Raw genomic sequence first — 142,122 nt, forward strand, 5'->3', positions numbered from 1 at the left:
TATATAAACTTTAAGGCCCTTCGTTCTAACTTCCCCTGATTCCACCTCCCCAAGCCAGTGTAAGGATACCAGGACCATCCCTATAACCCCTGTAATTGCTAGGTGTCACTCACAACTTACTATGTACCTGGAGACCTAGTATATGCAAGGACAATACAGGGCAGGGAGCATGTGTATAATGTGTCCCTGCTCTCATGCACTTGCCATTTGTGGACCTATCAGACATTCACACACAGCAACTAACTAGAGTATGAAGCAATTTGTGATAGGGCCAAGAGCCACAGAATTTCAGAGGGAAAAAAAAGAAGTGTAACCCCAGGTGAGCAGGAGCCTTGCAGGAGGGCAGGGACTTGAAGAACGACTTCATTGTGTTTTTCTGATTATTAAAATAACATGCGCTCATTCCCCCAAATCTCCAAATAGAGAAAATTGGAAAGAAGAAGATAAAGATAATCCGTAATCTCATCAGCCAGAGATAACTGCTGTTGACATTTTTGTGTGTATCTGGGAAGGATTTTGACAGGCAGAGATGGGGAAAGGATATCCTAGATGGACGCAATGTCTTGAGTGAAAGCTCTGGGCTGGAGGAGGGTAAGACTTGTGGTGGGGGCTTTGGGAGATGAATGTGCAGACCAGGCAGGCTGGAGCAGGGGTCCTGGAGCAGAATGGAATTGGTAGCCAGTGGCGGTGAGGGGAGTGGGGAGGGCTGAAGAGGGCAGGAGGGGTCAGACTGTCACGGCAGAGGGTGTGTGTGAGAGATAGCGCCTTGTGCATCGGACCAGAAGCCCCAGCCAGCAGGCCAGCCCTCTGCTCTTCAATCACACTCCTGATGCAATGGAACTTATCGATGTAGCTGTCCCACTTAGGAGAAATACTGCAAAAACCCCGGCAGGAAAAATAAACAAATATGAAGCTGTGGCAGAGCTGCGAGAGGGAGTGTGGGGCCAGAGGAAGAGGCAAAGAAGGCCTGTATTTAGTGTGACCGGCTGAGGCTGTTTCAGCTGTGTGGGCAAGTCTGCACAGGGGATAAGGGACCTGTTCTGCTTTGTCCCCCATCCAGCAGGGGTGACGTCCCTTCAGAGCCTTGTCTTATCCCTAGGAGACATCTAATCCACAGATACTTTTTGTCTCATAGCACCAGAAAAGTTTATAGTTGGCAAAACTCTTTTCTATGAGATACTTAAAAGGGTTTTGTAGGAGGCAGAGTTTTTCTTTGGTTCACCACGACAAAGACATTGATGGCACCATGCAGTCCATCTCTTTATCCACATCCCATGTGTCAGATGGGACCATGTAATTGGTTCTGGCCAATGGGCCATGGGTGAAAGTGACACGGATCACTCTGGCCAGCTGTCTCCACTCCAGCTCTCTCTGCTTCTGCCTTAGTGACTCAGGAGGGGTTTTGTTCCAGGAGGAGCAGTCACAAAATGATAGCGTGTCAGTCTGGATCCCTGAGTGACTGTGTGGAGCAGAACTCCCTGCAAACTTAAGCTGAGATTGTCGTATGAAGAAGAAAGAAACATTTATAACACACCCCATGGAGACTTCACAGTTTGTTTTTTGCTGTAGCATAGCCTAGCTTAACAACCCATTTTGGTTGACTGAGGCTTGACATCTTACATTAACAGTAAAATGAATACCTTGCTCTGGACAGCTTTCTACAGTTTATTGTAGGGCAAATTCACATCTATCATTTCGATCCTAGAAGCAATTACATATTCGGGAATTGCCCCCTGGCAAGAGCTCAGGAAGCATTCATTCTTAATGTAATGACTTCCTTAAATCTCCACTGCTACACACATCCAATATTTAATCAATCCCTCTCCCCACTATGCTCTAATTCTACCACTGGTTAGCTTCTAAGTGTGTTACACTTATTTGAATTTTTTAAAATGTTTTATTTATTTTTAAGACAGAGAGAGACAGAGGGTGATCAGGGGAGGGTCAGAGAGAGAGCGAAACACAGAACCTGAAGCAGGCTCCAGGCTCTGAGCTGCCGGCACAGAGCCCGATGCGGGCTCCAACTCACAAACTGTGAGATCATGACCTGAGCCGAAGTCTGACGCTTAACCGACTGAGCCACCCAGACGCCCCGTGTTACACTTATTTGTTCTTCCTTCTGCCTCCCCACAACCAGGTTGGAAGCTCCTCGACACTGTTTTATTGAAGACAGTGTTTGTTGATATTGCACATCAGTGTCTACTGCAGCAGGCACTTCAGTGATGGCAGAACCAGCCACCAGTTGTGTATGGGCAGAGTAGGCCTACCATCACTGTTTTCTTAAGGGGCAGCTAAGTTAGGGGGCTGGCTCAAGGTCACACAACTAGTAAGTAGCACAGCCAGGAATGGGCCCCATCTTTATGACTAACAATCACAGCCTGTCGACTGTGCAGGCGGTTTTGAGGACCAGAGGAGATACTGCCAGGGTGCTTTGTGAGGCATTCCCATGATGTTTGCATTTCCTGTTTCTAAAGGCCAGTAAGGAGTCCAGTGTGGTGGTGTTAGAAGCTGGAGAGGGGCCTGGTTGGACTAAGGAGGGAGGTTGAGAGGACTGGGGCAGGGGCTCCCTGGGGGAGGAGGCTTCGTCTGCCATACCCTCAGCAGCAGGATAGTGCCTGCAGTTTCGTGGATGCTCAATCCAGTGCCCCCTTGAACAAATGGGAAGGAATGAGCAGGCGAAGGGCGGCAGGAAAGGAAGCTGCAACCTGAATTTTGAAGGTACAGATCTGTAAGGGGGTGTGTAGGATGGGGAACAGGCACGGGCTCCCTTCCTACCCTCCTGCTATCTGCATGCATCCCCTGGGGTCCACGTGGTGTCTGTCTCCTGCCCCTGTGGAAATGCTGGGGTTGGGTTGGCAAGCAGGTGGTATTACGTGTGGCGGGCTCATTGTTGCACCTGTACAGTACTTTTAAGCACTCCCAGAACACTCATTAGCAAACACAATATCGGTCATGGGGCCTCCCCTATTCCTAGCTCCTCATGGGGCTGGGGGTGTAGAGGCAAGGCCTTTCTCATGCTCTGGTGGCCTGAATCTCATCCAAAGAGTAGATGGATGGAGCACACTGGAGTGGTGGTCCAGCAGGGGCTGCGAGCAGCACCTCGGGAAGAAATGCCTGCTCCCTCAGGGCTGATGGCAGCTGGAAGCTCTTGTGAAGCAGGGATTGGTTCTAATTAGTCATCAGATTCCAACAGGGGCTGGGTGTTTTTCTTGGCACAGGTCTCTTCCAACAGACCTGTTCCTGTTCTCCTTTGGGGAGTGGAAAGGTCTTTGTCTTTTGAAAAGCTCTTTCACACCCTCATTGGACACTCCTGGTGTGGCTGGGTACCTCAGGGTCAGCCATAGTGTGATTTGAAGGGTGAAGGGAGTGGCTTCCCAGACACCTCCCAGAACTCCAGATCATAGGACCAGAGGGCATTCAGAATTCATCAAGCAGCACTTGCAAATGGATTAGATGAACTTGCATGCCCACTGCAAGTGACTGGTTCCGGCTGCCTGGAGCGCTGCATTGAGAAGTCTTAGCTGGGATCAATTAACAGTATCTACCTTGGTTAGGAGAGGGGAGGGGTGCATGAAGGCAGATTTGCCTTCTCAGATCTCATTTGAATGAATCCCTTTCCCCTGGTGCCTGATTTCCGCTATTAGAGAACCATTACATCCCGTTAAGACCTTGTCTCTGTTCATATTTCTTTAAAATGCATGTGTGTCAAAGAGGAATACCTAGAAGGTATTGAAGAATTCAATGATTGATTGATTGATCAGAATTGATTGAAAAAAAAAAAAGACCATTCTCAGTTTTGCTAGTTCTGGAAAATGCAATGCACTGACAACCTTAAAATACATGGATTACCACTTGGCTTAGGATCTGTTTATCAGACTGCCTCTGAAGTGGCAGTTGCCTGAAAGGAAATGGGAGAGCAGGTCAGTTTGGTGGAAGGCAAGGCTGGAAACTGGAGGACCCCCTCTCCCACAGGGTATGCCTTGCAGTGGGGACACCAGGGGTCAGAGGTATTGAAGTGTTGACCACCTGGGGGAGGGTGCAGATCAGCTCTACTCTTTTCAGTTCAGAAACCCTTTCTTGGGAGAGACCGGTGTTCCTGGCACTCTTGCCTATTCTCTGTGGGCTATGTCTTCATCACCCACTTTGGTGGGGGAGTCAGGTTTGGGGAGAACTGAGGTTGTAGCTGCCCTATTTCTTTAGAGTAAAAATTATTGGGGTTGCTGGGCTGAAGAGCAGGGGGTGGGGGATTACATGCTAACAAGTAAGAGCCAGGCAGTTCATTGTGTCGATCGGAATTCTAATGAACTGTTAATGTACTAAGTCATTATAGACTTAGACTTTAAAGTGAAGAGTATAAACCAATCTAGCTTGAATTAAAAGAACTTAAGTGGCAAAAAAAAATTCCTTCGGTCAGATTTATCAATTTTTCCTAAGGAAAACCGAATGGGAGGAAAGAGAAGCATTATAAATGGGTCAGTTAGATCCTACTGAGTCCCGTAACAGTCCAGTAAAAGAAGTGTTTTGACCCAGGTCAGTGATCCTGTGCCTGAGCCTCTGTGCTGAGCTTAGGTCAGGAAAGAGGCATCATTCATTCATTCATTCATTGATTCCAGAAGCACACACTGGGCACTGATTATGTGCCAGCCTCTGGGAATATGGGGATAAAGAAGATGTAGGTCCTGTCTGCATAGAGGTTTGAGTGGGGTGAGGAGTATAGACAAGAAATCAACAGGCATTTTTGATAGAGCATGAGTGCTCAGCTTTGGAGATCTTGGTTTTCATGTCTGAGGAAAGGGGATGTTCCTCTTTACCATGGAGCTCCAAGTCACTGGAGCAGCCAGAGCTATGCCAAACAGTTCACTGGGTGTGGGCTGCTCACTCCTGAAGCAGATGGGGAGGCCCCAAAACTCTCCATGGGGTAGGGGCTGCCCCCAAAATACTGACTGCTTCTTACACCAGCAGAATGTCTCAGACATTTCAGAGTCACTGTCACATGCAGCGTCTCACTGGATCTTCCTTCTCTTCTGAGAGGTCTCTTCCCTGAGGATGTTAAGGTCACAAGCATAGCTGGAATAGAGCTGGGGCTGGAAACCAAGTACACTTGGCTGGCTCATTCCATGGGGTGAAAGGGGTGGAAGATGAACTGGGGAGTTGGGATGGAGCAGAGACAAGGAGAGGACAGAGATTCTAACACAGACTTCTCAACTTATGTACGACTTAATGATGGTACAACTTACAAATACTCGACTTTATAATGGTGTGAAAATGATATGCATTCAGTGGAACCCATACTTTGAATTTGGATCTTTACCTGGTCTAGCGACATATGGTACAATCTTCTCTCATGATGCTGGCCAGTGACAGTGAGTGCAGGTCCCAGTCTGCCATGGGATCATGAGGGTCAACAACTGATGCACTGACAACCATTCTGTTTTCATCTACAGCACAGTGTTTAACCAGTTACATGAACTATTCAACACTTTATTACAAAATAGAATGGTTTTGCCCAAATGAAAATGTTCTGAGCACGTTTAAGGTAGGCAGGGACAAGCTAGGACATTCAGTAGGTTAAGGTGCATTAAATGCATTTTCTACTTATGATATGTTCATATTATGATGGGTTTATTGGATGTAATCCTATCGTAAGACAAGTAAGGGTTGTAGTACAAAGTCTGTCTCTCGTTCCTTCCTCTTGTTCTTTCAACTAGGAAACCCAACTATGTGCACTGTGCTATGTCCAAATGGTACTGGACTCTTTTTCTTTTTTTAAGTTTATTTATATATTTTGAGAGGGAGAGAGAGAGAGAGAGGCAAAGAGAGAGGTAGAGAATCTCAAGCAGGCTCCACACTGTCAGTGCAGAGCTCAACTTGGGGCTCCATCCCAGGAGGAAATGTGAGGAATCGATATCCAGAGTCTGACACTTAACCGACTGAGCCACCCAGGCACCCCCAAATAATACTGGACTCTTAAAGGTGGACCTCTAAGCCTAGTCTGGGCCTCCTTCCACAGTGCCACACTTCCCAGTTGGGGTGTTGCTCCAGGAGCCAGGTTGCAAGAATATGGAGAAATGGGACCACCCCAGGCCTGGGAAGATAGAAGAATCCTGAAGCTCCCCCTCCTGTCAGCAATGTAGACTCCCTAGTGTGGGGCCATTGGGTCTGGGGAGGCCCAGGCAGTGAAAGAACTCAGCCAAGGCAGAACAAAGGAGATAGAAGTTTATTGAATACACTGCAAGACAGCAGCAGGCAGGACGGTAAAGGAGAGACTCTGCCAGGAGGCAGTGGTGGGAGGCTGCAGTTAAGCAGGGAGTGAGGAGGTATGGGAACGTATGGAATGTTCCTATTTTGGTACCTATGCCTGGTTGTTAAGTAGCCCATTGGTCAGCTAGGGCCTTTGGCTATTTTGAGATGGGACACCTAAGGAGTCTGTTTGCACTCAGTCCTGGGGGTCACTGTGGGCCCCTTCTACCTTACTCAAGTTTCCACTGCTCAAGCCTACTGCTTAAAGGTGGCCTCCAAACCTGGTACAGTCAGTCCCTCCCCATCCAGGGAGCAGGGACCCACCCATTTTTGGAGTAGGGAGGCAGCAGGTGCCTGGACCCCTGGGAATGGCCTGCTTTGCAGATGTGATGACTTCCTCCATGTGATGACTTGGGCTGGGGAGCAAGAGGTGGGAACGGTACCCGATGGCTCTGCTCCCTTCTGCGGAAAGCAGACAGCGCCAAGAACCCTGCTGTCAGGGAGGTTGATGGGCAGCTGGCTGTCCACGGGTGTGGGCAACCTGAGGGACTCTTGGGGGACTCCCATACAGGTTCCATCCTTGAGGACACGGGAGCTCTGGGGAGACAGATTCCACTTTGGCGTAAGGAAGAACGTCTCAACGATCCAAGCAGTTTGGGACTGTGGAACGGAAGGAGAAATGAGCACCCTGTCAAGGGAAATGTTTCTGTGAAATTGTCTTAGTTTTTACAGTTAAAAAGCATTTTATTTTTGTTTTATTTTACGGAAGTGTTTGAGGAAAGGTTACCTCATAAATAGGAAATTTGGAATCAGTTATATCTGGGTTCAAATCCTACGTTGGCAACTCACTAGTGACCGTGGATAAGTCACTTGGTGCCTTGACTTTTAAATTTTTTTTTTTTTTTATCTGAGAAATGCTCACCTCAGAGACTGTTTGGGGGCCGAAGGGAAATGAATTTACAGAAAAAAGCTTTGTAAGCTGTTGAATGCTAGGCATCTGTTGGCTCTCTATTCTTGTTGTCCTGCAAATTTCCTTCAACCCTGACAGCCTGAGGGCTCAGGATGATTGAAATTCTACCATTAGCAATTCATTCTTTTGGGTTAAACATTACCCCTCCCCCTGGTTGCTGCTGGGGCTAGAGAGGATATCTGGAAAGTATAGTGCACGGGGACAGTGGAGTGAGGAAGAACGTTTTGGATGATGAGAAAGTTCCCAGGGTGAAGAGGGTCAGGGTGAGGAAGGGGGGCCATGAAGGTAAATGTGCCCATCTGTCCAAACTCTACATTAGGCCTAGGGGAGGCATGTCTGCTCAAGGAGGGATATTCTGGTCCCTGTTTTCTGTCCAGAGCCCCTTCTGAGCTGCCTTCCAGCCCCCTGGAGACTGCCCTGGGCCTTTCGAGTGACAGTCCATTTCAGACCTAGCTCCGGTGCTCCACCCACTTTGCCAGGCTTGGCTAAATAAAGACATAGTCCCTGTGGGGAGCTGTTGGGTCTGAGAGTTCTCCTGGGGGGCAGCAGGCAGCAGGAGCAGGCTCCCCACAGCTTAGCAGAAGCAATCACTGCCCCTCTCCCTGGATTCTGCCTCTGACCTTGGGTAACCTGGCAGATCGCCAGTGCCTGAGAGCTGGGGTGGGTGTGCACGCTCAGACAGGCAGCTGGGATCTGCCAAGCACAGTGCTGGCATGGGGACAATGCTGGGGTGTGGCCTGGATGGTGCCAACATAGGCAGAGCAGTGCACTCAGGGCCAGCGGGGAGGAGGCTTGACAGTGAGCTGGGATATTTTAAGCTGATGGTAGCTCACCAGAAGGACCACTTACCAGCTCAGCTCTGGTCTCCATTGGGAAGTTGTGAAGCGGGTAGAGAAGTGGGGTTTTGCAGTTTTCTCAGGACATCTGTGACTTCTAGTGAAAGAGTTTAGAGAAACAGTCCTTCCCAGACCTGTTCTGGATGAATGAAAGACACTGCCAAAAACTATTGGGTCCCTTCTCCCTCTCCTCCATGATCTCCTATGTAGGAGAAAGCAGCAGAGAGGCCCGGCACCCTGGCAGGATGAATGCTTGGTTTCTGTATTAGAAGGGGAAAGCTCATTAGACTAGAGTGTGGGAGGACCTGCTTTCAAGTCCTGGCTCTGCCACTTGCTGGTTGTGTTGTGACCTTGGCCACATCATGGGACATGTTCAAGCTTGAGTTGGTTCACTTGGAAGAGAAGTTAATTCTGCCATGCCTTCCTCTCAGGGATGCTTATAAGAGCTTCAGGATCTTGGAGGAGAAAGCCTTGAAACTCAGAAGTGCTATATCCACATAAGGTGGTTCTGATAGCTCCCTGCCCAGTAACCATCTGCATTCCTGCATTCCTGCTTCAGCAGCAGCTTCCACTCCCTCTGATGGGCTACCCCAGGGCCTGGGGACTCCTTGGCATGGGTGGGGCTGCAGAGATGTCTCTGAGGCCCTGGGGAGAGGCTAAGTAATCTCTGAGGCCCTGGGGAGAGGCTAAGTAAAGCCAGATTCCCACCTCCTGCCAGTGCCTACCTCAAAAGAGAATGATGAAGCATGGAGAACATTGACCGAAATCAATGCCCCTGAGTGCAGTATGTATTTCTTCCCTCCTAATATGGTCCCACCCACCCTGCCTCAGCAGCCCTGTTCACTCTTTGGGATCAGATAGTTTAGTTAAATCCCTGCTGGTCTTCATTCCCAAACTAGTTCTCTCCTGTCAGGCTGGGCATCAAGGATCTGGAGTGGTCCTATGGGGATGGAATGCTGGTGAGGGGGTCGGCCTGCCATTAGGAGGGAGACAGGGGGCTGGAACAGGGCTGGGAAAGGCCCCGGATGAGCTGGGCACCATGCAGCTATGCCATGTTGGACAGGATGCTTTCTAGGCTCTTGACTTGAACTCCAAGGATGAGGTCAAACAAAGCCCGCAGCAAAGAAAAAAAAAGAAATTTCAGTTTTTAGTGTTTTCACACTGTTGCTGGTCAGGGCAGGGAGAAAGGGAGTATTTAAGATGTTCTGAATTGGGACATGAAAACTTACAGGCTGGAGAGCCATCACTTTGCTTATTTATTTAGGGCACATGGGTTACCAGAGAGAAACCCTAGATCCCAACTGCCAGAGTTCGAATCATGATTCTGCCACTTAAAATATGACCCTGGCCAGGTTAAATCACTTTTCTTGCCTCAGTTTTCTTATTTATAAATGATGCTGTTAAGAGTACTTGCCCCACAGAGTTATTACAAGAATTAAAGAAATATCAACATGTACCTTGCCATAAAGTTTTAATTATTTTTTTCATGACAGAGACTGAGAAGTCAGGGCTGGTCACCTTGTCTGTCTTGACCGCTGAGTAGAAGGCAAATTCCCTCCTCCCGGGACTCCATGACGAATCTGTCACCAACAGCTTAAAACTTTATCTTTACGGTGCCTCTGACACCTTTTCCTGTCCCCGCCCACCTCCTCCAGTCCTTGCCTACCACTTCCTGTCCACGCCCACCACCACCTCCTGTTCCTCCCACCCCTCACTTCCTCCAGTTCTTGCCTACCACTTCCTGTCCACGCCCACCACCACCTCCCTTCCACGCCCACCTCCAGTCCTTGCCCATCACTACTTCCAGTTCACGCCCTCATCTCCTGGTCCACACCTGCCACTACTTCCAGTCCCTGGGTCTTCCCCTCCTGCCACACCCACCACCACCTCCTGTCCTTGCCAACTGCCTGCCTGCTTGGGTTTTGGGCCCTCATTACCTTAGGCGAGGCTGTTAACAATTGCCTCCTAACTTCTCTTATCTCCATCTTTCACAGAATTGTCAGATCAATCTTCTGAAAATACCATTTTCATCACGTCACACGCCCTCTAAGAGACCTTCAGTAGCTTGTAGGGGAGCAAGTCCAAAGCCTTCCCAGCTTGGTCCTCCACTATGCATCCCAATGGGACCTTCCAGATTTTCTCCCATCAGCTCCTCCCAACCTTTTCCCCTTGGTTCCTCCCCACTCTTGGCCAGCTCAAACCTTTACCACTGTGATTTTACCTTGGCTGCTCCTTCCCAGAATGCTGTCCCCTGTGTTCAGTCAAATTCTACCCATCCTCCAGGTCCAGCTTGAGTCCTACTTTCCCAGCAAGTCCTGAAATCCAGTGGCACTAACTCTTCTTTTCTCTTACTTGGCCCCAGTCAGTGTTCCCTTGGGTTGCTTACTCTTCATGGGTACATGACCTAACTCTATGTGTAAATGCTTCCATGGCAGGAAGAGTCCAACACTGTGTTGGGGATAGAAAAGGGGTCCAATAAGTCGGTGCTGCTTGATTGATTGCAGGAGACTGCTGGGCTGCTGTTCCATGTTTGTTCCTGACATGTCTTAGCTGACATTTTTTTTAAATCCCTGGTTGGCTTTTATCTCTGGGGCAAGGGAACACCCAGCCTTCTTCCCTCCACTGAAGGAAAGTAAGGGATGAGATTCTGTGGGGGCAGTACAGGTCTGGTCAGCTGAGCTCTGTGGCTACTGCATGTGCACATGCCTGTGTGTGTAAGTGTGTGTGTGTACTGTGGTGGGGCTGCAAGCTCCTGCCCCAGTCCTTCTTCCCTCTCTGCTTCTATTGCTCTTGTCCCCCAGAGAATCCACTCCACAAGATGAGTAGGTCAAGAGAGATGAGGCAAAGGAAGAAACAAAAGGCCTAAGTGTTCTCCTTCCTTCCCCTCTGCACATTATAACTTCTGGATCTTTGATGGTGGAGGGGCAGGCAAGGTGGGTGGATGGGCATGAGAGTTACCTGCTGGTTAGCTCAGGGCAGCTGGGGTGGGCTCTGGAAAGCAGTCTGAAGGATACAGTACCTGGGGGTGTGAGGAAGTACATCAGTGAAGCCCAGGTGCTTTTGTTCACACATGCTCACTCTCCTTTCTCCCATGACTCCCTCTTGCAAGATCTCCTATCCATCATCCTCTACAAAGTAGTCTCTATTTCCCTTGAATAACTATAGCTTTTTATCTTCCCTTCTTGTTCCGCACTAAGTTTTATGCCTTGTCATAGGTACCCAATTCTTTTTTCTGGATCCCAGAGGAAAGGGGTGACATTTTATGAACAACTGCCTATGAACCAGGCATCTGACTAGCTACTCTGTGTACAGTATCTCATCAAATTTCCTTAAGATTTTTTTAATCTTCATTTTATAAAGATTTTATAGATTAAATTGCCTATGGCTAGTATGTGCTGCTTTGTGTTTCCTCTGCAGATCCTGGTGGGGTGGGAGGCTTACATATAGCATGTGCTCAGGAAATAATGGTGTGGCACCTGGACTCCGCCATATCTAAGGGCAACGTAGGTTGAGGGCTGGGGTCAGCAGAGGGTGGGCTGTATTGGGAGAGGCTTGTATAGACAGGGAGGAAGAGAGGGCCCAACGCCAGAGGGCCCCACAGCCACAACAAGCTCAATGTTGGTCTGGCTGGTGTTGTCTAGTGTCCTTGTTAAGGCCAGTGATGCCTAGTCCCTGAAGGGCCTCAGCCACTCACCTCTTGCTACCAGATTCCCCTCCCGCCAAGAAGGCAAGTCAATGGGAGCCATGCCTGGTGTCCATTGCTGCTTTCTCAGCTCCCTTCACCAGAAAGGGGGTCAGGCAAAGCTCCCACATGTGTTTCAGAAAGTTGTCCTTCCATATATGTTTATTTATTTTTGAGAGAGAGAGAGAGAGAGACAGAGAGAGACAGAGAGAGACAGAGAGAGACAGAGAGAGAAAACGAATGGTGGAAGGGAGGAGAGAGAGGGAGACACAGAATAAGAAGGCTTCAGGCTCTGAGCTGTCAGCACAGCTGTCACAACCCAGGAGTTGTGAGATCATGACCTGAGCTGAAGTCCTAAGCATAACTGCCTGAGCCTCCCAGGCACCCCCAGAGAGTTGTCCTTATGTCTAGCCAGGGTTAAAAGACAGTTAAAGTTTTAGAGGAGAAAGAGCGATGTGTTGATTTGGGAGCCGGGAGTATAGTTAGCCCTTGGAAGAGGGAAAAGCTGCATGGGATACCAGAGCGTGTGGGGATGGTGGAGGGAATTTGGGCTACCAGAAGTCCCTGAAGTGGGGGAGGGGAGGGAGAAAGTTTACTTGCGGGAGCCTCCTAGCCTCTGGCCTCCAGTCTCCCCAGACTCCCCAGCAGCATAAGCCCTATGGGCTTGTTACCCTTTCATCTATACTTTTCCGAAGCTGCTTCCTTAAGTCCCCGAATTCTGGAAACGAGGCAGGGAGGTCTTGTCAGTTGTGGTCTTTTCCTAGAACAGAGAGGCCCAGAGGAACGGCAGGGAGGTCTGCCCTGAGGAGGCTTTCCCCAGCTCTTACCCCAAGCATTCTTGGACCCCATCTCCCACTCCTTGGGTTCGGACGCACCTCCATAGGGCATCATTCAGTGGAGGGCAGGGGGAGGGGCTAGGGCTCCGGCCGACGCCCCAATATCAGCAAAAGGAGAGAGGTATTCGAAGAAGACCCGCGCGCTGTGCTTCCAAGGCTGGGGGATCCGTGTTCCCGCCTAAATCCGCAAGATGGAAGTTGCTCCCTCTAGCTCTTCCACTAGCGAAGGCTGATGGTTTTGTGAGTGGCCCTTCCTTTCGAGCCCAGGTCGATTTCTAGCGTTTACTCTTTTCTAGAGACTTGTTCATTTAAACATGCATGGTAAAAGACACCACCAAATACACCTTAGATCCGGTTTTGAGTAGCGCCGAAAGTTTAAGGCACTGGGTGTACCCCACCCCAGTACCCGAGGTGCGCGCCGAATGTAGGAATGTGTGCACCAAAGCCGAGGGACGCAGGCAGCTCGAACGTTGCTGAGGATGTGTCAGGAGGAAGAGTGAAACTGGGGTGCCTGGCGTGCGTGGGCGTGTCCCCCGCCCCGCCGCCTCGCCCCCTCTTGCCGGAAAGTGCCAGCAACCTCACCTCTCCTTCAGCCCTTTCCCAGCCAGACGCTTCCTTTTTGGTGCCTCTGGGCGTTTACTGTAAATTCCGTGACTAAAACACGCCGGTGAGCCCGGCCCATCGACAGATGGATCAATCGCCCCCTTCTCGGCTGGGGGAGGGGACCCCTCCCGGTGCCTCCGAAGCGAGGAACTGCGGGTTGCCTCAGGAGAGCTCTCGGAGCCCAGCCCGTCGCCGAGCGCGGGCCGCCAAGCTTGGCACGGAGCCCTGGGCCGGGTCGGTCTCCGGAGGGCCCCCCCGGGGTGGGGTTCCAGCCCCGGACCGATCCCTGTCGTGCGGTTCGGGCAAGTCCGCTGTTCTAGGAGGCGGTCAGGGCGCTCAGGCACCACGGCCTTCCTCCCGCACCAGGGGGAGGAGAGACCATTGGGGAAGGGGAGTCTCGAAGGGCTGCAACGCCGGGGCATGCGGGGCGCCGGGGGTGTGTAGGGAAAGTTCTCGAGCCCCGCGTGGAAAGCACAGGTGTATGCGTGTTCGGGGCTGGACCTGGGCGGGCAGGCTGCGCGGGGACGCTGGGGGCTGGCGCTTGAGGGGGTCTTTCTTTTCTCTAGCACCTTCGGGGAGACACTCTGCTTGGACTCCCGGGTCCAAGGACGCTTCCGCTTAAGGAGGGTGGAGCCCCTCCCCAGACCCTGGCCACCAGGCCTGGGGGGGGGGGTGTGTTTCGAGCGCCCCTCCCCCACACCCCGGGATGGCTGGGATGTCCGGGACTCCCCACGCCCTGCGGCCTCAGCTGAGCCTCCCCAGGCCTCCAGGACCCGTGGACCAAGGCGGCGGGGGCACGGGCAGTGGGGGTTGGAGGGCGCAACCCGCCCGCCGCAGGGGGAGGTCTGGTGGGGCGGTGGGGGAGGGGGAGGGTGCGGAGCCTTTGGTGGGCTTGAGCGGTAGCCCCGCAAGCGGGTCAGTTTCCGGCCAAGGCATCAGGTCAGTCCCGAGAAGGGCGGGCGCCAGAGCAGAGGGAGTCAGCGGCGGAGCTCTCCTCTCGTCCAGCGTTCCCCGGCGCCACCGCCACCGCCGTGTCGCCACCGCCGCTGCAGAGTGTCGCTTCTCCGCCGCGCTCCCGCTCCCCGCGCCGCCAGCCGCCTGGGAGCCCGAGCGCCGAGCCCCGGGCGGAGAAGAGGGGCGCGGGCGCGAGAGCCGCGGCGAGGGAGCCGCGAAGGGGGAAGGGGGGGCGGGCGGAGGGAGGAGCAGGGAGAGAGGGAGAAGGGGGAGGGAGGGAGTAGAGCGAGGGAGAGCTGGAGAGAGCGAGAGCAAAGAGCGAGAGCCAGGGAGAGGAGAGGGAGGGAGACGAGAGAAAGACACACGCACGCAGATACACACGGTCACTGGAATTCCATTAGAAAAAAGTGAGACGAGCAAGGGTTAGCGGGAGAAGATTTTTTTTTGTTTGAATCTTTTCTTCGTCTTGGTGCGAAAGAAGCGACTCCGGGCTCTTGTCCTCGAAGCTCCCACCGGATTGTTCCTTGGCGCTAACACCCGTCGGTGGATTTCTCTATTCGCATTTTATTCTGACCCCCACCCTTGCTGCTTCCTTCCAGCCCTTCACTCTCAAATCGCCTCTCCCCCACCTCCCCAGTCCGCTCCTGGGAAGCGCAGGGGAATTGGACCCGCGGAGACTCGCGCCTTCCCGGAGCAGCGGAGGGGAGGACAGAGCGACGACCGGGCTCTCGGCTTGTAAAGCAGATATATCCTCACATACGTGTATATTTCATTTTAGTGGGCAAGAAGGGCGTCGAGAGGCAGCCCACCGCCCTCCTTATCCCCCACCCCAGAGGCGAGAATCGCAGGACTCGGGATCTTCATCGGGTGGACTAGCTTGGGATCTCCGCATTGGATTTGGGGCTGATTATCACTGCTTGGCTATTATTATTGTTGTTGTTATTATTTTTTTTTTTACCCAAGGGAGAAAGAAAAAAAAAAACACAAAAAACTGTGGGATTTATTTAACATGATCTTGGCAAACGTCTTCTGCCTCCTCTTCTTTTTAGGTGAGTACCTGCGGGCGGGGACGGAGGAGGGCAGCTTGTCCGCGGGAGTCTGGGGGGCCGCGCGGGGCCGCGCGTTCGGGCGCCGGCAAGAAGCCGGGAACGCGGCGGGCGAGCGGGGCGCGGGCTGGAGACCGGCGGGGAGAGCGCGCCGCGGAGCGAGCCGGGCCCCAGCGCTGCCGAACCGAGCGGGGCCGGGCGGCGAGGATGCGGGCGGAGGGACGCGAACCGCTGCTGGCTGGTTACGAAGGGGCTTGGGAAGGAGACGTGGAACACCCTAACCATCCCCGCACATACGCACGCACACACAGGCACACTCGCTTACTCGCACACAATGCTACTAGCATTCATTTCTCCCAAAATAATGGATTCAAATTGCGGCAACTTGAGAAAAAAAGAATTGCAACTCTTGATTTGGAAGAGAGGTGGGTGGGTGGGGAGAGGCACAGTGTCGCGGAGAGAAACATCATGCCAGTTCCATCTTTCTTGTCGGCTCCCGGATCGACTCGGGCGGACAGCATGGGTTTCTCCAGGAGCTCCTGCTTGGACGTGTGTGGGGGCAGCGATGGCAGCCATCCCCTCACCTGCCAATCAACCTCTGGAAAGTGCATCCCGCTTCCCGCACCCGGAAATCCTTTCCAGTGGCCCCGCTCCCTGGAACACTTTTCAAGTTTCTCCCCACCCTTTGCCCTTCCTGTAGCCCAGACCCAAGCCAGATACCTGGGCCGGAGTGGAGGGTTTGGAGCATCCATTCACTGCCTACCCTTCACCAACTCTGGCCGCGGGGGCACCCTGTAGTTTGCAGGAAGAGGAGGGAGGTCAAAGTTTGCTTCCTTGGATGAAGAAAGAGAGGGATGTTGGAAGAAAGAGATCTGAACAAAGACCAGTGCCCATTCTGTAAGCCCCCTCCTTCAAGGGCAGGGAGGAGGGGCTGCCTGGTGCCCCCAAACCTTGGGCAGTCTCTTTCCCACCCAGAATTCCCAACCTCTCACCCCCTTTTGTGCTATGTGAAATCTCAGTTGCTTGGGAAATAGGTTCAGAGAGAGCATTCTGGGAGTGGAGGTGAGGGAGAAGGCGTTTCTGAGGCCCTGGGCAGACCTGGAGTCCCAGGCAAGGCTGCTGCTCTGGAGAAGGTGCTCCAGAGAGGGAGCTGGGGAATGCATGTGTTGAGGGAGCACACATCTGCTTCAGTGTGGATGCTCTTCCCACCACCCTGGCCTGCGATTAGCCAGTGGTGAGCCAGGCTGCCAGGCTGGGTCCAGAGTGTACCCTTTGCCTCCTGGTGGAGGGGAGAGGGGAAGGCCTGAGGAGGTAGGTGCCTATCTTGGAAAGATTTGGATGGTCTAATAAGTGCTCTCTTGACTTGAACAGGGGATTTGAGTCAATATTGGTTGGGCGCCAGACCCTTTGTCCACCCCCATCCTTTGCCCCTTCCCAGAAACTTCCTAGGGGGCTTGGCCCTGCTCTAGGGCATGGCCTTGGAGGTCCTGCCTTCCTAAGTCTGAGGCAGCTCCTCTCTTGGGTAGGAGAGGGTGTGGGAGGGAGCTGGAGAGGTACTCCAGGCCCATTGTGATCCTGCAGCCCTTCCTGGCTACCCACTGCAAGTGGACTCTCATTCCAAAGGGTTGTTATAAAACCTGACCTTTTCTCCCACTGCTGGTCTGAAAATCCAGCTTTTTGGGATCAAGAATGAACAGGGCCAAGAAGAAAAGAAAATTATATTTCAGGAAAAGCAACCAAATTGTGCGCTGCTGAGCTGTGTACACCCCAGAGGGGCTTCTAATGTCCTGGGATAGAAAACAGCAATATGGGCCCCTTAGTCCTGTCTCGGCACAGAACACCATGTTGCAGGCAGGCTTTTTTCAGCTGAGAGGGCTGAGGAGTTGACTTTGTTCTCATGATATAGGTGTGTGAGAGCATGCGTGTGTGTGTGTGTGTGTGTGTGTGTGTGTTTGCGTGTGTCAGAGATGCACCCTGGACTCTGAGACCCTGGGGGCTGAGTGGTGAGAGGAGAAGTAAGAGCAGGGGGTCAGCAGCCCTTTTGGTCAAAGCCCTTCCCTTGAGATGCCCCTTTCCAAAGCCAGGGCAGGGGAGGGGTTAACTGAGTGACCACAGGATATTGGAAGGCTGTGGGTTAGGCCCACCAAGGAGGAAGGGATACGTTGTTATTAAGGAAACTTCAGCCTCAGGGCCACTTTCCTGGCAAGGATCCTATTGTTGGGAGTTGTTTGGAAATTCCACTTGGGGGAGAGGTTTTGTGGAGCCTGAGACTGGGTAGGCAGTTTCAGTGTGTGAGAGGCACGGTGAAGCATGTTCCCAGGAGCACAGGTCTTCAGTGAGCACCCCCTAAGGTTCTGAGTGAGGTCTTGGAGTAGAGAGGCCTTTCTGGCCAGTCATCCTGACCTCCAGTGTTGATGTGCCCAGGAGGGAGAATGAGCATTCTGGCTGTTGCCAAGATGTTCAGTACAGCTCCACGTAGTCTCTTGGTCCCCCCTTGTCTCTAGAAGCTGTTCCACATGTCTTTTCTTGATGGATCTGAGTTTTTTCCCTGACCTAGAACTTGGGAGCATCTCCAGGGTACCCTCTAACCTTTACTCTTTTGGAATTCCTGGCCCAAGGCTCTCAGTTGCTATTTCTTTCTCTTGCTGGGCTTGATTGGTTCTGGGGGTCGTGACGCCAACTAGAAGAGCCAGGGATAGGTGCAGTCAGAGAGTTTGGTGAGAGGATTCACTGGCTCTCTGCAGAGCATCTTCCTGCCCCAGTCACATGTGCCCGCTGGCAGGATGGGGGAAGCCCTTGCTTTTGGCACAGGAGCCCAGGATTCTGTAAGGATTGTTCCGTGGGGCTCCGGACCCCACCTGCCAGGCATGCAGGGTAAGTGCCTTTATTGTCCCAGTCCCCTAGGCCAATGTCCTGACCTTTAAACCTGCCCACAATGCTCCTTTCTCAGTCTGTCTCTGACAGTGCATCCTCAGGCTCAGTCAAGATAGGAAGGGAGAAAGCTGCTGGGATGTTGGGGTGAAGTCAGTGGAAGTCCCAGGGCTGGGTTATTCTTGAGCAGGCAGGCTGGCTGGCTAGGTGGGGGCAGCAGGTGCAAGTGAGGCTGGGTCAGGTCAGCTGGTTGTGGGTGGCCCACATGCAGTGAGTCTTGCTCAGGGACCTAGGAATTTGCTGAAGCCAGGAAATAAAGCTGCTGCCTCTGCTTGGGTGGAGGACACCTCTCCAGCCAGTGCCTGGGCAGATGCCCCCACTCCATGCTGGCTTCTTCTCCGGTCTTGTCTCAGCCTGGCCACAGCCTTCAGCTCTTCCTGTCCTGGGGCAGAGGTATGGTCAATGGGAGAGGTATTATCTTTTGCTCTGGCCTACCCCTTCCTCCTTTACTTCCTTTTCTTGTGGGTGGGTGTCCTGCCTTCCAGCAGCGGTTTCCTTTTCCCTTTGCAGCTGTAGGGAGTGACAGGCTCGTGGTGCAGTGCTCTGCCTCTAGGTGTCGCTCTCTCCCTGCGGTAGCCCCCCCCCCCCCCCCCCGCCCCCCCCCCCCCGCGCCCACTGTGAGCAGGGCCTTCTGGGGGAAGGAATGAGAAGTGGCTGTTCTGGATAGGGAATGGGGTAGGGTGTGTGGGGGGGATTCTGAGGAGGGGACTTCTGGCCTAGGATCTTACAATGTTTTGGGCTGGATGGAATGGAGGAGGCCTCCCAGCTCACTCCTGGGTCTTGGAAAAGTCAGTCTTGGCTCTGGTGCACAGAAGAGCTTTTTCTGGGGCAGAATCTGGAGTGAGGGGCTTGGAGAGGACAGGGAGACCAGGGAAATATCTGTGTCTAGAGGAAACCATTTTGGGAGCTTGATTTTGACAGGACCAAGTGAGCCCCTCCCTACCCTTCACTTCTGAATCTTTTTCCCTGAGCCCCTTCCTTCAGAGGCCTGTGGGTTTAGATGCTCTGAGGGTGATGGGTAAGAAAGGTGGCTGAATTCTGCTTGTTCACTTTTGGAGAGGTGAGGCTCCATGTGCAAGGCCAGGGTCTGAGGAGGGAAGCTCTTTCTCTTTTGCAATTGGCTTATTATTTGGCTTTTGGAAAGAAAAAAAAAAAAAGGAGAGACAGAGGGGGACAGGGTTTCAGGGGAGGGTGGAAAGAGAGGGAAGAAAGAGAAGAAAATAGTAGATGCTATAGAGAGAGAGCGAGCAAGAGCACAGAGCTATTCAAAGAGTAAAGGTGATGGAGAAATAGACCTTAGGAGGAAGTCAGAGAGAGAAGTGTGTGAGAGAGAGACATGGAAAAGGCCCGTCCGGACACACACACACACACACACACACATACACACAGAGGAAATCGAGTTGCTTGTCAGGCTTGCCTGCAGCACTTTCTGTCAGTGGGGCTGGGGTAAAGCTTGTCTACAGAAATCCTGTTTTCAGCTCTCTAGCCAGTGTGCAGTTGGACTGGAAGGTGTGGAGGGTTGGGCCGGGGAGGGGTAGCTGCTCCCTTCCAGGCATGCCTTGCCTCAGGCCACAGGCTCAGGCTTGTCTCTTGGGGTCTTCTCTTAGGGTCTGGGAACTTAGAATGGACAGGTTAGGAGTCTGAGGGATGTTTTCGGCCTGTGTGTGACCTTGAGTTGTTATCTCCCTTCTTTAGGTCTCAGTCCCCCCACCCCCCCAACCCCATGGTAAAATGTGGGGGCTGGTCACTGTGTCTCTAAAGTCCTAACAGACTAGGAAGGTTAAATAATATTCTGCTGCTTTCCCGGCTTAGCCCAGCATGTTGGCTGGACCTCTGGCTGGAACTGAGGTTGATGGAGGTTTGGGCAGCAGGAAAGTGAGGGTCCCCCTCCGCATGCTCAAGCAGGTCCTGCAGCCCCCAGCTCTCTGCTGAGGCTGTGACCTTCTTCTCTGGCCTCTTGGTCTTTTACAGGGTCTGTGGTCTCTCCGAAGGATCTTCTGGCTTTCCCATCCTCTGCTCCTGGGCCCAGGGCTGTGGGGTGACAGGGTGGAATCGGAAGGGAATCTGGTAGAACCAGGGCAGAATGACAGCTCGAATTCTCCTTCTGGTTTGAGGAGGGGTGTTGGTGTCTTGGAGTCCTTTCACAGCTCTTCCTCTGACCGGCTCTGTGGTGGCCTTGGTGTGCTTTGGAGTAAAATGGGTGTGGAGTTTCCCAGAAGGGCGCAAGCCCCCAGGCCTGCATCTTGGGTCAGAGATTATGGCGGCCCTCATTCATGCTTGTCTTCCCTCCCCACCACCCAGACGAGACCCTCCGCTCTTTGGCCAGCCCTTCCTCCCTGCAGGGCCCCGAGCTCCACGGCTGGCGCCCCCCAGTGGACTGCGTCCGGGCCAATGAGCTGTGCGCCGCGGAATCCAACTGCAGCTCCCGCTACCGCACGCTGCGGCAGTGCCTGGCAGGCCGGGACCGCAACACCATGCTGGCCAACAAGGAGTGCCAGGCGGCCCTGGAGGTCCTGCAGGAGAGCCCTCTCTACGACTGCCGCTGCAAGCGGGGCATGAAGAGGGAGCTGCAGTGCTTGCAGATCTACTGGAGTATCCACCTGGGGCTGACCGAGGGTAAGCCCAGCCGGGCCTGGCGGGGGGGTCGGGGGGTGGGGTGGGGGGGTGGGGGTGGGGGGGAGGGATGCGGTGGGATGGGGGTGGTGGGGAGGGATGCGGTGGGATGGGGGTGGTGGGGAGGGCTGCGCAGGGCGGAGGGCGGGGAGGTGGGGCAGGTTCAGGGTAGGACTTGGTAGTGGAGGGAACTGGCAAGCTCTCTGTCGCCCCCTGCCACGGGGGCCTAGAACGCAGAGGAAGTAGGGGTTGTCAGAGTCAGCCTGGAGACATGGAGGAGGAGGGAGAGTGACAGCTGGGAAGGAGACAGGGCCAGGTGGTGGGAGAAGAACGAGGCTGGAGAAAGGAGAGAGTAGGGGTCGGGAGAGGATGGATGGACTGATGGACGAGTGAAGTGGTAACAGAGAAGGGGAGGCTGGGGTACCCACGCAGATGGAGAAGGGAGGGTGGGTCCTGTGCATGCAGAGCTGTGCTTCCAAGCAAACCAGTCCCTGGGACTCCCTGAAGCCCTGGGCACTCAGCGAAGGGCAGTCCCATTTCTGTTCTTCCTGCTGCCAGGACACCTGCTCTTCAGGTGGCTTCCTGACTGCAGGGCTGGCCTAGGCACCTTCTATAGGGCTTGGGGCAGTGTGTGGGCAGCAGGCCGCTTCAGGTCCCAAGGTGGCACCTTACCAGCTCCCTCCCCTAACAACCCACTCCACACACCCCCATCCTCCCCTCCGGACTACAGTGTGGGGGATTTGTGTACAGTGCAGGGGGATTGGCCGCCTTGGTTAGACATTCATTTCTTGATTCAACAACTGTTTATTGAGAGGTTCTCATCTGCCAGGCCTGTGCAACAGTGGAGAACAAGCTGGGGTAGCCTCTGGCTTCTTGGAGCTCAGAGTTTGTGGGGGGATGTAGATAAGTGAGGGGCTTTCTGTCACTTGGTGGTGTGAGTGCTGTCAGAAAGCACTGGTGCTGTGGTAGCCCAAGGCAGCCTCTTATGAAATCTACAGAGTCTTCCTGGAAGAGGCAGCCTTTGATCTGAGACTAAGGAGTGAGCTGCAGTTACACAGTGGGGGGAGGGAGGAATGTGGGGAGAGTGTGGGAAGTGGAGGGGAGCTTGGGCAAAGACTCCCAGAAGGGAGTTGCCGGTCTGCAAGTGACTCAGTGTAGTAAGGTGGGGGGTTGGAAGTGGGGATGGGGTGAGGAGAGGGGAGGGATGTGGGACCTGGAGGGCAGCAGCTTGGCCAGCTGGCCAAGGACAGTGGCAGAAAAGAGGGAGGAGGGTTCAAGAGCTATTTAGGAGGTGGAATCAACAGGTCTTGGTGAAGAGAGAGGACTCGAGGAGGGCAGTTTTCTCTTTTGGGCAACTGGGTTGGTTCATAAGAAGCAGCCAAGGGGGGAGAGCAGGGAGATGATTCCTTTATTTTGGGGCACATGGCTCTCACTGGCCATGCCCTGCACACAGCTGGAGTCCAGGTGGGGAAGTGGCACTGGACATGGAGATTGAGGAGCCACCATTAGCCTGTAGGTGTGACTGGGGCCATGGGAGTGGGTGTACACACACTGAGAGGAGGGCAGGGACAGAGCCCTCAGGACCCCCAGCATTTAAAGATGTGCCAGCAGGGGAGGGAGAGGGACCTGCAGAGGTTGGGGGGAGGTGTTGGGAGAGAGGTGGGAGGTACATCAAGAAACCTGGGGAGGAGAGAGGGTCCACAGTCTCTAGGACATGTCTCTCATGCCTTTGGGGTGAGCATTGTAGGTGGTCGCTGGGAGCAGAAGCCTGGTTAGGGAGTGAACGGGAGCTGGGGGCTGGGAGTGGTGACTGTGGATGTCTTCTAGAACTTTGGTGTGAAGAGGAGAGGAGAACAAAGGATGACTTCTTTTGTAAGAGGTGAGAGGGTGGAGCAGCTTGAATTCTAAGGTAGACTGGGAGTGATAGGGATGTCGAGGTGAAGAGAGAGGGCTGCACTGTGGAACAGTGCCCTTGATTAGCCTCGGATGGAGGAGCAGGGTGCTGGAGCGAAGGAGGAAACTGGGATCGGGTGTGAGGCTGGAGAATGAGGGATTCCTGACCAGTGGCCAAGATGGTTCCAATCCGCCTTGAATTTGGAAGTAAACCGGGCATGTAATTATGAACAGTGTTACCACCATTAATAGCAAAGTAATTCCTCATGTGTAGGTCTCCTGTTCCTAGTAGCTTCGAGTCCTAGAACTAGAAGTGAGCAGAGAGGGAAACACCGCCACAAAGTGCGTGATGTTTATTCTCTGCAAGGCAAGGAGCGGTCTTCACCCGGAGGATGCCTCTGTAGTGCGTGAAAACTGAGGTTCCTAATTCAACAGCTGGCTTGTTTAGTTTCTTGTTTTCTTTCCCATGGCCTTCAGTCTCAACCCAAGGGAGGCTGGGTGGCACTTGGGGGTGGGCTTGTTGAGGGCTTGCAGGATGGGCTTGTTGAGGGCTTGTAGGACGGATGCACTGGGGAGGGGACAGAAGAACTGCCAGCTGGAAGAGCCAGGTGGGCCACATGAGGGCCACCGGAATGGCTCTCTCTGGCATCACCGTGTCAGAACACCAAGAACCTTCCTGATCGCAGCCAGGCAGTGAGGCATTTGGATGATAGCAGTGTGCGTTCTGTGCATTTATGCTGCATCCTGCCATGTGGTCTTCAAGGCCCTTTCAACCCAGGAATGTCAGCCTGGAGAGGCGTGAGCTGGCTTGTTGGTTCCCTTACCAGGCAAACGTCTGTGTAGCCCCGACTGTGTGCTCCAGAAGGTGAGAACACAGATTCAGCCATGGTCCCTGTGCTGGCAAGCATACAGGCTAGGAGACCCCTCCTGTGGGCCAACTCTGGAAAAGTAGACTCCCTGCTTTTCTCCTTCCTCAAAACCTACCCTGCCCCCATTCCTGGCTGTTAGGAGTCAGAGGTATTTTCTGCCCAGGGTTGGCCAGGGAAAGCTGAGAGGCCTTTTAACAGCAGGTAATGTTCCTGTGAGTGACAGGATCCACCTGAGGGTTAATTATTCATGGTGTGGGATGAGTGGTCTCCCTGGGGGAGGCTGTAAGCACTTCCTCCCTATTCTTTAATAACACTTAATAACCCGGCTTGGGCCTGGGGTGGGGTGGGGGATTGTGGAGTGGAGAGATCTGTGTGGGTTTGGACTTTGATTGTGGCTTCTCCTTGGTCCTGGCTGGTGGGTGCGATTCCTCTCTTCTCCCTCCACCTGAGGCTGAGCTGTGCCTAGTCTGAGGTCCTTAGCAGTGGACAGAGCTGGCGGTGGCAGGACTGTGGCCTCTGCTCAGGTCCTAGATGGTCCCAACTGCAAAGACCTAGAGATCATTCCATCCCGCTCCCACTTTGGTGGGGAAGCTGAGGTGCAGGGAGGGGGGCTGGTGGGACCAGGGCCCCCCAGGACTCCTTATCCAGGCCCCTTTCCAGCTGCCCTGGAGAGATCCTGTGGTCTTGGGCTCATCTTCCCTTTCTGTCACACCACCACAACCAACAGTATCTTACATGGTGGCACTGTCACTGTTGGTTGGCTGCATGGGGGACTTGAGACCACTTCTTGACTTCTCCAAAAGTGGCACTAAAGTTTGAGGTCATTCTGCTCCTTCAGATGTGAAGAGCAAAGGCCTCTCCCAGGTCATGGCCCAGGAATGTGACATCCTAGATCTAGTTTAATCTGGTTGCCAGGATGCCCGTGTGGCCAGGTCTCTGATTTCCCACTGGTGAATTCTGCCACAGGAACAGGCAGCATGGGTTGACTTAAATAGGATGGACCTTTTCCAGCCAGTCCTGGAAGAGGCTGTTTTCCCCAAGAGATTCCACCCCCGCCCATCCCGCCCCCAGTCAGTCATACTAGCTGATCCATACCCGCGGGCCTAGCTTTGCCAGATACGGGAGGGAAGGACCTGGTCTGGGGGAGCAGTCTGGCTGGCATAAGACTGACTCTAAAAAGTTAAACAGCAGCGCTACTTGTGTAAGAACAGTTTGGTTCAATAACACTTTTACTTTTGGAGACAGTATTCATAATGTTTAAGTACTTGGACTCTGGAGTCAGCTGCCTGGGTTTGAAACCTGGCACTTACCAGCTGTGTGACCTTGGGCCAGTTTCTTAACGTCTCTGTACCCAGTTCTTTATCAATAAAACGAAGGGTAGTGCCTATCTCATAGACGAGAGAATTAAATGAGTTAGTACACCTAAAGCACTTTCAATGGTGCTGGTACATAGAAGGCTTAGTGTAACATCATTTTTATTACAAAAAGCTCTTGTATTATTTGGCCCTAACAAATAGCAATGGCTGGTAACCCCACCACCGGGAGTTTCTCCAGTGTCTGTGGGTAGAGTGGAGTTTGCTGAGATGGTACAGCCCTGTGACAGTCCAGGGGGAAGGTGGGATTGGGACTGGCCTGAAAGAATAATGTTTGGATAGTAAGATACCACTTGGGCACCCATTGTGTGTAACGCATTTGCTGGGTGTTGCAGGGCATGAGGGTATAGGGTAAAGTGAAGGGTGGAGGACATTTCTCCAGGGAGAGAATGAACATCTGGGGAATCTGTACCATTTTTGGGGGGTCTGCCAGATATAGCAGACAGATGCCTTTCTCTGTGAACCAGCAGAGGGCTGGACAAGCCTGGAGTGCTAGCCTCTGGGTGACCTCATGGGCCTGGCTGAATGCGCCCTTTACAGGCAGATTCCAAGCCCCCTCTTCTGGATGGCTGGCATCTTCCTGCAGGTGGCCCCCATGGATACCACCCCACATGTACTCTTCTTTAGATGCTGGGCCCTGGGTGGATAGGAAATCAATGTGTGAAGCTGTGGGTCATCACCTGTCTCCCCCGCCCCTTCAACACAAACACACAGTCTGAGTGATTACCCATTGATTTCTCCTCACAGTAGTCTCAAGAGGATATTTCCTCTCCTGCCGAGGTTTTGGCAAAGGGCGGGAGTCCCCATGAGGAGGTGGTGGGTCTCCAGGGCATCCCTGTGCCATTTATCTCCTGTCACTCGCTTGTTTTTCCATTCACTGAATCTCTGATGCACCCAGAAGCCTCGAGGAGAAGTCTGAGAAGCCATCAGGTGGCAGGGAGTCAGTCAGACAAGCTGGGGATCAGGATTCCACTGAGAAGACCTTCAGCCCTATCATGGTGACATGATGGGAAGCAAAGAGGAAGTTCTCTGCCCTTACGTGGCCTGGGCAGAGCCAACCTAGTGTGACGAGAGACAATGCTGGTGTGAGGGTCAGGGGACCAGAGTCTAGTCTAGCTCTGTCGTGAGTAGCTGTGTGATCTCAGTCAGGTTGCTTCACCTCCCTGGCCCACCTCAGGGTCCTCGCTTGTGAAATGAGGAAGTTGCACTGAATGACTTTGGAGGGACTTTGGCTTCAAATCCTGTGATTTGAAGGCAAATCCTGTGCCTTCGATGGGCACCTCCCCAGTGCCTTCTTTCAAGAAGCATTTGGAAGGCCTTAGAAAGGGCTGGACATGCAGGGAGGTCAGTAGAGGAGAGTATTGACAGTACTGACCTGCTGTGGGGACTTCTCTAATTGGTGAGAAAGAACTTACTTGTGTGAAATGCTCACCGTTTCATTCATAACTTGCTCTCGTCTAGTCCTGTAGGAAGGGTGGGCCTGTGCCTGACACTGGTTCTCTCTTCCAGGTGAAGAGTTCTATGAAGCCTCACCCTATGAGCCGGTGACCTCCCGCCTCTCGGATATCTTCAGGCTTGCTTCAATCTTCTCAGGTAAGTGGGCTTTTGCTGGGGCCTCCCAGTCCTCCTAGGTGCCCTGGCCTTCAGTTGGCTCTGCCTTCCACTGGCAAGCCCCTTACTGCTTCTGAGCTTTGGGTCCTCATCTGTAAAAGAGGAAACCATAACAGCCACCCCCAAGGTTGTGTGTGGAGTGGTGGAACGAGCCCACCATGCAGTAGGTCTTGAATCTGAAACCTGGTGTCACTCTCCTAGTTTGTTATTGGTCTTGCCCTCCTGGGTCCTTCTTTCTAATTCCCAACTCTTCCACTTTGGAATTCTACTTTGGTCAAGTTGCTCAACTTTTCTGTGCCTCAGTTTCCTCAGTTGTGCAGTGGAACAATACCTACCTTGGATTGTCATGATGTCCAAATGAGTCGATGGTTGTAAAGTGCTCAGCGAGCTGCTGGGCAGCACAGCACGGGTCCCAGCTAGGAATTATTAGCTGTGGTTGGTGGCGGTAGTATCACTATTATCGATTCTGCTCTGGGATTCTCCTTCCTCGAGGGGTCTTCTTCTTGAACTCCACCGTGAAGCCTCTGGTTCTCTGGTGCTTGGCCTCCCCCAGGAAGTGAGAAGAACTGTGTTAAGCTCTAGCTTTGCTTGCTATGGTCCTTGGGTAGGAGTCCGATGAGTTTGTTGGTTCTTTCTTCCTGGCCTGTTCCTTCTGGCCTCTGGGAGACCTGTGGGCCCAGGGCAGCTGCTCCTGCTCAGGCACTGGTAGGTGGGGGCCTTCCAGTCTTGGGAACTGCTCTGTGGGGGCTGGGGGTGAGCTCCTCCTGGAGCCACCACTGGTGCTTAAAGGTGGCCAGGCAGGCTGTTACAGGACAAGGCTGCAGGCCTCAGGTTTCTAGGAAGTTTTGTGGCAGAATGTGAAGGCTCCTGAAGTTTCTTTTGCTCTAAACCATTCTCAATGGCAGCACCACTGACATTTTGACCTGGATAATTCTCTCCTGTGGGAAGGGCTGTCCTGTGCACTGTAGGATATTTAGCAGTGTCCCTGCCTCTACCCTTTGGATGCCAGTAGCAGCCCACTGAGTCGTGACAACCAAAAATGTCTCCAGACATTGCCAAATGCCTCTTGGGGGCACAACTTTAGTGTTGTAGAGAAGCAGTACTCTAAACTGTGAAATGAAAGACTTTCCAGTAAGACCCTAAACCCTTTCAAATGAAGAATTCTCTAGGAGAGTGTTTCTCAAACTTTCTTTTTCCATTATGGCTCCGCTAAGGAGAAAAGCAATTCTCTGTAGAGACATACTGTCTTAGTCTGCTTTGGCTGCCATAACAAAATACCATAGACTGGGGAGCTTAAACAACGGAAATTTATTATCTCATAGTTCTGGAGGCTGGAAGTTTAAGATCAAGGGCTGGCAGGGTTTGGTTTCTGGTGAGAGCTCCTTTCCTGGCTTGCAGATGGCCACCTTCTCACTGTGTCCTCACAGGGTGGGGTGGCGGTAGGGTAAGAAAGAGGGAGCGGGGGGGGGGGGAGAGAGAGAGAGAGAGAGAGAGAGAGAGAGAGAGAGAGAGAGAGAGAAAGCTCTTCTTTTTCTTATGACGACACCAGTTCTATTATGGCTCTACCACCTCACCTTTATGACCTCATTTAACCTTAATTACCTCCTAAAAGCTCTGTTTGCAAGTATAGTCACATTGGAGGTTAGGACTTCAGCATATGAATTTGGTGGGCACAATTTGGTCCATAGCAAGTGCCAAGGAATACCTGCTTTTTTTTTTTTTTTTTTTTTTTGCCTGCCCAAGAACCGATTTTTGCTCGGTTGGGGGTGATACTCTCCGCTCCCATTGAGAATACATGCTCTAAGGGATTGAGATGGGAAGATACCTATATACCTGGTGGGAGAAATCCTGGAACTCCATCAGAAAGGAGGCCATCAGAAAGGAACTCCATCAGAAAGGAGGCCAAAGGGTGACCGTCTAGATATACCCTTGGGCCCTGGTGGTGGTTGGGGGTGGTGGTGAATGAATTGGAGACTTCAGAGCCGATCCTTGTTAGTTTTGGATAGAAATCCACCTTTGGCCACTCCTTTTGAGACAGTTTTGGGGCTCAGGTGCAGGTTGAGAATATCATCAGCAGGTGATGATGGAGTAGGGATGCCTTGCAGCCCTGATGTAACCATTCCCCACCCTGCCAGCTGAGCACTACTACATGGGTGGGAGTCATTGGGTTTATCTCCAACAAAGAAATAGTTTTGACTTGTGCCCTGAAGGATGAAGGTCAGAGGTCTGCTTCCCAGACTCACACTAAACATCTTTCTAGCAGAAAATCTTTATGCGATGGGCGTGATACTCTGCAGGACAAGGACATTGACAAGACAAATGAGGAAATTATTGGGTTTCAGCTCACTGAATCAGCTTTCTTTATCTACTTCCCAGGTGAAACTGGGTCCCACATGACCCTGGATCCCTGGGCTCTGGGGCCCACTCCCCATAGAGTGGAGGGGTGCCTTGGGGGTCTTGGCAGCTCCCCCCTCATTGCTCCTGTTGACCCCTCTCCACCAGAGTAGCTGCAGAGATGGTGCATGGGTGGCCCTGTTGGAGAAACTTGGGCACATAACTGGGTGGAGGGCCCTGGCCAGGCCATTGAGAAACTAAGTGGGCCAGGGTGGGGTACACAGCAGAAGGAAGGCTGGATGGGGGGCTGGGAGGCCCGGGTACCACTACATTCTCTGACACAAATTAACTGAGGGGCTTTGGGCAGGTCACTTCCCTGCTGCAGACCTTATGTTTCATTTTGGAAGAAGGAAGACCTAACCTTAGAGCAGGGCTCCCTAATTTTTTCCCACCAAGGCACACAGACAGTGGCATTATTGCCTGGCATACTAGGGTGAGCAGAGCATCTTGGAGCTCAGGGGAACATGGGCCCCTGTCTGGCTGCCCCGTAGGGTCAGTATCTGGGCACATATGTCACTTGCCTGTGGCTTGCTAGCTGGGAAGGCCTGGCCTGTGGGACCCAAGATCTGTACTGGCGCTTTAGGATGATAAGGCTGCCACCCTGTAGGACTGTATGGAGCCCTTCTCCAATTCTACACACCCATATTTGACTGTGCATTGCCTCTTCCATCATCTGTGTGGAAAGGCTGTGAGTGGGGAGCATGGGGTCTTTGTGGCCCTTCTCTACACCATGATACCCCCAATCAGGGCCCTAGGAACTCAGAAAAGGGTGCTCCTGTATCTTTGGGGCTGAGTTGCCACTATATCCTTAACATCTACTGCCTAAGAATTTGGGCCCCTGTCATTGGGTCCTCCTGGAACATGTGTTCTTTATCTCTGACCTCCTCTGTCTGTTTGGTTTTTAGAAAGTCCTTCTGGGATTCTCTTGGCAAAAAAGCTGCCAGGATTCCTCTAGCACTCTCTGATGCCAGAGGCCCTGGGGTAAAGGCAAACCTCCCCTCTGATCTGCCTAGTTCAAAGACTAGGCTTAGGGTTAGGGTCAGTGACTGGGAGTAGGATTACTGGTGTCCCGATAGCCCTGAATCTAAGGCCAGGAGGAGAGCAGTCTGGCTGTGCCCCGAACCATGGCCACAGTGATGTTTGAGGCATCCAGGTGGGAAGGGAGTGCTCATGGAGAACTGAGGTTTTTCCTGTTTCTAGCAATTCAGCTGCCCTTGCAAGCATAAAATGGAGTGTTTAGGGAGTTAGTCCAGTGCACAAAAAGTGTGGGCCTTGAAATGGTAGTCCAGGGTTTGAATCTTGACCTGAACACTTTTAATTTTTTTATTTTGGGGGGGGGGGAGAGGGACAGATAGGGAGAGAGAGACAATCTTAAGCAGGCCCCATCCTGAGCATGGAGCCAGACGCAGGGCTTGGTCCCATGACCCTGGGATTCTGACCTGAGCCAAAATCAAGAGTCAGATGCTCAACGGGCTGAGTCACCCAGGTGCCCCACCAACCTAGCCACTTAGGGGAGTGTGATCTTGGGCCTCATTGGGCCTTCTTGAGCTGTAGTGCCTATGTTTGTAAAATGGGAACGTGATACCTACCGACAGGGTTGATATAGAGGATTCACCGAGAATGGATGTAGGGTAACAGAATTAGTCATCCTCTCTTTGCTGAGGATGTTTAGTAGGGGACAGGGGGTTTGGGGAGCTGAAGGTGAGAGTCCCTCCATTCCTGGGTGTGACCCTGTGAATACTGAATACCAGCTGGTCGCATCTGGGGTTGCAGGAGAGGATGGAACAGGTGAAGAGAAGAAGAGCTTCTTAAGGGAAGGAGAGATCATTCAGGCAGAGAGAGGTTGTGGAAGGGTTCCATGGAGAGTGAGGGAAGTGGTACCTCTTTGTCCACATGGAGGGAGGCCCTCACTGTGAGGGGCAAGGGCCTGGGAGGCCCAGGCAGTGGTTTCCCTCGCAGTCACGGGCCTTGCCTCAGGGACAGGCTGTGCATTCCTGGTGCGGGACAGGGCCTCCAGGGCCTCCATCCCATGCAGGCCTTAGCAGATGCATGTGTGTGGAGCATATTTATGCAAACCTGTCTTTTCTGTAGCTATAAAGGAACTCAGAGATCACCTAGGCCCACCTCTTCCCCTGACAGAAAAGGAAGCTGAGACCATAAGAACTGGGACAGACTGGATTGGGATTCAAGTCCTTGCTCCCACCCCTGTGCAGCGTCTGCCTCAGGCAGGTGCCTCTAAGCCCTGGTTTCTTCTTACACAGCAAGGGGCTGATGGAAACACCTACCTTCTAATTTTTGTTGGGACTAAATGAGATACTGCAGGTAAATCCTTACCCAGAGCTGGGGCATATTGCACTACAATATTTAAAACTTATTATGGAGTGATTTCTCTAAGGGCAATATGGCAGGCTATGGTAGGGCTGGCCTGGAAGCTTGCATTTGGGAAATGGTTGCAAGCCTTTTGGTGACATGAGGCTGCCTCCCACCCACGATAGTGCTTGGTGGGGGCTGGAGTGGGAGGTGACTGGGCAATTTTCAGGGCAAGTAGGACCTGGGGGCTCCTGCTGAGCCACCCTGGCCTTGTTGAGCTACACTGTGGAGGGATGGGGATACATGGAGGCTGGCAAAACATCTGGGTCTGGGACCTTTTGTGGGTTGGAGGAAGAAGCTGTGGGCGGCGTCTGCCTCAGTTGGCCAGTAAGCCTCTGGGGTGGGCAGTCTTGCTTGGGTGGGGGCAGGAAAGGCCTAAGGATGTTCTTGTTTTAGGCTCCAGTGGCCCTTTTTTGGGGGCTCAGGAGTGGAGGGAACCCTGTCCCTGCCCAGAACCTGGCGGGTGGCCCCTGACAGATGAATGCCACCACACTCTGACATGTTGTGATTGTGGGTGTTGGTCTCTGTGTCTACGCATCCATGCCTGTCTGGGGGTGCCTAGCACTGTGCTGTGCTCCTACTACATATCCATAGAGGATAGACTAGTGGGTGGGCCTAGACTAGTGGGTGGGCCTGCTAGACCTAATTTGAATCTTGGCCTTGCCCTACCAGCTGGGAGACCACAGGGCGGGTCACTTGACCTTTCTGGACCTCATTTACTGACCTGTAAGATGGAGTGGCTGGGCCTGCCTGGTGAGGATTGGTGGGGACACATGCACGGTTCCTCATGTGGTACTGGGGCACCTTAGATGGTGGCCAAGGGCAGCACTGTTGAGGGCTGGAGGGAACTAATGGCTTAGTGTGGGGTGTTAGACCGGACAAGGAAAGGTGATGAAGAGGGCCAAGCAAGTCTGAGGGGGCCTGTGTGTGCTGCATCTTAGGAGTATCTGAGGTTTACAGAAGGGCGGGTTGCTCATAAGTGCTTCATGGGAGAGATGGGGCGGGGACCGACATGTTTTGTTCAGTAAACATTGAGCTCTCTGTGTTCCTGATACTGCGTCAGACACTGCTTTAGAGTGACTCAGACTCATGTCCTCACTGTCTACTGGGGTAGGCAGACACCCACTTAGACACCCATGAGGAGGCTTATTGTTGGTGGCAGTGTGGACCAAGTGCTGCCGTGAGAGTTCAAGTATCCTGGGGAAATCAGGAAAGTCTTGGAAGAGGAGACATGGGGGCCTGGGAATGCCATTCTTGGTAGTGTCATGGCCTAGAGGGAGGCCTGGCTCACCTGGAATGATGAAGGAACCACACATCTTCTGGGCCTGGTGGGCTCTGAGAACAGTGAATACAGACCCTTGTGGCAGATGGGAGATTGGCCTCTCTGGGGTCTCTTCCCTTGGGACTCCTGCCCCAGACTTCTCCTGGATGGAGCTGTGCATGACTGCTTGGCAAGGGAGCCTGGGTCCCTGGGGAAGGGCTGAGCTGCCCTTGGATGAGGGAGAGGCTTAGTACTGGGCTCCAGAGCCAGTCCCCTGTGAAGGTTGCCTCAGTGGCCATAGTGGGGCCTGACCCAGCTCTGCTGGGTGCCTAGGGAGGCCTGTTCCCTTCCCCCGCTCCTCTGAGGGGGGGCCTGAGCCTTCGTGTCACCAGTCCCTCCTCCCTTCGTGTTGCTTAGCAGGGATGGGTGAGCCAGGGTGTTGTTACTGGCTCAGCCTCAGCCTGTGGGCTGGTGCCTCTCAGAAACCCCCTTCTGAGGCAGCCCCTGTGAGGTTGTAGTAGGGGAGGTTTGGGGATAGCAGGGGAGGAACTGAAGGAACAGGCAGCCTCTCTCCCTGCCCCTCTGCATGGTGGCTTAGGTGATAAACTGCTTATCCTCAGGTTGTCTCCCTGAGCCGAATGCAGAAGTGTGTTATTTAAATTTCAAAATCACATTTTTCTTCTAACAGCTGTCAGAGTCTCTGAGTGTCAACGAAAATTGGGCTTTAGCCGCAGCTCTGTCACCTCTTACACCTTCCCTTTCGGGAAGAATTCATCTGGTGGCCAGGGAGAGCTGGTGTGGGGTGGGGCAGACGGGGACTGTGGGGACAGGGAGAGGGGAGGTGACTAGGTGGATGGGGTCGGGTGAGCAGTGACTCCGGCCATGCTGAGCAACAGGTGGGAACACCTGGGAGGAAGCCAGCCTCCCCATCAAGGGGTGCCAAGGCGTTTCCCCCTTGTGTTTCATTTCTTCCCTTCTCCTATCAGTGCTGGTGACTCGGGCTCCTGTCAGTGGGTGGGAGGATTTGCTTGTACTAAGGTTTCAGCGGGGTGTTGGTGACTTCATGTTTCATTGCCTTTGTGTCCAAAGAAGAAGGCGAGAAGGAAAGAAAGAATGAGTAGAACAGGAGAGAAGAAAGTTTAACCCCAAGGAAAGGCTTTGTAATGGTAAAATTTGACATGTCATGGTTGGGACGAGGTTTTTGGGGTGAAGACATTTTCTGGTACTTCTAAAACAGTATCTCCCAGGGGCACCTACTTGCTTCCCCTTGGGTATATAAGCCAGGCGCTGCCAGCAGTGAGGATGTGGGGTGGTTCTGGGCCGGGTCTCTGCTCTTCAGAGGCTCTCAGATGGCTCTGCAAGGTTCTGTCTCCCTCTCCACCCCCTGAGCACGCTCCTGGCTTAGCCATGAACTATACTCACCTGATTTATCCTGGTGGAAGGCAGGTTTTGGGTAACTGCCCTGGGAATGCCTCTTCCAACCATATCTGTTGATGCGCTCCTTTAACCCCTAGGCTGTTGAAAGAAAGGAACAGGTCTGACTGGGGTCAGAGTGTGTGGAGGGAGGTGTGTGTGTGTGTGCGTGTGCGCATGTGCACTGTGAGCATGTTATGTCTTTGTGGAGTGGAATGTGTGTATGAATTGGTATGTGTATGTATGTGTGGGGTGGTATGTGTGTGTGAGGTGGTGTGTGTGTGTGTGTGTGTGTGTGTGTGTGTGTGTGTTGTGCCTGAGTGGGAATGAAAAAGTGGAGGGGGTGATGTGGCCCTTCTGTCAGGGGAACAATCACTGCCCTCAGCCCTCTTTTCTACCTCCTAGGGAAGCCCTGAGAACACTGGTGCAGGGGTGAATACAGAGGGACATTAGAGGATGGGAAGGCTATCTTCACGTGATTAACAAAAATAATTAGTGGACCAAACCTCTGTATGTGTATTTTGGGGCTTCCTACAGTATGGAGGTTATGTCATCTTCTGGATGCTTCCGTCCCCTCCTGCAGAAGCAATGTGTATGTGAATTCATTCTTTAGACTCCAGGAAAATCCCTTGGGTGCTGTGCCCTGTTCTAGGTGCTGGGGAAATGTCAGTGAACAAACAAGGCAAGGGAGACTGTTGCTCTTATGGAGCTTATTTCGATTAGCCTGAGACAGAGAAAAACAGAAAACAAGCCAACAAACAAATTAACAGCAACAACAGAAAGATAGTGCTGAATGGCATGCAAGGATTAAATAGGAGGACAGGACAGAGGTGGCTGGTGGGTCATCCAGATTGGGAATGCCAAAATCTGACTCCCTGGAAGGATCCAGCCATGGGAAGTCTGTGGAATGGCAGAGAGCGCATCTAGGGAGAGGTCCCCAGGGCAGGACACTGTGAGGGAGGGTGGGGCCTGGGACCCAGCAAGTGAGGTGGAGGTGGTGGTTTGGGAGGTTGGTCACCTAGGCAGGCAGGGGCCAGATCACTGGGATGCTGAAGGTAAGTTAAGGACTGTGGATTTCATTTTAAGAGTGATGAGAAACCTCAGTATGAGTTATGCTTTTTTTTTTAAATTTTTTTAACGTTTATTTATTTTTGAGACAGAGAGAGACAGAGCATGAACGGGGGAGGGGCAGAGAGAGAGGGAGACACAGAATCAGAAGCAGGCTCCAGGCTCTGAGACATCAGCCCAGAGCCCGACACGGGGCTCGAACTCACGGACTGCGAGATAGTGACCTGAGCTGAAGTCGGACGCTTAACCGACTGAGCCACCCAGGCGCCCCGAGTTATGCTTTTGAAAAGCTTACTCTTGCTCTGTGACAGAGTGGATCATGGGGCAGGGAGGGGCATGGGCAGCGGTGGGAGCAAGAGAGCAGTTAGAGGCTGTTGCACTGGCCAGAGTCCTAAGACAGTAGGGTGTACGATCTGGGATCTGTGGTGGCACAGAACTAAGGACAACTGTGGTAATTTAGGCTTGAACAACAATGGGACTGCCTTATATCAGGATGGGGAAGGGGGAGGAGAGTTCTCTGTCTGCCACAGTAGGCTGGAGATACTAGTCAGACCTTTAGACCTCTGTCTGGAAATGCCAAGTAGGCAGTTGGATGTAAGCCTGGAGTTCTGAGGAGAGGTTAGGGTTGATATATAGATTGAGAGTCGTTAGCATATAGATGGTGTTTAAAGCCCTGGACCCATGAGGTCACCTAGTGAGAGTGTGTGGACCGTGGGGGAGGTAGGTGGGGGCTCTCCAATGCAGAGGACGAAGAGCTAGCAGAGGAGGCTGAGATGAAGGCCAGTGCGAAGGGTACCAGGGGGAGCCAAGAAAAGCACGGGTCTCAGGAGAGAAGAAGGGGTAAGACATGCTAAATGTAGCCAAAAGGTCAAGTTAGAGATGTTTAGAGACATGACCGTGGCATTCGGCAGTATGGGGGTCACTAATGACCTTGACCAGTGTGTCCTTAGTGGGGCTGTGGGTTGGAAGCTTGATTTGGGGAGGATGGAAAAGAGGATGTGAGGTAGCAAGGTAAAAACAGCAACTGTAGGTGGCTTTTTGGAATTTGTGAAGAAGGACTTCTTATGGTGAGAAAAGTTTATTTCATAATCAGTAAAAAAAATTAGCTTATGGTTGGTGCTTCCAATCCTGCGTTCATTCACCACAAATAAAAAATGCTGATGAAGGTACAGGTGAATCACATCAATATGAAATGCCTCAATTTTGGCTTTTAATTGTTATAAATACAAAATTAAAGCTGATATGCTGTTGTGGGAACTGGTGTGAGCATGGTAAAAATCCTAATTAAACAAACAAACAAACCCACCCAAACTACATTTAAAAAGACATAGAACCCTCAAAAGTGGCTGAAAAAGTCCCTTAAAGTGTGAAATAATGAAATTTTAATTTTTAATTGCTTAAAACACAAAATTAAGCCTAATATTCCTTTTGAAGAATTGGAGAAAGCATACCAACAGTGGTTAAGATTTGACAAAATATAAAATGATATTCAAAAAGCAATCGATTTTTGGAATCGATTTTCAGTGAATTTGCCATTCATCAAATTGACTTTTGGTGTGTTGGTCTGCTTCCAAAAATACAGCTGACCCTGGAGGATGCTGGGGTAGCTGCGTGTTGTGTGGGGATGGAGGTGAGGGGAGAGTCCCAGAGAAGGTTGAGGATATAAGGTGGGGAGCCTGGACTAGCACTGCCACTTGGTGGGGGGCGGGGGGAGGCACCCTGAGTGGTGGGGGGAATGAAGGTTGCGGTCCCACTGGGTCCCTGGGCCTTGAGTGAGGACAGAGGACTGGCAGGCGAGGCATGCTGGGAGTGCAAGGTCATCTCTTGGGGAAGCTGACGGTATGCAGATGCATTCATGCAGATGGTATGGGGCTCCTGGCCACCGCTCCCAGCTGAGAGGAAGATCCTGGAGGTACTGCTCTCTTAGGCTTCTGGATGAGCAGAGGGCGCTCTGAAGTCTGCCTCTTGCTCACCAGTGAGTGACTGGGGACCCTTCTATCTTTCGGGTGTCGTGTGTGAGGCTGGGGCAAGAGGTGCATGGGTTGGACTTCTGTGAAAACAGAGATGTGGGGGAAGATCTTTCCAGCCGGGGAACACATTCTTAAACAAGCATTTATGGTGCATGTGCCATGGACCGGAAACTGTGTGAGGCATTTTTACCTACATTATCCAGTCTAATCTTTAGCATAGTCCTGTGTGTAGACAGCCTGGGTGTTTTATTCTCATTTTGCAGGTGAGGAAAATGAGGCTCAAAGAGGTCACATAACCTGTCTGCACATGCTTGCTCTGCTAGTTGATGGCCCTGCCAGGTCCTCTGCCTCCCAGTTGGGCCAGAGTTCCTGCTCATAATCACTAGCCTGGCCCCCAGCAGGGACACTGTGAAGCCTGTGGAGCGAGCCTCAGGCCAAGGGTAATTTTCCATTTGTTAATTGATTATAATCTCTTCATTTCCACTAGAATGTAAGCTCCAGGAGGGCAGGAGCATTGCCGGTTTGGTTCATTTCTCTTAGCAGTGCTTTACATGTAGTGAGTGCTCCGTGTTGGGAATCTTGGGATTCCCTGGGAACCACTCCGTCAGGGAATCTTGAGTGGTGGCTGGGTGTGGATGGCCTCATAAGGCTGAGGGGTGTGGAGGTGATGGTGCAGATGGCTATAGCCCAACAGGGAAGATGGGCTCCCCTTAGCTCCCCACCTTTCCTGCCTTCCATCCATCCCTATTTAGTTTGTTTTGTTGACATCTCATTGTTGATGGCCTCTCTGCTCACCCTTATGTCCCTAATTATTTGGACTCAGTTGACTGTCCTTTTCTTTGAAGTTCTTGTCTTGGCTTCCATGACACCAGTGTCTCCTGACTTTCCACCACCTCACAATGTCCACTACATGATGATGTCCAAGGCTTTGTCCTGACCCCTTTCCTCTTCTTTATTGTCACCCTCAAACTAGGCAACCTCATTTAGTCTTATGACACTAAATAGCTTCCATGTCAGTCATGGTGTTTTTTTTTTTTATTTTTATTTTTATTTTTAAATTTTTTTTTTCAACGTTTATTTATTTTTGGGACAGAGAGAGACAGAGCATGAACGGGGGAGGGGCAGAGAGAGAAGGAGACACAGAATCGGAAACAGGCTCCAGGCTCTGAGCCATCAGCCCAGAGCCTGACGCGGGGCTCGAACTCACAGACCGCGAGATCGTGACCTGGCTGAAGTCGGGCGCTTAACCGACTGCGCCACCCAGGCGCCCCAGTCATGGTGTTTTATGCCTCTCGCTCAGATGTACCTTCTGCAATCCAGACTCATTGATTCTTCTGCCTTTTCAGTATCTCCACTTGGACATCTAGTAGGCATCTCAAACTTCAGTGAAAACAGAATTATGTGTTCAGTTCTGCCCTCCTTCTCCCCTTTAGGTCTTTCCTGTTTCACAAAGTGATTCCACCATCTACCTGGTGCTCCGGCCCAAAACTTCAGAGTTTTCCAGGATTTCTTTTTCTTCCTATTCAGCATCTGACCCATCCTGTTGGTTTTCTAAGTTATTTGCCGAATGGGCTCAGTTTTTGACATCTTTGTAGTTACCACTCTACCTAGACCACCACCTGTGGCTTCTTCTTTTACTTTTGCTTCATTAAGGAACCTCCAGCCACTTTATGGTTCCTTTTGCCTATGAACACACCAAGGTCATGCTTGTCTCAGGACCTTTGCACCTGCTTTCCTTTTGCTTGGGATTCTCTTACTTTGGATTTTTTGCACATTTTACTCCTGCCCATCATTCTACCTCAACTTGGATGTTACCTCCTAGGACAGCCCCTTCCAGACCCCAGTCATTTTCTTCTGAATTTCCTTATGTATTTTCTTCATGGCACTTATCAGCACTTTATTTTTGTTTTTAATTTTTTTAATGTTTATTTATTTGTGTGAGAGAGAGACACACACACAGTGCAAGTGGGGGAGGAACAGAGAGAGGGAGACACAGAATCTGAAGCAAGCTCCAGGCTCTGAGCTGTCAGCACAGAGCCCGATGCGGGGCTTGAACCCACAAACTGTGAGATCATGACTTGAGCCAAAGTCGGATGCCCAACCAACTGAGCCACCCAGGTGCCCCATCAGCACTTTAAATTACCTTACTATTTATATGTTTATTACTGGTCTTTCACTAGACTGAAAGCCTCTGGAGAGAAGGGACTCTGTCTTTCCAGTTCGCAGCTGTATTTCTAGAGCATGTGGTCAGTATCTGAAAATATTTGTTGACTGACAGCTGTGTGACTGACTGGCAGTTGATAGGAAATTGGGGGCTGTGCATGCAGGCAGCCGGTGTGGCTGTGACCCCTGTATATATGAGTGTGTTTCTGTGTGTATATATGCTGTGTTTGCATGGGGCCAGGGTAGACTCCTTTTAGCCTGTTTCTAAACGAGGTGGGATGGGAGCTTTCTCACTCCCTGCAGCTGTCAGAGTCTTATACTTGTGTGGGTGCCCAGGGGCTCAGTGTGGACTTGGGGCTGGACATTGCAGCTGGAAAAGGGGTTAGGGGCAAGCAACCAGGCTGGCAGACTCCTGGAAGGCCAGAAAGGGAACAGAAACACCCGAGGACCCATTAGCCTGCAAGTATAGAATGGTGAGCATCTTATTTCTGTTCCCATGGGGAGAGGCCTGTTGGTTATTAGAAAGTCTACCTTGATGAGCTTCTTGTTTGGGTAGTGGGGGGGGTGGTGAAGCCCAAGAAGGCATGTTCTACAAATTGCCTTCTGCTGAGGGTGGGCTTGGTAAATGGTGTGCTGGGTGGGATGTGTGCATATTTGAGGAATGGGCATTGGCAACTCAGCCTGTGCTCCAAGTCAGTGGTTCTGCAACTTTGGAAGGCAGCCTTAGAGTCACAGGGCAGCTTGTGAAATCCAGATTCTTAGGGACCAGCCATAGAGCTCTTGAGAGAAAGGCATGGGGCCTGTGCATTTGTGTGTAACAGGCACTTCAAGTGACTCAACCAATGCAATGAAATTTAAGAACCTTGACTGTAAATCAGTTACTTCCCTCCCACTGACCAGACCAGCCAGACTGACCAGGCACACTGCTGAGGGAATGGGAGATGGGCATAAGAATAAATACTTTGATTTTATTTTGTTTAATTAATTAATTAATTAACTATTTTTATTTTAGAGAAAGAGAGAGTGTGTGAGTGGGGGTGGGGCAGGGAGAGAAGGAGAGGGAGAGAATCCCAAGCAGACTCCATGCTGTCAGCACAAAGCCCGATGTGGGGCTCAATCTCATGACTTGAGCCCAAATCAAGAGTCAGATGCTCAACCAACTGAGCCACCCAGTGTTGTTATTTTAATAGCAGTACATTTTAACACATAGTAGAAAAATGCAGAACTAACATAGATGTTATCATTTAGGACAAATCCGGGTAGGTATTGAAAAATTTAAAAAAGTGAGTCAATTGAGAAATTTAAAGATTTCATTTGAGAATTAAGAGATTTGAAAGAGAAATTTGATTGCTGTGTGGTGAGCCCATCTCCATATGGTGTCACACGGATATTTTAAAGATACCAGTTTGATGATCCAGGGACACATGGTCTTTGGCTCAGGGGAGCCCCCCAGGAGGGAAGAGGGGAGGTGGGTGAGGCTTCGCTGGGGTGAGGGAACCCTTCTGCAGTTGTTTCCTGGCCCTGCTGTCACGGAGGGACAGGAAGGGAAGGGCGTGAAGGGCGTGAAAAAGCCAAGCCGTGTCCCCAGGGGCTGGAGCTGTTTACTGCGGTTTTGGAAAAGTACCAGGCATGGTTCAATCCCCACTCACACACCCTGAGGCAGCTGTTTCTCATCTACTCCTTGGCCCAGCTGGGCTCCTCTCGGCAGGCGTGGGAGACCCGCGTGGGTAGGAGCAGAGTGAGTGTGGAGAGCTGGCTGGCCCAGGCCTACGATGAACTTCTAGTTCCTGGGTCCTTCTCAGCTCCTGTGTGGTCTCTGCGGGGGACGGAGGGGTGGGGTAGCAGGGGCCTCCCTCCCTGCCCTTTGCACATTTTAGTTCAGGGGCTCAGGCCCACACTGGGTGAGGCTGTTGTTTGCAATCCAGCATTTCTCCTTCCTCCCCCAGTAGGGGTTCCTGAAGAGAAAACAAAGCCTTCTGAACCCATGGGAGAGGCGCTTAGTGGTGAAGGAGAGACAGTGGATGTGGGAAGGGGCTGTCTGGTGGGCTTGCCTTCCCCCGGCACATATTTCCTCACTGGTAGGGAAAGCCGTGCTTGGGCCAGCTTCTGGGTCCGTTCTCCACAGGGCCGGTACCTGCTCAGGAAGGATCAGAAGGGGCATCTTCCCTGTAACTAGGCAATTGCTGTTACTGTTGCCACATTTATTGTTTTTTTTTTTTTTTTTTTCTAGGAAATTTACCAAGTTTTGGCCCAGGGGTTTACATTTCCCACCCCCCTAGCACAAGCTTTCACTATTCAGACTACAAATGGAAGGCACTGAGGCTGTAATTACAGCGGCATTAGCTCAGGAACACGCTGAGAGGAGCAGGAACAGGGCACCTGGGGAACCTAAAAGCAGCCGCGGGCCTAAATTAGCTGCTGCTCCGCGTGCGTTGTCGCCCTGCTCTTCTTTGGGGGCCCCTCCATCCTCACTCTCTGCTCTCCTCCACCTCCGCCCCAGGCTGCTTTGCTTGCTCTTCCCCTCTGCCCACCAGCATACTGACAGGTGCAAGAAACACAGAAGAACAACCTGGCTGGTGTAGAGGTGGTGCCCCCAGAATAGCCTTTGTGTGGATGTGTGTCCTTGGATCTCGATGTGGGCAGGCTGGTTTGGCTACAGCTTAGGGGACAGCTTGGGAGGCCGCACCCCACCGGGGACAAGCCCTCGCTGTGCTCTCCTGGGCCTCACTTTCGGTGTCTGTGTCCAGGCATCCTGAATTGCTGTCAGGTCCTCCCAGCTTTTGCCCCAGCTCTTTGTTCCCTTGGCCTGGGACCCCATTCCTACTCTTTTTGCTTCCTCTGACTCATCCTGTAGGTTCAGCCGAGATGTCACTGCTTCTGTGACCCCTGGTCTGGGCAGGATGCTTTCCTCTCTGCTGCTACAGCACCCTGACTTCCCTGATGCACAGCTTAGCACTGCCACGGGCCACTCCCCTGTCTCCAGCTGGGTCTCTGGGGAAGTGCTTGCACCTAGTAGGCCTTTAGTAAAGAGTTGAAAACCAACCTTGATTCCTTTTTGGCCTTAATCCCCCTTTTGCTTTCACAACAAGAAGAGAGGGAACTTTTTCTGCCATTCTAGGGCTGTTGTTGGCAGGGTGTCGAGGTGAGGCCCAGTCTTCATCCATTGTCTCCTGACTTTCACATCTGAGTCCTTCTGGACTGGGCCCTTACATTGATACTTGATTAGACATGGCCTTGTATTGACCACTATTGCTGGCTCCACATCAGTTTGGCTTCTTTAATAGTATTAGCCAACAACTTCTAAGTACTTGTTACATATTAGATATTGTTCTAAGTACATTTATTCTTTCACTCGTCAAATTTGCATTCAACACCTACCATGTACTAGGCATTGGGAAGTATGGATATGGCAGTAAGTACAACCAATAAAGCCCCTGCTTTCAAATGGAGTTTATATGTAACACAAACAAACAAATGACTAAGGAAGTGTATACTCTGGCAGATGGTGATGAGTTGTGGGAAAAAGAGATCAGAGAAAGGGTAAAGGGAGTGACTTCTTGTTACGTATATGGTCGGAAAGGATTCATAGATAAGGTAACATCTGAGCAGAGACCTGAAAGAAGTGAGGAAAGGTCATGGAGGAGAGCTTTCCAGGAAGCGGAAGCAGAAAGTGTGAAGGCCCTGAGGTCAGGGCACATTCCAGGAAAAGCAAGGAGGCCAGTGTGGCTGGAATGGAGGAAGTGACCAGGAGGAGGAGGTGAGGTCACATAGAGCAGTGCTGGCTAACAGAAATATGAGTCATCTATATAATTCTAAGTGTTCTAATAGCCACATTAAAAAAGTAAAAAGAAGCAAGTAAAATTAATTTTAACCATACATTTGCTTAATATATTTTCAGAATATTATTGACTCAATATATAGTTAAACTAAAAAATTATTAATGAAATGCTTTATTATTTTTTTTCTTAGTGAATCTTCAAAATCTGGAGTGTATTTTCAAAATCTGGTGTGGACATCTCATTTTGGGCTTAGCCACGTTTCAGGTTCAATGGCCACATGTGGCTAGTGGCTACCATATTGGACAGCACAGATATAGGGCCTTGAAGACCAGGCCCAAGCCTCTGAATGAGGGGAAGCCATAGGAAGCTTTGAGGCCTAGGAGCATTATCTCTCTGCCTTATGTTCTAGAAGGTTCACTCCAGCTGCGATGAGAGGATTGTTTTGAGGCAGGGGGTGGGGTGGGTGCGAGGATAGAGCAGGGAGCCTAGGAAGGAGGCTCTTGCCAGGATGTGGTGATGATGGCTTGGACCACACTGGGAGCAGCGGTGGCGGTGAGAAGTGGTTGGATCCCGGATGTATTCTGGAGGTGGAACTGGTTGGTTTTTCTGACGTGGTGTGTGAATGAGAGAGGAGTTAAGGGAGTACCTAGAATTTTAGCCTGAGCTAGTGGGAGGGTGAGTTGTTTTCATACAGATGAGGGGAACTGGGGTGGGGGAGCAGCGTTGGGGGGAATGTGTGGGTTTGGTTTGGGGCCTGTTAAGGTTGAGATGCAGTGTCAGCCTTTCAGGTAGAGTGGGCAAGTAAACAGGCAGCTGGACGTGTGAATCTTGTACTCACGGGAAGGCTTGGCTGGGGACAAGCCATGAGTGCCCTGGGAAGTGGGTGCACATAGAGAAGAGGGGCTGAGCCCTGGAGGAAAAGGTGGATAGTTGTGAAGGTGAATGCAGGGTGGCAGCAGGAAGCCCAGTGGAGAGGGCAAGACTGTGAGGAAAGAGGGCCTGATGGGGTAACCTGCTGTGTCTAGTGTCCAGATGGGCTGAGGAGGAGGAAGCCCCAGGATCCCTGACCACTGGCAAGAGGGGGAAGCAGACGCTAGGCTGCAGTGGGTCCAGGTGAGACCAGAAGGGGAGAAAGAGATCGCTGGTATGGATGACTCCTTTGAGAGCTTTTGCTCTAAAGGAGAGCAGAAAAATAGGATTACCTTAATGGTGGCTATATGGTCACAAGGAGGCTTTTTTCCCTTAAAGATGGGTGATATAGTAGCTGATGGGGATGATCTAGTAGACAGAGCAAAATTATCATGCAGGAGAGAGGAAAAAATGAGCTATCTCATTCATACTCACAACCGTGCTATGTGGTAGGTACTATTTTGCAGATGGGGAAACTGAGGCAAAGGAAGATTCAGTCATTTGTCCAAAGCTGTACAGCTAGTAAGTAGTAGGGCCAGGAGTTGAATACAGATGGCTCAGTTCTATAACACCCAGTCTTAACTGCTATGCTACTGCTTCTTGGTTTCCTAGCTAGATTTGTGAGCTCTTTGAGAATGGGGCCTCCTCTTACACATTTCTGTCTGACACAGCACCTAGCCAAGAGAGGGCTGTGCAGAGGTGGGGTTTGCTAGATCTTTAATGACCAAGAGACCTGAACACCAGGAATGGTGCTGGGAATGCTCGGACACCTGGGCTGGCCACGGGAGGTGGGGTGTGGGGCATGGTGTTAGCTTGCCTCAGTTTGCGTCCTTCCCACCACCTCCTAGGACCTTGCATGAAGTGGATGGTGCTCAGGAAATACTGGCTAGATGAAGAATGAGTGAAAAGGCTAAGGCTCATCCATCCTAAAACCTAAGCTGATGATTCTTCTGGTGTACACAGTGTTGGCATGACCTGGTTCCTGCTCTGATTTACCACCAGTGTGCTGGGTGGCCTTGCCCACTCACTGCGTCAGTTTCCTTAGCTGTAAAATCAAGAGGTAGGGCTAGGTGGCCTCCCATCTGGCTCTCCCCAGAATGTCTCAGGTGGGCATGTATGGGCTAGATTCCTGCCTCCCTCCAGTCTGTCATCAGGATGGACAAGAGGCACTGTGGGTGGGGTCAGCTGGCAGTGGAGGGTCAGGTGGTCCTTAGAAGAGCCGAGACTTGTGGGATGGGGTAGCCAGCACAAAGGGAACTTTACAGATTGTGGGAATCCTGCTTCGTGTCCAAGACATCTCACTCCAATGGCAGAGCTCAAAGCCGTGGTGCTAACGGCCGAGTCCCAACATCTAGCACATGCGCCCTTTAGTTGGTTATGCACCCAGCCCCATTAGAGTCTGAGGCTGGACTTCGGCCTCTTACCTCTACTTCCGGGGCTCCCACCTGGACCTTCCTTTTTAGGGGTTCTCCATGCTAACTAGCTGCTGTAGCACCCCTGCCATGTGGCATTTTGAAATGTGTAGGGACAGTTTTCAGTGGTCCTGTGGTGGGGGTGAGGGTGGTGGTAGTGGTGGCTGCTGAAGATCCCATGATGAGAATTGTCCCTCCCTAAATGCCAGCAGTACCCAGAGCAGAAGCCTGTTCAAGTGTGCCATTGCAGGGTGCTCAGGGCCCTGGGAGCCCATCTTGCCTCAACTGCCACTCAGTTGTGTGATCGTGAACCAGTCATTTTATTTCCCATTATCTACTTTTGTGAACAGGGCATGAACACCTACCTAGTTGCTTGCCTTAAAAAAAAAATGTTTATTTTTTTATTTTGAGAGAGAGAGAGAGAGAGAGAGTGCAGGCACACCCGAGTTGGGGAGGGACGGAGAGAGAGGAAGAGAGAGAATCCCAAGCAGGCTCCACAGTGTCAGCAAAGAGCTGGGTGGCTTTATCTCACAAACCGTGATATCATGACCTGTGCTGGAATCAAGAGTCAGACACTTAACCCACTGAGCAACCCACTCCCCGCTAGTTGCTTGCCTTTTGGGTTGTGGTAAGTTTTAAATGAGCCTGGATTAACATTCCTCATCATCTTGACTCGCCACAGGTAAGGCTGGCTGTGCACCAGGTGCTGTCCTAAGCTGTGTATTCCCCCATTTTAATCCTTACTGCCTGTTGGGTGACCCGTTTCACGGAGGAGGAAACTGAGGTAGAGGGCATCTTGAACCCTGGGAGGTGTGCCCAGTGGGCCTGTGGCGGTGGTCTTCCCGTGCCCCTGCAGGCCCGTGACCTCCCTTTCCTTCACCCCCAGGGACAGGGGCAGACCCGGTGGCCAGTGCCAAGAGCAACCACTGCCTGGATGCCGCCAAGGCCTGCAACCTGAACGACAACTGCAAGAAGCTGCGCTCCTCCTACATCTCCATCTGCAACCGCGAGATCTCTCCCGCGGAGCGCTGCAACCGCCGCAAGTGCCACAAGGCCCTGCGCCAGTTCTTCGACCGCGTGCCGGGCGAGTACACCTACCGCATGCTCTTCTGCTCCTGCCGAGACCGGGCGTGCGCCGAGCGCCGCCGGCAGACCATCCTGCCCAGCTGCTCCTACGAGGACAAGGAGAAGCCCAACTGCCTGGATCTCCGCGGCGTGTGTCGCACCGACCACCTGTGCCGGTATGCCTGCCCGCAGCCCCCGCTCCGCGCTCCCGGGCCCTGGCGTGCGCGCGCAGACACCTGCCGTCCGCTTGCTCGTTCTGACCCGCGTTTACGGTTTGTCTGCCTTCTCTGTGTTCACTCGTGCTTAGCACTGTGGGAATCCACGGTGAACAACCCAGCGAGCATAGAATTTCATAGACCCTAGAGCCTGCTGGGCTGAGAAGGGACCTTCAGTGAATTCGGCCCCACTCCTGAAGGAAACCGCCACCTCATGTCCCATTGAGGTCATGTGGCGGGCAGGATGGGGCCCTCCTAAATCTCAGAGGCAGCTCCTTACACACGGAGAGCAGAGCCATTCTGGTGCTGGGGCAGGGTGTGGGTTCGAGTCTGACTGCCCAGGTTTGACTTTTCTACTTACTAGCTGTGTGACTTGGAGCAAGTTGTAAAAATTTCCCGAGTCGCTGCCATTCCTTCACCTGTAAACAGGAGTAAAAATGTCCACATTTGGTTATTGTGAGGATTAGGTGACATGATGTGTGTCGGAAGCTTAGCACAGAGCCTGGTGTATACTCCATTTTGATAAGCATAGCCTGATTATTAGCAAGGTTTTTTTCGGTTGTCATTACCGTGAGTTGAAATTTGCTTCTGTATAGTTCTTATGTCTTCCCTGTTTGTTGTTAAGCATTTGTTGAGTCCCTGTTGCACCCAGCGCTCAGTTCTAAGACCTGGGTGTGCAGAGGTGAACATTGTGCTCTCTGAGGAGCAGCCTGTCCAGAAGGGGACACAGACAAAGCAGGGATCCCAGTGCAGTGGCTCTCAGATGAGACAGCATGGGGTAGGGACATCTGCTTTAGCTCTAGAGGAGGGGGCCTTGAGCTAAACCTTGAAAAATGAGAAGGTGAAAGCCAGGGAATGTGTCAGCTGGAAGAGCATATGCAAAAGGCTGGAGGGTAGGAGAGAACCTGGCCTCATGGGGAACTGCAGATGGTGGGTGCACATGGAGTGTGGGTTGTGAGGTGGGGAGGCCACAGGTAGGGCTGGTGCAGAAATAGAGGCCATGGTGGCGCAGAGATATTCAGAGATTGCTTACTGTGTCCTGGATGCTGGTTTATTATATGGTTTGTCTAATTTAATTCTCACAACAAAACTACCGGGTAGATAACTATTATCATCTTTATCTGTCAAAAGAGGAAATAGAGACATAGAAGGTAGCTTGCCTAAGGTCACACAGCTCATACATTTCAGAGCTGGGATCCATCCATCCACACTGCTTTTTCCAGTGTAGCATCCTGGACTGGACTCAGATAGTGGCTGTAGGGATGAACAGAAGTGTTATCATTTCAGATATGATTGGTAAGTAGACTTGACAGGACTGGGTGATTGGTTGAAAGTTCCCTGGAGGCAGAAGTCATTTCTGTTTTGTTTACTCCATACCTCGTCCTACACGTAAAGCCTGGCACATGGTGAGCACTCCACAGACGTTTCTTGAATGGATTAAATGAATGGTGACCACTATGTTTCCTAGTTAAGTAATTATGGGATGAAGGAGCCATTCAGTGTGTGGGGGGGTTTTGGGTGTGTAGCATTTGAGGTGCCTGGAGGGCCATTGCCGTGCCCCAGGCAATGTCTGGGGCATGCTCAGTAAAGAGGCTGGAGTGGAGAAGTGGGTTTGGGAGTTGCTGGGCACCTCATTGGTGATTAAAGCCCCAGCAGTGAGTGAAATGGTGCAGGGTGGATTGGTGGAGCCCAAGAGGGAGTCTAGGCTGGAGAGGCCTACAGATTTGGGCATCCTCAGTGTTTAGGTGATGAGAGAAGCCTTTGGTATGGATAGTGAGGCAGAACTCTTCTGGAAATACCATTTATTCAGAGAGGGGCAAAGGAAGTGGGGCTTGTGGCAGGGAGGCTTGGAGGGTGGAAGGATAGCCAGGAGGAAGTGGGCCAGAATCCAGGAGAGAGGGGTTCCTGAGGGAGGGGGTGACTGAGACATGGTGCCTCATGGTGTGTACATGTGTGTACAAGAGAGTGTGTGAGTGTGCCTGTGAGGAAGTGTGAGAGTGTGTACGTGGGGGGGGGGGAGCGTATGGATGTGTGTGAGTTTGAGAGTGCATGAGTGTGAGAGGGAGTGTGTGAATCTGTGTGAGTGAGTGAGTGACGGGTGGAAACCAGCTGTAGTTGGTTCAGGCATGGCAGGAGGCAGAAGTGGAGGCAAACCCTCTTGTTGAGGACATGCACGCACAGGAGAGAGAGAGACACACACACACCCCGTGATAGAGGCTGCAGGGGTCAGAGAAGCCTCTTTCTACCATGGGAGTGCCGGTGGGGTGGGGAGCGTGTTCGATGAAGGGGAAGTGCTGTTTTGGTTTGGAAAACAAGCACTGCCTGAGTTCAGAGACAGGCCTGATCCCAAGAGCTCGCTGCAGGGCTTGGGAAAGCTGTGAAGATGGTAGGCTTTTCTCTTTTGCTTACTTAAAAAAAATAGGCCTTGTCACTTACAGACACTGATTGAGGTGATTTAAAACAAACCACACATACAACAAGAGGATGGTTAGAGGCAGAAACCCAGGGCCCTGCAAAGGAAGTCGGGAGCCAGTGCCTCAGGTGTGCGATCTAGCAGTCACTGAGCTGGAGCTCTGTGCCTCGTGGTGGCTGGGATAAAGTGGGACCATGATGGCCCACACGAGTTCCAGAGCACACTGGAAGGGAGCGTGGTAGTTCTTGAATGGACATAACATCCTCTCCTTCTTCTAAGTGCTGACATGACCCACCAGGCTGTTACACATAGTGTATGTGGAATGACAGATGGATTAGGAGCTGGGCCTGGGAGGGAACTGGAGGGCCAACCTGAGTCCAAGTCCAGTGACGACAGGCTGGAACATACAGGAGCCTGTGCGCACCTGTGGGCCAGGTGCACCAAGGCCAGCGGACGAGCCAGCCTCAGCCGTCTCCATGAGGAGCGGTAGCAGACAAGCCACAAGAGCACCAGCATCCCCTTCATGAGTCCTGTGTTAAGGGAGGACAGTGTGTGTGGTTCCTCAATGTGGGGGTGTGGGAGGTCCATGGTCCTGAGTGAGAGGGGGGGAGTTGAGAGCAGGATAATTTCAGGCTTCTAGAACATCTGTGTCTGTTTAAAGAGCCGGAGGGGTTTTTTTGTTTCTTATTCCAGGGGTGGGGGAAGCCAGAAACGGGAGATGGGGATTAAACCTCATATTGTAGAACCAGAAGGGGCGTTTCAATGAGATTAAGGGTTGAGAGAGTCTGGAATGAGGTGTCCCTGGAGCTAAGGGCTGACAGCCTCTGAGAGGCATTAAGCCAACTGGAGGAAGCTCCAATGCAACAGGACATAAATTTAGACAGCGATCGCAGGACCCGCCAACAGTGCAGTCTCTAGATGTTTGAATTCGGTCAAGTGTTGAAGTTCTAGGTGCTCCAGGATGAGGTGACAGGGTGAGCTCTCGGTCTAGAACCGGGCATTCCTCTAACCCTCCCTGCCCAGCTCCCATTCCTGAACAGATTTAAAGTGTGGTCCTGAAAGTGGTAGGACAGGGCTGAAGGAGGATCTGCATCCAGGATGGGGCTGGCAGGGCCTGGGGGTTATAAAAGCCTGGCCAGGTGTTCTCTGGGGAGCTTTGCCTGTGACTCAGAGCTGAGGCTTGAGGTACACTGGGGCGAAACAGATTGATAGGTGGTGGGTGGAAGTGGTCACCGTGGTCACCCTAGAGCTGGCAGACCTGCCCCTGGTCTCCTGAGTGGTCCCGGGTGGGCCATTTCACTCCTCATGCCCTTGGTTTCTTCACTGATCACATAGGGATGCTCACCAGTCTGCAAGGACCCTTCCCAGGTCTGTGAGTCTGGGTTTGGGGGCAGCTTTCTCCTCCTGTACCTCCACTTGAGGTGTATTTCTGGGAAGATGAGCTCTTGGCACAAGAGAATAAACAGAGACCCCTTGTTGGGGTAGAAGGCATGGGAGGGCAGATTTGAAGGACCTAGGGACAGGCCTGGAAGGGGAGGAGTTGATGTTTTTCCATGTTCTTGCAAGCCTGACTTACGGACCCATGGACCCTTTCCCCATGTCACGGAGGAGCCCAGGAGGTGATGGGTGGCTGGAGGGGGGCATGAAGAGAAGAGGTAGCCCAGACTTTGTTCTCCATATGCCTAGGGAGAAGCACCCTCCCTTTCTTGCCTAGCATTGGATCCTTCCAGGTTTCTGCCCTCCAAGATAGGCACCACAGGTGGAAATCTTTACTGTGAAATGGGTGAGCTCAGTGCTGTGACGTTTGGATCAGGAAACGGAGACCCCAAGCCTTCCTTTCCTGGTCACTTTAATGGACAAAACTGGCTTTGATGGGGATCATGGGAAAGCTTCTTTGGGCTGACTCTTGGAGAATGAGGCTCTTGCTGGCAGGCATCTCTTGGGACATGCCTGGTGCTCCAGTGCTATAGCACCCAGTCCTCACTTTGCCAAGCCTGCCTGGCCCCCTTCGCTTTCCTGCTGGGGGAGTTGGGGCCTGGCTATGCTTCTCTCCGAGTGAATCTTGGCCCAGGATTCCTGGGGGACAGCTCTGCCAGAGCCCACCTCAACTGGCACTGCATTAAAGCAAGTCTGTTGATCTGCTTTGTGGCATACCCAGGGGCAGGCCTTGTACATCCCCAGTGTGATATTTAACAGACTCCACTGTGCTGTCTTATGAAATGTCACTAAACACAAGGTGTTGGGGTTTGAAGAAGCCTTTGGTTAAACAAGGACATCTCTGTGCTGGGGCCAGGGTTTATGGGAAGCACTTCTGAATCCTCCCCTGACTCTCTGGACCAGGATCAGCGTGGAAGCTTCCTGCTCCCTGGCTCCAACTGGCCCTGAATTTGAATGCTCTGTCTCTGGCTTTTGTCTGGTTTGTATCCCATGAGCCTTTAGAGCTGTAAACTTAAGTCCAGGAGAGGCTTTTCCTTTAAAAGTCTTCTGATACAGAGTCTGGAAAGCCCAGAGAATCTCTTGGAATGAATCCATGGAATTTGGCTGAATTCTCTCACCCTAGCCCCCCAATGGGCCATGACCTACTTTTTTTTTTAAACACAATCTTCTGATGTCTACTCTCCACTTATACTTATTGCAAGGACAGTCTGGATTGTGTGTGTGTGTGTGTGTGTGTGTGTGTGTGTGTGTGTGTGTGTATGTGCTGTATGTGCCTGGGAAGCTGTGGGGAGGATGGTTATGTTGTCCTGTAAACTGTGCCTTTCAGGCCTCGTTTAGAAGAGGCCCTCTGAAATGCCCTGTTCCTCTTGGTCTGCCAAGAGGATATAAATAACTTGGTGCTGGCCCTGTGCCATGTCCTGGGCTGTAATTTAACCTCTGGGTGCTGAGGATGTGTATAAATAGATTCCAGCCTGGGGCTGCCCTGGCTGCCTGGGCCCCCTGTGCAGTGGACACTGTCCTTGTCCAGGAGGACTGCCGGGAAGGCAGAGGGGCTGGGGACCCCGTCCCTACCCGCCCCCCCCCCCCCCCCCCCAATAATCAAGGTTGTCCACAGGGAGCGGGGAGGAGTCTCTTCAGCAAGCTCAGCCTCTTGCCTCACTGGGGCATGTCTGGGGATGTAGGCAGTGTATATGGACAGGTTTGCATTTGATTCTTGGCTCCTTGGGGTGGTCCCTCAGCTTCCTTTGGACTCTGTAGAATCTGTTGACTGATGCTTTCAGCGAGTTATCTCCATAAACAGCAGCAGGTGATTATTTGCATGGGGTGAATGGGCTCTGGGGCTTCACTTCTTTTAAAGGAGAGGGTCTGGAATATCTTGAAATCATATACAAAGTTTTGTGTGTATGTTCCAGAGAGAAATGCGTTGCTTTCATTAGATTCTTAAAGGGTTCCTTCATCTCTCAAAACTGAAGAACCTCTGCCTTGTCTAGATGGCCAGCTTGGATTGGCTGCCTGGAGGACTGTGAATGATTGATTAGCAATACCTGCTACAGGCACAGGAGGGGCACAATGGCTGCCCTGCTGGAATCCAGCCAGTGTTCCTGGGCCCAGTGGGTCACCTGGAGCAGGAGGAATGCAGGTCTTAGGGCCATTGCTTTATTCATCTGACAACTATTTATTGATCATCCACTGTGGACCAGGTCTCGTACTCAGATCAGAGAGTTCTTGAAGTAGATGGAGGTCCTTGTCCTCAGTTTGCTTATAGTCTAGCGTCAACACTCTGTTTGTTGCCTCTGCAGCGAGAATAGAGCCACACAATAAACTAGATGATAGCATTTCCACTCAGGTTCTCTTGACATCACAGTTCTGCTCTGCTACCTACCAGGTCTCCCCTGGGTCACTTTGGTAACAGTGAGAGCAGCCATACACATGAACCTGGCTTAGGGGTCTGCCCGGTCTTGAGCAGAGCTCAGAACCCCACATCCCAGTCTACCTCCAGAGCAAAGCTGTGCCCAGGAGTGCCATGGGGTAGAGACATCATCCTTTTCCTGAAGCAAACCTAACCAGCAAGGTTGCCAGTGGAGGGAGACGCTTCGTGTGGCAGCATCCTGGGATCTTTAACCTTACCAGAGACACTGGGGATCCCATGCTGGCTCCTGCTGCTGGCCTTAGCAAGGGTCCTGCCCAAATGACTCCTCTTGGAATTTCCTGTGATACATTGAGACCAAGCTGGAATTTTGAACATTATTTTACTAAGGCTCTGGGAAAATAAACACAGTGAGAAGCTGCTGCCTAGACATCTAGTTTACATCTTCCGGCTTTGCCTGCTGCAGGGGTATTAGCATGGCTGGGCAGAGAGTGCCTTTAACCTTTCCCATCCAGGCTAACTCTCTGGGCATCTGGGCTGCATAGAGCTTACGCCCCACAGAGATGTGGTGGTACACCCCTTGTCTAGCTAAGGTCCCCTCTTGCAGAGTTCTGCACAAGAACCCCTCCAGTACTGGATGATTGGCAGGAGGAATGACCCATCTGGGAGAGATGCCACTATGCAGAGAGGATCAGAATATAAACCAGTAAGGTCTGTTCCTACCATAGGCATTACCTACACTTGTGTGTGTGTTTGCTTAGATGGGACCAGGGCACACTTTCAGCTGCCATCATCTTGGTTGTGCCCTAGGATCCTTGATTATTTCCACTTCCACTCATTGATATGAGCTGTCTACTGGCTTGCTACTTAATATCTTAGGGTTGCTCTAACAAAATTCCATAGAAGGGGATGGGGTGCTGAAACAGCAAACATCTTCTCACAGTTCTGGAGGCTGGAAGTCTGAGATCAGGGTAGCAGCATAGTTGAGCTCTTGGTGAGGGTCATGTCCTCAAGTGGCCTTCCTTGGAATGTGCACGCAGAGAGAGATCTGGTGTCTTCCTTTTTATATAAAGGCACAAATTCTATCATGGGGGTTCTACCCTCATGATCTAATTACCTCTTGGAAACTCTACCTCCAAATACCATCACACTGAGGATCAGGGTTTGAACATATTAGTTTGGAGGGACATGAACATTCAGTCTATAGCATGAAGACTTACCCTTCATTCAAAGCCTGTTTGGTCCCCATCTCCTAGCTATGTCTTCTACTGATGCTTTCTAGAACTTTGCTGTATACTTCATGTGGCACCGATCACATGACTTTCCTTTAGCAGTGTGTCTCCCTAGTTAGGTCTCTGGTTTTGTTGTATTTTTATGTTACTACTCTGTTGACTTATTTAACAAATATTTATTGTATGTCAGGCACTGTGCTAGGCATGAGAACATGATAGAGATGGTCCCTGCACCCCCGGAGCTTATATAGTCTAATGGAGGAGATAGGAGTAAACGGATAAATATATAATTAACATTTGCAAAATGAGCAGGATGTCCTGCAAAATGAGCAGGACAAAGAACATGTCCTGGCTAACCATGGAAAAAGCCACATCCTGCCCCCTGAATGCCAGAGAGGAATGCCCATGCAGGTAGCCCCAGGGGCACCTCTCAAATACTCCTTGGTATTGTAGAAATAAAGGATAATGGGGAAGGGGGGGAGAGCTACTTGGACAGGGGGCCAGGACAAATTTATCTGAGGAGGCAACATGTAACGGAGACATGACAAACGAGAAGCCATAGGTAAGACAAATGGGGGAGAACATTTCACGCAGAAGAAATAGCATGTGCAGAGGTTTGGAGGAGTGGGGGGTTTGCATTGCTGGGGAAATGAAAGAAAGCTGGCATGGCTGGAGCAGAAGGGACTCCGGGGGAGAAGAGCAGGAGAAAGTGGAGGGGGCAGGCAGTGCCAGGTCACACAGGGCCTTGCAGGCCACGGCAAGGAGTTTGGGTTTTGTTGTAGATTGAAATGTAGTTGACATACAACATTACATCAGTTTCAGGTACGTGACATAATGATTTGACAGTTCCATACGTTATGCAGTGTTCATTATGGTAAGTGTAGTCATCCTGTGTCACCACACAAAGTTACTACAATATTATTGACCATATTCCCCGTGCTGTACATTACACCCCCATGACATATTTGCTTTATAACAAGGAATTTGGATTTTTTTCTGAGTGCAATTAAAGGAAGCTTTGAATCCAGCTAGTGACATTATTTAAATTGGGATATGAAAAGATGACTCTGGCTACTGTGTGGAGACCCAAGGGAGGGGGCAAGAATGGTCTCAAGCAGCCTGGGAGGTGGTTATCCTAGTATCACCAGACCAGAGGTGATGGCAGCTCAGGCCAGGGGGTGTCTGTGTGTAGAGAGATAAGTGGGCTGATGTGTGATGTTTGGAGATAGAAATGATATACCTTGATGTCAGAGTGAGGAGATGAAGGAATTTCAGGGTAACCTGCTGGCTTATGGCTTGAGCAGCTTGGTGTGTGACTGTGCCATTTTCTGAGATGGTGAAGGCTTGGATGGGAGATAAATCAGGAATTCCATTTTAGGCATGTTAATTTTGAGATGCCTTGGAGACATTCCTATCTGGAGCTTGACTGGGGTTATAAATTCTGAGGGTCATTAGCATATTTCTGGTACTCAAGGCTAGGGCAATGGACAGGGCCCCCCAGGGAGAGGCTGGCCTGGGAGGAGGCACTGAGAATGTGCCTGGCACCTGTAAGTGTCTGGTAAGGGGTTGGTGGTGTTATTATGATGTCCCAGGAGTCAGAAGGAGGTTTTTGAGAAAGAGGGAGTGGACGGCTGTGCCAGATGCTGTTGAGAAGTCCAGAAAGATGAGGACACACAGCTGACCATTGGATTTGGGAAAGTGGAAGGCACTGGTGACTTCTTCCACAGCAGTTTGGGTGAAGAGGTGATTACAGAAGCTTGATCAGAGCCATAGAAATGTTTGTCAGTTGGTTGGTCAGAGCTTCCTGGGAAAGATCCTCAAGGAAAGGGAGTGCGTGCAGCATAGAGAGTTGCTCATCTGCCTGTTCAGTGAAGAAAGGGCCAAGGGGAACCCAATGCTGGTATGGCTTTGACAAGTGTAGGGTGGGGGTAACTGCCACCGTGAGCACTCTCAGGCACTCTGCCATAACACCCTGTAGGTCCTAGAGCCACACCCTTGGCCAGGGTCAGTCTGTGATCCTGAGGCTGCTCAGCCTTGAAGATACAGTGTATGGTGTGGGCCCCATGTGCCTGATGGTCTTTGATGCGGACACATACACTGCAATGTGATTAGGACTCCAAACATCCCACCTTACATGTCCTCCCTGGGCTCTGAGGGGCAATGATATGGTTGCCACTGACTCAGCTTTTCTAGTTATGGCCAAAAGGGTCCTTAAATGTGGGAAGAGACTTTTTCTAAACCCCATGGTCTTCTGAATGACCTAGATGACCCACCCTCCTGGAGAAGATGGCCTGAGGCTGCCTGAGGAACCTTGCTTTTTCAGCCTTCTTCAGCCAGGAGGCATGCACTACAATACCAAGGAGTATTTGAGAGGTGCCCCTGGGGCTACCTGCATGGGCATTCCTCTCTGGCATTCAGGGGGCAGGATGTGGCTTTTTCCATGGTTAGCCAGGACATGTTCTTTGTCCTCCCGGGGTGGTATCCACAGGGATGAGGCAGTTCCCCTTCTTCCTAAGTAGCACTAGCCTGGTATCCTCGAGCTGGCTGTCTGCCTCAGGGCCCTTTTGGAGGTTCTTAGTGGAAGACTCACAGCTCTCATACAGGTGATTCTATTATCCCAGGGTCTCGAAGGTGAGTAAGCATATCACACCGCCGTTAGTGCCTTATGCAGAGTAGAACCAGGACATTGGGCTATGTATGAAGGAGTCGTAAGATACTCACTCTTCATTATGGAGCAGTAGGGAAATTTTGGGATAGCTGCTCACAGCCTGCCTTGCCCATGGTGTACTGCTTTAGTCTGGCAGGGGTCCTCCCAGGGGTGTGACTTCTCTTCCACCTGGCCCATGGCGGGTGCTCTCTGAACACTGTGACATGCTCAAGAGAAGACTCCTCAGATGTATTCTTCACAGGGCAGCATGAAGCAGCTGGAGTCACAGTCCTAGCTTCAGATCCTCACCTAGGCAGTTGTGTGAGCTTGGGCAGGTTCAGAGCCTCACCTAGACAGCTGTGTGAGCTTGGGCAGCTTTAACATCACGAAACCTCTGCGTTCCTCATCAAAATAAGGACAGCAACGTGATGATGCCACGTTGAAGCTTGGTAACCCATTCAACAGGGCTGCTCTGGGTGCTCAGCACCCAGGAAGGATGCTCAGGTAAACCACAGGCCTGCCTTGGTACTGGCTGAGAGGTGGAGGGCTGGCCCCACTGAAGTTGGCGGGGGCCCTTGAGGGAGGAAGCTTTGGGGGATATCTGGGCTGAGGTAGAGGGGGGAATAGGTCTGTACAAGGAAGCAGGCCTCTGGTCCTTCCAGAGGGAATGCATGTGTTATAAAGTGGGGACCCTATGGAAGCACAGGGAAAGCAGTGTGATATTCTCCAGAAGAAAATGGGACATCATGAAGTCTTTTAAGGAAGAGAGTGACATGATCCTGCCAGTGTTTTGGAAAGATTTCTTTTGCTGCTGTGTACACAATGGTCTGAGAAGAGTGAGGCTGGAGACTGGGAGTCCCACTGGGACCACATTGTGATGGGGCCTGGGGTCAGGCCAAGGCACAGGGTGAGTATGGAGGGGCTGGGTCACAGACACACTTCAGAGACCTTTAGAGGTCAGTTCCAGGGGACTTTAGGATAGGGACCCAAGGGAGTGAGGAGTCCATGGTCTCTGGCTTGGTGGTCTGCTGACTGATGAAGCCATCACCCGAGAGAAGAGAGGATGAGGAAGAGGAGAAGGTCTAGGCACAGAGGGAAGAGGTCTGTTTCAAGCCTATCATCGGAAACAAGTGGAAATCCCAGTGAAGTGTTTGTGTATGTGGGAATTCAGGAGAAAGACCGGGGCTTGGGATGGAGATTATGGGATTAAGTGAGGTAATGCAGAAAGAGCAGTGAGCGTGGGGCCTGGCACACAGGCACAAGGTAAACATTACTTCCTTCAAAGAGCATATAAGCTCATTTGGGGAGACAAGGCTCACACGTCTGAAAACATTAAATACGAAGAGGAGGCCCCAGTTAATTAAGTGTTGTAAGGATTAGGCTGCTTGCTGTAGGCATTCAGAGAAAGGGAGCCGTGTGGCTGGAAGAGCCACGGAGGGTGGTGTGGAGTCCCGGGTCCTGTGGCTGGGGTGGGAAGGAGGACAGGGCGCCCTAGGGGCAGAGGCTTCCAGGGGAGGGGGACAGGAGGGAGAAGCAGGACTGGGCGTGTTTGTTCCAGGCAGGAAGAAATGTGCTGCTCAGAGCAGAAGGTGCCACAGGTGAAAGAGAGTGTGTGTGCATGTATGTGCATGTGTATGCATGAGGTTGGAGCTTTGAGATGCCCTGGGGAGACACAGAGCACATAGGGTCTCCCCCTGTCCCTCCCAGGCCTCCCACTGTGTGCTGCAATTTCAGCAGACCCAGGATTTTTCCAAATTTGTTGCTTATGAAGAGGAAGAAATAGAGTCTGGTGAAAAGGGTCCTGGATTAGGAGTTATACTAAATCCCAATACTGCTGCCGTCCTGGTACTACCTTTGTTAGTATCTGACTCTGATCTTACTGGAAACTGGGATGGGTAGTGAGTTCAGAGGTATGGACCAAGCAGAGGCTGGAGGCCCCTTGGCAAGCCTCGGATGAGTGTCTGGTTGGATGGGCTTTGTAGGTTCTTTCTGAACAGATGTGGCATGTATCTCCTGTCTCTTGGGGTCATGTGAAGAGAATGGATGAATGGATTACATGATCTAGGAGGTTCCCTCCCCTCCCCTTTCTCTTTCCTTTTTTCTCTAATTTTTATTTACTTTTAATTTATTTTTTAAAGTTTCATTTATTTTGAGAGAGAGACAGAGCATGCATGTACACACACAAAGAGCGGGGGAGGGGCAGAGAGAGAGAGAAAGAGAGGGAGGGAGAGAGAATCTTAAGTAGGCTGCATGCTGTTAGCACAGAACCCGATGTGGGGCTCAAACTCGTGAACTGTGAGACGATGACCTGAGCCGAAATCAAAAGTCGGGACGCCCAACTGAGCCACCAGGCACCTCTTTCCCTAATTTTTAAAGCGAAATTCACTTTACCATTTTTGCTGATTATAAAAGTGATATGCACTCACTATAACACATCATTCAAGCAAGCGTACTAAAGAAAGTAGAAATCATCGTCTTCTCTAACACCCTGAAATAAGCCATGGTAAACATTTTGGAGAAAATATACTTCCAGACTTTGTAAATCTGCATACACGTATTTTGACAAAAATGATGTCATGCAGTATGTGCTGTTTTGTGAGCTATTTTTTTTCTCTAAATATATTGTTAACATTCAGTCTTTGTTAGCATCTCCAAACATACAAGCTTACCGGATTTTAAAGGAGGTCTAGTTTTCCCTACGGGTTTGTGTCCCCAGGGATGACATACCCCACTTGTTCTTCACACACATGTGCATTCACTCTTATGGGAAAAACTTGTATCTGGATCTGAGCCTGCCAGAAGGTAGGGGCCACTGCCTCCTAGGCCCTCAGAGGGGAGTCAGTACCAGGCAGCAAGACCCTCAGAGAGCTCTTGGGTCCTGACCTGGGACTTCCTCAGGGAGACAGGGGACTGGAATGAAGCAGTGTCTCCATGGTGGGTGTGAGTGCTTGTGGCTAGCTTCTCTTGGGTTTCGGTTGCTCTCAGTCGGAGCAGGTCATTAAGGAGAGTGCGGTCTGTTTCCTCTAACTTGTCACAGGCAGTGTGCAGGGTGAGGGCTGTAATGGAGCCAATGAAGTTTAGAGTGAAACATGCCAAGGCCTCTTTAGCCACTATCCAAAGGCAAGGAAAGATGATGCCCAAAGTGGAAAATGTTAGGAATCGGTATGGGTGTTGACACCATTAAAAAACAAGCTGGCTGGTGAGGTTGAGGACAGGGGTTCGTGGGCACTTTGGAGAGGCCTGGCAGGCTGAGCCTGGAAGGAAGGTCTGGGGCGGTGGCATATTTTCTCCACTTGGTTTTCCTAAGTGCTTTGCTTCTCTTGGGGAGTTGTAAGTAAACTAAGCAAGGATCATTGCCTGCTGCTTGCTAATCCTCCCCTAGTTCCAGCAGGGATGGGAAATCCCTGAGAAATCAACTAGTAGTTACGAAGTGGTAACCAGTGAGCTCAGAAGACCTGGGGGCCACAGCAGCAAAGGCAGTTAAGCTGCCAGCTCTCCCTGTCGAGCTGTGCTTGGAGCAGAGGCGGGCTCTCATCCCCCAGAAGGTACGCAGGGTGGGAAGAAAGCTGGGCAGGTGAACAGGTCTGGGGGACCCCTGCCTCCTCCTTCCCCCTGCTGGGAACATGTCCACAGAAGCCTGGGGGGGAGGAGACACTTTGGCCACCTCTTCTGCCTGTTTCTCCCTTTGTATTCTAGTTTCTTCAATTAAGGCCTGTGTCTCTGAGGAGGTTGGGCTGAGAGAGGGGTCCTCAGAGAGAGAACCAACACTTAACTGGCTCAAGGGTGGGAAAGGGAGAGCCCTGGAGGTCTCCACCCACTGGTCTGAGCACCCCTCCTCTCTTCCAACTGCTTGAAGGAGGGGTGGCTTGGAGGGACCCTGGTGTGATTGTGTATAATAAGGGGAGCTGGCAGGGGTAGGGCCTTGGTTCCTATGTCTTTAGTGTTTCATAGCCTTTTTCACTATGAGAGAAAGGTGTATTGTCTGGAAAGGTGGCAGCTATGGGCAGAGCAAGGTACTGTGCCTCCAAATGTGTCTGGGTGGAGCCCCTAAGGATCTATGAGTTCACCTGGAAACAGAGCTGCAGGAGATCGTGCAGCTCATCCCAACAAAATTTCATTTATTTATTTTTTGAGTCTACTTATTTTGAGAGAGAAAACACGAGTGGGGGAGGGTCAGAGAGAGAGAATCCCAAGCAGGCTCCGTGGGGCTTGAACTCAAGAACTGCGAGATCATGACCTGAGCCTAAATCAAGGTTTGGCTGTTCAACTGCCTGAGCCACCCAGGCACCCCTAACAACAAAATTTTATTTTTAGGTGCAGAAGCTGAGGCCCAGGGACATGAAATTAGCTGCCCAAAGTCACATAGCTAGGGAGTGGCAGAACCCAGGCAAAAGGTCAGGTCTTACCTCCCTGGGCAGTGCAAGGCATCTTGGCCAGGCAGTGGGTGGACTGGACAGGGAGTCAAAAACCGGGGTCCCAGACTTGGGATATGGAACATTTCTGAGTCTCAGTTTCCTTATTTAAAAGAGCATACAGAATCAAGTCTGTTGTGTCTACCTTACAAGGCTTTTGTAGAAAATGAGAGATCAGAGAAGATACTTGTAATGCTGCCAAGAACCCACTCCTGATATCCTCTCCCTGCATTCATTCATTCATTTAAATGTTTTATTTATTTTTGAGAGAGAGAGTGAGTGAGCATGAGCAGGGGAGAGGCAGAGAGAGAGGGGGACAGAGGATCTGAAGCAGGTCTGTGCTGACAGCAGAGAGCCTGATGTAGGGCTTGAACTCATGAACTGTGAGATCATGACCTGAGCCTAAGTCAGGCGCTCAGCCAACTGAGCCACACAGGTGCCCATCCCCGCATATTTAGAAGTGTGATGTGTTCACACCCAACCCCCAGAATCCTGACCTGTAACCTGGGGAGGAAGGTGGGCAGCGATGGGGTACTGGGGAAGGAGCCGAATGTCAGGGAAAACTTTGTACTTGAGTACTTGCAAAGCCCTGGAATGGTTTTCGGCTTCTGGCCATGGGCAGAAGGTCGAAGACCACTTAGATCACAGGCTAGACCAGACCTCTGCTTCCTTCCCTCTCTTCCCAGTTCTTTCCCAGGGAGTATGTCAGACAGTCCAGAGCCCATGTAGTCCTGCCAGAAGCCCAGCCAGTCCACCGTGGACTACAGGCTGGGCAGGAAGGGGTGGGGGAGCATGGGGGTGTCCTACCAGTCAGTGCCCCCCCTTTCTTCATAAGGGCTCACACCTGCATTGCTCCTGTCCCCTGCTCCTCTCTCCCCTTTGGACCAACCTCCCAGAGGTCAATGGCAGAGAGGAGCGGGGGAGAAACAGAAATGATGATGACTTTGATTTTTTTCTCCTGTCGGAGCCTGGGGAGGGTGGTTGTTTTGCTTCCTGGACCTCAGCGGAGAATTCTCTGCCAGACAATCATCTTGGCGCTTTCATTGCTTTCTGATGCTCCTCTAACTGCACAGGGTCGGCTATTAAATGGTCATCAAACCTCAGCCTCTATCCCATCAATAGTCATAAAGTTGGGGAGATAAAAGCCATCAGTTTTCCATTATAGCTGAAAGCAATACTGTAGATAGCTATTTTCTGAATGCTGCAGATAGATGTATTTTAACTAGAGCAGGGTTTCTAGTGGCCCCCAGCTCAGCTGTGGGCCCTGCTGGGCCTGGGATAACCTGCCAGGTTGTTACAATGGGGTGGGGTGGGTAGCCGGGGCATTCTCTCTCCTGTCTCTTTTCTCTTTGGAGAATTGAAAGGGCACATCTTCAGGTGTGGGGTGCTGGGCAGAGGCCACGGTGGTGGGACTGTGGGCTTCAACCCTTCATTCTAACCACATACTATGGATAAATGCAGGGGTTGTAATCTGCTCATTCTGATGAGAAATGACCCTCCTGAGCTCGGGCTGTGGGCAGGCCAGGGGCCGGGCCCAGGGCAGGAACCTGGTGATTTGTGGGGCTTCTGGGGAGAGTGAGGGGGTTGGGGCAGGCTGGGTCTCTGTGGAACAGGAGCGGCCACAGCCTGAGGAAGCCAGGAGACAGCTTGGGATGTGGGACCTTGGGAGGATGGCTGCTTCTGATATACAGTCCCGATGGCTTCTCACAGACAAGCAGGCCATTTGGCAATGGATTTTGCAATCAAACACCTTGGCAGTGAGCAGCCATCAGATAAGTCCTCAGAATGAACTTTTCAAAGCCCTCAAACCCGGGGGCCATCCTGCCTCAGGTTCCTGAAGAATGTGGAGTTTGAGGCCCCTGACTCTGACCCATCTGCACCCCTTTGTAGGCACTCCTTCCAGGTGTCTCTGGTTGAGCCTCCCTTATCCCTGGGATGTTGCAGGGGCAAGTCTCCCTTTGGGGGACTTTTTCTCATGAAACAGGAAGTGCCCCTTCATCCTAGAAGACCCCTTGGAGGTCATCACCTCTTTGAAGCTTCTGTGTCTTCGAGGAAGGTGTGTTCTGTTGCCTGTGCTCCAACACTACTTTGTCCCAACCAGTCAGAGCTATTCTTAGGATGCATTGCACTTGTAAAGTGTGTGGATTTTACTCCACAACACTCTGGGGTCAGATCACATTTCTTGATCTTTTTAAACTAGCTCCAGCTGCCCGCTACCCACCCAGGCTAGCAGGAAATGCAATCCCAGGTAATTGAGCTTCTCCTGTCTGTGGCATGAGGGAGCCCAGCCTGGGTTTAGGTGAGGAAGCCTGAAGGGGTGGGGGATGCTGGTCTTCAGCCTGTGATGGTGTTCCTCCTGCCAGTTGCACAGTGGGCCTGGGTCTTCTAGCATCTTCTGGGCACCCCTACCCCCACAGCTATAAGCTCGACTGACTCCAGACTTGCCCAGAGAGGCCCCGCAGGCACTTCCCTCAATGCCATGGGCCTCCCTGTTCAGCTGCTCCCAGTGGTCCTTCGTTTGGGCCTTAGGACGGTGTGGCCCAGGTTCCCTCCAGCCTGGGGAAGCAGCCTTCCCTCCCGCCCTGATCACCAAGCTCTGGGCATCTCCAGCTCTCAACCTGCTTTCATGAGGCATCTGAAAATAAGGCCTTTCAGCGGCAGGGACACCCGGGCCTCCCAGCTCGCTTTCTAGAAGGGGCACATGTATGCAGGGAGGAAAGGAAAACATTTTTCATCATTTTAGTTCATACGCAGCTGCCCCTCTAGGCACATGAGACACAGCTGCCTTCTCCAAGTGTCCTGCATGTGGTGCACTATGCGCATCTCTCGAGCTCACATGGTGGCTTGTTCACTTACCCCTGCGTCTAGCCCAGAGCCTGGCACAGTGCAAGGTGCAAGAAGTACTTGAGTTCTTGAATGCTCTTTGTCTCCTTGAACAGAGATTGTGGAAGGTAGCTTAACCTTTTCTTGATGACACAGTGCTCTCCTTGACTACCCGTTCCGTTGTACAGATGGTGTGCGGCTATGCCTTCAGGTGCTCCTGACTTATATAGAACTGTTTGCCCCTGTGCTAATTAGCCCCAGATACTGTGAATTTTGAGTTGCTGTGTTTTGCTTTTCTGGTAGTTCTGTCTCCTTCTTCGTGTTTGCTGTCATTTCCTGCTGAAGGCTCTGTCTGCCCCTGGGAGTTTCCTTCTGTCCCCTTTCTTTTTCTCAGGTTTTCTGTGGAACAGGAAACCAGAGTACCTATGTATTAGAATTATGTATGCACTAGGAGCCATTAGACTCTAAGTGAAATGATAAAGGATTTTCTTAGGACTAAAATATCTGTTTCAGTGTGCAAACTTTATACTCCACGCAGGCAGCTTGTTCCTTGTTCCTGGCAGGCTGCCAGATGAGTGACCTACAGAAGTGCTGTTATGGTGGAACTCTTTCAGATTAAAAATATATATTGTAAGATGACTTTGGAAAAGGGACAACAGAGCATATTGAGACCTTTTGGAATTAGAGTTGGCTATTGAGATGGGTAAAGATAGGCAAACTCTCTGTTTTCACCAGAGAAGAATGTGACCAAATCCTCATTGTCGTGTTTTCCCTGATGACCTTGGATAAGAGCACAGTTGTTTTGTCGCTGACTGCAGGCCCAGGGATTGGGATGAGGGCGGCTTTGGTCTCCGGTGGGGTTGTGGCAGCCACACAGGACACTGTGGGCCTGGCGCTGTTGCGTCCCCACCCTGTGATGGTGAGCACCACGCCGGTGATAGTGATAGTAATGCCTATCCTAAGCAGGGGTGCCATGAGGACCAGATAGAAATAAGGCATGCTGAGGGCTTCTTTTCGAATGTGAGGTAAGTGCGAGTTAACTTGGTGTCCGCAGCTTAGTGGAAGGGACCAGGCCTTGGCTGGAACTCCTGAGTCCTGCCCCTAAATCAGCCCATCTTGCTGGGAAACCTCAGAGATGCTGCGTAACCCGTTGGGGTTTGTTCCTTTATCTGAAAACAAAAGGGCTGAATGAAATGACACTTATCCCAGCTTATATGTTTCACAAATTGATTTGCTTTATTTCTAGAATATGGGGCAGGGCTGGAGGGTGTATGTGATCTGAAGAGGACCACAGGCTCAGGGCATTCATAAAATTTCTGCCATACAGTGAGGTAAAAGACCGAGGGCTTTGCATTGACATCTGTTGTATGATTCCATAAATTTGCAGGAGAAGATGCGGGGGTGAGTGTTTAGGGGTGCTGTGCATGTGTGGATGTGTGAGGTGTGGGGCACAGAGAAATCCCGAGGGCACGTGAGTCTGTGCTTGAGCTGCTGAGCTATCAGGAGAGGGCCTTGTGCTGTGCATTGCTCTGCAAGCCTCAAACTTTCCCCACTCTGGCACACACACAGGAGCCGTAAAAGAGGCCTTGGGTTAGCCCCTTGCCCCTCTGGGCAACAACTTCATTTCTGGGGTGAGGGGAGTGGGCTCACTGGTCTCTACAGCCCCTCCTGTGTTACAACACTGAGAACCTGAGAAAATGCCTTTACAGTCCCTTCTCCTCCCACCCAGGGAGGTCCTGCCTGTGGGCCCAACCCCCCTTGAGTCCTCTGAGTGGTGTGGCACATGACCGCTCATTTCTCCAGGGCATCACAGGTGCTGCATCTGTGATTCTAGGTTTTCCAGGTATATGGAAGCAGGTCAGTGGGGCTGTGGGCTGTTCTTTGTAGCATTTGGGCTTCCCAGACTCAGAAACATGGGGGCCAGGCAGGGCAGGGTGGGGGAGGTGGTCTAATAATTCTCAGAAGAGCAAAAAGGAGAGAGTCATCCCCTGGTGACTCTCCCTGGGTCATGGTGCCCTTCAGGGCTGGCAGTGGAAGGAGGGAGACTCAGTGTGTGTGTTCTTTGAAGGATGAGTGTATAGTCACATGAGGGGCACAAGGGAATGAATGTGTGTGTACACAGTCAAGAAGGATTCCTTCCATGAGCGGGTCTGTGTGTTGTCTATGGATTTTGTCAGCATGCTCCGCCAAAATGTTTCTGAACTGCAGGGGCCTCTTCTGTACAGAACTGCCTTCTTCTTTAATAGTAATGCAACCCACGCTCTCCACAGTTGTAAAGTGGGGAAAGCTGTAACTCGGGAAGGAAAGGCAGGTGGGCCTCCAGGCCCCCCCCCTTGTCTCCTGGGGCCCTTTCCCTGGGACCTTCCATGGATGGTTCCCACTCCTCTGTCTGTGTGAAGGGGCTGGGCAGCACTCAGGCTCTGGTGGGAGTGCCTCTCCATGTTCTGATACCCCCCAGTCAGAACTGGGATCAGCTGAGATGTTCATGGATACTGAATAAAGCCTCAGGGAGGCAAAGGAAGATCTACATGGGGAGTTATGTGCTTTTTGGGCCTAGCATGCTCTGTGGGGCTAGCTAGTGCCCATCCTGCTCTGGTCTTGGTTTGTCCCATGTTGGGGGCACCACTTGGGATCTACTACCCAGGCACAGGTCTGTGTTGTCCAACTCTGCTGTCCAGATCCCAGAGAGCAAGTAAGGCTGCCAGAGGGGACCTGTCCCTTCTGCTTGTAGTTGATACTGGATTGCCACCCCTTTAGGGAGGCCAGCCTTTCCCAAAAGAACGTGGTCTTCCAAGGCAGGTAACATTGATGGAGCTCTTGTATGTTAGGCACCATGTTACTGTGTTAGGAATTTTCACGCCCGGCCTCACGTATTCTTTATGACCCTTTGAGGCAGGCACTTTTACTATGTCTCTATGTTCAGGTAAGGGCACCAAGACCAGAGATTTTAAGTAACTTGCCCAAGACCACACAGCTAAGAAGGTGAGCAGAAGCCTAAAGTAGGCTGGCTCCAAAGGCTGTGTTTTCACAGTTATTCTTCATCATGTCTCCAGATGTGGCCCAAGGGCCCCTATCTCAATTACCTGCAATGTTTACTAAAACACTGATACTTAGGTCCCTCCTAAAACCTATTGAAAGAGAATCCCTGGGTTTGGGGCCCAGAAATCCAATTTCCCTGTGTCCCTGGGTGATTGTCTTCATAGTGAGGGTGGAAAACTGATGCATGTGGGCACACCCTGCCCAGGACCAGTGATGTACGGGACCTGTAGATAAGGTCCTGGAACATGCAGCATGATGAATCTACTTCCTAGATCCACGTGTGAGGGGTAGCTTGTTTGCTGATGTCTCCACCTTCTCTGCATTCTCTAGAGCTCTTCCAAGGGTAGATGGAGTACGCCTGGGTGGGAGAGTGGCCCAGCTGTATCTGCCGTTTACTTGTGTGGAGCATCCAAAAACTTTTGTTTTATTTTTTATTAAAAAAAAATTTTGTTTAACATTTATTTATTTTTGAGATAGAGAGAGACAGAGCATGAATGGGGGAGGGTCAGAGATAGAGGGAGACACAGAATCTGAAACAGGCTCCAGGCTCTGAGCTGTCAGCACAGAGCCCGACGCGGGGCTTGAACTCACGGACCGTGAGATCATGACCTGAGCCGAAGTCGGACGCTTAACCGACTGAGCCACCCAGGTGCCCCCAAAAACTTATGTTTTAATATCCAGCTGGCATTTTTACTATTAAAATGACCTCTGCTTGTTTATCCTTTGGAAAACAATCGAAGTGTTTGCTGTGAGCCTAGATAGTCATTGGAAATGGGATGTCAGTGCAGAGAAACACTGTGGTATGTATGGAACAGGCAGATGGGCCTGAGCCTCAAAGACCGAGTTAGGTCCTGTGTGGAGACTAGTGCTCATGGTCAGAGGGTGGTGGTGCTCCCGCATGGATCTGGCTGACCCCTGTTACAGTGAGTTGGTGGCCAAAAGGCATCCTGCATGGCCAACTGCCATGCTGGGGCACGCTTGGCCCTGAGTCTGAGGACCCGAGGGCCTGAGTCTGAGGACCTCCGAGTCTGAGGACCTGAGGAAGTAAGTCCTGTAGCTGTCTTTCTCTGGCAGGACACAGGGAATGGGGAGAGCACAGTGAGAATTCCTCCCCCAGGGTGTCGCTGCAGCATGTAGGTCCTAGGGACCTGGTCCTGGTAGGGCTCTGACCCTCTCCTCCACGACAGCTCCTGAGGGCCTACCCAGAGAAGGCCCTCGGCAGGGGCCGGGGAGCTGGCCATCCTTGGGTGGGCAGCAGAGTCTCAGATCCTGGACAGTCAAAGCTGCCCTTGGAGGAGTGAGTGGTCACCCAGGCTAGGCACACAGAGGGTCTCAGCCTGCCTCTGGACCAACCTGGGGGCGTGGCGGGAAGTGGGACCAAGTGCCTGCTGTCAGGGGAAGGTGATTGATGAATATAAGTGGGTTGAATAGCATCTCTCCAAAAATTCATGTCCACCTAGAACCTAGGATGTGGGCTTATTTGATGTAATTAGTTGAGGCCACACTGGATTAGGGTGTCCTTATAACAAGGGGAGAACAAGCATAAGGGCATGCTGGGAAGAAGCCATGTGAAGACAGGCAGAAGCTGGAGAGATGCAGCTATGAGCCAAGGGACACAAGGACTGCTGGGAACCGCCGGCAGCCAAAAGAGCTGAGGAAGGCCCTCTTCTGGCACCTTCAGAGTGAGGCACAGTGCTGACCTTTGACCTTAGACATCTAGCTTCCAGAACTGAGAGAATAAGCCATTGGTGATGTGTTTGGGCAGCCCTAGGACACTAATACGCTGAGGCAGGGTCTCCCATACTTCTCCAGGGAAAGGCTGTGTTGCTGCTGTCACTGTGACCCCCAAGCTGGTGGGCCCTGGCCAAGGTCATGACAGTTCATGTCCCATGAGAGGCAGGTGGCTCAAATGGGCAGGGGCTATTCAAAGAAATCTGGGAAATTCTGAGGGGGGCTTTCTGAGGAAAGGAAGTAGGAGTGAGATGGTGGGTGCCAGGACACTTGGCTGGGGAGCATGGGCCAGGGACTGCGTTCACACAAGGGGAAAAGGGGACAGGGTATGTTCAAGGCCAAGCAGCACTGGCTCTGCCCTTGTGACTGTCCCGTTCCTTGAGGCCTCTCTCTTGGTTTCTACTGCCGCTATCATACCAACCCCCCAAGGGCAATGTCTGTTTCATGCGGGAGCAGGAACCCAAACCCTGAGAGGACCAGCAGCCTTGGGCTTGCCTGGGTGCAAGTCCCAGCCCCAGCTCTTCCCAGCTGTGTCTCCCATCATTTCATGTCTCCAAGGCTGGGTTTCCTTCTCTGTAAAGTGGAGGATTTTGTGGTACCTGTCTTAGGTTTGTGAGGGAGAAACAAGGTAATGCTTTTAGAGGTGCTTAGCAGACACGTAGTAAACATGTCAAATTGTTAGCTATTATTATTTAGTATTAGTTTGGTAGGTATCGGTGAATGCAAAGGCGAGACTGAAAAGAAGTAATTATAGAAAACATAAACAGCATAAAAATATAGGTTTCCAAGGTACAGATTTCAGATCCTGAGTGCCTGGGCTGGCTCAGCACCCTGGTGGCTCTGCCTCTCCATGGGCTGGGTACGGAGCTTTTGTGAAGCAGTCTTCTGCTCTGGCCCCCTGACCTGGAGGCCTCTCAGCCTCTTCGGTCTCCTGTCGGTGGTGGCAGCAGACTGTATCCAGGTAGTGGGAGCAGGGCTGCTGCAGGTCTTGGTCCTTGTCAGGAACTGGATTGGGAGGACCCAGCTCTGAGGTCTCAATTTTGGGAGAAACCCAGAAATCTCCTTTGGAATAACTAACTGGTATTAACCCTTGACTCTTCAACTTCTCCAGGCTGGCTGGCTCTGCTCCCTTTCAGAGCAGGAGGGGTCAGAAGGGATGGATTTTGAGAAGGTCTGCTGTATGAAGGTGAACATGAGCAACTCCTGGCCTAGGAGGCTGGTGTCTAGAGCTTGTGTGTGGGCCATGACTCCATTGCACCTGGCCATTGCAGCCTTGTTGAGACGTTGATTGTATCCCACAGTGACTTCTACCAGGAGTGATGCTCTGTGCGATGCCATTACATATGCTACCTGTATTTGGGCCTAGAGGTGGGTTAGGGGGTTAAGGAGACTATGAACTCTTGAATGTTTCCTGGGGTATGATTATTTTTTATTTCGTTTATGTTCAGTTCTGTGCACGTGAACCTACTATTGTCTTGGGGTCTTTCATTAAAATACCAGCTTTCACCCTTTGTAGATAATTTGCCTACAGATCATCAGCCACCTGATCTCAAGTTACTGTTCCCAGTTTGCTTCCTGGGAAGTTTGGGAAGGATCTGTGTAAGGCCTTCAATAGCATGGGTATCTACTCACTAGTTGTAGACCTACTACTACAGAAGAACATATCAACTGGGTATTCAAAGAATAGCTCTCTTGTCAGCTATACAACTGGTCTACCTTCCTCATTACTGTAGATTCACATGTATCAAAACTCATTGTACCCCATGCCAGTGCAACAGTAGATTCTACTCCCTCTTTCCTTTGAACACCAACATCACCAGCAATATCCAGATGAACTACAAGTTGCCTATACAGACATCCAGTGGGCCAAGAGACAGCAAGAAGGAACACCATGAAACACCATGCCCTTGCAGAAGACAATCTATGGCTGGGCACCATCAGGATTTCCTGCTGGTACATGTTACCTTCCTGTGCAGGAAGCTAGAGGACTGCTTCTTGGGGTCTGGGGTTGCCTGATTGGCTTTTGTCCCTGGGGTGTAGTTCTCTTAGGGTGTAGTTCTCTTGTAACTCTCTTTAAACAGAACCTGACTGCCCCTGGCCCCACTTGTTTCCTGGTGGGTCTGGGCTGTAGTTTGTGATTTTCCACCCACTGTGCCCAGCTGTCCTAACACAGTCATACTGGGGATTAAGTTTCAACATATAAATTTTGTCATGACACCAGCACTCAGTCTGTATCAGACCCCTTAGGGGTTTCCTTCTGCTCAGGCTGGAGCACAGGTGCTCTGCAAAGCCCTCTGTTCACTGCATCCAGATTCTGGGGCATTGTTCTAGATTCTGCCCCCAAAACTCATTCATACTCCTTGCTGGATCCAATTCCTACTCTCCATCCCACATTGGCCCTGATAGCCTTCCCTCCCTTCCTGGGTCTGCCCTTACTTGTGTCTCATTTTCAACTCAGGATTTTCTTTCCTCTGTACTTTGTACTCCTGTATCCCATCCCCTATCCTGTGAACCTCAGCCTTGGCAGAGCCCTGTAGGTTAAGTGTGAAAGACTCAGAAGTGGTGAGGAACTTGCCTGGGACCCAGAGTCTGCTTATTCTAATATAAATTCACTTAAATGCTTGACGAGCTAACAAAGAGTCTTCTTACTCCTCGCCTGGCATTACATCTTCACGTAGGAGTCACCACTTTTTTCCTGCCACATGGGAATGTCTGTCTGTGCACTTCATCTTCTTCTCTGATGAAGCCAGAGGCTTCAGTTCAAATTCTCAGAAGCTCTAGGGTATTGATGTTTCATTGACTTATAGTAGAGGCTTTCCAAGGGGCTAGTGACTAGTCCTTTGGGCCCCAGTAGCCATCTGCATCCCTGAGTGGTTTGCTGTGGCCCCTCTGATTTCCTTCCTGTCCATTCTCCATGGGAGGCGCTGAGAGAAGCAAGGTTGCAGCGCCATGTGATCAGTGTTGGTGTACGTCCCGCCCACGCAGGATGGGCCTGGCTCCCTGCTCTCTGATGTCAATGGGATACTTGAAGTTGTCATTTCCTTTGGAACTGGAGGGTAGAATGGGGGAGACTCATGCAAGTCAGGGCGTAGTGGAAGGGCCTGGAGTTGGGGGACTGAAGACTTTCTACCTGAGGGGTGTGTGGCAGGGCCTTCATGTGGGCATGTGTATGGGTGAGTGTCCTGCTTACGTGAAACAAACCACCTGTGTTCTCGCCTCCCTGGATGCTACATTCTGTGTGCTTGACCTTAAGCTGACAGGTTAGAACCCCCTAGTTTATAGATTTTATTTTTTTAAAGCCCTTTTTGTAAAACACTAACCTCAGCGAAGGAGAAAGAAGGAAGAAAAAGAAAAAAAAGCTGAGTTCAGCAGCTGCAGTTTGCTGTATTTTTCATCTTACATCAGCAAGTTGGGACCACAAATAATCTGGTCTATGCTTCAGTGATGCTGCTGCTTAAGACTTCACTTTCCTCCTAAGGCAGTATATTCCTGGGAGCCAACATTGCTCTCCTTCCCCAACCTGCTGGCTCAGGTGGTCTGGAGGTGGGTGGCCAGGGCAGGGGATCCAGATGAGAGGTGGAGCACAGAGGGAGCATTGACCAGCCGGAGGCGGGGGGGCGGGGGGGGGATGTCATTAATTGGGCATGATTTCTGGAATCAGCTAAACATTTCCTTTTAACCAGTTTCCCCAGCCTCACATTCTTTGTTAGTTCAGGAAAAATGTCATTTATAATGAATGTTGCCTTGATAAATTGCTCCCGAGAAGCATAGCGTTCTCATTAGTCTATATAATGAGAAAGACTCTTAGTGGTGACATAGCTGCCCAGATACTTGCCTGATATGAAAAATATTTGTCTATGCAGTCTGCTCTAGAAGGCCTGGAATGGAGGGCAAGGGGGAAGGGGCTGAGGGCTCAAGGCTTCCTGCAGGCTCTGTGACTCTGAGGATGTGATCTCCCAGCACTCTCTGAGGATGGACCCCAACCACTCCTTCCTGCTTCCTGGCAGGCACAGGCTGTGGTATGCAGGCTTCTTACCCATGCTGCCACACCAGCCCTCTCCTATCCCCACTCTGGCTGCCTGTGCTGGGAGCTGGTCTGTTGAGTCAGCTGGAGAAGAGAATTTTGGTGCCTTGTTATTCCTTGTTATTATTTTTATTCCAAAGAAGGAAAGAGTAAACGTGTTTATAGTGAATTCTGTTTTTGTGAAGTGCTTTTGCCTATGTGGTTTCATTCCAAGTATTCTTCTGTGTAGGTATCAGAGCCACTTAGGTACTGAGAGATGCAGTGGTATTTCTAGGGTTTATGGCTTGGAAGCAGCAGCATTTTGACCCAAATACTCAGCCCCATCACTAATTCCTTTTGCCCTTCTGCTTGTTTGAAAATGGACAATTTACCCAGCCTTTCTCCACAGGGACCCATTGGGTTTTTATCTCCAGGTCCCCAAGGCACTTCTTCATGTTAGGAGTGGTGCTTAAGGATGTGTGTTAATTCTTGCAGGCCACTGGGGCCTCCTTTAGCAGATGGCTATTACCAGAGATAGCGAACATACTTTTCCAAATTCCTAACAACCACCAGGCAGGATTAGAAGAGGAGGAAGACAGACCCACCATAGGGCATTTTGAGGAGCTGAGTTAGCTATCTTGGGGCTGAAGTTAATGCAATGTTGATGCATTTTGCTGTGCTGCCAGCTAGAAATCTGCTAGTAATTTTATTTTTCAAAGGGAGGTATTAGGAGAGTTCTTGGTTCTCCTCCTGCTTTGATGAAAGTCTTCCAGGCCTCTATAGGCTAGTCCCCATCCATCCATCCATCCATCCATCCATCCACCCACCCACCCATTTATACATCCACCTATCTAACCATCCATCCATCCTTTCATCCATCCTTTCCTTCTTCCTTCCATCCAGTGGCTGTTGAGTCCCTATTTGGTGTCAAGTATGACTCTAGGAATTGGAGATTCAAACGTGAATAAGATAGTTTCTGTTCTGAAAGGTCTCCTAATTTAATTGGAGAGACAGATACGAAAAATATAAACTATGATATGGTTGGTGGTGCAAGCTCAGTAATTGGAGTTTGTGAAACATGTTCAGAGTTGGGGCAGGACATTCACAGAAAGTGCTCCAGAAGAGCTGGCACCTGAACTGGGTCTGGAAGGGTGAACTGGAAGAGGTTTAAGGAGGGCATGGTTGGGGGATGGCATTCCTGGCAGAAGGAGTGCTGTGGGATAAGGGTCCATGAAACATCATGGTTGGGGAATGTGTGCTCTTTGATATTGCTGCAAGGGTTGGGGCTGGAGAGAGGAACATGAGGAGAGATGAAATGGTAGACATCAGTGGAATCCGGATTATGGGTGAGGATCAGGGTGGTACATGATGGGCTGAAGGAGCCCAGGGTGTCAGTGGGGCTTTGTCACCAGGTCAGAATGGGCCCTTCATAAAAGCCAAGGCTGGCAAGTGGGGCTCAGCCCTAGGTGTTATATGGGAATCTTGGTTACCTTCTCAGAAACTACTAGACATTTTTTTTTTATGGATGAGGATGCTCACAGAGAAGTGAATACTTGCCCAACATTATACCCCTTGTAAGTTGTAGAGATGGGGTTGGAAGGTGATTTGGTGCCTGGGATGTTGCTCTTAGCCATGATGCTATTCTCTCTCTTCAGTTGGTCTGCAGTTTCGGCTAAGCATCCACCTTTGGATTTTTCTCTGTATGTTATGTTTCAGGAAATGTTATTTAATGTAAGAAACTATCTGAATCTCTGTAACAGTATACCATGGGTGTGGATGGACTGCGAAGGCTGAGAAGCACATTGTGTGGAGGTTGAAGGGAGGGGAAATGCTGAGGAAAATAAAGGTACGGAGAGGTCTGGGTCTTTGTGTAGGAGGTTCTCAACATCAGGAAGGGGAAGAACGAAGGACAGAATGGCTAGAACTGAGAGGAAATAAGCTAATGGGACTTCAAGTGTCACTGCCTCTGGACTAATTCCTAGGGTTAGGAAGACCATATGAGCGGCTGGCCACTAAGGTCTGGGACGTTGCCTGCTCCCTGGCACTGCAGGATTGCTTCCTACCCCCAACTGGTGGGAGGTGGACCTGGAAGAGGGGGGTGGTGGGGAGAGAGAGAGGGAAGAAACCCAACCTCATACCACCAGCAAGAACCATATCAGCATTCAGAGAAAGTTGAAAGAAATCTTTCAGCTGGCTGGCTACCTAGCTCAAGGCTAACCACACTCTTAACACAATAATAAGTCAATCCTCACTGAATAATTAAATAGAGAGCCTTCATAAGTATTGACTTAATGTGACAGCAAGTCTATAGTGACTCGGGGTTTGCTTATGTAAACACAATCTCTTGTTCAGCTTACTTAGCAGTTCAATGAAATAGAACAGTCCTTCAATTAAAATCAAATGATGCATGTGTTTAATTCTTTTCTCTTCTTACTGTGTAATAATAGGTTTGGAACATAGGTGAAGATCAGATTGGGGAAAAGTGGAGAAAAGGGTATCTGCCCATCTGCTTGTGTTTTCAGAGGACATGAAGGGACTTAACCAATGGTCTCTAGAAGAAGGATACGGTCTTGGCTCTTATCTCTGGGCCCTGGGTGGGAGATCCATCCAGACCCTACTGATCGATCCTCGCCCAAAGCAGGCTTAGGTTGGCCACCGTGGTTGGTATATCTGTCTCTTGATGGTGGCCTAGGTCTAATTGATTGCTTTTGGTCAGTTGGGGGTGCAGTGGCTCCAACCACAGCACTCTCCAGGCCATTTCTCCATGGCTCACCTGGAGGGGAGAAGGGGGATGCTGTGGGATCTCCAGGCTGGATGACAAGGAGGGGCCAAGGAGCAAGGTAGCACCCCACTTATTCCCTTGGGGATGCCAGAGAGAAATAAACCTCCCTCGTTCTGTGGCTTCAGAATGCTGGGAGAAGGGACGGGGGTGGTGTGCTGGGAAAAGGGATGGAAGGTGAGGGTGTAGGCCTTATGGTAAAAGGGAAAACCCAATGGCTTCATAAGATTTGAAGCTAAGTCTTCTGGCCTTGCTGCTGAGATAGTAACTGAGTTAATTAACCTAAGTCTTTGTTTCCTTATCTTTAAAGCAGAGGTAATAATGCCAACTTCAGAGAATTGTTGTCAGAGTAAAATGTGAGGATGTTAGTAGAAGTACTTTGTGTGACACTGTACAAATGCAGAGGGTGCTTGTTAATAGATCAGAGATGTTATGTCCCTTGGCCTGAAGGGAAAGGGCTCATGCCTTCTAACACTGTGTTCTGTGCTCAGGAGTGGTTAGCAGGGTCTTCTGATCTCATCAAGAGTGGCAGCAAGCGCTGCCAGGGCATCCACTACATGCCAGGCACTGTCCAAGCACTTACGTACATTTGCTCATTGGACATCTCATTCAGACCTTGCCATGACCGTATGAGGTAAATACTATTGTTACCTCCATTTTCCAGCTGAAGAAATGGAGGCCTGGAGAGATTTAATGACCTATTTAAGGTCACACAGCTAGTGAGTAGCTAAGCCAAAGCTCAAACCCAGTCAGTATGGCATAATGTTGGAAATTGGACCTTTTGGCTGAGTGAGCTTCTGGCTGGGTGGAGGGGAGAGGGGTTCTCGTGAATTCAGGACCTCCTGTGGGAGGAGAGGAAACATTTCTACGTGTGGCAGCCTGCCCTGGAGTCATGGTCATGTCCAGAAGGGTTTGGTGTGCATTTCCCAGTTTGGCACCAGGTTCTGTCTCCAACCTGCAAGTGTCTAGGTATCGGAGCTGCCCGGAGGGAGGAGCCAGTTCTCTGAGATGGTAGCTTTTCTCTCTCAGCCTCTTTGTCTTGGGACAGAGGGTCAGTAAAATTTGCTGATGTTCCTGGAACTAATAACCCTTCCTCTAAATGAAGCTTAGAAAAATCATTGTTTATAATAATTCAGGAATCCTGAGGCCTTGTTCAATTAAACTTGAAGAAATAATTACAATCTTAAAGCAACTTTATTAAAAGAGAGCATAACAAACAGTGTATTCTATTAGCATCTTTTGAAATTTACTTCTGGATCTTGTTAGTTTATACGCTTACCATTTTCCCCTGTTTGCAACCAGGGTATGCAAACTGTATTGTCTCCTGATTTTTAATCCCTTCACGTGATTTCATGTTTGACTTTTCATATATTGGCACAATCTACGTCCTTGTCGTTTTTAATAGCAGCGTTGCTTTCTGTGGCTCATCCATCTGAGCCATTCCCCTCTAGTTAAGCTGGGGAAAGAATCTAAGGCTAGGTCCATCTTCCTTCATGAATTTTATTAGCATCTGTTTTCCAAGTTGCTCTCACTGAGGTACTCCTGCAATCCTGGCTCTTTCACATGGGCTAGTCAGACCCTTTGTGGGTTTGGTTTTTGATCTGTGTCCTTTTCAGTGTATGCCTTTTTTTGGTTCCTTTGAACGTGGGCAGAGAAGATCATATAAAATCGGAGAGTGAAGCTAGACATTAGTCAAGAATTTTTCTGTTTTAAGTGACAGAGACCCCCTTAAGAAAATTAAAAAGGAATTTATTGGCTTCCAATAAAATTTAGAAAGGGCGGGAGTAGATTCTAGGACTCAAATACAAATAGGCCTTTCTCTCTCCTTGTCTCTTGTTTCTGCTTCTCTCTGCGGGTTAGCTGCATGTTTATTCTTCTTGTGACCGTGAGGCTAGAGTATGGCCCGATTCATCTGGGCTCATGTCTGTGGTGTCTCATAACCAGAGAGAAAAGAATAGTCTTCCTTGCTTGCTCCATTAGGAAAACCCCAGGGAAACACCCTGTTTAGCCTAGCTTGTGTTACTTCCTTATCCCTAAACTAGTCTGTGTGGCTGGGGACAGAGTTGTATGGTTGGCCCAGCCTGGGTCATGTGTCCACCTTTGGCCCAGGTAGTAGAGTGCCATGGTTGACAGCCTTTATCAGAGCTACCTGGCTGGAGGTGGGAGTCCCTCCCCTCAGCCCACTCCCAGGGGAGCTGCTATTCTGAGCAGGTAGAATAAATGTTTACTGCACACCTGAAGAATAAACAGAAAGGAAAGAAGCCGGGTTGGTACTTGATTTCATGAAACAAGTGGTGGCAGTCTCCTGGAGGAGCAGGAAAGGACAGAGGACCAGGCTGTCCACAGTGAGCCCTGGAGGTGTCAGAAAGCAGCCACATGGGTGAAATCCATTTTCCCCTTTCTCAGTGTCACATAACATTGAACACACTTAACCAAGCCCTGCACTGCTGGAGAGAACCTCAGAAAGCCATTCCAGAGGCACTTGGGTCTATTAAAGCCATTTTCTCTGCATTCCCATAAGTTGTCTATGAGGCCTATCATGAGTAATTTGCACTTCTTGGGAAACCCTTTTCCCTTCCATGAAATATTCAAGTACCCTGTTTGTTTGCATGAGGACAGTGCTGGTGGCTGCCTTTGGAATCATCATTAGCAGTGGAGGATTGTGACAGCACAGCCAGAGAAAAGACCCTATCCTTATTAGCAGGTGCCTGGTCGTGGTATTCTGGCTGTAGGGTACGTGTGGCCTACCTCTCAGAGCTGCTGTGTTCTTGCTGTGGAATATGTCTACTTTGTGGAATTGTTCAGAAAATTCAATGAGGTAACTGCATCTTGTACATAATAGGACCTCAATAAATATTAGCTCCCTTTTCTCCTTCACTTTTTTTTAAAAAATTTTTTAACGTTTATTTATTTTTGAGACAGAGAGAGACAGAGCATGAGTGGGGATGGGGCAGAGAGAGAGGGAGACACGGAATCTGAAACAGGCTCCAGGCTCTGAGCAGTCAGCACAGAGCCTGATGCGGGGCTTGAACTCACGGGCCATGAGATCATGACCTGAGCCGAAGTCGGACGCCCAACCGACCAAGCCACCCAGGCGCCCCTCCTTCTTCACTTTTAAGACTATCAATAGTGGGGCGCCTGGGTGGCTCAGTCGGTTAAGCGTCCGACTTCAGCTCAGGTCATGATCTCGTGGTCCATGAGTTTGAGCCTCGCGTCGGGCTCTGGGTTGATGGCTCAGAGCCTGGAGCCTGCTTCCGATTCTGTGTCTCCCTCTCTCTCTGCCCCTCCCCCGTTCATGCTCTGTCTCTCTCTGTCCCAAAAATAAATAAACGTTAAAAAAAAAATTTAAGACTATCAATAGAAAACCATTGGTTTCCATGGCAACAGTGTAAAAAGTATAATCTGATAAATGGGAACTTTGGGAAGCTGACAAGAACACACCAAAAAGCCATGTACTGTCTGGCATTGGAATGCTTTGGGGTTCTGTGGAGTAATTCACCTTGTATTATATTTTAGTATTCCCAAACTATATGTGTTTGGGAAGGTATTTAGAATTTGGATCAAGGATGGTCTCATTGATTACAGGTGCCTGTACTTTCTCTTGGCTAAGACCAAAGCATAGAGCTGAGAAGTGTGTATCCAAGTGTAAGTGTATGTCTGTGTAGGGATTGTTGTGTGTGTGTGTGTGTGTGTGTGTGTGTGTGTGTATGTACACAAATATGAGCATTCTTTGCCATGTACCCAGGAGCCTTCTCAGGCCCTGGCATGAAGCATTATTTTTTTCCATGGCTAGGTCATAAAGTGGGGATGTTTAAAGCTGAGACCAGGGGGTGGGGTCTGAAGGCCCCCCCGAAGCCCAGCTCTGCAGTCTGTGTAGATTGCCATATTCCCAAACTTTAGCCTGCCTCAGAATCACCTGGAGGGCTTGTTAAAGCACAGATTGTTGGGCCCTGCCCTTAGAATTTCAGATCTTGTATGTCTGGGGTGGGCCTGGAGAATTTGCTTTTCTAACAAGTTCCCAGTTGATGCCAGTGCTGTTGCTCTGTGGACCACACTTAGAGAACCACTAACCTATAGGAAGTCTGCTTGTATGGCTGATCTTTGCACATCGAGCCTTGCCTCTTTTTCCCTCTGTAGAAGCACATCTGCCTAATCAAATAGGATTGCCAGATCCAACAAATGAAAATTCAGGATACCCAGTTAAATTTGAATTCCAGATGAATGATGAAAAACTGCTTAGTATTAGTATTAGTTATGTTTAGTTTAATATTAGTATGTCCCAGATACTGCATGGGATATACTTACACTAAAAAATTCATTGTTTATCTGATATTCAAGTTAAATGGACATCCTATATTTAATCTGGCAACCGTTTAATCAAATTGGAGGTCAAGTGTCTCTCTGTGCCTCTCCTGCTGCTTCTGTGTGATTGAATAGGCTACAGCTGCTAATGAAACCAGCCCAGAGAGGGTTTGTGTTTTTCGGACAGAGCCACCTGCCGCCCTGAGCTCATTTGGCAGTCTTCACTTGATCTCACTGGGATGGACTTGGCTTTGTTCATATTTGCTCTTTTGCTGGCTCTCTGTGCCTTTCTTTGTCTGTCTGTCTCTCTTTTTCTCATGTTTTCTTTTATGCCCTCTTTCCTATGGGGATTCTTAAAGGTGGAAATTTGCGAAGTGATGGGGATGGGCCAAGGAGAAGTCTTCTTAGCAGTGTGAGAATGGAGTCCAGAGGCGACCTCACAGGGTCTGCAGGGAGGAGCAGCATCAGGCCCGGAGAGGGCACAGAGAGCCCCAGCTGGCTGGCCACCGTGCACTATGAAAAGGATAACATTTGCCTTGGAGAATGCGCCTTCCAGGGCTGGGTAGGGAGCGCTTATGTGGCTGCTTCACATAGTGGCTGGAGTCTAGCGTGTTGCCAGCTTGAAGGAAATTGATGTCACTTGGTCTTTGATGCTGACAGAGGGAGCTGGCTGCGGTGGACATCAGCCTGTCTTGAGGGGCAGAGAGATCTGAGCAATCAAAGGCCTTCTGGAGACTTGGACACAGCATCCCCCTAACTGGCCCCATTTGGCCTTCTCTCTTGCCAAGATCACTTTGACACTAAGAATGGAGAGATGGAGGAACAGAAGGCTGAGCTGTGGCCCTTCCCTTCACCTGCCCCTCTGATGGCTGCTGCGCCCGGGCCTACCTCCTCTCCTCCCTGTGCTCTGAATGGAGCCGGAGGGCCTGCTTAAAGGAAGTAGGCCATGGCATTAGACGGGTCTGGCAAAGGAGACTTGTGTATGCTTTGGGGGCTGGTGTTCCTCTTCCTGTGTCCTCAGAGTGGCATGGAGAGTGATGGTGGGGTAGGAAAGCCATCGTTCATCTGGGACCAGCAGGGTGATCCTGGAGCCTTGTGGTAAGGGAGAGGGCATGGGGGTCTTTTCTTCCTGATATGCCCGCATTGCCCTGTGTGGGAACCAGACCTACCTTGGCAGGTTGAACAGGTAGTTTTCCTTCTGTCCCAGACCCAGGAAAACCTGTTCCCTGTTTGCACTTGCCAGTGTTTGGCAGGCACAGTACTGGGGACAAGATGTCTGGATAGAGAAGAAAGATAAGGTGATGCCTCCTCTGAGTTCCCCAGCTGTCTTACATAGCCCCGTGGGGGGGGGGGGTGGAGATTGGCAGGCATGACTCACCCTATTTGATAACTGGGGACACTGAGCTCAGAGACATGACAGACCTGCCCAAAGTCACAGCCAGTGAGTGATAGAGCCTGGCCGTGAGACAGAACCTCCCAGTTCCCAGCTTCCTTTTCTCTCATCTCTTCTCCAGTGGCCTATCTTTGTGGACAGTCACATTCTCCTTGCTCATGCTTTGCACCTTCTCCAGCCCGTGGGGCCCAGTGACATTTTGAGGGGCTTTGTGGATGGTGGGGCCAGGCAAGATCCTCAAGGTTCCCAGTGTCAAGGAGTGGAGAACTAACCTTGCAGAAGGGAAGTGGGCAGCGTGCTCCCACCGGAGGGCGAGCCGACCGTGACCTCTCATCAAGCTCTGGGCCATGGCTGGTGGGTACTCTGCCCTGACCCCATTAGCTGGGATTTCCTTTCTGACATTGCCCTTCCCAGCCCTGTCTGTCAGTCACGTGACAGGGGCTCAATACATGTTTGTATGAAGAATGAAGAAATCAGTGAAGTCTGACACTCTAGAAAAATAGGTACCAGTTGGAGAGACCAAATAGGACAGTATCGGTGTCTTTATACAATTGAGTATGAAATTGCCTGGTCCAGACCACGTGTGTAGCTAGAATACAGAGGTGGGAGAAATCCACACAGCTGGGGTAGTCAGCAAGGGCTTTGTGGGGGAGGACTGCAGGTGGGCCTTGCGGGGGTACTAGGAGGGAGTCAGGCCCTAGTGTGATCACATAGCTTTGGAACGTACTCATGTACTTTGGTTAAGAGATGATTTCAATGCCTCTTGGTGGGGAGGAGATGACAATTGGTGGCTTTGCTTGTTGTCTAGCACCTTCCTTGCCCCACACCCTGCAGGAGCTTGGTTCTGGCTTCATGCTGCCCACCTGCAGCCCAGCCCTCCTTAGTGTTGGGGCCTGACCACATCCCCTTGGCTCCTTTTGGAGGGAGGCATCTGGCCAAAGCAGACAGTGAAGTCCCTGAAGGGCTGTACGAGTCTCCTGTGGCTGCCATAACAAAGTCCCACAAGCTGGGAGCTTAAAAGGGAAATGTATTCTCTCACAGTTCTGGAGGCCAGAAGTCCCATATCAAGGTGTCAGCTGGGTTGTGTTTCCCAAAGGCTTGAAGGAGGAATTTGCTCAGTGCCTTTCTCTCAGCTGCTGGTATTGCCTGCAGACCTTGCCCTTCCTGGCCTTGTAGGGGCGTCGCTCAGTCTCTGCCTCCATCTTCACATGTATTCTCACTGTGTCTGCGTCTCTTCTCCCTTCTTAAGGACGCTAGTCATTGGCTGGAGGGCTCACCCTAATCCACTGTGACCTCATCTTGGTCACGTCTGCAAAAAGCTCATTCCAACGTAAGGTTCCATTACGGTACTGGGAGTCAGGATGCGATTCAGCCCATAGCAGGTGCCTAGAGCTTTTGTTTTGCTTGCCTCCAGGTCTCCTCTACCTATTAAAGTCTGTGTCTCTGGAGGCTAGGAGGTAGGCAGAGGCCACCACACTCACACTGTCAGAATGTCTTCATGCACATGTGGGGTGCGCGGTGGGACAGACGCTGCTCTTACCATTTAAGACTGAGTCTTACTCTGCAGGGACTGAAGTCTTGGTTAGAAATGCTGTTTCTCCCTGTTTCGGTGTTGGGTGGTGAGGAGATAGAGGGTAGGAAGGAGGGGGAAGACACCTGCAGGCTTCCTGTTTTCAGGGACGCAGAATGTTGGCTCTGGAAAGACCTTCAGGGGCTTTTGCCCCAGAAAGGGCATCCACTCTGTTGTTCATTCTGGGGCGGGGCCCTGGCTCCACTGCTCAGGAACTCTATGATCTTGGGCAATTTATTTAGCTCCTCTGAGTCTCAGCGTCCTCCTCTATAAAGTGGGATAGTAACAACAATCCTGGTGAGATCTCACAGAGTTCAGGTCTCAGTGTTTGTGAGGATTTAATGATAAATGGATGGATGTGTAAGTTTCTTTTCTTAAATCATTTTTATTGTGATAAGTTATACATTACATAAAATTTACCATTTTAACCATTTTTGACTGTATGGTTTTCAGTGACATTAAATACATCCACAATGTTGTGCAGCCATCACTACCTCCATCTCCAGAACTTTTTCATCTTCCCAGACTGCGAAAATATCTTTTACTGAGAGCACTTTGTATTTCATTTGGTAAACCAGGAAACCGAGTCCCTGAGAAGGAAGGACTTGCCTGAGTCATCCAGTGAATTAGGGGCACAGCTGAAGTGTGAACCCCAGTCCCCTGTCAGTTCGGTGCTCATCACCTTCTGTCTCCCACACTTCTGTGGGCTTCAGGGTCTGGGATACATGAGGCATCGTTGGGGTTGAATTCCTCCGCAGAGCTTCCTCTCTCTCCCCCAAACCCTGTCCCCAGGACAAACCAGAATGTGTACCATGGTGGGACACACACAACTGCCTGCTCTGAGAGTGTTCCTGTCAGGCTGTCCTGGTCTCTCTCAACCTCTGGTCTCTCTCTGCCTGCTTCTTTCTCAGATGGGACAGAGTTCCGGTGGAGGACCAGGGGAGCTGAACTTGGGGCAACCTTTGGGATGACTTTGTGAGGTGCCTTATGGCGTGGAGAGAGTGGGGGCAGGGAGTCAAGGGCTGCATTTTGGTCCTTCCTATAACTACCACAGTCTCCTCACTGAGCACCTATTTGTTGAGGCCCTACTGTGTGCCCATCATTGGGAAAATACCAGTGAATGAGACCATATTTCTCTCTACTTGGGGCTTCTGTGAGACACAAATGGTATGATACATGAAGACCCCATGGCAAAGGGCACTCACCTGTAGGAAGTGATGGCAGGTGGGGAGGTGAGATGGCCAGGCTGATGGTAGCCAGGGTGCCAGGGTGGGTTAGATTTGGGTGTTCTGGGCTCCATGTGACCTTCCACATCAGATGCTGGAGACAGACCCTGGCCAGAGAGCATCTGTTTGCCTTCAGGTGACTCACGGTCAAGGAGGGATGTGCCCACATAGTTATGAAGCAGTATTATGGGGGCCAACAGAGAGGAAGGGGTGACAGCAGGTTATATCACCAGGGGAAGAAAGGGCTGATTCTGCCCAAGGGGCAGTTGGAAGGACAGCAGGGGAAGCTTTGCTCTGACTTGGTTCAGAAGAGGACTGTCAGGAAAGCCTATGGGTGTCTCACCCTAGACGGACTCTTTTTTTACCTGTCTGGGGGCTGGCTCCTTTGACCCTCAACTGGATCCTGGGAGTAGCTGGAGCAGGGATTATTGTATGCATTTTGCAGGCAGGAAGAGTGATGTGTTGAAGGCCTTGGGCAAGGTCACCCAGGAATGTGGTCAAGCAGAAAGCAGAGCCTAGCTTTCCTTCCTTGGTCCCAGGCATTCTTGGCAAACCCACCCCAGGTTCTTTCTGTCTGTGTTCCTCTGACTGGAAGATCCATTCAGAGCCCACCGTTCCTAAACTGTGTACCTGGCTCTCCAGGAAGTCCTGTCCTCAAGGAGCTCCCAGCCTGAAGTCCCTCAAGGCTTGGTTTCCCCCATATTCCTCTCCATCTTCCTGGCTTCCTCCTGCCCTGGGAACCTGCAGGCAGGAGCCGCTCTGCTGGAGAAAAGGCGGGAAGGCAGCCAGACTAAACCGTTCTCTCTGTTGGGTCTTCTCCTGACACCAGGTCCCGGCTGGCAGACTTCCACGCCAATTGTCGTGCCTCCTACCAGACGCTCACCAGCTGCCCTGCCGACAATTACCAGGCGTGTCTGGGCTCCTACGCTGGCATGATTGGTAAGCCGCCCCCGCGCACCTGGGCTCTTGGTGGCTCCTGGCTGCCCGATCCCCATGGGCAGGGGGCCTGGCTCAGGGCCAGAGAGTGGACAGCCTGAGCTTGCTTTTCTCTGTGGTGGGAAACCAGAGGAGAAGGCAACCTTTTATCATGGGGGGAGGAGGGCCCCAAGGGCCTTATAAGGCTTTTGAAATGAGAAAGCAACATTTATTACATGGTTTGGACTTTCCAGGTACCGCGCTGAGCAGTTTACACCAACTGTTTTATTTTAATTCTCATAGCAGTACTTACTAGGGGGGAGTTGCTACCTCCATTCTACAAATGGTAAAACTGAGGCTTAGAGAGGTCAAGTCACTTGCACAAGTTCCCCTAGCTAGTAAATGTTGGCACTGGGATCCAAACCCAGGATGTGAACCTTAGTCTCCCTGGCTCTTGAACACAGGTTCTGCTTGCTGGTGAAGAAGGCAAAGGCCCAGGGAAGCAGGGGGCAGGGTGGTGACTCCGGGATAGCTCCTCTGCTATCTTGCTCTGTCCTCAGTGTCCATACCCCTCTGCTCCCTGTGGCCATGACTGCATGGTCGCTGGGATAGTAACGGTCTGTTTGTTTAAGTTGGGATGTATGTGTGTTTGAGGGGGCAGGTGGGAGGAAAGGAGAGTTCCCCAGCCTCTTCTCTGTTGTGTCTGGGGCCTGGGGCCCAAAGAGAAGGCCTCACTATTCCTCTTTCCTTTGCCTTCCCTTTCTCCCTGCCCAGGGTTTGATATGACACCCAACTACGTGGACTCCAACCCCACTGGCATCGTGGTGTCCCCCTGGTGCAGTTGTCGTGGGAGTGGGAACATGGAGGAGGAGTGTGAGAAGTTCCTGAGGGACTTCACCGAGAACCCGTGCCTCCGTAAGTCCGAGCAGGCCCTCCCCATGCCTCTCAGTCCCAGAGGGGCCCTGGAGGCCTGCCTTTGCCATGCCCTTCTCTCTCCATTGGGATGGCCAGTGATAATCTACAGGGCTTCCCCAGTGACCCACGGAGAACTTGGGTTTTGTGCTCTTGGGGACTCATCCTACTGAATAGTCAGTAGGCCAGCCTGAGTTTACCACCGGAGGATTTGAGCCTATGTCAGGCCAAGGTCTAAGATTTCTGGTCTGTTATCCTGAGAGCTTTAGCCAGGTTCCTTCAGGGACAGCCGTATGATGAGGATCTCAGCATCTGTCACTTGTCCCCTTAAGGATTTGTTTCCCGTTAGAATTGGTGACTTGCAAGTCCCAAACTGCTAATTAAAGTCTAGAGAGAGAGGTTAGCCACAGTCTGCCTGCCTCGCTCTTTTCAGTCTGACACTCTTGCCACCCACCCACTTGAAAATCTCCCACCTTCCTTCTGTCCTTTCTTCCTTCCATCCATCAGTCCATCCTCCCTTTTTGTATGGCACTGAGGATTCAGAGAGATGAGCCATGGTGCCTGCCATTGAGCAGTGTGGAGTCTGATGGAGGCACACTGTCAGGGGGGTCACTGTGACCACAGTACGGAATAAGTGATACTAGGGTGGAGGTCAGTACAGGGCACTTTAGGAGCCCAGACTAGTGATACCAGTCAGCCTGGAGGAGGAGGCCCTGAAAGCTCCTTAGAGGCTGGCCCCTTGAGGGAGAGTGGGCATTTGTCAGCTGACGAGGCAGAGAGGGCACACCGGTCCACCCTTGGCAGGGCGGCTTGCAGGAACTGTGGACTATGGAGTCTTGCTGTAGAGCATGAGGACGCTGAGGGTTATCTGGACAGGGAGAGGGAATCCTCCTCATGAAGGGCCTTGCAGTCCTAAAAGTGTTAGGATCTTATGGTCCTACAGGTGGTGGAGGTGGGAGTGCAGGTCACTGAAGGGGAGTCAGCAGGTGGCATTGTGGGCAGACCAGCATGCAGATGGCCTGTTCTCTGGTTCTGATGTGGAGGGTTGGGGCTGTGGTTCTGACAGGTGATCCAACACAAATGTACTCAGAAGTTGGGGAGCAGCTATTCCCAAAGAGGCCGGTGTGACTGAGCTGGAGCAGTGGTGGGCAGGAGAGAGGAGAGATGGAGTGCACAGATCTTTAGGCGATGGGCTCAACTGCCAGCAAGTGGGTGGTCATGGAAGCATGGTGGGGGGCTTGGGTGGGGAGAGATGACCTCTGCAAGACTGTAAACATGGGCAGAAAGCAGTGATGCAACAGGAGGGAGCGATGCCTTGTTGGGGCATAGACGTGATGAACTTGAGGTGCATCTGGGACTTGGAGGTGGAGATTTCTGGAGGCACTTGGTTCCAGGGTCATGTCTTGGGAACAGTTTGGTCCAAGAAGTCCCATTATTTAGTCTTCAGTGCACTGGTGTTGATGGTGTGGGAGTAGGTGAGGCCACCGTGGAGGATGGCTGAGTCTGGGGCTCTTGGAATGCCATTGGCAGGACCTGGAAGCATCTGAGGTGGCAAAGGAGCCAGGAGAACCTGTGTGGGGGTTGGAGGGTGGGGCAGGGGTGGGGCAGGGGTGGGGATGGGGGATTGGTGTGGGGGATGCTTTGAAGTGGAGGGTGGTCTGCAGCACAGGATGCTACAGAGAAGCCAGTGATCACCACCCTGGGCCCGGCCTGCTGCCTCCTTCCGGGCTCCCCACCCCACTTCTCCTCTTCCCTTCCTCTTCTGCATTTCTTTTTCTTTTTCTTTTTTTTTTTTTATGTTTCAAGTTTTTATTTAAATTCCAGTTAGTTAACATATAATGTAATGTTGGTTTCAGGAGTAGAATTCAGTGAATCATCACTTACATACAACACCCAATGGTCATCCCAACAAGTGCCCTCCTTAGTACCCATCACCCATTTCCCATACACTTCCCTCCATCAACCCATAGTTTGTTCTGTATCATTAAGAGTCTCTTTTATGGTTTGCCTGTCTCTTTTTTTTCTTCTGTGTTCATCTGTTTTGTTTCTTAAATTTCACATGAGTGAAATCATATGGTATTTGTCTTTCTCTGACCAACTTAAGTCACTTAGCTTTCGATGGACATTTGGGCTCCACATTTCTTTCTTTTGTTTGTCTTTTGCAACCTCCCTCTTGCTATTTTCTTCTCTCCATGTGAGATGTCAGTAGTGTCTGAAAGGGGACTCCAGAGAAATTAAGTTTGGACAAGCCACACCCTGTCCCCGGCTCTGGGCTGTTACAGGGAAGGCAGCATTAGGATGTGAGGGGAAGAAATTATGGAGGCAGCCCCTGATTTCTCTGTGCCTACCTGCTCTCACCCCCCACAGGGAATGCCATCCAGGCCTTTGGCAACGGCACGGATGTGAACCTCTCCCCTAAAAGCCCCTCATTCCAGGCCACGCAGGCCCCTCGGGTGGAGAAAACACCTTCTTTGCCAGATGACCTCAGTGATAGCACCAGCCTGGGGACCAGCGTCATCACCACCTGCACATCTGTCCAGGTGAGGGGACACGGCTCTGCAACTGGGGAGGGCAGGCTGAAGGCATAGAGAAACACCAGGACATGAGAGGCAGGTGTGGGAAATTAGCTCACTGGGGATCAGGGATGGGACTGGCAAGTTCTTGCCCTTGGGTCAGGACCCAAGAGGCAGGGAACAGCTGTTGGGGGCTAGTTTTTTTGTGCCTACATTCCCTAGGCATTCACCTGACAAGTAGGAAGCACTGGATTGTGCTACAGAACACGGGGTGCCAGGGAAATGGAATGGTTAACACATACTAACCATTTGCTAATTACCAGGTGTTATGCTAGCAGATTCTCTGCCTACTTCACTGAATTTTCACAAAGTGAGGTATTGGTCTTCATGTATTATACACAGGAAACTGACCCAAGAAGAAGTTTAGGTAACATACCCAAGGTCATACAGCCGGTTAGTGGTAGAATAAGATTTCAAACCTACGTCAGACCCCAAAACCCATGATGTTCATTTGTTTGTCCATCTGTCCATCCACCTAGTCATCGAACATGTATTATGTATGCGTTATGTGCCAGGACTTATGTGAGATGTGAGGGAGACTTTGGTGAATAAAACTGACAGTGTCCTGGGTTTTGTGGTCCTTACGGTCTTGTTCAGGGTCAAACAATTCAACAAGCATCAGGCATGGACTGGGTTCAGTGCCACAATAGGGGACACATGTGGCACTATGGGGGCACGTCCTAGGGCTCCCCACTCAGCTTTTTCTCTCTGTTGGGCTACCCTCCTGCCATCATGCCATTTGCTACAGTAGATTCTTTGCTTAGGCAGTTGGATCTAGTCAGAACACACACACACACACACACACACACACACACACACTCACACACATACACACACTCACCCACAATACACCCACTCACCCACATACATACACCCCCACACACCACACCCCCCCCACACCTATACACTCTTAAACTCACATACATACATACACTGATACATATACACACACAGTACAGCCACTCACACACACACATACATACATATATACACACACCCATACTCACTCACAACACACCCACAAGTCTCACATTCACATACTCTCACATAATACACTCACTCATACACTCACACCCACATGCATACTCACATACACATTTTCTCACTCATACACACACACCCCTAGAACAAAGAGTGTAAAAGAGGACTGACCCCATGCAGAGTATCGGAGCAGAGGAAGGAGGGAACAGCAAGGTTGAGGGTGTTGGGGTACAGTGAGGGAGTTGGGCCTAGAATTGCCAAGAAGGTTGGGGGCAGCAGGGGGCACAGCCTGAGTGGGTGAGGGGGCAGGGTTATCAAGGCCTGGCTATGTGTGAGGCAGTGAAGACGCCAGGCTAAGTTGGGTGTCATGCTCGAGGGATCAACAGTGCACATCTGCTACAAAGTTTTACTTGTGTACAACAAGGCAGTTCTGAGACCTGGCATACAGCGATGTGACTATAGCTGACAGTATCGTATTATGAAATATGTTGATTGGCATGTGGTAAATATTTCACAGTGTGTGTGCCCATATATTGGGTCATCAGGTTGTACACTGTGAATACATGCAATGTTTGATGGTCAATTACAACCTCAGTAAAGCTGGAAAAAACCCCAGTGGGCATTCCTGGTGCCAGGATGAGGACTTGAGCAGGGACCCATTGTACCACAGGAGCTGGGGTGGGTGCCTGTCCTGGTTGGGAAGCCTACCCCCCCTGCCCTCCCTGGTGGGCTTCTCTGTGCTGAACAGCTGACCTCCAGGTATCCTGTTAGGCTCAGCATGGGCCCTTCCATGCCCTGCGCCCCTCCATCAGGCTGCTCCTCCAGATCCCAGCCGAGGAGTCCATGTCACCCTCGGGCAGCTCCTAATTACACTAGCCACGCTTGAATGGCTGCGGGCAGGGGCTTGGGGGCCCGCTGCACAGACAGTTGCCAGCTCAATTTCATGCTAGAGTGGCAGGCAGCTTGGCGGTCAGGGCTGAGCCACCTGTCAGGTGACCATGCTCTGGCATGGTCCACATGTCCCTTGGGGCACCACCAGCCTCCCTGAGCTCCTCGGGGCAGGCTTACAAAGGGAAGTGCTGATTCAGCAGGTGGCTGTGGATCTTTCCTGAGGCTTTTACTGTAGCTTGACTCACCGTGGGTGTGGAAGAGTTCAAGGGTGTGGTCTCTTGCCCTCACTGCAGCCCACTCAGCCACTCAGTGCCTGGTGGCTCTGACTCCTTTTTAAAAATTTTTCCCTCTATTCTCTCGGCATTTTGCTAAAACTGTTGCCTGGTTTCTTTTAGCCCCAGCCTGGTTTTCTTCAGATTCACCACGTGAAAGTGCTTGCAGACAGAGGAGCACTCTGAATGCAGGGGCTCGAGCTGGGGAGGCTGACTAGCAGGGGGCTCCCCAGGCCTGGCCTCAGGGACTGCCCACTCACAGTCTACTGACTGTGTCACTCTGGGCGGGACAGCTGAGATTGGCCATTCCAGGAGAAAAAGAAGAGATGTAGACCCTCAGAGGGGGCCTGCCAACCATCTTCCTGGTTCCTTCTCACTGAAACTGAAGGGGAATGGCCTGATTCTGTTTTAATCACAACCTGTTTGGTGAGAACCTACTACTCTATGCCTAATGCTGGGAGTGCAAGGGGAATAAATCCTCATCCCTGCCCTCAGCCTGGCTAAAGGCTGGCATGGGTGGTTTGTCCCCACACCCTCTCCCTCAGCTCTGCTGGGCTGGAAGGGGCTCCATGGTGGCCTTTGTGGGGCCTTGGGAGTGACAGCAACCTACAACTACAGAAGGGAGTCTTTACTCCACTCAGGGGAGTGAGGGCAGAGACAGGAAGCTGAGGCCAGGGTGGGAGGGAGGGTAGAGGAGGCTGTGCACCCTATACACCCCCTGGAGAGAAAAGCAAGGTCTTTACTTATTACCTCTGTCCTCCTCCCCATTCATAGGCCTCTGTCCTCCTCCCCATTCATAGGCCCTTGGGAAAGCCTTAGAGACCCCCTTCACTGACCCAGAGATGGCAGCGAGTTGGGGATCCCACATAAGTGATTGGACATTAGGACAAGAGGGCCTTTTGACATCTCCTTCTCAAGCCCCAAAGTATGGAAGCTTGGTAAGGACAGTAATTTGTTCAGAGTCCCCAGCCCCCAGCTCCCGAACAGTTTCCTCTGGCTGTATTGCACTGGGTCCTCCCCTAGATCTGCTACCCCAGAGGGCTTTTCCATGGTGGGGTTTGGGGTCTTCACCTGGAACCCTTTTCCTCATCATAGAGCTGCTACACAAAAACCTGGGTGTCTTAGCCACCCAGGAGCCAGGAGCCAGCAGGCCCCTGAGTTGGCCTGCGTCTGGGCATCTTTGATGCTGTTTTGAGTCCTGCTCTCATGTTTCCATTTCTGGCTGTGGTCACCGCTTCAGGCAGCCTTACCTTCCTGGAACTGTTTGAAACTTGGAGAAAGCATGGCAATATCTGCAAAATCGTCTCTCCCCCTCCCTCCTGGCCTTGCCTGTATCTGTAGGTAAACACACCCCTGTGTGAATTCCCTCCCTGATCTGTAGGCGGCAGGTCAGGCTTGAACTCCCATCGCACAGCCAGGCTGTCCCATGGTGTAGGCTGCAGTGAGCAGGTTGCTGGCCTGTGCACTGGTCAGTCCTTGGAGTGAAGAGCCTGTCCCTCTCTCTGCTTGGCGAATCCTGTTTGGCTTCCCCTTTTGGCGTGTTCCCCTGACTCTGCTCCTGCTTTACCTCACTTGAGCCCCCATCACGATGTGCCCTGCTCCATCCCTGATGGACAGAGGCTGCCTCTCACCCTCCTTGTTGCCCTGTGGACCCCAGTGCTCAGTGCATGGCATTGAGTAGGTGTTCTAGACAGGTTGAGGGAAGAACCCAGAGTTCCTGGTTCATTGGGTCTGTTGGAACTTCCTGCTCTCCATTCGAGAATGGGTTCTGAGTGCCTTATTGCTTGCAGCCAGCTTTGTGCAGCTTACCTCCTTCTCACAGATGCTGTCTGCATGCCATGAGGGTAGGCAGGTGGAGAGGTCTTTCTATGGAGGATGCAGGAAGATTGGTTAGAAGGTTCTTTTGTCACATGACCAGCGGTGCAGTGAGGGGGGTGGTGGGGAGACTGGCAGTGGGCTCTTGCTTTCTCTGGTCATGGTTTGTTTCAGTGTCCTTGGCATTTCCTGTGGTTTGCTCTGAGCCACTTTGCAGGGACCCATCAGATCAACTGGGGTTTCACCTTTCCCAGGGCTGCAGAGCCCTGGCAACACAGCCTCCTTTGCTCTTTTGGTCTCTACCAGCCAGTTTTTGCTTTCCCCCTTCATCCTACCCATCACACCTGGTGGAATTAGAAATGAATTTGGAGGGGTTGATGCAGTCCCCCCTCAACACACCTGCGGTAGGCTCAGCAGCCTGCAGACACTTTCATCTCTTCCTCATCCCAGTGCGCAGGCCTGTGGGCATCAGAGTGGGGGACTGAGAGGCCTGTCAGTGTGTTGTAGGTCTATCAGGCATATAGTTCTGATATACAAATATGGCAGGTTTCAAAGCTTTGAATGACTTGAATGCATTCCTTCTTTTCTTCCCTTCTTCTGGCTTCCCTTATAGTCATTCATTTATTTGCCCATCAGTGCATTCATTCATTACTCAGTGTAGATTCTTCCTGCATGTTCTCTGTTCCAGGTTCTGAGGCTGACAGCTCACCAGGGCCAGTACCTTGGTCCCATACTGGTAGGATGGACAGGATGCACACTCAGATAATTGGTGGGGAGGAAGCGATTGGCACCCTAGGAAGGTGGATAAAGTGACATGGGGCCCAGAGGACGGAGGGCTGCTCTGTACTGGGAGTGGGGACAGAGGACTCATGGGCAGAGTAAACCCTGCTGCTGGGCCTGGAAGAACAGGGATTGCTGAGTATGTGGAGACATGGAATTGGAGTAGAGTGGGCAGAGGGGCTCGTGGGAGTGAGGACATGGAGTCAGCATAGCACAGAACAGGTCCAGTAGGGGAATCTGTTGGCCATATCTGGCCTGCTGCCTGTTTGGATAAATCAGGTTTTATTGGAATACAGCCACACCCCCTTGTTTACATATTTTCCATGTGCTACAGGCAGAGTTGCCTAAAATACTAACTTTCCTGGCCCTTTGCAGAAAATGTTTGCCTGCCCTGGTCTAGAGGAAGAGCAGGCCCTGGGTTGGGTGAGAACAGGGATGGGAATGCAGTCTGGTGAGCAGACTGAAACACGGGCTTTGGAGGGGCCACCAAAGGCTTTGGACTGGGGAACGTGCCGATGGGAAGATGAGTGCTGTGATCTGGGAAGATTGTGACAGCAGGTAGAGATTGATTGGCAAGGGAGACGTGCTTGCAGGTGTGTTTGATCTTTGCCATAATCGATAGTCATAGGAGGCAAGATGGAAGCGTTGGGCCAGGGGTGGCAGGTAGCAGAGGGGAAGAGGAATGAGTTACTGGGTGGGCCTGCCAGGAGGAAGGCTGCCGAGGACACTGAGATTTGGGGGTGGGGCCAGGACCAGAAGCAGGGGACACGGTTTTCCCATGGACGCAACACTGGGCTTCGTCCCTAGCAGCTGGGCTAAGTCAGCAAGGACCTGGGACTGCCAGACCTGGCTTAGGGAGTGGGAGACAGAGGTGGGCAAGGAAGAGAGGAAGACAATAATTCTTTCAACTTCCTTTTGCCAGAGGGCAAAAACCCCTCTGGGAGAAATTTCTAGAAGGATGAAGCTTACCTTTGCTGCCTTTCTTCCTCTGTGTCTGTGCCCCTTCCCTCATTCAAGTCCCCCAGTGCCGTCTGCTTTTTTCATACTTCTGGAGGCCCCCTGTAGTACAGCCAAGGACACAAAGCCCCTGTACCCACCTTTCTGTCACATGGATTTGCTGTTAAAAGCCCTGCCTCCTGCCATCTTTGCAGTCCAGACCTGTGCCCTTTGGGACACTAACCCAACAGTGCCTGAGCTTGCCTTGAAGGGAGGAGAGTCTCAGAGTAGTGATGGAAGCAGGACAGGGGTGAGCAACTCACCTCTATTCCCATAAACTTGTTCCATCGGAGTCCAAGAAAATTGGGTGAGATGGGCATTGTGGGTGGCCTTAGGGGGGCATGGCCTCAGAGGGCAGCCTGCAACCTGCGGGATTTGGGGAGGGAGCAGCCTCTTCTCCTGCTCCCATTTACTTAACCGGTGCTGAGATGACTGTGAATGTTTATTTGTCTCATTAGGGTGTGAGCAGAGCTGTGACTCATTCATCTTTAGAACCCCTTGTGGGAGCAGTGGGGGAAAGTTAATGGTGAGGGAGGGAGGCAGTGAATCTGAGCCACTGGTGGTTTTGCCATTAAGTAGTGCAACCTCTCTGCACCTCGCCCATATGCTGCTTTCAGAAAAGGCCAGCCGATGGGCAAACCCCTGCACTGCTCTGTGTGGCCGGAGCTGTGTGGGGGTCTCAGGTTTGCCACTGGGGAGATTACTGCAGCCTTCACTGTCTGCTCTGTGTCTGCTGGAAGTCAGGTGCTGGGGCAGAGACTGCTCCATGTGCCGTGGGGTAGGGCTGAGGTAGCCCCAGGCTAAGGCTGACCCTGGGTTTCACCTCACAGCCCCTTCCTGGGCCCTTCCTGCATTTCTCATAGGCTCTGCTTTTGAATGCAAAACTAAGCTTGGCTCAGCCTTGTGCCTTGTGGAATTGAGGAGCCCTTACAGGTGTGTGGAGCTTTGCTGTGCCATGTGCACTGTCTCATGTAATCATCACAGTGGGTCAGTGATGTGCGTTTGTCTATTCCCTATTTTATAGATGAGAGAATGGATGTTCCAGTAGATGAAGTGACTTTCCCGGGTCACTGGATAAAGAAGGCTTGAGCCCGGGTCTCTGGTCTCTCAGGCTCTTCTTCCTTGGCTCCAGGGAATTGTCCTGTGGGGATGGACGCCAAAAATTAAGACTCTTTGATCTAAAAGGGAAAGGCTGCATGGGTCTGTGAGGATAAAAATCTGTAAGCTAGATTTCACAGCACTTGAAGGAAGTACTTTTGGACAGTGAGAAGAAGCTCAGGATGTCACCTGGGCATTCAGCACACATTCAGTGTGTGGCTGGTGGCCCTGGAGCCTGCTGGACTGACATGTCATCAGTGCAGAGGGACATAGATGAATGCTGTGGATGCTGGATATACAGTGGGTCACATGGGGTACAGGGAGAGGCCCTATCCCTGATCTTCATGGAGGCCAGTCCTTTTCTCCCACCACAGTCGCTGTGGCACCTGTCAGAGACCAAGCAAGGATTGGATTGCCTTGGGGCTGGCCCAGGGGTGTGTGTCACTTTCTCTTGTTGATATGGGTCAGATGAGAGGATGAAGGCTCCTCCTCTGCTTCTTCCTCTCCTCCTGTTACCCTCCTTCTCCTGTGGCCCCTCCCTTCCTCTCTGTCCCCTGCCCCCTTCTCCCCTCTGTCCTCCCTGCTCCCCCCAAAACCCCCAAACTCTCTGCATGTGCTCTCCTAGGGTGCTGCCTCTCCTTTTTCTCTGTTCCCTTCCTCTCTTGATCCTTTCCTCTGCTCCTCCCCCTCTCTTTTTTCCTTGAATATTTGCCAACAGCCCCCTCTCCTCTCTTCTTCTAAGAGGAGCCTGTCAAGTCTGCTCACTCTGAGGAGCAAAATCCAGCCATAAGCCAGCTGCTCCAGGTGAGATCTGTGTTCAGATCTCCCCTCCACCCCACTGCTTTAATTCTAAGTCCTGGTGCTCCTCTGCTTTGCTGGCTTCTCTCTGTGTGACTTGGCCTGGGGCTCAGCCTTCCAGAGCCAGCGGTGGCCAGGCCCATGTCGAGGACCCATCACAGAAGGTTGTACTGCAAGGCCCTAGAGGTCACTTAGTTTAGTTCTTTTCTGAAACCTGATTTATTTTTAAGTAGTGGCTGTTTTTTAAAATACTTCTTGTGTATAGCTCCAACATCTAGAACAAATAAAATCAGAGTTGCTTTGGTTGAAGTGGGGGTGAGAACACTCATCCTGGCTGTTTGATGCAACACAGACACGTTCCATATTTAGTGGCACTGGGGGAGGGGAATACACAGGAAGAGGACATGGGCCTGGAGACAGAGACCTGCCACACCTGGAACCCATGATACCTGGAAAGAATGCCAGGAAAAGTGGGTGTTGGGTCTTGTGGCATAGGATATCAGAAGTGCTGTGAATTGCTCAGGGGGGTGACCGAGGGAGGATTGTGTAGATGAGGGCAGTTGAATGGAAGATAGTGGTGACAGTACAGCCCCTGGGATGGGGTGGGCAGGCTCTGTCCAGCAGTGACCTCCCACAGGCCTGGCTGGAGCTGCACTTAGTCTGTGGCAGTAGAATCCAGTCCTTGGGTTCCAAAGGGCCCTTCTTCAGGGACAAAGGTGGGTAGCATGGTAGGCTTGGATCTTGGCACCTGAAGTCATGGGCACTGTGGTCTTGAACAAGATCTTCCTGGGTCAGGTCCCTGGTTCCATTCCCGTTGTGCTCATCATCACTGTGGTCGTATCTCCATGATTGGGAGTGACTTGGATTTTGGCTGGCCTCTGTGTGACAGCTGGGGCCTTGTTTTGCTGACCAGATGCCCAGGGTGGTAGATTGCCTATGATGTTTAAGGGATTATTGATACTTCTGGCCAAGAGCAGTGATTTAGGAATAATTTCTTGGGCTTCCTGGTGCTTATGGTGGCCAGAGCTTCCCCACAAGTGCATTGGGAACCAAGCCATTTGAAGCCAGGGTAGAAACACCATGTCCCCCAGCTGGTTCCCATGGATCATTATTATGATGATAACAAAGGACACTTCCTCTTGCTCACCCTCTGGTCCTGCATCCAAGTGGTTATGCCAGGAGTAGAGAATCCTAGAATCATCAGTAGGCCAGCCTTCCTTTCTCATTCATCACCTCGGACCACCAAGCTCCCAGGTGCCCACATCTGTTTAGGGTGGAATGGCCAATGCCTGGCACTATTGCCATATGTCTTCCTACCATGCACCAGTGACAGACATCACTAGTCAATTACAGTTCTCTTCCTCACAAGCCCAGATAAGGCTTATGAGCTTTTTGGAGCTGGCACTTGCATGCTGGTTCTGATATATGGCATTCATTCATTGAGTCACGGTTTCATGCATCTAGTAAAGCATTTACTGAGCTGGTGTTAATGAGCCAGACACTGCTTAGTGCAAGGAAAATGAGCCATGGTCCCTGCCCTGTCAAGAGAAGTTTTGAGTATAGTAGACAAACATGCAAATGTCTTGTAATTATTCCATCATGGTCTAAGTTGAAAGCAGAGTTAGGAATCCCTTCTCCAGGAGCCTAAGGGGGATAGGACCTAAGTCCTGATGGTGTGAGAAAGGGACCAGGTCTTTTTGCTACACGGGATTGAGCCAGCACTCTTCATGTGAACCTTGTGCTTAATGATGGCAACGGTGGATGGTGGGGCCATGGACTCTTTGGTCTTATTCAAGTCATGGGACAAAGCTTGGCCAGAGACCCAGCTCTGGTAGCCCATCCTTACTAGCACCTTCTCTTCCACAGGAACAGGGGCTAAAACCCAATAACTCCAAAGAGTTAAGCATGTGCTTCACAGAGGTGAGTGAAGGGCAGAGTGGGGGATGGCTGCAGGGGACTGAGCTAGAAGGGGGTGTTTCCTAGGTGAGTCTCAGACTCTGAGCCCCCAGATCCCATCGCATGAGCTTCTGGCCCACTTAGACTTGGGTGGGTGCTCACTGCACTGGGGGTGCAGGGTCGGAGGCTGCAGCCAGGGGCCTTGGCTGTCTCCTTGGGTGAGACACAAACAGCTGCTCTGAGCAGAAGCCCTCTTAAGCCCTCCTGACTCTTTATGACAAGTGTCTTGAGTACCTACTCTGTGCTGGTTCTGTGATATTGAGGAGATTGGGAGATGGGGAAAGACACAGTCCCTTCCTAAAAGGAGCCCCAAAACAGGAGTGTATCTATGACTCCATATATAGTGTGTGTATTTATATGTATGTATGTGCGTGTGTGTGTGTGTGTGCGTACACACACACTCTCACACACACACATATATATATATATATATATAGAGAGAGAGAGAGAGAGAGAGAGAGAAAGAGTGTGTCTATATATATATATATATATAGAGAGAGAGAGAGAGAGAGAGAGAGAGAGAGGAAAAGAAGTATAAGCTCCTAGAGGAGAGTGCTCAGACAGAGATGTGTAGGGAAGAAGCTTCATGGAGCAGGGAGATTCAAAGACATTTAGGAACAGGTAGAACAGAGCTTCTCCCTCCTCTCCTCTCAGGAAGCAGGTGCCTGTGGACCCCGAGAGCTCCTTCTTGAGACCTTAGGTACCATGCTCCTCCTCTCTGGTCTGTGTCCACAGACCCTCTTCCTCACTTGGCAGTGTCAACCCTTTTACCTGGGGACTGCTGCCCAGTCTCCTGGAGCCTGGGGCTCAGCTCAGCTCAGCTCTGTGGAAGCCTAGCTCCACCTGCGGGTGAGCACAGAGCAGGGTCCCCTGGGTGGATGGGGCGGGCAGGGGCTCAAGGACTCCACTTCTCGAGTCCTTTCCTTTGCCTGATCCCAGCCCTACTGACTCCTTTGTTTTTCTGTCTTTTGTTGTGCTCTTTGCTTCTGTCTCCCCTTGTGTCATGGCTGCAGCTCACGACCAATATCATCCCAGGGAGTAACAAGGTGATCAAACCTAACTCAGGCCCCCGCAGAGCCAGACCGTCGGCTGCCTTGACCGCTGTCTCCTTCCTGATGCTGAAGCTGGCCTTGTAGGCTCTGGGACCCATGTCGGGGGATTTCCGGAAACTACGCAGATGAGAACACCCGCCTGGCAACATGGAAACACACACACACACACACACACATCTTGCAAAAAAAAAATTTTCCCCACCTTGTCTCTGAACCTGTCTCCTCCCAGATTTCTTCTCTGGAGAAGTTTTTCTAAACCAAACAGACAAGTAGGCGGGCAGCCTGAGAGCTGGCCCAGAGGTCCCTTGGCAAGGGAAACCCAGTGCTGAGGAGAGTGCAAGGGTCTAGAAATGCCCTTCGTTTTCTCCCGGTGTTTTCTTCTCTGGACCTCGCTGACATAAAAGACCAAGATGACACCCCTGTGGCCTGAGGGACTGGAACTGTGCTGATGTGAACCGGGGCCAGGGATCCCCACTGGCGGCTTGGCAGAGGGCATCAGGCAGCAAAGCAGCCAGGCTGGCTGCTGGGGGTCCAGCTGGGCACCTCAGCACCTCCACTCGGTTTCGAGCATGGAGTTTGTTTTGTGCTCTCTGTCTGCATCTGAACTGAGAACCCCCAGTGATGCCTGTGGAGGGTGTGGTACCAGGCCCTCCTACTGTGGTATGGAGGGAGTACTGGGGCCAGCTCCAGGGGGCTTGGGAGCTCAGCCCTCTGGGGACATCCCCTTGGGCAGAGGGAGCAAAGCTTGGGCACCAGCTCAAGGCTGCTGCTTCCTGCTTGGTGGCAGGAATTTTGAAATCAAAGAGAAATGATCCGTCATTGGCTCTTTTGGTTTCTTGTGGGTTCATTTGGTGGGTCTCCCACCAGGGAGAGGGGCAGAGAAGAACATGGCGGGACACCTGCTGGCACTGTGCTTCACTGGCCGCAGCTCTCTCCTCCTCTCGGCCCCCTGTTCCTCTTTTCCACATTCTCTCCTCATTTCCCAGACAAGCGCCAACCGTATGTACATAACACAACTCCTTTCTCAACATATATGTATATATAGATCCATATACATATATTGTGTGGTTTCCCTTTTTTTCCTTTTTTTAAGAAACAAAACTATCGAAATAATACCCCAACAGATGAGCGAAAATGTATTATTGTAAAGTTTATTTTTTTTAACAATGTTGTCTATAATGGGAAAAAAAGGAGATTGACTCCCTGTGTCTCTGCCTCTGTCAGGCTGACTGGGCTGTGGAAGGGGGTTCCTGATCCATATTCATACTTAGCCAAGGCTCCAATAAACATACTAGGAAGCAATTTGCCTTCTGCCTCCCTCCGGTGTGCCTTCTCCTGCTATTTTTTTCCTTGGCACAGTGCTGCCTCTTGGCTGCTTACCTGGGGTCCTGGTGGGCCTTGGAGAATGTGTGTGTATGTCGGGGGGGGACATGCACGCATGTGCACATGTGTCTCCATCTGTTATGTGTCTTTGATGTGGGTGATGGAGCTCCTTTAGGAGGTGGTTTTACACTTGGTGGGTCTCTGCGTCCCGGCTATGCTCAGCCTTCTGGGCCCTTCTTCACCCATCCTCCTCTACCTTCCCTTACCTATCAGTGCCAGTCCTGTTGGTCCCCACCTTGAAGAGAAAGAAAGTACCTGTGGGGACCTGGAGGGACAGGATACCAGTTGATCTTGACACCTCAGGTATATTTTTGTTTTAAGGTTGTCTGTGTGGTCCTATTAAGTGGCCCATTGGTCTTATGTGGCATGAGGTGATATCTTCTCACTGGGACTCCTGGTTTATTTAAGGTATGTGATTATGAAGGCAGGGATCTGGTCTTCTGGGTCCTACTAGAGAAGGAAGATGACCATGATTCATCCCTTCTTCTCTTTTTCTCCATTTACCACCCGGGCTCCACCTGGACCCTGGGCCTGCTGTATTCCCTGGGGAGATTCTCCCTGGAGAAGGCTAGGAGGATGGCTGCTGGCCGAGTGTGTGTACGTGCACCCACGTGCAGGCTTGTGAGTGTTCATATGCATGTATGAGTGTGTGCACATGGCAAGATGAAGGAGGAAGACTGTCATGTGAGGGGGTGCTCCCACTGTCAGGGCTGCACATGATCCCATCCTGTCGCCATTGGGAGATGAGATGCTGTTTTCTGCTCTCCCCAAATGGCTCTTGTTTCCAGTTGCTGAAATGTCGGCAACATTGGCCTATGGTGGTGAGTAGTGTGGTGTACAAGTTCCAGCCTGTGCATGGAGGGCCAGTGGGCCAGTGAACTGTCTTCCCTAGCCACCACTGGTGTTACTGTGTGTGGAGGTGGCTGTGGAGTTTACTTGGGAATTCATATTCTTTGTGAACAGCAAAGACTGGCTAACTTAAAAGGCTTTGGGGGGAAAAGGCTCAGAATCAGTGGAAGGTGGGGGGACCAGGGGAGGGTACAGTGGGAACCAAAGGACATCTGAAGGGGCAGAAGGCATGATCTACAGGGTCAGCATGCTGCTGTCTCTGTGATGAATGACCACCAACTTGTCCAACCGGTTTACTGGGGCCTTGTGCCTACCTCCTGCCATACTTTTGTGAGAGAGGAGAATATCTCACATCTGGTATTCCTAATGTGATATAAACCCTTGGCTTGCATAATGAGGGAGAGAAGATTTCCTGAAAGGAACTGGAGGTGCCAGAATAGATGCAGGGCAGCTTTACTCTGCCTTAAAACCTCTCCCTGTCTAGGTATCACATAGCTGAAATTTTACCGTGAAATATTCATTCCTTTGGTTGAGATGATTCCTGTTCCCTGTGATTCTCTCAAAATGTGTAAATAAAAGTGGGAAGAATAAAATGTTACTATCTTAATGCTAATTAGTTTAATAGTTTGAATGAATCTTAGTAACATTAAGACATTTGGACCTAAACACTGAGATTGGGCATGGGGGACAGATAAATGAAGAGGGGCAGGAATGGAATCAGGAGAAGATTGGTAAGGACTCCAGAGATAGAGCTAAAATTGTTTTAGTGTTCTTTTGGGGAGAGTCAGCTGCATCAAGTATAGGCTCACTGTGCCTTTACCCCAGTTAGCAGTCTATACAATGTGCTTTCTTTGCCATTAGTCCCTTGGGGATTCCTGACCTGAGGTATGCATCTGTCTGCAACTAGGCTCTAGTACCTTGATGAGACTGAGATCACATAGGAATGCTTTTCCTCTCCCTGGGGAGGCTTCCAGCCTGCGATGATTTTGCTCAGCCAAGAACCCAGACATCAGCTTCCCACCTGGCTCATGCCCTGCCACCCTCCTGTAACGTAGATAGGATCACTCAGAATGCACTGAAGGCCCAGTGGAGACCTATGATGGTGGCAGATCCAAGAAGGCCGATTCAGGAGCACAGAGGGCTCAGTATCAAGTGAGCCATGCCCTGGTCCTGAGCTGACCTTGGTGGAGAGCTGCACAGCTGGACCTCTGCCTTGTTCTGAGACCAGATGCAGGGTCATTACCTCAGTTTCCTGCACCTCACACCCTGCCTTCATAACCTACTTGACAGCATAGGTTTCCCAAGACTGAGCCCAACCTTGCTCTCTAGAGTCCTTCTAAGACACAAGGCCTGAATCGATCCTTAGGCCCTAGCTGGGCCCTGCTGTGTCCACCAGACCTTCTAGATGCCGAGCAGCTTTGGGGCTGACAGGGTGCCCAACTGTCATCTGCTTTCTGGATCCTGCCCATGGCTCACCTGCTTACTGAGATGTCCACCCAGGAACTCTGGTTTAGCCTCCCCTGTGCTGGTTAACTGCTGGTCCCTGGGCTCCCAGGGTCTAATGGTCCACCTGCAAGGACTTAATTTCATGCCAAAGGGCCTCATGGGGGTGGTGTGCATGTGCTTGTCTCTAGTTCCCAGATCTGTCTCAGGGACTGCCTGATGCCCATATAAGACAAAGACTTACCTTTCCTTACATGAGAGCAAAGCTTCAGTGTTGCCTTCTGCTGGAGAAATTTTTTGCCAGTCTTTTCTAATCTGTGAAATGAGCTTAAGCTGGGTGTTCCCTCTCTTGTAGGTTGGGATACCAGGGGATAAAACTGGCCATACACTCTGTGTTAATACAAGTAAATGTATTCATAGCCTGTTGCCTATTCCTTTAAAGTCTCAGTGGGGAGTAGATATTTATCTTTTAGAAAGAGATTTAGCATGCCTGGGTGGCTCAGTTGGTTAAGCATCCAACTCTTGGTTTGGCTCAGGTCATGATCTCATGGCTTCATGGGTTCGAGCCCCACATTGGACTCTGTGCTGGCAGCGCAGAACCTGCTTGTGATTCTCTCTCTCCCTCTCTAGCTGCCCTTCCCCCACTTGTGCTGTCTCTGTCTCTCTCAAAATAAAAATGTTAAAGAAAGATTTAATTTTTTAAGGAAAAGGCAGTCATTTGGAGCCAAAACTGGTAAAAAGTTGGTATTTAAAAAAATGTTTATTTTTGAGAGAGAAGGGGTGCAAGCATGCACACGAGTTAGGGAGGGGCAGAGAGAGAGGGGGACAGAGGGTTCGAAGCAGGCTCTGTGCTAACAGCAGACTCCAGTGCAGGGTTTGAACTCATGAACTGCGAGATCACAACCTGACCTGAAGTGGTAAAGTTGGATGCTTAGTTGACTGAGCCACCCAGACACCCAAAAAGTTGGTACCATTCTTAGTGGTGGGTTTAAATGGTGGAAACACTGGTTTCTGTCTTCTTGTTCAACCTTGGTTACCTCATCTACAAAGTTCTGTTAGAGGATAGTTAAGGTCTTTCTCAACTCTGAATAAGCTCTAGAGGGGGAGAGAGATACAGAGACAGAGGTTTACACCAGAAGTGCTTTTCCTGCTCAGTGCCTCCAGTGTTCTGAGTAAGGGGGAGTCATCCCCATCTGCCACATGACCATTTCAAATTCTAAGTTCAGATGTGTTTTCTAAAAGCCCAGACATACCACTTCATTGTTACATTCCTATCTCAAGACAAGTGAGCAAATGGAAAGGGCTTTGAAATCCTCACAAAGATGTGGTTTATAAAATCAGGGCTGTGCAGAGAAGCATTAGTTAATCAGAACATTATTTGCCACATTCCACTTCTGGAGTGAAGTGCTTTTTTGTGCTCTACCTTCCAGAGCAGAAAAAGGGAAGTGAACAATATAGAAGGATTTTAATAGCTTACTCAAAACTGAAACCAAATGTGGATATTTAAAAATATGTATATATAAGATTTAACCAACGCTTACATAGCCCTCACATGCACCAGACACTGTTCCAAAATTGCGTGAGTATCAACTCATTTCATTCCCATGGGGATGCAATTAGTTTAGCTCTGCCTCCCCATACTACATACTGAGCAGACTGAAGCATAGACAAGTTGTGATCCTGCCCAAGATCATACAGAGGGTAGGTGGCGTGGTGGCACTCTGACACAAGCCCAGGTGGGCTGCCTTGTGGGTCTGGGCTCAAACTGCCCAGCTGCTGCCTGAGCCACACTGCCACACTTGTCCCTGGCTCTGTGCTGGCCCTCAGCTGGCCTGACCAAGGCAGCCACTTCCCTGGGGGCTCCAGTTAATCTGGGCTTCGTTGCTGTGCTTTCCCTTCCCTCTCGGCCTATAGGGCAAATGGTGAGGGAGTTCTGTAAACCGGTTGATTAAATCCAATACATTGCAGACTCCATAAGGGAGAGAGGCATGAGGAAGATGCAGCTCTAGACGTGGCCCACCCCAGGTCCTTCTGATGGGGAGAGTCCCACCTCGGTGTTTGCTAGGACGACTGTGGACCTTGTGCGGAAACAGTTTGGTGTGAAGATGGCCTTTTGAGGAAGAAGACTGACCATCTGGGGACCTGCCCTTGACTCTGAACTGCTCTTGCTTTGGGGACACCATGGTGATGATGATGGAAGAGGACACATTTGGGGCTAGGCAGACCTGAGTTTGAATTACAGATCTGCCATTGACCAGCCAGGTGATCATGTCTAGTATGAGCTTCAGGTTTCTCATCTGTAAAGTGGGGATGGCTGTCCCTGCCTCATAGGAACTCTTGTCAGGATTAAATGGGATTATACCCTGCCAAGGGACTGGCGCACAGTGGGCAGGCCATCAGCCATGCCACTCCCGCTTCCAGTGGGCCAGCCAGCCTGGACCTCCGCAGATTCTCTGCACCTGCCTGGCTCACCAGGTCTCATCCTCATGGCAGCCAGATGCCTTGTGGTAAACACAAGAACACAATGGTCATTAGGCCCCTGGACTGTGCTCTTTGAAGGATTGCCATGTGGAGTTGAGAGGGCAGGAGAGGTGGGGAGAGAAAAAAGGGAAACTTCCTTGTTATTTGTAAAGCACAGTTGACTTGATCTATGAGTCACTGGGGACAGTGGCTACAGAACAGCCAAATGTCATGCTCTCTCTGGAGTCCTTTTGATTGGCCACTTCCTCTCCATGCATGAAGGCAGGAGACATGCTGCTGCAGTGACATCTCAGCTCAAGGGCACCAGGGCAAATGCATATCAGATCAGCAGCCCCAAATGGAGATCAGGAAGCACTCATCAGCCGTGAGGCCTGGGAACAATGTCAGCACCCGCGGGTGACAGGCTGGCATGGGGTCCTGGAGGGTCCAAGGCAAGCTTGGGAACTCCCTGTGAGGAGGGAGCCCCAGGCCCCAAACCCCTGTTTTGTGATGAATTCTGAGTTACTTCCATGCTTTCTGAGAACTTTCTCTCCTCTGTGATTTCCCTATAGAAAAAAAGGCTGGCAATGAGGTGTGAGTCTGATGACACGTTCAAGCTCATATGCTGTCCTCAAGAATTGTAGGGTATACTTGAAGGGGTGTCGTGGGACCTGGGCTCAAAGTCTGGCTGGCCATCTATCAGCTAAGTCACTGAATTTCTCTGAGCCTCAGAAAGATTGCTCTCCGAGATCAGCAAACTTTTTTCTGTAAAGGGCCAGATAATAAGTAGCATAGGCTTTGTGGGTCGTGGCATCTTGGCTGCCAACTATCAACTTGGTCTTTGTAGCTTGAAAACAGTCATAGGCATTGTGTAAATCATGGGGCTTATCTGTATTCCAATAAATATGTATTTACAAAAGCAGATATGGGCTGAACTTGGACTAGGGGTTATAGTTTGCCACCATTTGCTTTAAATAATCTCTGAGACCAAGCTCTCAATCCTGGGCATTCTGACTACTGAGGTTTGGTGGCACGAATGCTAATGGGTGGAAGGGCCGAAGTTATCCTGGGGTTGTAAGAAGAGAGAGGACAGTCCACCACTGTGACAGGGGAGGTGAAATTGGTGGGAGAGGACACCAGAAGGAAGGGTCCTGTGCTGGGCAGGAAGGAGGAGAGAACCACATAGCCTATGGTCTGTGCTCACAGAAGTGTGGTCTGGAGTGTGGGGGGCTGCAGTTGTGTTCTGCACAGGGGCTTTGGGCCAGGAGAGCAAATGGGTTGGAAATTCAGCTGTGCTCAAGTCATCCATCCATGGGCCCACCCTGGGCTTGAGGAGGGGTCATCGCTTGCTGGTTTGCACGAGGGCTCCTGTATGTGCTGGAGAAGGGCCTGTGGCCAAGAGCAAGGGCAGTTGCCATTCTAGGGGCTGGGAGGGGAGAAGGCGGGGTGTGGCAGTGGAGCCCCTGAAAGCCCCTGTCGTCAAGTCACTTAACCTGGTTGACCCCCCGCCCTTTCCTCATCTACAAAGGGAAGGGTCAGAGGCACTGTTCTCCAAGCTTCCTTTCCACAAATAGGATTCTCTGATTTTATGACTGCCAGCTATTTCTGAACTCACTAGCCCGGCACAGAATGACTTGGAAGGAGACGGAATTCATCTCTCTTTCAATAAACGCCACCACCCGCTTGGTTGCTCCAATTTTTCACCAAGTGTCTTGTGCAGAGCTTCGGACTGCTGCCGTGGGACTCATTCTGGGTATGGCTGATGGTGGTGCTCTCTCAGGCTCTGCCTCATTTCTTTCCCTTGCAAGGTAGCATTTCCCAGAAAGTCAACACCTGCTGGGGCCACATGGAGGTATACCCACCATGTCCTGTCTGAGTCCCCATCTTGACCGGGATGCTGCTCAGGGGTCAGAGGTCATGGAGCTGTTTACACTTGGACCACCCAGGCGGGAGGTGACTAATCCTCATCAAATATGTCTGCAGGAGGAGTTTGCCCAGCCACCTTGGCCAGCGATTTGGGGTGCTGAAGCTCGTGCAGCCAGAAGAGAGGCATCTGAGAAAACCTCTGCCGTGATTTTTCCCGGGCCTGCACAGTGGACTCCCCTTCTTTCTTCCCTGCCCACCCACATGCAGGCACTTGACAATTTAAAATAAAGGCTGCAGCTCTCTACTTCATTTAAACAGCAGAGTCTAGCTTAGTCGGCCAAACAAATCCTTGTGGGATGACACCTTTGGCCCAGCGCATCCTTCACTTTTATCCTCCATGGAAGATGAAAGGCCTTTTTTTCAGAGGTCTCTACAACCTGAAATCACTCTTAATTCTCATTGTGTGAGAAAGCTGGGTGAGTGTGAGGCCCCAGGACATGAAGGACTCTAAAATGCCTGCCTCCTGGAAGTTTGTAGCTGGGAGCTGCTGAAATAACCTTCTCTTCCAAATGAGGAAGCAACTTTATTGATGACTGGAAATGGTCAAGAGGGGCTATTGTCTGGGTGATGGGGAAGACCCCTCGGCAGCCCTCAACCCTGCCCAAGTCCATGCATCTCAATGTCTGGATATCTGGGGCCTGGACAGCCATGGAGAGGACAGGTCTAGAAAGACCCCTGGGTAATCAGAGGAATGTTTGTGGGAGCAGCCACAAGTGTAGGTCCCTGTCATGGATGGGATGGGGCTGAGCTCACGCTGTGGCCCTCGTTCCTCTTTGGGCATTAGCTGGCAGGGCTTTCTCTATTCACCCTGGCACCTGCTCCTGAGTCTGACAGACAAAGGACCCCATGCATCTGGGTGACAATTCAGCCTGCTCGGTCCTCAGGTGGGCATCTGCATGTGAACTCAGGGAGTCACAGCTCTGGTGTGAAATCTGATTGTGTCAGGACAGTGGGAGGGCTGGGGATGGGTACTATCTCCTTCTGAAAAACTGTGATGGATGGAGTGATTGATTTCCATGGAAGGTGGTGGTCCTGAAAATCCCTCTGACTTCAACCCTGGGGGCTGCTGTCCCAGAATCCCTTCCCTTTTCACTCCACCTGCTGCTGTCCTTGGCCAGGGCCATGGCCTTGGACACTTCCTTTTGCTGGAACCACTCCAGAGCTTACAATTTAGGCAGGCAAATGTGGGTTTTGAGTATGGGTGTGGCTCAACAGATTAGGTGACTCCCATGTGCTGTGGGGCATCCAGAATTCAGACTATCCAGTCATTCTCTTCCTGGAATGCCATCTTTCCTTCTCCTTTCCATCATCTTATCCCGGGCTGTTTTTCTCTGGTGTTACCTTCTGGTATGGGTGTCTGTTCAGCATCTGTAGACCTGGAGAAGTAAGGGCTTTCCTCCTTCTAGTTCTCTGCTTCATGTCAGGTTTGTTCTTCCTTTTAGCAGCTGAGCCCAAATGAGCAGCATTTTGGGGATGTGTCCCCTCAAAGTCCCTGAACTAGCTGTTCTCTGCTTCCATCTTGATCCTCCCATCCATGCTCCCCCCACCATCCAGTCCTGCCCTTGGTGGTGTCCTCACCATGGGTTGTGGAGTTGAGGGCAGAAACCTATAGGGTTCCTGTCAGCTTGGCAGGCAGCCTCCATTCACCTGCATGGTTTGCCCCAGGAGCTCCATCTTCCCCACTAGCAGCCTCTTCAAATTTTCCTGTGCGTTTTCTTGTATCCCTCCATCCACTGGGGACAAACTCTTCTCATCTGAATGAATTGGGAGGTCAAGGGAGACTCACCTAAATGAATAAAAAAATCTGAACTTTAGAATCTTGCTGAATGAGTAGTATGATGTCTTTGCAGTAGGCCAAAGCCTTTGTAATGGCCTTTAAGGCCCACGGGATCTGGCTGGCTGCCTTTCCCATCTCCTTCCCAATTGCTCTCCCCTGCCCACTCTGCCCCAGCCACATTGACCTCCTTGCTGTTCTTTGAACATGTGAGACTGGCTCCTACTTCAGGGTCTCTGTAGTGGCTGTTCCATCTGTCTAGGGTACTCTTCTAGTCATTCTAGCTACCTTCCCTGCTCCCTGCTTCAGGTCCCCACTCAAATGTCAGCCAACTAATGATAACTTTCCTGTCCAGGATACCTCTCTCGGCACCCTCTTCAGGACTTTCCACTCCCTAATGTTTTACTTCCCCAAAGCACGTGTCACCTTCTGACTGACTATACATACACATATATGTTCATGTGTATTTGGTGTCTCTGTGTGTGTGTGTGTGTTGGGAGTTTATGACCTGCCTCACTCCACTATGATGTAATCTCCAAGAGTACAGGAGCTCCATCTGTTGTTTTTTCATTGTCATATCCTTAGCACCTAGAAGAGTGCCTGGCAGAGAGGGACCTCTGCAAATGTTTGTTGATTGGCTGAAAGCTGATAAGGAGTTTGAGCAGATCCTGGAGAATGAGCAGGTGGCACATTGAGAGAAAACAGGGTTGGGGAGGAACAGAGAGAATCTTGAATTAGCATAGCAAAGCAGAAGCCCAGGGAGTGCTGGCTGGACACATTTTCCTTATTGTTGAAACAAGTCCAGAGTCTGTACTCTCTCCCAGGCCACACAGAGTGTACTTAACAGCAAGACTGATACTAGAACTCAGGATTCCGTTTGTTAGTCTGATCCTCCTTCCACCTTGGACAATGGCTTCTTCTCTTAGGTGGTTGTATACATACTCTGTGATCTCATTTAAAATAATTAATTAGCTTAGCAAACTCTTCTGGTGGATAGGACAAAAGGAATGTTCAGTGGAGGTGGTAAGGCACAGGTTTACACCTGGTCAGATTTGATGAGGGTGTCTAAAGAAACCCCTTGGCTGAGGATGGTGGCTTGAACATCTGTTTAAACAACTTCGGTGGAGTTCCTTTGCAGGAAGCTTATTTTATAATCAAGCTCACAGGCATCAGGATTTCTCCATCCCATCCCTCCAAGGCACTGTATGTCCTCATTTACCCAGCCTCACTCTCCTAGTTAAAAAATTGGGAGGTTGGTAAGGACAATCTACCCAGTGTACGAGAGTGAGCTTGGAAGGGTTCCTCCACCTTCTGGATGGAGAGGTGGAGGAAGGGGGCAGGGGGTTTATTCACTCTGTGAAGCTGCTGATAATAAAAGGGGAAAATTAAGTCTTGCTTGTTCAGGTATGTGATTGAGAAAAGCCGTCAGCAGAGGGACGAGGAGCTTGTTAGAAATCACCAGGCCATTACAACCGAGATCAACAGCTGCCTCTTGAAATGGGGAGGAAATAGATACAATCTCAGGAAGGCGATAAAATTGAAAGGTTCCAGTGTGCCCTGGTGAACAAACATAACCTCATACAAAGTCTATTTGGGTGAGCAGCCTCCTTATCATAATTATCCCCCCAGCTACTGGTGTTGGAGAGTGAGGGGCATTGATCTGGGGGACTGGAGTCAGGGGTCACAGGCAAAGTTCCTTTGCCTCCTGTCAGGGGTCACAAAGCTGCTGACTTTTAAAGACAAAGGAGAAGCCAGGGACCATGAACAGCAAACCCTGGGTCTTAAGTTTTTGAAATGTACTGACAATCTTCTACTTAAGAAAATGCTTCATGTGCATGACACAGGGCTCTCCGTGGAGGGCGAGTGGAGGAGGGCTGCGTGCGGCACTGCCTGCTGGAGCTCCACACCTGAGCAGCTGGCTGCGCAACTCAGGGGCCACGTTTCCTCTTCTGTGCTCCTGTTCTGCGGTGAGGGGTGATGGGTATGTGCATTCCAGTGAGCACATGTATATGCACACACGTACACATTTCTTCTTGGCGGAACAATGAGGGTGGGTGGAATTGTTCACTCTGGCAATTCTCTGAGCCAAATCTGAGTTCCTTTGTGGGAAGCTGACTGACAAATCAAAGGGCAGTGGGCTGAGAAATGGTGGGACTATGGGGAGTGGTCTCTTTGGCCTCGCCCTGTGGCCACCCAGCTGCTTGTGTTCTCAGGTGACTAGGGGACCACGGTTGGGCCTGACAGTGGGCTGGGGGGAAGCCCCCACTGCAGGAGGGTCCTGCTGTCTGTCCATCTGCCTTCCTGTCTCAAATCTGAGAGCCTGCCAGTCCAGGGAATTTCCTTTAATGGCCCCTGTGATGGCACTCTTCCTGTGATAATTTACAACTGGTGAAGAATTTTGCTAAGTCCTTTATTTGGCTTTTTTTTTTTTTTAATTTAAATGCTTTATTTATTTTTGAGAGAGAAAGACAGAGCACGAGCAGGGGCAGGGCAGAGAGAGAGAGAGACATAGAATCTGAAGCAGGCTCCAGGCTCCAAGCTGTCAGCACAGAGCTTGACTTGGGGCTCGAACCCATGAACTTGGAGGTCATGACCTGAGCTGAAGTTGGACACTTAGCCAACTGAGCCATCCAGGTGCCCCTTCCTTCACTTGGCTTTTAAAAATGTCATTAACTGTTTGCATGTGAACTCAGAGAGAAATCCAAAGAAGAGTGGACGGGGAGAAAAGCAGCCACAGAGAAGGCTGTGGAGGGATTTTCCCTTTCACTTTAGTTGGCTTCCCTATGCATGGGGGAGATTGCCTCATAACAAAAGGTTGGTAGGATTTCGACACTGCATCCCTTTGGATGGGATCTAGGATGTATTTGCCCTTTGGGGAATTCTGCTTATAGCCCTCAGGGCTGTAGTGAAGTGGCCAGTGCCCTTGAGATGGAGGACAGGCAAAGGTCAGGGGGGTTCTAACAAGCTCCTCATCACTGAGAAGTAGTCATTTGTGGGGGCTTTTGACTGGCTGCTCCACCAGGATGGGCAAGAACATTGGCTTGCCCTAGAGGAAAAGTTGTGAGGGAGGCAGTACCTGCTGGGGAGTCAGGAAAGCAAGGCTGTGGTCCTTGTTCTGGTCTAGGTGGCTTCCTTCTGTCTGCCTCATTTTTCTCTTCTGTCAGTGAGTGGTTTGGAGCAGATGGTCAGGCAATCTAGAGCGAGTGAATGGGTGAGACTGTAGGTGGCCAGCTGGAGAAGATGGGCTGTCTCTGTGTGGGCCAGTTCAATTTCCAGCTCCTTCAGCACTGGGCTCCTGCTAAATGACTGTGGGAAGCCCCTTAACCTCTGTAGTCTCAATCTGTCACCTCAAAAGGGGGTTAAGCAAACGTATTTTGAAGATTTGGGAGTACTGAATGAGCTAATGTGAATGTAGTGCAGGGCCTGGCACACAGTAGGCTCTTTAACAAAATAGGTCCCACCAGAGTGCTTGGGTGGCTCAGTCGGGTGGCTGTCCAACTTTGGCTCAGGTCACGATCTCATGGTTTGTGAGTTTGAGTCTCGTGTAAGGCTCTGTGCTGACAGCTTGGAGCCTGGACCCTGCTTCAGATTCTGTGTCTCCCTCTCTCTCTGACCCTCCCCACTCACACTCTGTCTCTCTCTGTCTCAAAAATAAATGAACATTAAAACAACTTTAAACAAAATAGTTTCCCTTCTCATTTTCTTTATTCCCTCATTGCCCACACCTCCATTTTTCTGGCTCACTTGCTGCACCAAGTTTGAGAATTGGAAAGCCATATAAGGCGACTGTGTTAGTTTGATTCCCTGTACAAATATGCACACTGGGGGACATTTTAGCATTCCATTCTCAGCTCCCTTGGGGGGATTGCTGTAAGTCCCAGCCACCTGATGAAGGTTTGCTTTGTCTGCAAACCCATTCTGGAAGACACTGCCTATTATAGGCAATAGCCCTGAAATACATGATCTTAGATTTTAGTACAGGAAAAATGAAGTCTTCCTTGATGTTAGACCACTGTAGAACAGTTCATATTTCCCCTTTTGGACTTGGTTGCCAGAAAACTCAATTAAATTTTGTACTTTGGAGCTATAATACCCGAAATACTTGTACAACCTAACCTCTCTCACACATCCTTCAAGGAAACCTTCTCTGACTCCCCATGTCTGAGAAAGAGGCTTACTTCAGTGCTTCTGGTATTCATGCTTTCCTCAAACAGAACCCTGTCCAGCTGACATTCCCACTCCCTTTCTCTCAGCACACACACACGTACACACACGTATACATGTATATGTACACACACGCATGCACAACACACACATGCATGAACACCTGCGTGCACACACAACACACACATACACATTTATGCACACATGCACGCATTCACCCCACCACCAGATTTAGGTTCCTTGAGGACCAGCTCAGTTCACTGAGGACAGAACACCTGCTATCTGGAATGTATGGGTACTCAATAAAAGCTCATTGAATAAAGGTAAATGAACGAACAAGTGGTTATATAAACACTTTAGTTCAGGTATCAGATATAACCATCTTTTCTTTCCTATTCAGTGGGGTTTGACCTTTTACATTTCGATCTTTTACAATTACCACACACTTAAAAATTTTTTTTTCAGCTTGTCGATACTACCCAAAGCAATCTACATATTCAATGCAATCCTTATGAAAGTAACACCAGCATTCTTCACAGAGCTAGAACAAATAATCCTAAAATTTTTACAGAACCAGAAAAGACCCTGAATAGCCAAAGCAATCTTGAAAACCAAAGCAGGAGACATCACAATCCCAGACTTCAAGCTATACTACAAAGCTGTAATCATCAAGACAGTATGGTACTGGCACAAGAAAAGACACTCAGATTAATGGAACAGAATAGAGAACCCAGAAATGGATCCACAGACGTATGGCCAACTAATCTTTGACAAAGCAGGAAAGAATATCCAGTGGAATAAAGACAGTCTCTTCAGCAAGTGGTTCTGGGAAAACTGGACAGCGACATGCAGAAGAATGAACCTGGACCACTTTCTTACACCACACTCAAAATTAAACTCAAAATGGATGAAAGACCTCAATGTAAGACAGGAAGCCATCATAATCCTCGAGGAGAAAGCAGGCAAAAACCTCTTTGATCTTGCCCACAGCAACTTCTTACTCAACACATCTCTGGAGGCAAGGGAAACAAAAGCAAAAATGAACTACTGGGACTTCATTAAAATAAAAATCTTCTGCACAGTGAAGGAAACAATCAGCAAAACTAAAAGGCAACTGACAGAATGGGAGAAGATATTTGCAAATGACATATCAGATAAAGCGTTAGTATCCAAAAATCTACAAAGAATTTATCAAACTCAACACCCAAAAAAACAATCCAGTGAAGAAATGGTCAAAAGACATGAATAGACACTTCTCCAAGGAAGACATCCAGATGGCCAACCAACACATGAAAAAATGCTCAACATCACTCACCATCAGGGAAATACAAATCAAAAGATGCCACCTTACCTCAGTCAGAATGGCTAACATTAACAACTCAGGCAACAACAGATGTTGGCGAGGATGTGGAGAAAGAGTATCTCTTTTGCATTGTTGGTGGGAATGCAAGTTGGTGCAGCCACTCTGGAAAACAGTATGGAGGTTCCTCAAAAAACTAAATATAGAACTACCCTATGACCCAGAAATTGCACTATTAGGCATTTATCCACGGGATACAGGTGTGCTGTTTCGAAGGGATACATGCACCCCCATGTTTATAGCAGCACTATCAACAAGAGCCAAAGTATGGAAAGAGCCCGAATGTCCACTGATGGATGAATGGATAAAGAAGATGTGGTATATATACATATAAATATACACAATGGAGTATTACTCAGCAATCAAAAATAATTGAAAGCTTGCCGTTTGCAACTATGTGGATGGAACTGGAGGGTATTATGCCAAGTGAAATTAGTAGGAGAAAGACAAAAATCATATGACTTCACTCGTATGAGGACTTTAAGAGACAAAACAGATGAACATAAGGGAAGGGAAACAAAAATAATACAAAAACAGGGAGGGGGACAAAACAGAAGAGAATCATAAATATGGAGAAAAACTGAGGGTTGCTGGAGGGGTTGGGGGAGGGGGAATGAGCTAAATGGTAAGGGGCATTAAGGAATCTACTCCTGAAATCATTGTTTCACTATATGCTAACTAATTTGGATATAAATTTTAAAAAATAAAATAAAAAAGTTTTTTAGCTTTATTTATTTGAAAGAGAGAGAAAGCACAAGTGCAAGGGGCAGAGAGAGAGTGGGAGAGAGAGAATTTCAAGCAGGCTCTGCACTGTCAGTGGAGAGCCCGATGCAGGGCTCAAACTCATGAACCGTGAGATCATGACCCGAACCAAAGTCAGATGCTTAACCGACTGAGCCACTCAGGTGCCCCTGCACACTTTTTATTATAAACACAACTTTAGAATTACGTGGGGTTGAGGATGTAAATAAATGAAGAGATAAATAAATAAGTTTCTCTTCCACAGCACCTCCTTTGCCAGCTCCAGCGAGTGTCTTGTGCTCGAGAACATAGACTTTGGAGCAGAGCAAGACATGCATTTTCCTGGCTGTCACTTAACAGCTGTGTGTACTTGGGCAGATTTCTCTGCTTCTCTGTTTATAAAAATGGAGGTAAAGAAATTTCTCTCATAGAGCAGTGGGAGATGAAATAGAACATGTAAGTGAAGTGTGCAACAGAGTATTTAGCCATAATGAGTACTCAGCAAACATTTATCATGAGTGAAAGAAAGTCTCCAGCTCAGTGATGTGATGTACCTCATGTGTCCTACTGTTCTGAGCTGACTTTAAGCTCCTTGAGGCCAGGTGCCTTACCTGATGCTCCTTTTGTGTAAGCTGGGCCACCCGACTGAACACATTGGCTCTGTACATCCACGAATAGACTTCTGAACACCGTTGGAGACACTGTCCAGACAAATACCAGGCTGGCTCATGGACTTATAGCACATGGATCTGAAAGGGGCCTTTGTGGTCAGGGGTCTGTCTCTCATTTTATGTGGGAGAAACTGGGGTATAAGCAGGTGCTGTGGTGTCCCCAGGCTACACTGCTGGGTGGACAGCCTGGCCCCAGACCCGGGCTTCTCATGTCAGGCAAGAACACCTTCCAATCTGTTGTGCCCCTGGCCAGGATAGACTGAACGTGGCCCAGGATATTGGCCCTCCCCACACCTGGCCTCAGGGCACTGTTCTGAAGCTACGGTAATTACCTGTGGTGCAGGTGTGGAGCTTTATGTTTCTAAAGTACTATTTCACAGCCGTGATCTCATTTCGTCCTCGCAGGGATTATGTGAAACAGGCTGGCAGGCGTTTTCATCTGGATTCTCTGTGAGAAGCTTAAGGACCAGAGAGGTCAAGCGATGGGGTGGAGATCCCACAGCCAGCTAGCAGCCAAGCTAGAATAGAAACTGCAGCTAGGGCCCTGGTTCAGTGCTCTTTGTCCTGAGCCTTGGGGGAGTGCCTCCGGGGGCTGTGTCTAACAGTTGGCACAGTCTCTGAAGTTTGCTCTGAAGAAGGTCAGAGCCTGAATCCCAACCAGTCCAGCCTGCAGAAGCTATGAGAGCCTGTTTTTTTGGTGAGGCCGCCTTTGCCCATGACTTACACGGGATGATGGCATCAGGGGAAGACAGAGGGCATAGCTTTGAAGGTCTTGATTTGTCTCTGGGGCCGGGTTCAAAGTCAAAAGCTCTGACAGGCAGAATTGCCAAAGACAGTATTAATGTGGTAGGGGTCGTGGAAAGGGCTGCATGTGGAGTAAAGGCTCTGAAGTTTGCCTCTGAAGCTGTACCATGTATACACACACGCCTCCATTCGGAGTGGCCTCCCAGACACACGCACGAGTTGGCATTTAGCAACTTTCCAAATTCGAATTGCTGTATAAAATTAAATCCACATTTAAGGGCTTTTAAAGCATAGCCTATTTATTCAGTGGCTCTTTATGAAGCCCTCACCGATTTGTAATCTATGCGGTAACTCACTCCACATTGCTGACAGCTGGGTGTTAACCCTTACCTAGAAGAATCATCTCTCTCCCCAGACATAGCTGGTCTCAGTAACCTGGGCCTGCAAGACAGTGGAGGCCCTGGGCATGCTGCTCACTCAAGGAGGCAGGTGGTCACCTGATAGGGGAGGTGATCTCTGTGCACACTTCCCCCTGCCCTGATCTTCTCCTAGTCCTCTGGAAATCTCTGCGAGCTTGGAGCCTGAGATGCAAATTTATTCATCCAACACCATTTATCTAGAGCCTACTATGTACTGACTCTGGGGGGGCCCAAGGAGGAAATGCCTTAAAAAGTCCCCCATGGGCCAGCTGGCAGGGCGGGCTTCCCCTTCACATGCATGGGTGACTGGAGCCATGCACTCTTGCCCCCTGACCCCCTCCCCACACCTTCCCAGGAAGTGAAGAGGGACTTGGCAGCCCCCCCAGGAAGACCCTGAGGCCTTGGCTTAGCTCTCTCCAGTGGGCAGGCTTTTCTCTGATGGTTTTCAATTAAGTCTGTCCTAGGGAGGAAAATCCTTCCCTGATACTTGGGCTAATGCAAGCAACTTTCTCCTTTCTCTGTGGTCTCCTTCTGGAGAATGGCTCGGGCCTTAGGGGGTGTTTCTTCCACTTCTGTTGGGGAGCATTTGTGCTAATAATTTGTCATCTCAGTTACATAACTGGGCTTTTGTCAGCGGTTTTCCGATGGGACCTTATGTGAAGTTGGGGTTTGCTGTTCAGTAAGCATTTCCAAGGAATGCTCCAGAAAGCCCAATGTGCTGTAATTGTGCCTCTGTCCTGCTGGGCTCCATGTGCCACTGGAGCGCTAACTCAGGCTTCCCAACCTTTGTGTTGTGCTGGGAGGTCTCTGTCATGGAGGCACCTGCTCCTGAGCACACTCAATCCGGGAAGCTCTCTGAGTCCATCTGCATTGGCAAGGCCCAGCACACCTAGTGGCCTCAGTGGGAGCAGGGACATTTAATGGAAGGGACAGAGCATGGTAGAAAGAGCTCTCCTACAGGAAATGTGAGCCCAAGCCCAGCCCTGCACCCTCTTGTTAAATGTAAAGCTCAAACTTCAAACCTCATTAACTAAAATCTCATTAATGGCAACGATAGTAACTAACATTAATTGAGTGCCTTTTAGGCATTTTACATGTGTTATCTTATTTAATCCTATTAGTATTCCTATGAGGAGTTATTATTCTCTCCATTTTACAAGCATGAAAACTGAGGCTAACAGAGGCTTAATTCCTTGTCTAAGGTCATTTGGTTGTGGTGAATGGTGGTGGTGGATGATTGGGATTTGAACCTGGGGCCTCCTGCTTATTGCTTTGTTAGCTTGTACAAATGGACATCCAAACACATAGTGGGTGTCTTCTGTAAATCCAGCTCTGAAATACAAATGAAGTCCTTGCCCCGGCGATGCTCAGAGTCTAATGTGGGAGGCCTCATTCGAAGCACAGCCTGTGGGCACAGCCTAGGAGAAAGTGCTCAGCAGAGGATGTGTAGAGCACCAGCCCCGGAGGGCTCCACGAGGGTAGGCTAAGCATCAGCGACTGTTGGCATGCAGGAAAGGGTCAGCCTTCATGGCAGCAGTGTGGTGCTCGAGCTGAGTCTGGAAGAGTGGGCAAGAGAGGCCAGACAGCCAGGGGGAAAAGGGCACCCCAGCAGAAGGAGCAGCATGTGCAGATGCACAGAGAGATGAGAGCTACTGCTGGCAGTGAGCACCTCGGGTTGTTTGGTGTGGCTGGAATGTGACACGCTGAGGACCAACAGGAGGCTCATATGTCTGAGGAAGTGTCATATGGATGGAAGGAAGGGCCTAAATGGAAAGACAAGGAAAAATTCATGGATCTCAATGTCTTGCTGATGCTCATCTCTGCCATCCAACAATGCCTTTCTCTTTCATCTTTAAAACTTAAAACCCATTTTGCATATGGTCCCCTTTGGTGTCAGTGTTGTAGGAATTCACCCCCTGCATTAAGCAGTTGCAAGCTGCTGAGCCCAGTTATGTGCTCTGGGGCATCTGGGAATGTCTCCGTCCTTTTAAAACCTCCTCCCCAGTCTTAGCACATAGAAAGCACCTACTAAACTTGTAACTTGTCTTCCACCTGCCCACCAACCACTATAGTGACACTGAGCGGTCCCAATCCTAAATTGGATGTTCAGAAGATTATGAAATTAGTGTGTCCTACTAAACTACTTCAGTGACTCTTATGTCCTCTCAGAAATCTCAAGTAAGAAGAGTTCGGATGGACGTTAGCCACAAACAGTATCATGGCAGGAATGGCAGGGGGAACACGGCCAATACAGGCTTCACACCCGCCATGCTTATCACCCCATCCCACACAGGACTCGAGACCCTGAAGCCAGAACTCATTCTCCCATCCATCCCCACCCCTGTTGGGAAGATTGGAAAAGGCCAGTACTCTCTGGGCTAATGTATACATTTAATATAATTCCAATAACATACCAGTGGGTTTTGTTTCCCCCCTGGAACTAGACAAGTTATTTTAAAGTTTATATGGAAATTTAAACAAGCAAAAAAAAAAAAAAAACAAACCCTGAGAAATAATTAAAAAGAAAAAAAAAAAAACAAACAATGAGTGGAGACTAGCCCTACCAGACAATACAAACACTATACAGCCTCAGTAATTACAATGGTGTGGCAGTGGCATAGAAAATAGTCCAGAGGGACAGAATGCTCCCAAGATAGGCCCAGAACATTTATAAGAAATTAGTAAATGATACAAGTGGCCTCTCAAATCAATATGGTAAAGATGAATTTTAAATAAAGGACATTGGGACCACAAAATAACCATTTTTAGAAAAAAATACATTTGGCTCTGTGCTTCATGCCATGCATTGGGATACTCTCCAAGTGTTAAACACAAACATAAAAGTGCCATACAAGGGGGCCTGGGTGGCTCCGTCAGTTAAGCGTCCAACTTCGGCTCAGGTCATAATCTCACGGTTCGTGAGTTCGAGCCCCGCATCTGACTCTGTGCTGACAGCTCAGAGCTTGGAGCCTGCTTCAGATTCTGTGTCTCCCTCTCTCTCTGCTCCCCCTCCCACCCCCGCCGCTCTCACTCTCTGAGTCTCTCAAAAATAAATAAAATGTTAAAAAAAAATTTAAAAAAGTGCCATACAGAAATATGAAGATCACCTTTGATGAGGACAGACCTTCTCACTATGATTCAAAATCTAGAAGCCAAGGAAAAGATGGGTAAATTTGATCATATAAAAATAAAAAAGTTTATGCATGCCCCGAACACCATGAGTAGAGTCAAAAGGCAAATGACAAACTGAGAAAAAAGTATTTGCAACAAATATATCCCAAAGAGCTAATCCTCCTAACATGAAAAGAAATAGAAATCAGGAAAAAGACCCATTATTCAATAGAAAAATGGACAAGGGAGGGGCGCCTGGGTGGCTCAGTTGGTCGAGTGTCCTACTCACGACTTTAGCTCAGATCATGATCTCACGGTTCGTGGGTTCGAGCCCTGTGGCAGGCTCTGCCACAGTGTGGAGCCTGCTTGTGCACTCACTCTTTCAAAATAAGTAAACTTAAAAAAAAGAAAAATGGACAAAGGATATGAACACTGAGTTCATAAAACAGAAATGCAAACGGTCCTTTCCCCTTTGAACACATACGCAGTGAGAGGGATGCAAATGAGAACTACACTGAATTCTCACCTCTCAAACTGGCAGAACTCCAAATCTTGATGAAACACAGTGCTGGCAAAGTTGTGGGGAAACGTGTGTCCTCCGCCATTGCTGGTGGGGTGTAAAGTAGAGTACTTCTTCGGGTGACCCTGGGTCTCACCCATCTGTCTCCCAGCATCACAAATGCATCCCACCTTTCTGCCCAGTGATCCCACTTCTGGGGTCTGTCCTTCAGACACAGCTGCACATGTGTGAAATCACACATGCACAAAGTCACACATGATGGCATTGCTGCCGATGGCCGAACACCGGGAACAACCCTGCATCTGGCAAAGGGGAAGGGATGAATACATTATGGTACATCTCACCTAGTGGAGAACTACAGGGGTAAGAAAGGAAGAGGAAAATCTCCACTTAGGGATGTGTGGGGATCACCAGGATATTTTTGTTAAGTGAAAAAAGCTAGGTAGAGAACATATAAACAGTATCATATCTTTTGTGAAAAAATGGGAAGAAATAGGAATATATATATTCCTTTGTGCTTGTATTTGCCTGAAGAAACATTGGGAAGATAACAAAGAATGGATCAAAGGGTTATCTGTGGTGGGGAATAGGGGAGGTACTGAGCAGGGCTTCCCTGGATTTATTTATTTATTTTTAGCTTGGGCTTAATACATTTTTTATCTGACTTGTCCTGGAAGTCTGTATGTTCTAATCCAGCTTGATCATAAGAATCACTTGCGTTACTTGTTAAAATCAATCCAGATCCCAGGCTGCTGTCTGTGATGGGCCCTGGGAAGTTACGTTTCCCCACAAGTTCCCAGTTACGGAGGGAAGGGCAGCTTGGGAGAGACAAGACCGACCCTGTGTCATGACCCAGGTCCTGAAAACCCAGGTTCGAATCAGATGGGTGTGAAAAACCTTGCTCCTTCCCCTGGGGATTCTGTCTGTGCCCTCCGGGGCTGATCCTCCCATCACACAGAGAATCACTGCAGTTAGGTGCTTGTCTCTAGCAATCAAAAGCATGTTGGATTTCATTTTCCATAGTTTGCATTATGAAAATGACATAATTTTTTTTGTTTTTAAATATGAAATATTGTACTCTTGAAGATACTTTTTCAAACTACCCCTGCCCTGCCCAGTTCCCCAGGGAGTTCTGAGAGCTCTGATGGATATCCCAATCCACCCACCCAGCAATGTCCCTCTCACACCCCCAAACCTTGCTCAGGGAAACTGATGGAAGATGCTTAAAGTGATCTCTCTGGTCCTTCCTTTCCCTCCAGGAGGCACTGCCTCCACTACTGTCAAGGGGTAATGCAGAGGAAGCCCCTAGTCCTGAGAGGTGGGCATTGGGCAGTGGCCCTGGGGGATCTCCTGGCACCAGGCCATCTCTTCTTTCTCTCCTTCTGGAACTCCCTTCCTTGTCCTATGGGCTATGTGTCCCATGGGCCGTGTGTTGCTACAGGCTGTGTTCCTATGGGCTGTGTGTCCCACAGCCACCTCACCTCCTTGCTGACTCTGGAGCTAGGCACATAAGTGTGTGTGTGGTTTTTTTTTTTTTAAGGGTTCTGTTGCTAATCTTCATTGAGAGCAGCAAGGAGTAACCCAAATAAAGACCATGCAGGAGTTACAGAGGCTGGGGAAACAACAAAACCATGATCTTGCTCCTCAGGCATCAACTCTGAGGCCCTCTCTGGGATGCACTCTGGAAATTAGGGAAATGTTTGTGGAGATTCCGTGCCAAGTGTCAGCCCTTTAAGCCCCTCAGCTGCCAAGAACATGCCAGGAGGACCCGGAGGGGCTCTGGCTGAGCGGCATTCAGCTAGGGTTCTCTGTGGGCCTCTAGTCAAAGAGGCAAGACACAGAAAGGAATGTGGGCATTGAGTGGTGGAGGCCAGCCTTCCCCAAGGACAGTGGTGGTTGTCTGCACCCTGGCCCTTTGTTCTACCCTCTCTTGGCTGTTGCAGCTTGATTGTTTTTGTGTTTTTATGTTTTTATGTGTTTGTGTATGTTTATTTGTTTGTTTGTTTTTGTATCAGGGGAAAAAGTCTGTTTCGTTTCTGTTTCTTCCTGAAATCCCCAAGGGCTAATGAGAGTATCATGGAAAAACTTGGGTTTTCCCATATGCTGCTAACAATGAAGAATTGTGAGCTAGAGATTAAATTTGCCAAATCTGGCCTGTGGTAAGTATTGGGTGTGAGGTGTTGGCAAGAACAGCTCCCCTGTTTTGCCAGCACCCTATCCTGCCTGGATCGCATCTGTGACCCTTGCTTCCCGTTGGCAGAACATCTTCTCGGAGTAGGGAGAAGAAGTAACTGTGCGACTGGGAGCATGCTCCTTCTCCTCTGCAGGCCTCAGTTCCTTCCCCAGTGAAATGAGGGAGATGCTCTAGGTCCCTCTCCAGAGCCCCTCACCCCAGCTGGCATTCCTGCCTGGCACCTCTCTGCAGCAAACATTTGGGGTAAAGGGAAGACCATTTGAGAGGCAGCATCTCTCAGCCCCTTGCCCCTTCCTACCATGGCCAGAGCAAAGCGTGGATGGCAGGCAGGCTAAAAGAAGAAGTTCCCGGAGATGATGGGTCACTGTCCCCACTGCACCCAGGTTGACAGCAAATGCATGAGGGGAGCCCACCTCTCACTGCTCTGTGATTCTCAGCATGGCTTTGAACCTTTGGCACTGAGGAAGGATAAGCAATGTGTCAAACTTCACTCCCATCTGGAAACAGACACTCTCTTCCATTTTCTTTACATTTTGCAGGAGTTCAGGCTCCATTTCCTGCCACCCCCTCACTCTCTCTTGGCTGGATGCAGATCAGCTCATTCTCCCAGGTTCTGGAGTCAAAGCATTAGGGGAACATCCAGGCTGATAGCCCCAGCCTGGCCCTCTGGGGGCCAGGGAGGGAAGTCTGGAGAAGCTCCAGAGACTGGAGCTCTTAGGAACATTCTCATATTTACGGGGCCCAGAGGGCTCTGAGATAAACAAATGAGCTGGCATGTGTACAAGGTATCTGGCAGGAACTGCTCCTTGCAGGGACGATTTTGTGGTAGCTAAGGATGTCTTTGGAATCTTCCTACTTTCCTTTGCATCCCCCTCCCAATCCCTTAGGGTGTCCCCTCTCTTGCCGACCCTGTCTTTACCTCTCACACTGACTGATGTGCCTGCTGTTTCCTGAGGTCCCTGCTACAGAGCTCTGCTCCCTGTCTTGTGCTCATTTATTCTTTGAACAAACATTCGCGGGGGCCTATATGCATGTGCCAAGGCACACAGGGGACATGGCAGCCCTGCCTCTGAGGAAATCACGGTCAAGCGCAGCCATGAATGCTGCCTGATCTGCACCCAGGACATGGCGCTCAGCAAAGACAACTCATTCTTTCCCTTCGACCAAGTTCATCTTCCTGCAGCATCCTGATGTTTGCAGGAGAGCAAATAAATGGGAAAACTTCACGCTGAGATGTGAAGTCCCCATTAGTTCTCCCTGGGATTCTGTCCACCTCCCACCGGGGAGCTGAGAATTGCACGTCCTGGAGGGAAGGACCCTTCCTCATGGCCCTCACTACTCTACTTTCGACCCTTCCCCTCTCCAAATCAACCTGCACCTTACTGCTGAAGAGCGGCCAAAATCTCATATAGATGAGCAACATATGATGTGCATGTGTGTGTATGTTTGAACACTATTTTTGGAAGGAGGTCAGCACTGGGAGTCCAGAAACCTGGATTCAGATTGCTATTAATTAGCTTTGTGACCCTGGGTGATTCATCACACCTCTCTGGACCTCACTTTCTTTATAAAAGAAGGTAATGCTATCTGCCCTGTTTACTTCACGAAAAGTAATCCTGGGAGAGGATTAGAGAGTGTCTGCAGATGTTCTATGAATGCTTGACAAGGTGCCCTCTGACTAGGGACCACCTGGCTTATCCTGCCGTGCTCAGTAGCGCAGTTCTGGCACTATCCAGCAGCTTGGAACTAACTAGGAGCTGGAACTCCCTCTGCTCACATTTCCTCAGACACCCATTCAGTGACTGCTTCTGTGAGCCCCTTCCTGGCTCCAGTGAGCTTCCAATGCCTGCCCCAATGAGGGTAGCCCAGGGGGTTTGAGAGCTGCTTCCCAAAGTGCCAGGAACCATACCTCCTCACGCACTTGCTCTGGGCTCTTTGTCCATGACTGGGGAGAACAGGAGTGTAAGCCTTACTCCCTGGCCTCACCGTCAGGACATCTCAGATGTGTAATAGACCCTGAGGGACCTGCTGAGGTTGCCTTCCTGGGCCTGCCCTAAATCTGCACTCACCCCGGCTCCTTCTTCCTTACAGATTTCTCCAGGTAGAACACCATTGGGATGTCACTCCCATGTGAATCCTGGCTCGGAATGCTGGGGTCTATTTCTAGGGAGCTTGACCTTGGGGAAAGCTTTCTGGAGATAATGAGCTGTTATATTTTAGTGGGGAAGGAAGAGTGAAGAGGAGGGAGAAACAGTTGAATAGTTATTAAGCACGAGCTATATGCCAGGCACTGTGCTAAATGTCTAATATTTCACCTGATCCTTCAAAAAAAAAATCTGTATGATTGCTATACTCACCTTCCACTTTATAGTTGAAGAAACTGAAGCTCAGAGAGTTTAATACTCACCCAGGTAATGAAGTTAGCAAGTGACACTTGAACTCGGGTTTCACGCCCTCTCTGTTTCATTCTGCCACCTCTCTGGTCTTCTGTGGTTTTGGGGTGCCTGGGGCTGGCTTTGGGGGGGCACCTGTGAGCAAGGCATCTCTTTGGGCTAGACTGGATCTGAGTATAGCCCTCCACCAGGCATATCCTTGAACATGGGACAAACTTGGGAGCCTTTTTTTTCTCCTCTAGAGAGCCGTGTGTGTGTGCGAGCGTGTACACGTGTGCCCCTGTGCGTGTGTGCAGAGGGTGGGCTGGTGGGGGGAGGGCATCCTTTTACCCTGTTAATGAGGTTTAATTATCAGCTGCCTTTCAAGGGTTTTGTGGGTGACAAGCTGGGAGAGAAGCTGCTTTCTAATCTCATCTGTAATAACCACTCTAATGCCAATCAGATGCCTTTTGTCTCCCCATCTTCACTGTTTATGGTGAGTTCTCACTCTCAACCAGGCACTGACACACTGCCACATCTCCTGCCAGTGGGAGGGAGTGGGGGACAGCTGTTACTTTTTCTCTTTGCCCTTTCACAAGAAAGAATACACAGATGTCCTCCTAGGGTGCAGAACAAACGCTGAACAGAAAGCTATGTGACCTTGAGCCACTCTCACCATCTGGTTTTGGGGCCTCTGCTTACTTACCTGTAAAATGGACATAATCACACTGCCTGGCCTTCTTCATGGAGTTGGTTGAGGGAAGAGTGAGAGGACAGGTGGAGAAGTGCTAGCAGGGAGACAGCCTATAGAAAGTCTGGTGCTCCCTCTGCACCTCCCCCTTCCTGAACCAATGTGAGAGCAGCGGGCCCTCCCTGGAGTTGCCTATGGGGTGGAGATTAGACTCCACACTGCAGGGGTGGATCCTCCACAGAGCAGGGCACCACCAGCTGCTATGCAGTCTGGGCTGCAGCTTAAGTGAACCCTGCACGCCCCTCCCTGAGCAGCCCTGTAAATTGCCTGGGCTGAATTCTGCACACACCTCAGTGGAAGGGGAATTATTTGCTAGATATACAGTGTCTGCTAGAAGGGCCTCTTATGAGTCAGTGTTCAAATATGTTACCGGCTCAATAAACAGAGGTTTGCTGTAAATTAAGGGAAGGAAGCAAGTTGCCTGCAATAGCCCTTGTTCATCTACTGTTTTCTATTAGCGACACTTGCCCCTTAAGTAGTGCATAATTCCCTGGGAGCTGCGGGGCAGGCAGCTTGGAAGGGGGGATGTTATTACACTGCAGTTGTTAGCTAGTTAGACCTACACAATAAGGTTAAGAGAGGAACAGGAGCAGCCCCTGGGGGCTTGGCTGGGCTCCCCAAACAGGAACATGGGTTGCCCGACATCCTTTGGGCAGAATTTGGACTGGGGTGGTGAGGGGAAGTACAGGCTGGGGAGGGATGGAGCAGCCTGGGCAGGGGCAGGGTGCCAATCTGGAACACGAGGCTCTGACTCTCATTGCTGGGACAAGGTGGGGTTGCTAAGGTCATGGCACCCATAGGGGACCCAGTGCCATTGATTGGCAGGCTGCTGGCAAGGTACAGCTGTTGCTGGCAGAGATAGCAGGTTGGCACCAGGGCTGCCAAGACACAGGGTTCAGCCTGGGTGAATGAAGCCTGCCGGTAGTGCAGAGGAGTCTAAGGAAAAGAATGCTGTGGGACAAGGGGGACCCGGGTGAAAATCCAGCCAGGCTGTGATGGCCTCCAAGGAACTCTGCAGGGAGGTGGTTGGCTGGTGAGTCTCACCCCTGGGAGGCATTTTCTGGCATGTTCCACTCCCCAGCTCTTTCTGGGCAGGCCCTATATGGCCCCATCCCACCCACAGCCCCAGATTCTGAGCCAATCCTGCCTGAGGGCAGGAAGGACTCTGGTATCCCAGCTGTGCTCTCCCTCCCCTATTCTCCGGCCACATGGGATGCCTCGAGTTAGGATCCTGGGCTCCTGAAATGTTATGTCAAACTGTGGGATGTTGATGACTCCTCTGGTCCTGGACATAACTGCCCATGCAGGTGTACACTGGGATGTCACCATCCTGGCTGTCCCTAGGCAGTCATCCATGAGGTTGCTGCCCAGTCATCCCTGTTTCCTTTCCAATGTCAACCTCCTCTTCCCTGTCAGTTCTGAAGAAGTCTTGTTTAGGAAGAAGGGAGGGCATCCTTGAACCTTCAGTCATTTAGGCAAACCCCAGAGTGCTCTCAGTGATTTAGGGACACAAGTTTTTGACACTCTAGAGGCAGGAAGAAGCTCCAGGGAGGTTTGTTTGTCCTTGCCCTGGGGTGATGGTCAAGGAAAGACCTAGCTGCCTGAGTGGGGGTTATTCCACAGAATTTCCCCGCCATAATCGAGAATGTCAGAATTAACAGAGACCTTGGCCAGCTTGTATTCAGGCCCCTAGTTTATAGATGGAGGTCTGAGGTCCACAGTTAGAAAGCTTCTTAGTGGCAGAGGGTGACTTCTTCTGACAGAAGAGTTTGCAGGTGACATACTAGAGTATGCTGGGCATGTAGTAGATGACTAATACATTTTAATTGAATGAATGAATGGGTGAATGAATGGTGGGGTGCCATCTAGTGGTGGGTGAGGGAGGAGGAGATTCAACTAGAGCTCTTGTGCTTCCCCACTTCCTCTTTCCTTCCCTCCCTCCCTCCCTTCCAGCATCATGACATGCATGGACAATGATAACAGTAGGGCTCACTGGAATAAATGGGGAGGTGATAACAGCAGTAGGGCACATTAGAATAAATGGGGGAGGCCACTTGTAACCAGAGGCCAGCCCTGGTCCATGTGCTATGAAGGCTTCAGGGCTCGTCTTATATGCTATAACCCACTCTTGCCCCAACATTGCGACACTGCAGGTAGATGACACCCTGCACACTGGGGCTATGGAGCTGGCTGGAAGTACATGCAGGCCTGAGGAGTTGGGGATCCTGGCCTGCACAGGAAGAGAGGCTGGTAATTTCTTTTTTTCTTTTTTGAGAGGCTGATAATTTCTATTTAATGCTTCAAAGGAGAGAAAGGGCTCATTCATTTAGTAGCAGAGGTTTGTTCTACCACTGGTCATGGTTCTAGCTCCTCACTCGAGTAGTTCAGAGACTGAATGCCAGGTTGGTCACTTACTGGAGCACTGATACTGCATGCTTGGGGTGGGGTGGGGGCTTATCAATATTGTCTGTCCCTCCTTTGTCCCCCACCCCTTTTCCTGCAGGAAAGTACCCAATAGTTATCTGAACAGTTCCTGCTCCACTGTTCTAAGTGCAAAAATATCCTCATGATGGTAGGTATAGAAAGTACTCCCAAGGGGGCCCTGGATGGCTCAGTCAGTTGGGCATCTGACTTTGGCTCCGGTCATAATCTCATAGTTCATGAGTTCAAGTCCCACATCAGACTGTGTGCTGACGGCTCAGAGCCTGGAGCCTGCTTCGGATTCTGTGTCTGGTGCTCTCTCTGTTTCTCCCCTGCTCATGCTCTCTTTCTCTCTTTCTCAAAAAAAAAAAAAATATATATATAAATATATATATATATATATATATATATATATATAAAAGAAAGTACTCTTAGGTTTATGGGATTGGAAGAGAGGACACCTCAGTTCAGTTGGGGGTGGGGGAGGGCTTTTTTGAAAACTCTTTATTCTAGAAGGCTCTGTCCCATGTCCAGTCTTATCTTCCCAGGCTTGATTAGAAGCCTTCATTCCCTCCGTGTCTCTTTTCTATTTACCCTCTTATTATTTAGCTAAGTCTTCCCTACCCTTCTTGCACCCAGGGAAATGGCTTCTTGTATAGGACCTCAATGTCATACAACTCTAGGGAGAACCAATAACACCCCACTGTAGAGCTGTGATCATGGGGCCCTTCCCCAAGGGGGTTCTCAAGGCCTGCTCTTTCTCTTAGCAGTAAGCCTATATAGTCCTCAACTAGACTTCTCCAGAAGTCACTAACTCCTACTCTTCTCCTACTCTGGGGCTCATTCAGTGTGGGCCATATGATTTAGTGGGAAGATCATGGGCCTGGGGCACAAACACCTAACCTGAAGCCTGGCCCTGTGGTGTGATCTTGGGGAAGTCAATCAACCTCTTTGTGCTTATTTATTTACTTATTATTATTATTATTTTTTACCAAATTTGAAATAGATAATGGGGTATCATATGGCAATCTGTTTGTAAAGGTACTTGGCACGTTCTAAACTACTATGCAAGTATTGGTTATGATTAGACCCTGGGATCTCATCATCCTAGTTGAGCATGTAGCTAGCAGACTTGTCAGAAGAACCAGGCTGTAAAGGACAGACTTTCACCTTCCCTATTATAAACCCTAACTGAAGGGATGTTGAGGTGGTGTTTTGGGGCAGTCCCTAAGATGAACCCCATTGGCTTGTACTTGGCCTTCATTAGACATGCATTTCACAGATACTTACTTAACACCTATTACAAGACTAGGCACTTGAGCACAGCAGTGGACAAAATAGACACAGTCCAGGCCCAGCAAGAAAATGCTGCAATTGGATGAGATTTCCTGGGGAAGGAACATGGACGTCAGGGAGAGCCTTCACATTGTGATGAAGGTCAGATAACCTGCAGAAGGAGAGAGGGAAGGAAGGAGGCTTGGGGTGGAAAGAATTTCTGACTAAAACACAATTCCAGGACTGGTTTGGCCTCGCTGATGTGAAGCCCTTGAACTTCAGTTAGCTATTGGAAGAGTCTTGCGTTTTTCCTACCTTAGTACCCACAGTGCTCAGCTCCTGGCTGGAAGCAGCACCTGAGAAATGTGGCCTCAACAGGAGCCTAGTGGTGGATCCCAAAGGGATCAGACTGTTGGTCAGTTATGCTTCTCACAGCAGAGATCTGAACAGCACATTTTTGTGGCTACAACATACAAAAGTTCTTGTTCTCATGGAGTGAGGGAAGACAGGCAATACTCAGTAAACATAACAAATGAACTAATACTACAAGTTTGTGAGTACTATGCAAAAATGGGGTGGTATAAAGGAGACCAGAAGTGCCAGGGTGGACACAGTTACAACATAAGTAAGATGGATGGGCCAGGTCTCCTTTTCAAGTCTTGATGCCACGTCTCGAAGGAAGTAAGGCAGTAGTTACGTAGATATATGGGGAGGAGTGTTCTCTGAAGAGGGAAGAGCCAGTGCAAAGGCCCTGAAGTAGGAACACACCTGGAATGTATGAAGAACAGCAAGGAAACCAACATGTGCAGAGTGGAGTGAGCCAAGAGGAGATTGATAGAGGATGGTATCTGAGAGGGGTGGCCCTGTAGACCATTGTGAAAATGTGGCTTTTACTCTGTGTGACACAATGAGACTTTGGAGGATTTGAGGAGAGTGACATGCTCTTACATCTTAAAAAGATCATTCTGGAGGTGCCTAGGTGGCTCAGTCAGTTAAGTGTCCAGCTCTTGGTTTTGACTTAGGTCATGATCTCACGGTTGTGTGGGTTTGGGCCACCCATCGGGCTCTGTGCTGATGGTGTGGAGCCTGCTTGGGATTCTCCCTCTACCTCTCTCTCTGCCCCTCCCCTGATCAGGCTGTCTTTGTCTCTCTCAAAATAAATAAATAAACTTAAAAAAATTAACAACAATAACAACAACAACAACAACAAAAGTATCTGTTTTGGCATTGAGAGTAGGTTCTAGGCAGCCAAGATGGAAGACTGGAGACCAGTTAGGAAGCGATGACATTGATTCAGATGAAAGACAGTGGTGACTTGGAGCAGTGTAGTGTCAGTGGAGTTGGTGAGAAGTAAGGGGTCAGGTTCTGGATAAATTTTGAAGGAAGAACCAATGGGATATCCTGGTGAATAGGTGAGAGAAGGAGACGACATCAAGGATGATGTCATTTTTGGCCTGAATAACTAGAAGAACTTAGTGCCAGAACCATAAAAATAGAATGCAGGGCTTTCAAACTAGCAGAGGAAAATTTTATCTATCCAGTGGGAAAGAGGAAAGAAGGAAGAAAGAGTAAGGAAAATAGAAAAGGCGAAATAAAATGGCAAACACAGTCTTATAACATCCATTTACAATGGTATATAAATGGATTCAACTCATAATTAAAAATACAGAGACTCTTAAACTGGATTAAAAAACATAAGATGTAGGAATACACTTTTTACAAGAGACACAACAAGAAGTTAGAAATAAAGGGGTAGAGGAAGATATAGTAAGCAAATATGAACAAAAGAAAATTTATAAGAAAATAAAAAGAGGACCATTTAGTAAGGAAAATAGATCATAAAAGTATAACAATCATGATAAATACATACCCACTTACAATACACCCTCAAATGTATGTGTGTACTGATACATATGCATACACTTATAAAAATAGCTGCAGCAACACAGGGAAAAATAGATAAATCAACATTTTAGTTGAATATTTTAACATATTCCTCTTATAAGTCGATAGAGCAAGTAGACAAAATTTGATAAATACATAGAAGAGTTGAACAACTTGTTTATTATTAAGCCTATGTTTAAATATGTGTGTATAGTCACACACATACATAGCACTATACTTAACAAACAAAAAATGCACATTATTTTGATTGTATGTAGAACATTCAATTCACCATAAATCAGGGCACAATAACAACCTCAGTAAATTCCAAAGGACCGACATGATACAGATGATGTTCTCTGACCATAGTATGATAAAACCCAAAATCAGAAAAACAAAAAACAAAAAACATGTATGTATGGAAACTAAAAAAATGGCAATATTAAGAAGCCTGCAGATTAAAGAAGAATTAATAAAGGCAGCTGCATAATATTTAGAACTAAATGAAATAAGCCATATTGCAAAATTTGTGGGGCACAGATAAAGCAGCATATAGGGGAAAATGTGTAGCCTCACAGCCATTTATTAGAAGACTTAACATAAATGAGCTAAGCACTCATCTCCAGGGGCTGTAGAAGTAGTGGCAGAGTGAGCCTACAGAAAAAGAAGGAAACACTGGGTGCAAAGGCAGAAACACATGAAGAGCAAATTATGATTAAAAATCACAGAAGCCTAGCAAAGCTGAATGTAGGTCTTTTGAAAAGACTCATAAAATTACACAAACCCCTGACAAGACTGAGGAAAAACAAGACATAATCAAATAAAACTGAAGGATAAAGGGAAATGACAGACATAACAGATCTTTTTTTTAAAAAAAATAAGAAATCGTATTATGAACAAATATTACAAGATACCCATAAATGTGAAAAATTAGATAAATTGGATAGCTCTCTGCAAAAATTAAAAATACCAAACTTGGCAAAGAATAAAAAGAAAACTTGAGCAGACCAGTAATGAATAAAGAAAATCATGACAAACCCCTCCCTTTAAAGCCTGGAGCCCAGACTGCATTCCAGTGGAGTTCTACAGAGCATTCATGGAGAAATAACCCCCATCTTGTAGAAGCTGTCCTAGAATATAGAGGAAGAAGGAGAGGAAGATGAAGAGGTAGAAGAAGGAGAAGGGGAAGAAGAAGAAGGAGACAAATAACGGGAGGAAGGGGAAGGGGGAGGAAGAGGAGGAGGAGAAAGAAAGAAGAAAAGGCTGTCTGATTCATTTAATGAAGTTGTTTAATTGTTCTTATTAAATCAGAGAAGGATGGAGAAAAAAACTGGAGGCACATTTCACTTGCACAAATAGATGAAAACAGTAAATAAAACAGTAGCTACTGAATCCGGTAACGTACATATTAAAAATAATCACTGTGAGGTGCCTGGGTGGCTCAGTCAGTTGAGGGTGAACCCTTTTTTATTTTAATTTTTAACGTTAATTTATTTTTGAGACAGAGAGAGACAGAGCATGAATGGGGGAGGGTCAGAGAGAGAGGGAGACACAGAATCTGAAACAGGCTCTGAGCGGTCAGCACAGAGCCCGACGCGGGGCTCAAACTCACGGACTGCAAGATCATGACCTGAGCTGAAGTCGGATGCCCAACTGACTGAGCCACCCAGTCGCCCCGAGGGTCAACTCTTGATTTCAGCTTGGGTCATGAACCCAGGGTCATGGGATTGAGCCCCCTGTTGAGCTCTGTGCTGAGTGTGGAGCCTGCTTGAGATTCTCTCTCTCTCTCTCTCTCTCTCTCTTTCTCTCTCTTTCTCTCCCTCTGCCTCTCTCCCCAGCTTGTGCACTCTCTGTCATTCTCTCTCTCTAAAATAATAAATAAATAAATAAATAAATAAATAAATAAATAAATACAATTGCTACAATTATGTTGGGTTTATATGAAAGATCTAGGGGTGGTTTAACAGCAGAAAGTCTGGCAGTTCACAATATTAAAGGGCCGAATGAGAAAAAAAAATCACATAATTAGCTCAAGATTTGCAAAAAAAGCACTTGATGAAGTTCAATACGTATTTATAAAGAATAATAAAAATGATGAAGTTCAGTACCCATTTATAACAATTATCACCAATATAATACATTTCTCAGGAAACCAGGAATGGAAGGGGACTTCCCTAACTCTGGAAAGGCTGCTTACCCAAACCTACAGCAGCATCACACTGAATGGAGAAATGTGAGCTTTGTTGTTTTATTTTTTTAAGAAGCTGACATGTGCACCCACATCTATTTGGCCCCAAATCTTATGCTCTTTCCCATGGGTGGGACAAAGGCTGAGTCGTGGCCAGCTTTTAGAGATTTTTTTGGAGCAAGGCCCTTTTGGTTGATTATAACAGAAAATCACTTACCTTAGTTCTGTAAAAAGTGGGGACTTGATCATAGCTAAACAGGGACATGAGTGTTAAGTTACAAGTATTCTTAGATGGTAATGTACCTTGCCTGTGCCTTGCCTGTGAGCAGGTCCTGTAAGTGACAGTCACTGTGTGTGGGACCATGGATGAGTCACTGTTTTGCAGATGAGTGTTTGGAGGTGAAGGGAGAGACGGTGGTGGCTTCCACAAGACAGAGGGTGTGACGTGCCACAGATGCCTTCTGGAAGCATTTGGTAGAGAGCTAAGGAGGAAGAGGTGGAGAGATGTCTGAGCAGCAACCCCGATGTGGGGGACTCAGAAGAGAAATTGTTAAAAGCATGTTTAGAAATGCTGCTGGTACTGTTAGGCGCAGCAGCCTCCTTTTCCCTTAATTCTTATGAACAACTTCAGTCAGGAGCTATGGGTCATCTTTGGGCCTTTTGGTGTTCAGATATGTGAGTTGTGTTTTTCTTTTCAATGTATCCTCATAAAAAAAAAACAGGACCCAAAAAGCCAAATTTTATTTGGGCTGCATGAAAATGAAAGATCTCATGGAACCCTGACTCCTTGAATGGAGTTTGGGCCCCCTGCCTGTCCCTCCCCCTCAGGGACCTCACGTCCTCTAATGTGTGGGTTCCCCTCATTCTCTGTCTCTCTTCACTCTCCTTCTCCCTCTTGTTCTTGTTCTCATCTCTTCCCAATCCTCCCAGACTCATGAGGATTTGGGGGTTGTGAAGCAAAGATCCTGTGCAAAGTGCATGGACATTTCACTTTCTTATTTCAAGGGACCAACAGAGACTGGATGGTGCCTGTTTGACCCGAATTCAAATTCTTATAGGAGACAGTCTGATTGCCTACACAGGGTCAGTGTCCACCCTGTTACAATCTGTGTGGCAGCAGTGGGGCAATGTGAAGGGGTAGGACCTGGTCACTTGCACAAGCATGGCTGGAGAGGTCCATCCCTGTGGATGGGAGGTTGGATCTCAGAAAAGGGAAGTGTGGGTTGCCTGGATTTGCCACATTCACTCTGAATCTGTCTTAAAAGACAAAAAGGATGAGTATTAAAAGCCAAGTTTAACTGAGGAGGGTGACATGGGACTGTCCCAGGATGGCTCCAGATAAGAAACGGACTAAATAGTAGCCATGTCCAGTTGTTTGCCTGGTGATTTCTGGGGACACAGAGCTGGTCCTAACTAGGAAGAGGAAGCATATAAACAAAATTCATAACAGCTTGACACCCTCCAGGCTGAACCCAGCAGTTTTATTTTTACTTGCTCAGGAGGGGGGAAAAAGTCATTGCTAATTCCACAATTACTTCATTCCAGAATACTTGTGAAAAATGACTTCAAGTGTAAAATATTGTCTACTAAAGAATTAACTTAATAGATAATTTGGATTCAATTATTGGCTCAATACTAAAATTTGCTGGGAAAAGTGCAGGCAATATTTTATGACTATCACATGATGCAGTGATTGTGAAATTAGTTATTAATGGCTTATGAGAGAGACACTTAAAAAAGTCAACTGGGGGAAGAAAATACATCACTTAGGCTTTTATAGGGCAGCAACGATGGGGGATTCTGCCTCCTCCATTTCTCAAGTGATTCCAATTTTGCTGACTGAACCTCTTGGCTTGGCTTCTGTCCTTCTTCTCCCCATGTGTGTGATTTGGGGCTTGAATCATACATGAATTCTTTGGGAGCAATTAGAAGCTGAAGGTTGCTGCCATCCATCATGGCAAGCGGGATGGCATCTCTACCTGCCCTGAGAGCTGGGGGTGACCTCTCACCTTGGCTGCACATCACTGATTATCTCCGGCCAGCATGGTGTGAGCACCGGATGGACTTTTAAAACCAGAATGATCTGCAGGCAGTTTATTACCATTACTTTCTACTGATAACTTGCTTGCTGGTTAGTCAAAGGGGAAATTTTGTTGACATCTCCTGGGTTCTCTTTGGGGCTGAAGATGATATACCTTCATTAGCTCTTTTAAAGTTAGTGTAGAAGCTACCTTCTGAATTTAATTTTAATGACATTTGTAGCCTTCCCACCAGTACTTATTGGGCTCCTACTCCGTGCCCAGCACTGTGAGGAGTAAAAGAGATGTCTAAACTGTGCTCCATGCTCTCCTAGAACCTCGTGCTCAAGGGGTGACCCAAGAAGCTGTGCACTTTCCAGGACAGCAAACTGAATGGCTGACACTAAGTGATGCCTGATGCAGCATGTGGCCTCTAGGGTGGGAATCCAGAGACAGGGAGGGTCCTTGCCAGATGATCAATGTGGGAGGGCCAGATTCTGTGCATCATCGCAAGAGCAGTCTGAGGGAGAGGCTCATTCATTCCACCAAGTACTGTGTTAGGTCCACCCTGTGCCCAAAGAACCCCATGTGGATCTAGGTGCTAGAGACACAAAGCAGACCAATGTCTTGTGGAATTCATGTGTGTGTGTGTGTGTGTGTGTGTGTGTGTGTGTGTGGTGGGGCTAGAGAAGATGACAATAATCAATAAAGCATTGACCTTAGCCAGTGGAGACCCTGCACCTGGATAGTTACACCCTCTCCTCTCTCAGCCGATGATTGACTGGTGCTGGGGACAAAAGGCCAACCCCCTTGCCTCACAGTGAGAATAAATCTGTGGTGCAATTCTCCCCACGCCCACCCCTGTACTCTCTGTGGATCCTGCTGAAGCTGGTGCCTGGTTGAGAGCGTTCCCTCCCTGCCATACCTGCTTTCCTCATGCTCCTCCCGAGAGCACCCTCCATAATCCAGCTCCACAGAAGCCCCATCTCATGTTTTACTTTTAAGGACCCTGAATGAAGCTGATAAACTCTGGCCAAGTGAACACATGTATGTAACCACCATCTGCATCCAATAATTGACCACTTGTCAGCAGTCAGGCATCTCATGTCCTTTCCCAAAGTTCCATACATCTGAATTAGAATACCTTAGATTAGTTTTGTCTGCTTTAATTCTTTATATAAATGCCATCACATAGAATGTACTCTTTTTTGTCTGCTGTCCTCTCTTGAAGTGATGCCATTTATTCACGATATTGTAGGTAGTGATAATTCACTCTCCCTCATTGTTGTATTGTGTTGTGTGACTACACCACAGTTTCTTATCCTATATAATGTTGATGGACATTTTGGACTGTTTCCAGGTTTTTGCTACTACAAATAATAATGCTGTGCATATTCTTGTATGTGGCATTTGCTGCATACATAGGCATTTTTGCTGAGGGTATACTAAAGCATGGAATTTCTAGGTTATAGGATATGCAAATACATTTAGTTTTAATAGATCCTGTTAAGCAGTTTTACAGTGTTTGTACCAACTTACTCCCATACCAACAATGTATGAGTGTTCCAGTTATTCCACATCATCATTCGCATTTGGTATGGTCTGTGTGTTTCCATTTTAGCAATTCTTCTGGGTATACAGCAATGTCTCATTGTACTTTTAATTTGCATTTCCCTGATGACTGATAAAATTGAGCAGGTTTTTATTGGCCATTTGGATATATTTATTTTTGTAAAATGTTTGTTCATGTCTTTTGCCCATTAAAAAAAAATGGGTGGCCTGTCTTTCTTTTCTTGGTATTGGGGACTTTTTTAAAAAGTGTATTCTGGGCACAAGTCCTTTGCTGATTATATACAATGCACGTATTACTTCCCAATCTAGATTGCCTTTCACTTTCTTAATGACTTAAAAATTTTTTTTATTTTATTAAAAAATTTTAAAAACATTTATTTATTATTGAGAGACAGAGCACGAGCAGGGGAGGGGCAGAGAGAAGGGGAGACACAGAATCTGAAGCAGGCTCCAGGCTCTGAGCTGTCAGCACAGAGCACGACATGGGGCTCGAACTCACAAACTACGAGATCATGACCTGAGCAGAAGTCAGACGCTTAACCGACTGAGCCAGCCAGGTGCTCCAATGATTTTTTTTTTTTTTTGAAAAAATTTTTTTTCAACGTTTATTTATTTTTGGGACAGAGAGAGACAGAGCATGAACCGGGGAGGGGCAGAGAGAGAGGGAGACACAGAATCGGAAACAGGCTCCAGGCTCTGAGCCATCAGCCCAGAGCCTGACGTGGGGCTCGAACTCACGGACCGCGAGATCGTGACCTGGCTGAAGTTGGACGCTTAACCGACTGCGCCACCCAGGCGCCCCACCAATGATTTTTTTTTTTTAAGAACAGAAATTCTTATTTGTAATGTTATGGGTATTTCCTTTATGGTTAGTACATTTTGTATCCTTTTCTACTATATTTTCTTCTAGAAGGTTTTTGATCCAAGCAATGGGAAGGATGGAGTTGCTAGCAACTAAGATGGGAAACCCTTTAGTTAATATGTTCTCGGGGCGGGGGGGGGGGGTGGGGTGGGGCGGGGGGGGGGGGAAGATGGAGAGCACAGTTTTGCATATGTTAAATTTAAGGTGAGTATTAGATGTCCACGTGGAATTTCACATAGGACCTCAAGTATTTGGATATAGGAGTAAGAGTTCAGGAGTTAGGTCATCTGAAAGACATTATTAAGACCTTAGAAAAGAGACCATGCACTGAGCCCTAAGATATGACCTGGATGAGGAGGAACCAGAAAAGGAGGTTGAATGAGGATCCATAAGAACGGGAAGGGCTGTGTCCTGGAGGGCTTGGGAGACGTGAATCAGGGAAAATGCTGATGTGTGGTCAGCATTGTGCTGGATGCTGCTGGTGAGGACTGGAAAGTGAACCTTGCATTTTGCAATGTGGAGGTCATTGGTGACATTGATGAGCACTGTTTCAGAGGAGGGTGGGGAGGGTGGGGATGCAAGCCTGATTGGAGAGGGCCCAGGTGAGGACGACCTGGATCAGGTAGAGGACCACCACTGGCAACCTCCCACATGTGGCCACAATGTGTGAGAACCCAGGCCAGGCATCGGTAATCTGGAAACAAGGGTGGTATGTGGAGGTCACAGTCAGGGTGGCTGACACAGCAGTGACCAGTTAATCCTGCCAGACAGAGTTGTTTTTCTTGAGCTAGGCCCAAGATGTGCTCTTGGGCAGACCAGTGGGGGCTAAAGAGGGAGAGACAGGGCTTGCTGGAAATCCTGGGCCACACCCAGCTCTTCAGTTCAGCTCACCGGACCACGTGCTTTATCACCGGGTCCTTGTTTGGCTCTCCAGCATCATTCCTTCCTTTGATCCTTTCCTCCCGTTTCTTGTTCCCTGAACGCCAACTTTCAGTTTGGGGTGTCCTGTAGCTTCTGTTGCTTCCTACTCTAGGCTTTCATTTAGTCTGTTCCTTCTTCTAGACTCTCTCCCACTCCCTTTGCCTGGCTGACTGCTATATGGCCTTCTAGACTCAGGTCAGGCACCACTTCTTCCAGGAAGTCCTCCATGATCATTTAGCATCCAACATCCAGCTCCTTCATAGCACCCTCGTTGTTGGATTCAAAATGATCTCTTCGTCTGTGTGTCTGCTGCACTAGATGCTGAGCTCCTTACAGGTAGTGAGTGTGGGCCTTATCCATTTCTGTCCCTGGTGCACCGTACTGGCACAGAGCAGGACTTCATAGATTGGGCTAGGAACCGCAGGGCCACTTACACTTGGGGTAGGGTGTGGATTGGCAGAAGGGAGGGGGATGGCGTTCCAGGCAGGGCAGTGTGAGGGTACACAGCAGTGCGGGGAGCTGGGTGCGTGTGAGCCTCATAGTGGGCCCGGATGAGGGTTTGTGTAGCAAAGGTCAGCGCTGGTGACAGCTCCGTGGTTGCCAACCACATCTGAGGAGACAGCAGGTGTGTGTGCGTGCGTGCATGTGGCAGTTGAGGAGAGCAATTATGAACATCAAATCGAGCTAATTTACATGGATAAGTGCAGTGAGGCTTGGCTTGTGGGGTCTGATTTGTTTAGGGCAGGAGGGGATGCAGCAGGGAGCTCCCTTCAGGTGAGCGAGCAGCAGTGTAGCCACTGGTATAAATAATCCCGCTGTCAGCCCAGGTTAAAGCCTCCGTTAGTCTGTTCAGTGCTGAAGGAGGAAGCATCCGGGAGGTTTCAGAAGTGCTTTTAGACAGAGGGCCCTCTCCCTTTCTCCCTTTCTGGAACACTGGAGGACTACTCTTTTAGAAATAAGCTTGGTTTCTTTAAATTTCTCATTATATAGGTGGAACATGGTCAGTATATTACATCTGAAAAATCAGAACTGTATAAAGATGAACACTGAAATTACCACAATTCTACCACCCAGAGATAGTCACTGTTAACATTTAAAAGAATTCCTTCCAGTCTTTTTTTCTATGTATATATTCCTTTCAAAAACTTTTTATAGAATTCCTTACTTATTACTCTTCCAGTCTTCTCTGATTTTTAAAAATTTAAGATTATATTTTGAGCCTTTTCCTATGCCATTGATCTTAAATCATCATTGATCAATCATTGATCTTAAATCACCTTGTAAGGTGCACTGTATGTTTTTAAATCAGTCCCCAGTTAGTGGACATTAAGGTTATTTCCAATTTTTTGTTTTGTAACACTTCAATAAAAATATTGCTCATAAGTCTTTGCCTGTATCTCTGATTATTTAGGACACAGTCTTAGAAGTCAAATTCTTGTTACATATTGTCAACTTAACTTTCCAGAACATTTCTGTGTGTGTGTGTGTGTTTTGTTTTACTTTAATCAATTTATTCTCCTATCAGTAGTGATTGAGAATGATCATGTTATGGCACTATTATTATTAAAAATGTTTAATGGCCATTTTTATTTTTATGTAGTGATGTACATCCTTTTTTTTTTTTTTTAAGCAGGTTTCACACCCAGTGAAGATCAAGACCCAAGCTGAGACCAAGAGTCAGACGCTTAACTGACTAAGCCACTAAGCCAGTGGTGGCTATTTTTAACTGGTTGTTTTTCTTTCCTTTTTATAGATGAGCTCTATAAATAATGTTAAAAGGGTTGTTTAATTATATCCTTATTTTATTCTAATGTGTCATTGGCCTGTTTGTTTAAAACAGGGATTTTGACCTGCGCACACTTCAATTTGCATGTAGAACATTTTCTCAGTCTTACTCTTCATGCTTAGTCTTCACCACCCCAGGATGAATTTAATTTTCACCCGTTTTTCTACTTATTTAATGATTTTATTATGATTTTTAGGTTATAAAATTTACTCACCCATTAATTTTGATAAAAAATTTAAATTCTTAACCAAATAGCCAAATGTCCCAATTTTTCTGATAGATTGAGGATGGCATCTATGTTTCAGATGAAGTCATACACGTGTATGAGTCATGTGCTTCCTTATACACCTGGATTTTCTGTGAACTGTGTGGTGATCCTCCCATCAGTTCTACGCTAGTTGATCTCTGTTGTTCTGGTCAGTTTTAATTCTTACCTCAGCAAGTTCTTCTTATCACTCTTATTTTTGGGAATGAAAGCATATTTATTTTTACGAGCACCATTGGATCACTTAGTTAAGCTTTAAGGAAAAAAATTCCCTTGGAATTTTGGTTGGAGTTACACCATGTTTATAAATTAATATGCGAAAAGCAGAAAATTCTTTTTTTTCAGAGAGAGAGAGGGCGCAAATGAGTGAGGGACAGAGAGAGAGAGAGAGAGAGAGAGCGAGCTCACCTGAAGTAGGGCTCATGCTCAACTGATGCGGGGCTTGAACTCATGAACACTTTTATGAACTGTGAGATCATGACCTGAGCCGAAGTCAGATGCTTAACTGACTGAGCCACATAGATGCCTCAAGAACTGAATATTCTTTACAACATTCAGCTTTCCCATCTGGGGATATACCATCCTTACTCAAGTTTTCTTTCAATAAGGTAACGTTTTGCTTAAACGGGATTAGGGTGGCCCTCTGGCTCACCAGGAGGATTGGAGCAGGAGACAGAGGTGTTCGAGGTAGAGAGAGCCTGGATGCAACTTGTTACTTTGACCCTCCATCCTCTCCCAGGGGCCCAGGTGGGCTCTCTTTCCTGGCAGGTGGGAGGGGCATCTGGGTCTGCTTGGAGACTCAGGGCTACTTGCACCTGATCTGGGAACCTATAGCAGGCACAGGCTCTATTTCAAGATCTTTTGTTGTTGTTGTTGTTTTTGCTCATGTCTTATTTCTACTCCCTTTATTTCTGATTATGTATCTGGATCTGGATTTATAGTTTTGCATAGCTCAGGGTAGATGGGTGGTTAGCAGATACTTTATCTGTTTTATTATAGAAGGACATCACTGTAGGTATGAGGCTTGATCTGGTACACATTCTATTTAAGCTGGCAAAATACAGGGCCTGATTGCCCAAAATGATGCCCAGTTGTGATTTCCTGGCTCTCAGTGCCCCTAGTAAATCATTATATCAAGAATCCAGCTTATTCTTTGAC

The 142,122-nt window shown here is 49.8% G+C and overlaps 1 protein-coding gene across 9 annotated transcripts; it reads left to right on the plus strand.

Annotated features, from left to right (window-relative positions):
• The first annotated feature begins 2,537 nt into the window (after positions 1–2,537).
• GFRA2 (GDNF family receptor alpha 2) lies at positions 2,538–107,194 on the plus strand. 9 transcript variants are annotated; one of them, XM_047856797.1, is made up of 10 exons: positions 13,166–13,401; positions 15,085–15,170; positions 20,400–20,714; positions 26,356–26,439; positions 46,083–46,437; positions 84,681–84,790; positions 85,541–85,681; positions 88,046–88,218; positions 97,749–97,802; positions 98,852–100,192. In XM_047856797.1, the coding sequence occupies exons 1-10, from the start codon at positions 13,253–13,255 to the stop codon at positions 98,972–98,974; spliced, it is 1,590 nt and encodes a 529-aa protein (XP_047712753.1). In that variant the 5' UTR covers positions 13,166–13,252; the 3' UTR covers positions 98,975–100,192. The 9 variants fall into 9 exon arrangements, with proteins under 9 accessions (XP_047712756.1, XP_047712753.1, XP_047712754.1 ...); XM_047856798.1 differs by lacking the exon at positions 13,166–13,401 and adding an exon at positions 17,912–18,041 and having other exon boundaries at positions 14,404–15,170; XM_047856800.1 differs by lacking the exons at positions 13,166–13,401; positions 15,085–15,170 and adding an exon at positions 2,538–2,718.
• Positions 107,195–142,122: the final 34,928 nt, after the last annotated feature.

This window comes from Prionailurus viverrinus, chromosome B1, assembly GCF_022837055.1.
Source record: "Prionailurus viverrinus isolate Anna chromosome B1, UM_Priviv_1.0, whole genome shotgun sequence".
Classification (NCBI taxonomy): domain Eukaryota; kingdom Metazoa; phylum Chordata; class Mammalia; order Carnivora; family Felidae; genus Prionailurus; species Prionailurus viverrinus.

Excerpts from the sequence above, each read along its gene's own strand:
- GFRA2 (XM_047856797.1), top strand. The coding sequence starts at position 13,253 with ATGGATCAATCGCCCCCTTCTCGGCTGGGGGAGGGGACCCCTCCCGGT. Across the intron at positions 15,171-20,399 it reads CTGCCTCCTCTTCTTTTTAG|ACGAGACCCTCCGCTCTTTG; the intron begins GTGAGTACCTGC and ends CCCACCACCCAG. Across the intron at positions 85,682-88,045 it reads CACCGAGAACCCGTGCCTCC|GGAATGCCATCCAGGCCTTT; the intron begins GTAAGTCCGAGC and ends CACCCCCCACAG.